Here is a 129153-nt window from a genome sequence, read left to right as displayed (position 1 = left end):
GACGGAAGGACATAGAGGCATCCCATGTAAGTCCCCACTCCATCCCAAACAAGAGGGCCACCACCATTGCCCACTCATCAGCCACATACCCCAAGCTCTCATGTGACACAGAAGAAACCAGTGACTCAGGAGAGTCCCACATCCTCCTCCAACATTCACCCGCAGGCAGATGCACACTCAAGCACTCTCTTATCCAACTGCTTACCAGACACTAATGAAGAGGACTCTGCGTTGAATGGTAAGTGTCTTTCCTGATTTCAAATAACTAGAATCATCCAGATGTGGTAGCTCACACTTGTAATCCCAGCACTCTGGGAGGCCGAGGTGGGAGGATCAGTTGAGGCTAGGAATTCGAGACCAGCCTGGGCAACATAGCAAGACCCTGGCTCTACAAAAAAAAAAAAAAAATTTAATGTGCTGGGCATGGTGATACGCATCTGTAGTCTGAGCTACTCAGGAAGCTAAGGTGGGAGGATTGCTTGAGCCCAGGAGTTAGAGGCTGCAGTGACCATGATTGCACACTGCACTCCAGCCTGGGCAATAGAGTGAGACCCTGTCTCAAAAACAACAACAAAAATCCTACTATCTATTTGAAGGTCAAAGGCCAAAAGTGACTTTGGCAAATACAACTGAAAAAAAAAATTGTTTTATGATCACCTGCCCAGGTTTATCAGAGGTGACTTCCAGGAGGGCACACCCCTCATTGATCCATTATCCTAATTGAGCCATAGACCAGACACCCCTCACCCCCACATCTGCCCCTTCTCTACTGTGCTCTAGTCAGTTCATGGCCACATCCATTACTGAGTTGATAATTTTTACTCCAATCTCCCTACATCCAATCCATCACTATAACCCACAATGACCCAGCTCTCTCCATCACCATGACCACCTCCCTGGTCCCGGCCACCATCTCCTCTCTCCTGGACCTCCACAGAGGTGTCCCCTCCATGTGGTCCCTTGCCTCTCAATTCATTGCTCACATTTTTAACATGCAAATTGGTTCATTCCCACTGCTGAAAATGCTCCAGAGCAGACTTCAAAGTTTTTAGCTCAAGCTTCATGATCCTGTGGAATAGCCCTGCCTGCACCTTCTCCAAGCCCCCGTCATCACCAGTTTGCTCTGGCCTCAGAACATTTCCGCTTCTCCCAGAGCTAATTCCTATCCTTCTACCTGTTCCATCAGGCAAATCGTCAAGCCAGAGAGCATTTGGAGGGAAGTTCTTGATCCTTCCAGCAGCCCCTCCAGCATATGGACATACTGATGGCCCCCGGGTCTCCAGGGTCCCCTTGGAGAGAAGAACTGCAAGCACCTGGGGCCAGCAGTGAAAGAGGAAAGTCTGTCTGCCTAGTCTCTCCTTGGGCAGAAACTGTCCTGAAGTGCTTTGTGCAGTGGTGTGATTATAGTTTGTTGTAGCCTTGATCCCTCCCAGGACCCTAGCAGATGTGCCTCACAGGATGATGTCTTCTAAATGGCTATTTTGCTCTCGTATACATTATTTTTTAATTTTTTGTTTGTTTGTTTGAGACAGAGTCTCATTCTGTCACCCAGGCTGGAGTGCAATGGCGTGATCTTGGCTCACTGCAACTTCCGCCTCCTGGGTTCAAACGATTCTCCTGCCTCAGTCTCCTGAGTAGCTGGGATTACAAGCACGCGCCACCATACCCCGCTAATTTTTATATTTTTAGTAGAGACGAGGTTTCACCACGTTGACCAGGCTGGTCTTGAACTCCTGACCTCAAATGATTCACCCGCCTCGGCCTCCCAAAGTGCTGGGATTACAGGAGTGAGCCACCACGCCCGGCCCTCATATATATTAAAATCCATGTTTCTCCAATGACATTTGAAAAGCTCAGCCATTTGGGAAGAAATTAACATGAGGGCCTGCGACTGTGGGATTTCTGAACAGAAGTTAATGTCCAACTTTGGAGTAAGATGGTGAAAGGACAAGAAAAAAAAGAAGACAAAAAATGGAGCTTTTGAGAAAGGGTGTTGATATGGTTTGGCTGTGTTCCCACCCAAATCTCATCTTGAATTGTAACTCCCACAATTCCCAAGTGTTGTGGGAGGGACCTGGTGGGAGGCAATTGGATGATGGGGGTGGATTTTCCCATGCTGTTCTTGTGATAGTGAATGAATCTGATGAGATCTGATGGTTTTAGAAAGAGGAGTTCCCCTGCACAAGTCCTCTCTTGCCTGCTGACATGTTAGAAGTCTCTTTGCTCTCCCTTCCTCTTCCACCATGATTGTGAGGCCTCCCCAGCCATACAGAACTGTGAGTCCATTAAACCTCTTTCCTTTATAAATTACGCAGTCTCGGGTATGTCTTTAACAGCAGTGTGAAAACGGACTGATGCAGGTGCTAAGGGTTATTTGAATTAAAAATATCAAAACCATAACGAGATACCACCTTTGCATCCATTAGGATGGCTACGGGGAGGGGGGAATACACAGAAAACAACACATGTTGGCAAGGATGTGGAGAAATTGACATTTTTGTGCATTGCTGGTGGGAGTGCAAAATGGTGCGGCTACTGTGGAAACCAGTATACTGGTTCCTTAAAAAATTAAAAATGGAATTACCATGTAATCCAGCCATTCCACTGCAGGGTATATACCCAGAATAACTGAAAGCAGGATTAGACAGATCCTTGTACACCCATGTTCATTGTGTCATCATTCACAATGGCCAGAAGGTAGGAGTAACCAAGTGTTCCTTGATGGATGATGAATGAATAGGCAAAATATGGTTCATCCATACAATGGAATATTATTCAGTTTTTTGTTTCTTTGGTTTTTTGGGGTTTTTTTTGTTTTTGTTTTTGTTTTTTAGACAAAGTCTCGCTCTGTCGCCCTGACTGGAGTGTGGTTGTGCAATCTCAGCTCACTGCAACCTCCATCTCCCAGGTTCAAGCGATTCTCCTGCCTCAGCCTCCTGAGTAGCTGGGATTATAGGTGCGCGCCACCACGCCTGGCTAATTTTTGTATTTTTAGTAGAGACAGTGTTTCGCCATATTGGCCAGGCTGTTCTCAAAGTCCTATCCTAAGGTGATCCACCTGCCTCAGCCTCCCTAAGTGCTGGGATTACAGGCGTGAGCCACCTATTCAGTCTTAACAGAAGGAAATTCTGACACATACTATGACATGGATGAAACTTGAAGACATTATGCTAAGAGAAATAAGCCAGTCACAAAAGGACAAATATTGTCTGATTCCACTTACAGGGGGACCTTGCATAGTCAAATTCGTACAGACAGTAAACAGAATGATGGCTGCCAGGGGCTGAGAGGAGGGGCAAACAGAGAGTTATTTAATGGGTAAGGAGTTTTAGTTTGGGAAAATTAAGAGTTGTTGAGATGGACGTGTGGATGGTTGTACAACAATGTGAATGTATTTAATGTCACTAAACTGTACAGCTACAAATGGTTAAAATAGTAAATTTCATATGTGTCTTTTACCATAAAAACAAATAACAACAACAAAAAATCAAACAAAAAAAAACAAGGCCAGAAGCAGTAGCTCACACCTGTAATCCTAGCACTTTCGGAGGCCAAAGTGGGCAGACCACTTCAGGTCAGGAATTCGAGACCAGCCTGGTCATAGTGAAACCCCATCTCTACTAAAAATACAAAAATTAGCTGGGCCTGAAGGTGCGTGCCTGTAATCCCAGCTACTCGGGAGGCTGAGGCAGGAGAATGGCGTGAACCCGGGAGGCAGAGCTTGCAGTGAGCTGAGATCCGGCCACTGCACTCCAGCCTGGGCGACAGAGCGAGACTCCGTCTCAAAAAAAAAAAAAAATAATAATAATAATAATAATAAATTTAAGGCCAGGCACGGTGGCTCACGCCTGTAATCCCAGCACTTTGGGAGGCCAAGGCGGGCGGATCACAAGGTCTGGAGTTCGAGACCATCCTGGCCAACATGGCGAAACCCCATCTCTACTAAAAATACAAAAAATGAGCCAGGCCTGGTGGCGCACTCCTGTAGTCCCAGCTACACGGGAGGCTGAGGCAGGAGAATCGCTTGAACCCGGGAGGTGGAGGTTGCAGTGAGCCCAGATCACGCCACTGCACTCCAACCTGGTGACAGAGCAAGACTCCATCTCAAAAAATAAACAAATAAGTAAATAAATAATAAAAATAAAAATAAATTTAAAATACTACAAATAAACTGGCAACATATATGGTTGCAATCACAGCATTTCTTCCTGAGCTCAATGGGGTGGGGCAAGCCAGCCCAGGTTGCTGCTTTGACTTCAGTGCAACTTCCTAGCATTTCTGCAATCCCGGGGCAGTGGTGGGGGCGGGAGGGGCAGTGGAGATTGGTCAGTTCAGGTGGGAACTGCAAAGCTCAGAGCTGAGTGCCTGCTCGCCTGTGGAAGTGCCCGGACACACCCAGCCACAGTGCACCCATCCAGCCTGCTGTGTCTGCAGGCACGTCCGGGGCAGTGGGCACAGTGTGCCCAAGTGCATCTAGCCATAGACACTCTCCAAGCTGCAGCCAGTTCCTAGAACCTTAATAGACCAGCGGCAGTAAAATCATTTTACCTTCAATATTGAGCAGTAATTTTAAAATTATAGGCCTGAAACGGTGATAGTAAGTATGTCATAAAAGCACCATTCCAAAAAAAAAAAGTGTTTTATTGCAATGAAAATGTTAGCAGCAGGTCGCCCCTTGGTTTACATAACCCTCTCTGCAGGAAGTTCCAGTGCTGAGTGCAGTTTCCATTTTCAACCGAAAAGCTCCCTCGGCCTTGCTGAAGCACTCAGAAATACCCTGAAGCAATAATCATTTGTGTATTGATTTGGGGGAGAATCAATCCAATCCCGTCCGTCCACCTCACTAAATTATTAATGAAGTCAAGTACATCAGAAACCCCAAGACAGGTTAACAGGTAAGGTTTATTCTTTAACCCTTTTGGCACCTGATATGGTTTGGATATTTGTCCCTTCCAAACCTCATGTTGAAATGTGGCCCTCCAGTGTTGGAGGTGGGGCCTCGTGGGAGGTGTTTGGGTCTTGGGGGTGGATTCCTCACGAATGCCTTGGTGCCCTCCACACAGTAATGAATGAGTGAGAGCTGATTGCTTAAAAGAGCCTGGCACTTCCTCTCACTTCCATCCTCTCTCGCCACGTGGCACTGCTCCCCCTTTGCCTTCCACCTTGATTGGAATTTTTTTTTTTTTTTTTTAGACCAAGTCTCACTCTGTCGCTCAGGCTGGAGGGCAGTGGCACAATCTCGGCTCACTGCAACCTCCGCCTCCCAGGTTCAAGCAATTCTCCTGCTTCAGCCTCCTACGTAGCTGAAATTACAGGCACCTGCCACCACGCCCAGCTAATTTTCGTAATTTTTAGTAGAGATGAGATTTCACTATGTTGGCCAGGCTGGTCTCGAACTCCTGGCCTCAAGTGATCTGCTTGCCTTGGCCTCCCAAAGTGTGGGGATTACAGGCATGAGCCACCATGTCTGGCCTTAATTGGAAGCCTCCTGAGGCACTCGCCAGAAGCAGATGCTAGTGCCAAGCCTCATGTACAGTCTGCAGCACTGTGAGCCAAATAAACCTCTTTTATTTGTAAATTACCCAGCCTCAGGCATTCCTTTACAGCAACACAAAACAGGTTACTACAGACTCACAAGAATAAAGGTGACACCCTGAGACAGCCTGAGTCTCGAGGCCTAAGTACAGATTGTGGGAATGCAAGGCTGGACAGGTGGATGAAGAAAGCCATGGACAAGCCCTCTGTCCTAAGGAGTGACCCATCCTTAATCATAGCAGGTGAGAGGAGCAGACTAAGCTCACTTTCAGCTAAGCTCAAAGCAGCTGGTGGAGGGGCTCCAGGTGTCTGGTAGCAAGACCACCAGCCCTGGGAGAGACCCTGGGATTCCCTGGGGGGATGCAATAGGGAGGAGTCAGTGCTACCCACCTGCCAGGACTCTGTGGGCCCCTCTGCCACCACAGACAGCCCATCTTTATTATGAGCCTAATTGCCGTATTTAAATCCATTCATTTTTATATTATTTAAGAACAGTGTTATGTTGGCCCAAACCAAATGAAACATCATTACAAAGGGGGAAAGGACTGGGCACGATGGCTCACACCTGTAGTCCCAGCACTTTGGAGGGCCAAGGCAGGAGGATCACTTCAGCTCGGGAGTTTGAGACCAGCCTGGGCAACTTAGCAAGACCCCCATCTCTATAAAAATAAAAAATAATAATACATAAATAAAAATAACCACGCACAGGGTGCATGCCTGTAGTCCCAGCTACTCAGGAGGCTGAGGTAGGAGGATAGCTTGAGCCCAGGAGTTCAAGACTGTAGTGAGCCATGATTGCACCACTGCAGTCCAACCTGAGGGACAGAGTAAGACCCTGTCTCTAAAAGGGGGGAGGGAGAGGATTATTATGACACGTGAACTAAATCTTTTTAAAAGAAAATAAACTAGGCTGGGCGTGTTAGCTCACACCTGTAATCCCAGCACTTTGGCAGGTCCAGGTGGGCGGGTCACTTGAGGTCAGGAGTTTGAGATCAGCCTGGCCAACATGGTGAAACCCTGTCTCTACTAAAAATAAAAAAAGTAGCCTGGCATGGTGGTGCACACCTGTAGTCCCAGCTATTCAGGAGGCTGAGGCCCAAGAATAGCCTGAAGCTGGAAGGCAGAGGTTGCAGTGAGTTGGGGGATCACGCCACTGCACTCCAGCCTGAGCGACAGAGCGAGACACCATCTCACACACACACACACAGAGGAATTCAATTTCCCACAAATGAAGTGTGGCAAAGCTTATGGAATTCACTGGTGTTGCCATGTTCCCCACCAATCTGAAGCTCCCCACCAATCTGAAGCAGCTTTTTTCTTTTTTTTTTTTTAGACGGAGTCTCTGTCACCCAGGCTGGAGTGCAATGATGTGATCTCAGCTCACTGCAACCTCTGCCTCCTGGGATCAAGCGATTCTCCTGCCGCAGGCTCCCAAGCAGCTGGGATTACAGGCGAGCGCCACCCCGCCCTGCTAGTTTTGGATTTTTAGTGGAGACAGGGTTTCCCCATGTTGGTCAGGCTGGTCTCGAACTCCTGACCTCGTGATCCACCCGGCTCAGCCTCCCAAAGTGCCGGGTATACTGGTGTGAGCCACCGCGCCCGGCCTGGAATGGCCTTTTGAAAACGCAGTTACAGCATCAGCTCAGAGGCGATACCTTGCAGAGTTGGAGCAAGGTTGTTCAGAAGGCCTCATAAACTCTGAATCAGTGTCCGATAGATGGCGCTGCTGCTTCTAGCCAGGACTCGATGGTCCAGGAATCAAGGAATAGAAAAGGAATGGCACCGTTCACCATTACCCTTAATGAGCCACTAGGAAATTTTGTTTCTTGTTCCCCCCAGCTCATGCTCTGTTGCCCTAGAGCACTTAGCTCCACAGGAAGGAATGATTCCGCCAGGAGTCACAGCACTGATTCCACCGAACTGGAAGTTGAGGCTGACTCCTGGCCACTCTGAGCTTCCCATGTCTCTGAATCAATGAGCAAAGAAGGGAGGGACTGGGCTGGCTAGGGTGATGGAGCCTGCCTGCCAGGGGGAAATTGGAACACCACTCACACTGGAGGTGAGTAAAAGTGTTTGGAACTCCGGAGATCCCTTAGGGGGATCTCGGTATATGTGTTCCAGATTTCTCTCCCAGTCTATGACTGACTTTTTTTTTTTTTTTTTTTTTTTTTTTTTTGAGACAGAGTCTTGCTCTGTTGCCCAGGCTAGAGTGCAGTGGCACAATCCTGGCTCACTGCAACCTCTGCCTCCTGAGTTCAAGTGATTCTCCTGCCTCAGCCTCCCGAGTAGCTGGAATTACAGACATCCACCATCATGCCCAGCTAATTTTTGTATTTTGAGTAGAGACAGGGTTTCACCATGTTGGCCAGGCTGGTCTCTAACTCCTGACCTCAAGTGCTCTGCCTGCCTCGGCCTCCCAGAGTGCTGGGATTACAGGTGTGAGCCACCACACCTGGCCCTATGGTTTACATTTTTACTTTCTCTTTAAAAAAATTTAGGCTGGGTGTGGTGGCTTACACCTGTAACCCCATCACTCTGGGAAGTCAAGGCAGGTGGATCAGTTGAGCTCAGGAGTTCGAGACCAGCCTGGCCAACATGGTGAAACCCCGTCTCTACTAAAAATATTTTAAAAATTAGCCGGGTGTGGTGGCGGGCACCTGTAATCCCAGCTACTTGGGTGGCTGAGGTAGGAGAATCACTTGAACCCGGGAGGCAGAGGTTGCAGATTGTGCCACTGCACTCCAGCCTAGGTGACAGAGTGAGACTTCATCTCAGAAAAAAGCTTTGGGATTCACTGAAAGAGGGAAATCAGAAGTGCGCATTCCAGCATCAGAGGAATCTGATCAGCCTGGCTGTCTCCAGGGCTTGATTTTCCTAGGTGTGGATTTACTGAACATCAGCTGCTGGGCAGCCATCCCAGATGTCCACCCCAACGCCTGCAGTCACCCTTAGCTGTGTGCCTGTGGGACTGAGCCAGAGAAGCTCTACCGAGGAATTCAAGAGCAGACAGGCTCCTGGAGCATCAGCTGCCCTCCAAACCATCCTTAAAGCAAGGCTCCCAACCTGCTTATGCAATTCAATCCGGGATACACACACGTGCCCCAGGTAATCTGCCACACACAGCACAGTAAGCCCAGCCAGTGGCCAGCCTGGCATAATTTTATTTTTTTAAGTAACTGATCACAACCGCTTCTTAGGAGCCACTCTAAATTTAGGAGAAGGTGATACATTCTCTCAGAGGCACAGATCCGTGAAGAACAAAACAACACTGAAAGTCAGTCCACACTAATTCCAACACCACCCTTCTCTCCCCGCCTGCCTGAATTTGCCTATCCTAGGCATTGTTTTCAGGGGTGGCTGTGGGACAGGGACAAGCCACTTCTGGTGGAAACCAAAAGCCTGCTCCCATTCAGCCCCCAGAACATGTAGTAAACTATCTTACACCCCATAGACATCCCATGTTTGCTAAAGTTCAATTCAGTTTTAATGAGTTTTTTGTATTAAAGTATAATCTAATTGACTGTAGGAAATAAAATGTGGTGCTAAATGATGTTTCTGTTTCCACACTAGTCAACCTTTTAAATTAAATGATGGAATCTGGTAAATACAGTCTGTACAAATACATTCACCATGACATTCTGATTTATAAAAATCGCCCATCACTGGCCAGGCACGGTGGCTGACGACTGCAATACTCTGGGAGGCCCAAGAGGGAGGATCACTTGAGTTCAGGAGTTTAAGACAGCCTGAGTAACATGGCAGGACCCTGTCTCTACAAAAAAAATTAGAAATTTACCCTGGTATGGTGGCTCATGCCTATAGTCTCAGCTACTCAGAAGGCTAAGGCAGGAGGATGGCTTGAGCCCTGGAGTTAGAGGCTACAGTGAGCCATGATCGAATCACCACACTCCAGACTGGATGACAGAGTGAGTGAAACCCTGTCTTTAAGAAAGCAAAACATCGGCCTGTCACTGTGGCTCATACCTGTAATCCCAGCACTTTGGGAGGCCGAGACGGGCGGATCACAAGGTCAGGAGATCGAGACCATCCTGGCTAACCCGGTGAAACCCCGTCTCTACTAAAAAAAATACAAAAAACTAGCCAGGCGAGGTGGCGGGCACCTGTAGTCCCAGCTACTCGGGAGGCTGAGGCAGGAGAATGGCGTAAACCCGGGAGGCGGAGCTTGCAGTGAGCTGAGATCCGGCCATTGCACTCCAGCCTGGGCGACAGAGCGAGACTCTGTCTCAAAAAAAAAAAGAAAGCAAAAAATCGGCCTGTCACTGTGGTTCACACCTGTAATCCCAGCACTTTGGGAGCCTGAGGCAGGCAGATCACTTGAGGTCAGGAGTTCGAGACCAGCATGGCCAATATGGAGAAACCCTGTCTCTACTAAAAATACAAAAATTAGCCAGGCGGTAGTGGCACATGCCCATAGTCCAAGCTACTTGGGAGGCTGAGGCGGGAGAATTGCTTGAACCCAGGAGGCAGAGGTTGCAGTAAGCTGAGATTGTACTACTGCACTCCAGCCTGGGCAATAGAGCAAAACTCCATTTCAAAAAAAAAAAAAAAAAAGAAAAAATCACCATCATTGAACAGAGGTGGGTGAGGGGAATGGATGAGTGGTTCTGCCTCCTGCAACTGAGAACTCAGTATATTGGGCCGGGCGCGGTGGCTCAAGCCTGTAATCCCACCACTTTGGGAGGCTGAGACGGGCGGATCACGAGGTCAGGAGATCGAGACCATCCTGGCTAACACGGTGAAACCCCGTCTCTACTAAAAACACAAGAAAACTAGCCGGGCGAGGTGGTGGGCGCCTGTAGGCGCCTGTAGTCCCAGCTACTCGGGAGGCTGAGGCAGGAGAATGGCGTGAACCCGGGGGGGCGGAGCTTGCAGTGAGCCGAGATCGCGCCACTGCACTCCAGCCTGGGGCACAGAGCAAGACTCCGTCTCAAAAAAAAAAAAAAAAAAAAAAAAAAAGAACTCAGTATACTGGAGACCACACTCTCAGTCTTCTCTGGCAGCGAGGAGGCACTGCTCCTCTGGAGAGGCTGTAGGAGGGTTTTTCCCCAAGGTTGAGGCCACCTCTCAGTCATTAAAGCTGACACCCTCTCCTGGAAGCAGCTGATGGGGTGTGCGTATCTCTACCCTCCTAGCCCAGATGAAACCTCTCTTCCCCTCTGTGGAACCCTTCGGGCCACAGTTGCATGGGAGGTAGAAACAGAGGGAAATGGGACAGCCCACCGCCCAGCAAATGCAGGCCCTGCCCTGCTGGAAGAGCATGGGCCATGGGCAAGAAATAGTTAAATCCACATGGAGCTGATGGGGACAGGCTGGGATGACGAACCAGACTGCTGTCAACATGACTTTTATTATTTTAAGTTGTTTTTTAAGAGAGATGAAGTCTCGCTATGTTGACCAGGCTGGTCTTGAACATTTTATGTTATGTTATGTTATGTTATGTTATGTTATGTTATGTTATGTTATTTTAATTTTATTTTATTTATGTTAGAGTCTTGCTCTTTCACCCAGGCTGGAGTGCAGTGGCGCAATCTCAGTTCACTGTAACCTCCACCTCCCAGGTTCAGGCAATTCTTGTGGCTCAGCCTCCCAAGTAGCTGGGACTACAGGTGCGCACCACCACGCCCTGCTACTTTTGTATTTCTAGTAGAGACAGGGTTTTGCCATGTTGGCCAGGCTGGTCTCGAACTCCTGAGCTCAAGCGATCCACACTCCTTGGCCTCCCAAAGTGCTGGGATTACTGGCATGAGCCACCACACCCAGCCTTTAATATTTTTGTTTAGATTAGATTGACTTTTGTGCTGTGAAATGCATAGATCTTAAGCATATAATTTAATGAGTTTTGATAAACACACACCCAAACTCCTACAAAATAAAGAGCATTTCCATCAACCCCCAAAGATCTTTTTGTACCCCTTTTGAAGAAATCAATCTCTACCACCAACGCAACCATTGCTCTGCTGTCACTATAGATAAATTTGCATTTCCTAGAGTTTTGTGTAAGTGAAATAATAAATGATGTACTGTTTCACTCCACACGACGTGCGATTTCACCCATGTCCGTGTAAGTGTCAGCATCCCATCCCTTTCTCTTGCTGTGTAGTGATCCACTGCCTGGATAACCCATAGTTTATTCATCTCCTATGACACCTGAGCTGTTCGTAGTTTTTTGCTATTGTATTAAGAGCATCTGTGACGTTTTCTTAAGGACGTTGTTTTCATTTCTTCTGGATAAATACTGAAGGCTGGGATTGTTCATAACCCAGCTTTTCAGATTCTGATAGAATGTGGTAATTTTCACTGCTTTGCTATACCCCTTGGGCCCTTCCTCTGCTGAAAATTATTTTGTCACTTATATGTGTTGTAGATATCTTTTTCTTGTTTGTAAGTTGTCTTTTTTTTCCCCCTTTAAGATCAAAGTTATCATTCACTATCTCAATTTGCACAATTCAGAATCTGTCAAAAAATCAAACAAGCAATCAGCAGTAATAAGACAGTCAAGACAGGCAAGAGGGCTGCTTTGAAGAGCCACATTTAAACATCAAAGCCATTCCTATTTAGCAGGAGTATGCAATTAAAAAAAATTGGAATTATCCTATTCACAGTATCTAGAAATAACCCCAGCAAGAAATATATATGACCCAGGCTGGGCACAGTGGCTCTTGCATGTAATCCCAGCACTTTAGGAGGCCAAGGCGGGCAGATCTGTTGATGCCAGGAGTCAGAGACCAGCCTGCGCAACGTGGTGAAGCCCCGTCTCTACTAAAAATACAAAAATTAGCCAGGTGTGATAGCACACGCCTGTAATCCCAGCTACCTGGGAGGCTGAGGCAGGAGAATCGCTCAAACCTGGGAGGTGAAGGTTGCAGTGAGCCAAGATTGCGCCACGGCACTCCAGTCTGGGTGACAGAGCAAGACTTGTGTCTCAAAAAAACCGAAAAAAAAAAAGAAGAAAAGAAAAAAGAAATATAGAGTACCTAGATTACAGAACACTGTAAACTTGACCAAAGGACTTGAAGGATGACTTAAATAAATAAAAAGAGTTTAAAAGACACTGTAACAAATTTGAAAGGCAAATGATAGACTGAGAGGTAATATTGATCATAGCTATAAAAGGCAAAGGACTCTTATCTAAAACAAATTCCACCTATACATCAGTAAGGAAAACAAACAAGATAACTGATTTGCTGAGCAAAGGATGTGAACTGCGCCCGGGTGTGGTGGCTCACGTCTGAAATCCCAACACTTTGGGAGGCCAAGGTGAGCGAATTGCTTGAGGCCAGGAGTTTGAGACCAGCCTGGCCAACATGGTGAAACTCCGTCTCTACTAAAAATACAAAAATTAGCCGGGTATGGTGGCGCATCTGTAATTCTAGCTACTCGGGAGGCTGAGGCAGGAGAATTGCTTGAACCTGGGAGGCAGAGGTTGCAGTGAGCCGAGATAGTGCTGCTGTACTCCAGCCTGGGCAACAGAGCGAGACTCTGTATGAAAAACAAACAAACAAACAAAACCACACACACACAAAAAGGATGTGAACTGGCAATTCATAGAAGGAATACAAATGGCCAAGAAACACATAAAAGAATGCCCAACTACATTGTTAAGCAAGGGAAATGTGGATTAAAACAATAAGATAGCATTTTGCAAAGCTTTCCATGTTGTTGCCGGGCTCCGATACTGGCAGCTGTGAAGGAGGAAGGAGAAACCAGTGTGGTCTTTGGAGAGAGCTGTTTGGCAGCAGCTATTAAATACAAAGTATGTACAAGCTATGCTCAGTTATCCCCTCTCATCTTTGTCCCAGAAAAAGTGATGTATAGAAAGAACCCTGTGTCGGGGGTTGTGCCATTCCGCTGTGTTAATTGCGGTGAGATTCAGAGACAAACCCTATACCGCCACAGTGTCCACCAACAAGGGAGAGCTCTTCTCATTCACGTAACAGCCACAGCCAAGCCAAGAATGCTGCAGCTCTGTAAGTGGGAATATAAGGAATCTAGGGGCACTCACCTGAAAAGACTTCCAAAATGAACATGTTGATCATTTATGTTAAAAACACCTGTGCATGGGATCGATCCCAGGAATGCAAGATTGGTTTAACATCTAAGATGAATTAATGTATTACACCATATCAATAAAATAAAAAACAAAAATCACATGATCCTCTCAACAGATGCAGAAAAGCATTTAACAAAATCCAATACCCTTTCATGATAAACAGACTAACAAGGAATAGAAAGCAACTTCTTCAACCAATAAAAAGTATCTATGAAAAACCCACAGCCAACATCATACTTAGTGGTGAAAGACTGAATGCTTTGCCCATAAGATAAGGAACAAGACGAGAATGTCTGCTCTCACCATTTCTATTCAACATTGTACTAGAGATTTTAGCCAGAGCAATTAGGCGAGAAAAAAATTGCATTAAAAGCATCCAGAATGAAAAAGAAAGGAGGAAAACTATCTCTATTCATAGATGACGTGATTTGCATATATAAAATATACCAACTAAGGAATTCACTTAAAAATAATTAGAATTAATAGAAGAGCTCATCTAAGTTGTGGGATACAAAATTAAGATACAGAAAACAATTGTATGTCTAACATTTGCAATTAAGAATCTGAAAATACAATTTAAAAAACAATTCTGGCCAGGCACGGTGGCTCACGCCTATAATTCCAGCACTTTGGGAGGCCAAGGCAGGCCTTGAGGTCAGGCTTTGGAGACCATCCTGACCAACACGATGAAACCCTGTCTCTACTAAAACTACAAAATTAGCTGGGCATTGCAGCACATGCCTGTAATCCCAGCTACTTAGGAGGCTGAGGCAGGAGAATTGCTTGAACCCAGGAAGCAGAGGTTGCAGTGAGCCAAGATCGTGCCATTGCACTCCAGCCTGGGCAACAAGAGCGAAACTCCGTCTCAAAAAAAAAAAAGAAAAAGAAAAAGAAAAAATCTATTTATAATGGCATCAAAAAGAAAATACTTAGAAATGTACTTAACAAAAGAGGTATAAAACTTATGCTCTGAAAACTAAAACATTGTTGAAAGAAATTAAAGAAGACCTAAATAAATTGAAAGGTATTCCATGTTCATGGATTAGAAAACTTAACATTATTAAGATAACAATATCTCCCCAAATGATCTATTTCTATCAAATGCAATTTCCATCAAAATCCCAGCTGGGTTGTTTGCAGAAATTTACAGGCTAATTCTAAGATTCATATGGAAATTCAACAGACCCAGAATAGCCAGAACAATCTTGAAAAGAACAACTTTGAAGGACTCATACTTCCCAATTTGAAGATTTAGTACACAGCTATAGTTATCAACACAGGCATAAAGCTAGACATGTAGATTAAGGGACTAGAATTGGAAATCCACAAATAAACCCTCATATTTATGGTCAATTGATTTTCCACAAGGGTGCCAAGACCTTTGGGAACAGAATGGTCTTTTCAACAAATGGTGTTTGGAAGAATGAAAGTGCACATACAAAAGAACGTAGTTGGACCCCTCCTTCACATCATATACAAAATTGACTCAAAGTAGATCCAAAACTTAAATGTAACAGCAAAAGCTATAAAACCCTATAAGAAAACATTAGTATAAATCTCTGTGACCTTGAACTTGGCAACGGAATCTTGAATATGACATCATAAGCATAAGCAAAAAGGAAAAGTAGATACATTAGACTTGATCGATATTAAAACGTTTGCACTTCAAATGACAGTATGAAGAAAGCAAAGAAGACCGGGCGCGGTGGTTCACACCTGTAATCCCGGCACTTTGGGAGGCCAAGGCGGGGGGAATCAAGAGGTCAAGAGATCGAGACCATCCTGGCCAACATGGTGAAACCCCCGTCTCTACTAAAAATACAAAAATTAGTTGGGTGTGGCGGCGCGCGCCTGTAGTCCCAGCTACTCTGGAGGCTGAGGCAGGAGAATCGCTTGAACCCGGTAGGCGGAGGTTGCAGTGAGCCGAGATCACACCACTGCACTCCATCCTGGTGACAGAGCGAGACTCCCTCTCAAAAAAAAAAAAAAGAAAAAAGAAAATAAAAGAAAAGAAAAAGAAAAAAAAAACAGCGGTGGCTCACACCCGTAATCCCCACACTTTGGGAGACCGAAGTGGGCAGGGCGGATCACCTGAGGTCAGGAATTCGAGACCGGCCTGGCCAACATGATGAAACCTCGTCTGTACTAAAAATGCAAAAATTAGCCAAGTGTGGTGGCGTGCACCTGTAATCCCAGCTGAGGCTGAGGCAGGAGAAACGCTTGAACCGGGGAGGCGGAGGCTGCAGTGAGGCAAGATCATGCCATTGCACTCCAGCCTGGGCAACAGAGACTCCATCTCAGTAAATAAATAAATAAATAAATAAATAAATAAATAAATAGCAAAGAGAAAAAGAAAGGGAGAAAAGATTTCAAATCCTGTATCCAATGAGGGACTTTTTTATTTTTATTTTTTCTTCGAGATGGAGTCTCTCTCTGTCTCTCAGGCTGGCGTAACCATGAGCCAGAAATAAACCAGCTCCACAATGACGCAAGCCGAGTTTGCAATAAATTCATCCCTGATTGGATCCAGGTGAATGCTCCTATCAGCACTGCAAAGCGTCAAAGTCTCCTTGCAAGCTTTCCTGGGCAATGTCAATCAAAAACCACCAAGATACAAAGGCTCAAGAATTGACTGGAAAACGAGAGAAATAAACAAACAAACAAAAACAATAAACCCAGATCCATAGAGGCGGCAGAAAGAGGAACTGCTTCCGGGGCAGGTGAATTTGACTGTTTGGAACACAGCCTCATGCCATGCCTGCAATTTCTGCACTGGGACTATCCTGTCGGGTTTGACATGTGACTCCCTGGAGAATGTAAAAACTCCAATGCCTCACCCAACCCTACCCCACCACCCCCAAAGCCTCGAATGCACTTGCTCGGGAATTGGTTCCCACATGCAAATATGGGTAGAACCCCAGCGCTAAGCAACCAACCCCAGCCCAGGCAGCTGGCTTCAGCCCACACCGGGCCGTCTGCAGTGAGGACAGAGTCCCCTGCGATCTTTCCCCGGTCTGGAGTTTCCACGCAGTCATCGGACTGACGGTCACGCTGACCGGACTCAGTCCCGCACCCCTTCCCCATGGGGTCCCCTTGGCCTTGCCGGCCCAGGTCTTGCATTTGTGAAACGGCTGCAACCACTGCGCGGCTGCAGGGAGACGGGCAATCTTCAGGCCTTTGCGAGGCTCTGCTAAGCCCGGCGACCGTCGGGGATCGGCACCCGCATGGGCTCTCCCAAGTGGCAGCTTGGAGCCAGGAAGACTAGTGCGAGGAACCCATGCCACAGAAGGCGGCGCAGGAGAGCGCGTCCACCGCCCGCCTTGAGGAAGCAGCCTCGGGGCGAACACCGGCTGCTCGGTGGACTCTCAGGGCTGCTTCCCCGCCCGCCCACCTCCCACGGCCAGCCAGCACCATGACAACCGCAGTCGCCTAGGTCCCCGCGCCGCCCACGCCCCTCAGCGCCTGAGACCCGAGTAGGTGGAGTCCAAAACCTGCCTGCACCCGTTGGGGGACCCGGCTACAGCGGCGTCTCGGGCTCCCCCTCACATCCACATGGTATCGGGCAGCCGGGTGAGGGCACAGAGCACAAAAGCGCAGGAGCAAAAATTGGAAGAGCTTGGACGCTCGGTTGAGGCACCGCTGGGATTCGAACCCAGGATCTCCTGTTTACTAGACAGGCGCTTTAACCAACTAAGCCACGGCGCCGCCCGTACAAACACCTCGAGAAATGAGTCCTCATTACTATTTACCATATGGGCCGCGCGCACGCGCACAGACTCGGCCTGTTGCGGCGCACGCGTAGTGTGGCTCCCGATTCACACCGGCATCTGAGACAGACCGGAAGCTCGGGCTGCAAGTAGCGGGCAGCCTGGGAAGGCGAAGCTTACTGGTCACAATGTCTTTTTCAACGTGGAACCAGGACCCTCCGCCTTTGGGGAACGCTGGCGCAGGGCTTGCGCCTCGGCAGGGCGGCAGAGCCCCTACCCACTCCGGAGAACCCCCGGCCCCGCCAGCGCGGCCGGGCTGCTGGCTCCCCTGGCGTCAAGTCGGGGTGCACACCCGCCTGGGTCCGACGGTGACCCCGGTGAGCTTCGGACCGTTCCGCCCGGGGACCTCAGCCTGAGAAGGCCGAGGCCCTGCCAGCTCCCGCAGCCATAACTTCAGTTGAGTCGCTTCTTCCGGGGATCCTGAGCTGGGCAAAAGTTGAGGAGTCAGGAAGGCTCAGAGGAGGGATCGTGGGCTTCGGAGTTCCCAGGCTGCTGGCGTAGGGCACCAACACCTTATATGGAGGGGTTTCTGCTGCCAGAGCAGGCAAGGCCCTCCCCTCCCTGGTTTCTCACTTGCGCCTTCTGGGTGTCCTCACGCAACTACACCAGCCACTGGTTTCCGCACTTTCCAGAGGGCCTGTGGCAACTACGAAGCCGAACACTGCCAACCCATCCACCCAGCATCCCCGCAGCATGCACAGAAAGGTTCGCCCAGCATGGTGTGCAATAGGAACCTAAGCTCCTATCTCAGCCTATTTATGGACTGATGCACGCTGTGCAAAATGCCGTGGCAGCAGGAAGAGGGCTGCACATAGGCATGGGCGTTCTGGAAATTGAGACATCTAGAGGAGAAAGCATGTGACATCCCGTGATGGCAATGCCACCGCCACCCCCTTGCCTAATCAAACGGTCCTCTGCGCTGGGCAGGTGGCCATCTGGGAGCATTAGCCAGGGAGGCATCCATTGTGTCTTGCCATCTCGCCCACAGAGGGGGCCCCACACCTTGTCATACTCATTTGACAAACTGTCCAGAACTGTTGGTGCCAGCCCCCACGGGTCATCTTACAGGCAACTGCAGACTCCACAATGTGAGTCTAATATACGTTCCAAGTATCAAACAGGATGAGCACCAAGGCATAAAGCTTAGAAATAGCAAGACCGCTTTTCAAATGCACGTGCACACTTGTTTTCCAAAGGAATTAGATTTATTCTGCATGAAAACGGAAAGTCAAGTGTTCACTCCCCAAGCTGAAAGCTGAGGAGGTGGCACTGTGCTGAGAGCCCAGCCAGGGCTTGTGTCCTGCCCCAGTCTGACAGGCCTACTGAGCCTGGGAGGGGCCCAAGAGAAAGTCCCCGCAGAGCCCCAAAACCTACATGCTAGGAAGCATGTGCTGGAGTCACTCAAAGGGGCCTGTAGCTGTCAATCATCCTTGCTTCCCCCGGGCGGCGGTGGCAAGTTCTCCCTCTCCGATGATGATGATGATGAAGTGTCTGCTGGCAAGCCCCTTGTATCTATCCGGCAGAACACGCATTGGGTGAACACTTCAGAAGAGGTGTCACTCTTGAAGATGGAGAAAGGCCTGTCACATCTTTCGCACTGACATGGGATATTTTAAAAGAGCAGAAAGGAGGTGCTGGTCAGAGGGGATCCAGGCAAGCCGTTAGAATTCTCCCGCCTGATCCAGCTACTTTGAGCTGGGGCAAGGGAAGGGTTCCCCTCTCTGGAATCTCTTTTTTGTTTGTGTTTTTTTGGTTTTTGTTTTTTTGTTTGTTTTTTTGAGACAGAGTCTCACTCTCTGTTGCCCAGGCTGGAGTGCAGTGGTGCCATCTTGGCTCACTGCAACCTCCGCCTCCCAGGTTCAAGCGCTTTTCCTGCCTCAGCTAACCCGAGTAGCTGGGATTACAGTCATGCACCACCACATCCAGCTAATTTTTGTATTTCTAGTAGAGATGGGGTTTCTGCATGTTGGCCAGGCTGGTCTCGAACTCCTGGCCTCAAGTGATCCACCCACCTCGGCTGCCCAAAGTGCTGGGATTACAGGCGTGAGCCACCGGGCGCAGCGCCTCTCTGGAATCTCTAACCCCACAAAGGCGGAAATTGCAGAGAGAGAATGAGCACAGCTTCTTCCCCACCAATGGCTAAGCAGGTCCTGCCAGCTCATGTCTCCTGCCATGGAGGCCCTGAGGACATGCGTGGCAAGCCCCTTGACAGTCGGGAGGATGGGGGTGGGTGTCCAGCCCCATCCATGGTTCTGTGCAGAGTACAATTGTGGGACTGAGAGGATTACTCCCTGACATCCTGAGAACACCCAACTTTTACAGAACCATGAGACTAAAGTAGGCAAGATTTCTAAACAAAGCAGGGGTGTGAAGTAGATTGACGCGGGTGCTAGGCGCCCTCCTGTGTCCGTGAGCCTGTTTCTGGTCAAAGCTCACAGAGAACACTGGAAACAAATGGCACAACTCACCCACCACGTCTGCTTCCCACTAACAAGCAAGAATCCCATGGGATGGGGTCTCCCAGGCTATGGGCAGAGGCCCCTCAGGGGTTCCCGCCATGCATGGTCCCCTGGAGAAGAGCCTGCAAGGTGGCACGCCCCTGCTCTGGCTTTCCCAGCCCCTAGGCTGGGAAAGCCCCTAGGCTTTGCTGTCTTGCCCGCTCCAGGACACTGAGGCCTGCTCGGGGCAGCCTGGTCTCTGAGGCTTCTCATGTTGATTGATTCAGAGCAAGTCAAATGCAGCAGGTTCATCCTTGCTTCAGCTTCAGGTAGGCCTCTTTCTTTTCCTTTTTTTGCAAGATATAAATTAGATCCCAGTTCGGGCGCGGATAGCTCACACCTGTAGTCCCAGCACTTTGGGAGGCTGAGGTGGGTGGATCACTTGAGCTCAGGAGTTCGAGACCAGCCTGGCCAACATGGTGAAACCCCGTCTCCAATAAAAACACAAAACAATTAGCTGGGCGTAGTGGCGGGCGCCTGTAGTCCCAGCTACTCAGGAGGCTGAGTCAGGAGAATCGCTTGAACCTGGGAGGCAGAGGTTGCAGTGAGACGAGATCGCGCGACTGCACTCCGGCCTGGGTGACAGAGCTAGACTCCCTCTCAAAAAAGAAATAGAGAAAAAGAAAAAAGAAATTTGATCCTTTACCTACCTTATCCTACATTCCTACATCCCACGGTCCAACCCCAGAACAGCAGGGCTGACAGAGGAGGTGGCTCCCAGGCCCTGCCCTAGGTGGCCGGTGAAAGACAAGGGCCATCCCTGCTCTGTGGCAAGTCAGCTTTCGGGGTTTAATGGCTAACACGGCCACAGGGACAGGGCCCATTTGAGTCCCACCCCTCATACTCCTGCCTTGCTGTGCGGCTCCCAAATTAGCCATTCCCAGAAGCCGTGGCTCCCAGCCAAACCTGAAAGGAGGTCAAGTCTAGGTGGCTCCAGGATTCCCAGGGAAGGACTCAAGCGGGCCCAGCTCACACTCCAAGGCAGCAGCCAGGTGTGTGCACAGAGAGGCTCCAGTGGGGAGTTGGCTCCAGTGGGGAGTTGCCTCCACTGCCCAGGGACAGCCTCTGTGGCCAGCCCGGGCTGGGCCTGGTGAAGCGGAAAATTTGCTGGCCTGACCACCAAGCTCTTGCACTAGAGAAGCGCGGGCACCTGAGCCTCCTGCATGGGAAGTGGGGCACTGGGGACCTACCCAGGGTAGGAGGCTCACGCAGTGCCCCGTTGTGTACCTGGCCATTCCTCCACTGACCAGTGCTCCTGCAGGCTTCATCCCCTCCACGCCCCCTCACTCCATCCCTCCGACACACCAGACTGGCTCCCGCCTCTCAGGCTCTGCATTGGCTGTTCTCTTTGCTGGGAAGTTCTTTCCTTTTTTTTTTTTTTTTTTGAGACAGAGTCTCGCTCTGTTGCCCAGGCTGGAGTGCAGTGGCGAAATCTCGACTCACTGCAACTTCCACCTCCCAGTCCCAGGTTCAAGGGATTATCCTGCCTTAGCCTCCCGAGTAGCTGAAATGACAGGCCTGCACCACTACGCCTGGCTAATTTGTTTGTATTTTTAGTAGAGATGGGGCTTCACCATGTTGTCCAGGCTAGTCTTAAACTCCTACCTCAGGTAATCTGCCTGCTTCAGCCCCCCAAAATGTTGGGATTACAGGCGTGAGCCACTGCATCCAGCTGGAAGTTCTTTCCTTTAAATATCTACATGGCTCACCCCCTCACCACCTTCAAGTCGACACAGCGGTCACCTCTCAATGAGACTTATCCTGACCACCCTTTAAAATCTGGCAACCTCCAGCACTCCTATTCCCGTTTCTTGTGTATTTTTCTGTCAATTACTTATCACCATGCGACTTACTACACATTTTTCTTGTGTCTTTCCTCTTTGTGTCCTCTCTTTTAGAATCTAAGCTCCCCCGGGGCAAAAATGTCAGTCCGTTTGTTCACAGTTGCATCTCCAGGTGCCCAAAGTTCATTTAAATGACAAATTAATTTATAGAGGGAACTAATGAAAGCCTTCCCTGGGCTTAATTTTACCCGATACCAACCTGTTTCACCTTTAAGCCCATAGCCTTTTTGTACTTGATTATCAAAGGAATTTCGTCAATTTCTTCAATGTTCCACAGTCTCATGGTCGTATCCTAAAACAAATAGCAAACCAACGGTCACAAAACAGGCTGTGGTACATCCATACAAAGGAATATCATTCAACAATCCAAAGACATGGGCTGTCAAGGCACCAAAAGACAGAGAAGCCTTCAATGCACATTGTTAAGCCATAGAAGCCAACCTGAAGAGGCTACAGAGTATAATTCCAACCACATGACATTCTGGAAAAGGCAAAACTAAAATAAATAGATCAGTGGTTGCCCAGGATTATGGGAAAGAGGAGGAGGGATGAATAGTAAAACTATTCTGTGTGGCCAGGCGCGGTGGCTCATGCTTGTAATCCCAGCACTTTGAGAGGCCAAGGTGGGTGAGGTAGAAGTTCAAGACCAGCCTGACCAATAATGGTGAAACCCCGTCTCTACTAAAAATACAAAAATAGCTGGGTATGGTGGCATACACCTGTAGTCCCAGCTACTTGGGAGGCCAAGACAGGAGAATTGCTTGAACCCAGGAGGCAGAGGTTGCAGTGAGACAAGATCGTGCCACTGCACTCAAGCCTGGGCGACAGAGCGAGACTCTGTCTCAAAAAAAAACTATTCTGTATGACACTGTATTGGTGGATATATGCTATACATTTGGCAAAACCCGTAGAACTATACAACACAAAGCATGAAACGATGTAAACCACGGACTTTAGTTAATAAATAATAGTTCCTGAAAGGAATGCAGTCCTATTAATACCTGGATTTTAGCCCAGCGAGAGCTTGTCAGACTTCTGTCTTACAGAACTGTAAGATATTAAATTTGTGTTGTTTAATGTTTAAACAGTACAGTCTGGTAACTTATTATTATAGCAGCAATAAAAACACGGATACACTGAGTATGTTACATTTCTTGATTCAGCAGTTGCAACTAAATGTCCTATGGGAAAACAAAGGGGACATTTTTGTAATAGATGTGTTGGCTTTTTTTTGGTAATAGATGTGTTGGCTTCATGCTGAGTACAGCGGTCAGATCTTACCAATAAGCATACTTCCTACAGTATAGCAAGTGATTTGCCAAATCGTGGCAACAAAAAATGTCCTCCTTGCTCTTAGCTACTTTAATTTGAAAGTTAGTTTCAAGCTGGGCATGGTGGCTCGCACCTGCAATCCCAGCACTTTTGGAGGCCAAGGCATGCGGATCACCTGAGGTCAGGAGTTTGAGACTAGCCTGGCCAACATGGCGAAACCCTGTCTCTACTAAAAATACAAAAATTAGCCAGGTATGGTGCTGCATGCCCATAATCCCAGCTACTCAGGAGACTGAGGCAGGAGAATCGCTTGAACCTGGGAGGCAGAGGTTGCAGTAAGCTGAGATTGTACCATTGCACTCCAGCCTGGGTGACAGAGCGAGACTGTGTCTCAAAAAAATAATAATAATAATTTTTTTTAATTAGCTGGGTGTGGTGATGCACACCTGTAGTCCCAGCTACTCGGAAGGCTGAGGCAAGAGGATTACCTGAGCCCAGGAGTTTGAAGCTGCAGTGAGCTATGATCGCGCCACTGCACTCCAGCCTGAGTGACATGGTGAGACCCTGTCTCTAAAAAAATTAAGTTGGAGTTTTTAATCTTCTGGATTTCTATGAAGATTTTGATAAAACTGCAGAAAACCAAAGCATGTTGGTCCTCATCTAAATGCAAACTAGACTTTGCTCGTCTATCTCCATATTCAGCAGACAGTGCCGTTGTAAATTTTGGCAAATTCCATTCCTTCTGTAAATTTCTTACCAAAGCAAATGCAATGCCAAATGGCCTGCACACTTTGTACACAAAACTCCTAAAAAGGGAGTGTGGTTTTCTTACCTATAATGTTGGGTCTTTCATAATAAAAGTTTGGGGCCACTTTTCACCTTCCTCAAAATGTACAGAAGCACTTAATGAGATTTTTTTTTCTTTTTTTTTTTTTTTTTTTTTTTTTAGACGGAGTCTCGCTCTGTAGCCCAGGCTGGAGTGCAGTGGCCGGATCTCAGCTCACTGCAAGCTCCGCCTCCCGGGTTCACGCCATTCTCCGGCCTCAGCCTCCCGAGTAGCTGGGACTACAGGCGCTGCCACCTCGCCCGGCTATTTTTTGTATTTCTTAGTAGAGACAGGGTTTCACCGTGTTAGCCAGGATGGTCTCGATCTCCTGACCTCGTGATCCGCCCATCTCGGCCTCCCAAAGTGCTGGGATTACAGGCTTGAGCCACCGCGCCCGGCCGAGATTTTTTTTTTCTTTCTATAAGACAAGGTTTTATTTTGTCACCCAGGCTGGAGTGCAGTGGTGTGCTCTCAGCTCACTACAACCTCCGCCTCCCAGGCTCCAGTGATTCTCCTGCCTTGGCCTCCTGAATAGCTGGGACTACAGGCACACACCACTATATCCCACTAATTTTTTGTATTTTTAGTAGAGACGGGATTTTGGCATGTTACCCAGGCTGGTCTCAAACTCCTGGGCTCAGGCAATCTGTCCACCTCAGCCTCCCAAATTGCTGGCATTACAGGCATGAAACAACATGCCCAGCCAAGATTTTCAATTAGCGAAATGGAGATATCTTCCTTAAACATGTGCCTACAAGATGGCTATTATCATTTCTGAGCATAGAAAAGATGTTAAAATGGGCCGGGCACAGTGGCTCATGCCTGTAATCCCAGCACATTGGGAGGCCAAGGCGGGTGAATCACTTGAGGCCAGGAGTTTGAGATCAGCCTGGACAACAAGGCCAAACCCCATCTCCACTTAAAATACAAAAAATTAGCCAAGCATGGTGGCAGGCACCTGTAATCCCAGCTACTGGGGAGGCTAAGGAAGGAGGATTGCCTGAGCCTGGGAGACTGAGGCTGCAGTGAGCTGAGATTGTGCCACTGTACTCCAGTCTGGGCAACATAGCAAGACCCTGTCTCTTTAAAACATAAATAAATGGGCCAGACGCAGTGGCTCGCGCCTGTAATGCCAGCATTTTTGGGAGGCTGAGGTGGGTGGATCACTAGAGGACAGGAGTTCAAGACCAGCCTGACCAACATGGAGAAACCCCATCTCTACTAAAAATACAAAATCAGCCAGGCGTGGTGGCGCGTGTCTGTGATCCCGGCTACTCATGAGGCTGAGGCAGGAGAATCGCTTGAACCCGGGAGGCAGAGGTTGCGGTGAGCCAAGATTGCACCATTGCACTCCAGCCTGGGCAACAAGAGAGAAACTCCGTCTCAAAAATAAAATAAAATAAATAAATAATGCACATTTTAGATAGATATAGCCTATACCATGAGTTTATAGTGCAAAGGACTTCATTGACAAATACCTGGTCTTTTAAAGCAAGCTTATAGATTTAGTGCATTGAACATTTTTGGAGTGCTGGGAAATAAAGCCTGCAAATCAAAGAACCTGTTGTTGCCAGTAAGTAAAATCTTTTTTTTTTTTTTTTTTTGAGACTGGGTCTCACCCTGTCACCCAGGCTAGAGTGCCATGACTTGATCTTGGCTCACTGCAACCTCCCCTTCCCTAGTTCAAGTGATTCTCCTGCCTCAATCTCCCAAGTAGTTGGGACTACAGTCACGCGCCACCAAGCCTGGCTAATTTTTGTATTTTTAGTACAGACGGGGTTTCACCATGTTGGCTAGGCTGGTCTCGAACTCCTGACCCCAGGTGATCCACTTGCCTCGGCCTCCCAAAGCGCTGAGATTATAGGCATGAGCCACCATCCCCAGCCAGTAAGTGAAATGTTAAGTATCCATGCTCAAATGATTTTGCTGAGGGGATATTTAGCTTGAAGTTATCACATTGGGCTGACACCAGGAATCAGTATAATGTGGGCTTGATAAGAACAGAGCTGCAAATCAAAGCGAGTTTTACATTTGACAGTGTTCAGTTTTACCACTACAGAAACTAAAAGGATGTCCTGAAGGTTGCAAGCAGTTCAGAGAAGTATTATTTGCCATGGAAACAGAAAAGCAAAGATATCCTACTGTATTAAGGGACAGAAAGAAACATGTCATTGTTGGTTTTTTTAACTTGTGATAAAATATATACAACATAATATCATTTTAACAATTTGTAAGTATACAATTAAGTCACATTAAATACATTCACAATCTTCTGTCACCATAACCACTCTCTATACCCAAAACTTTTTCATCATCCCCAACAAAAACTCCATTACCCATTAAATAATTACTTTCTCCCCACCCTCCAGCCTCTGGCAACCACCATTCTACCTTCTGTCTCTGAATTTGGCTATGCTGGATTCCTGGTCTAAGAAGAATCATTACCGTATTTGCCCTTTTGTGACTGGCTTATTTCACTTAGCATGTCATCAAGATTCATCCATGATGTAGCATGTCAGAATTTCCCCCTTTTTATGGCTGAATTCCTTTGTATGGATAGATCACACTTTATGTATCCATTCATCCAACACCTAGGTCTCTTCTACCTTTTAGCTATTATAAATAATGCTACTGTGAACGTTGGCATATAAGTATCAATAAGACCCTGCCTTCATTTCTTTTGAATATAAACCCAAAAGTGGGCAGGGCATAGTGGCTCACACCTATAATCCCAGCACTTTGGGAGGCCGAGGCGGGTGGATCACCTGAGGTCAGGAGTTCGAAACCAGCCTGGCTAACATGGCGAAACCCTATCTCTACTAAAAACCCAAAAATTAGCTGGGCATAGTGGCACGCACCTGTAATCCCAGCTACTCAGGAGGCTGAGGCAGGTGAATCACTTGAACCCAGGAGGCGTAGATTGCAGTAAGTGGACATCACGCCATTGCACTCTAGCCTGAGTGATAAGAGTGAAACTCCATCTCAAACAAACAAACAAACCAACAAAACACCCAAAAGTGGAGTTGCTGGATCATATGGTAGTTCCGTTTAACCTTTTGCGGAACTGCCAAACCATTTCCCACAGCAGCTGCACTATTTTACATTCCCATCAGTCATGCACAAGCGTTCCAGTTGCTCTGCATCCTTTGCCAACATTCATTATTTTCTGAGTTTTTTTTTATTATAGACCTCCTGGTAGATGTGAAGTGGTACCTTACAGTGCTTTTGATGTGCATTTCCCTAATGACTAATGATGTTGAGCATCTTGTCATGTGCTTCTTGGCCATTTGTATATCTTCTTTGGAGAAATGTCTATTCGAGTCTTTTGCCCATCCTTGAATTGGGTTGTTTTTTGTTGTTGAGTTTTCAGAGTTCTTTATGTATTCTGCATATTAATCCCTTATCAGATACATGATGTGCAACTATATTCTCCCATTCTCTAAGCTGTCTTTTCGCTTTCTTGATATTATCCTTTGATGCACAAAAGTTCTTAATTTTGACGAAGGTTAGGTTGTCTATTTTTGCTCTCATTGCCTATACTTTTGTTGTCATATCCATGAAATCACTGCCAAATTCAATATCATGAAGATTTTCTCTACTGTTTTCTTCTGAGGGTTTTACAGTTTAGCTCTCAAGTTAAGGTGTTTGATCCTGAGTTAATTTTTCTATACAGTATTAGGTAAGGGTGCAGTTTCATCCTTTGCATGTAAATTTCCAATTTTCCCAGAAGCATTTGTTGAAAAGACTGTCCCTTCTCCATTGAATGGTCTCAGCACCCTTGTCAAAAATCCCTTATTTCTGGGCTTTCTATTCTAAGCCATCAGTCTATATGTCTGTCCCTATGCCAGAACCACACTGTTTTAATTACTATAGACTTGTAGTAACTTCAAAGTCAGGAAGTGTGAGTCCTCCAATTTTCTTCTTCTCCTTCTCCCTCTTATTCTTCTCCTTCTCCCTCTTATTCTTCTCCTTCCCCTTCTCCTTCTCCTTCTTCAGGATTGTTTTGGCTGTTTGGGGCCCCTTGCAATTTCATATGAAAATGCTGTTAGAATTTTGATAGGGATTATGCAGAATCTGTAGATTACTTTGAGTGGTACTGACATCTTAATGATGAGTCTTCCTGTCCATGAATATAGGGTGTCTTTCCATTCATTCAGGTCTTCTTTAATTTCTTTAAGCAATACTTTATAGTATTCATTGTGCCAGTCTTTCACTACCTTTGTTAGATTTATTCGTAAGTATTGTTTTAGATGCCATTGTAAATGGAATTGCTTTTTCTTTTCAGATTGTTCATTGCTGGTGTATAGAAACACAACTGCTTTTTTTGTGTTGATTTTGTACCCTGAAACTTTGTTGAATTCATTTATTAGCTTTAGTAGCTTTCGTGTGAATTCTTTGGGATTTTCTATATTTATGATCATGCCACCTACGAATAGAAATAATTTTGGGGCCAGGCATGGTTGCTCATGCCTGTAATCCCAGCACTTTGGGAGGCAGAGGCAGGCAGATCATGGGGTCAGGAGTTCAAGGCCAGCCTTGCCAACATGGTGAAACCCCGTCTCTATTAAAAATGCAAAAAATTAGCCGGGCATAGTGGCACATGCCTGTAATCCCAGCTACTCAGGAGGCTGAGGCAGGAGAATTGCTTGAACCCAGAAGATGGAGGTTGCAATGAGCCGAGATCATGCCACTGCACACCAGCCTAGGCGACAGAGCAAGACTCCATCTCAAAAAAAAAAAAGAAAGAAAGAAAGAAATCATTTTGACTGGGCATAGTGGCTCACACCTGTAATCCCAGCACTTTGAGAGGCCAAGGCCGGCAGATCACTTGAAGTCAGGAGTTCAAGGCCAGCCTGGACAACATGGTGAAATCCCGTTTCTACCAGAAGAATTGCTTGAATCCAGGAGATGGAGGTTGCAGTGAGCTGAGATTGTGCCACTGCACTCTAGCCTGGATGACAGAATGAGACCCTGGGAAGAAAGAAAGAAGAAGGAAGGAAGGAAGGAAGGAAGGAAGGAAGGAAGGAAGGAAGGAAGGAAGGAAGGAAGGAAGGAAGGAAGGAAGGAAGGAAGGAAGGAAGGGAGAGAGAGAGAGAGAGAAGAAAAGGGGAGGGGAGGAGAGGGGAGGGGAGGGGAGAGGAGAGGAGAGAAGAGGAGAGGAGGAAGACAGGAAGGAGAGGCAGGCAGGCAAGTTGGGAGGGAGGGAACGAAGGGAAGGAAGAGAATTTTACCTCTTTTCAATTTGGATGCCTTTTATTTATTTTTTTCTTGTCTAATAGCTCTGGCTAGCACTTCCAGTACAATACTGAATAGTAGCAGTGAAAGTAGGCATCCTTGTCCTGATCCTGATCTTAAGGAAGAAAAATTTTAGTCTTTTACCACTGAGAATCATGTTAGCTGCAGATTTTTTATAAACACTCTTTATCATGTTGAGGAATTTTCCCTTTATTCCTAGCTTTCTGAGTTTTTTATTATTATCATGAAACGGTTTTGGATTTTTTCAAATGCTTTTCTGTGTCAGTTGAAATGATCGTATAGGTGTTTTTCCCTTTGTTCTATTAATGTGATATATCACACTGATTTTATGTTGAGCCACCCTGTATCCCTGGAACAAATCCCACTTGGTCATGGTAAACAATCCTTTTAATGTACTATTGGATTTTATCTGCCCATATTATGTTGAGCATATTTGCATCTATATTAACAAGAGATATTGGTCTGTAATTTTCTTTTCTTGTGACATTTGTACTTGGCTTTGATATCCAACTGGTGCTGGCCTCATAGAATGAAGTCACTGCTTTATATTAAATATAAGTGATATGTGTTTAATCAGTTCTATTTTATTTGTGTTTGCTTTTTTAAACAGTCTTACCTCTATGTATGTTAAGAATATATAATATAACCTACAAAATTTATTTATTTATTTGTTGGACACAGGGTCTAGCTCTGTCACCCAGGATAGAGTGTAGTGGCATGATTGTGGCTCACTGCAGCCTCCGCCTCCCATACTCAAACCATCCTCCCATCTCAGACTCCTGAGTAGCTGGAACTACAGGTGTGCACCACCATTCCTAGCTAATTTTTTGTATTTCTGGTAAAGACAGGGTTTCACCATGTTGCCCAAGCTGGTCCTAAACCCCTGGGCTCAAGCGAACCTCCTGCCTCTGCCTCCCAAAGTGCTAGGATTACAGGCATGAGCCACTGTGCCTAGCCAAAAGTTTAAATATTCAATACTTTTTTTTTTTTAAGAGACAAGTTCTCACTCTGTCGCCCAGGCTGGAGTATAATGGCATGGTCACAGGTCACTGCAGCCTCAGCCTCCTAAGCTGAAGCATTCCTCCCATCTCAGCCTCCCAAGTAGGTGGGCCTGGAGTAACTGAGACTGTAGGCTCACATCACTATGCCTGGCTAATTTTTTGTAGAGACAGGGTTTCGCCACATTGCCTAGGTTGGCCTCAAATTCCTGAGCTCAAGCTATCTGCCTACCTTGGCCTCCCAAAGTGCTGGGATTACAGACATGAGCAGCCACCACACCCAGCCTTTTGTTTTTAGACAGGGTCTCATTGTTTGGCCCAGGCTGGAGTGCAGTGATGCCATCATGACTCACTGCAGCCTCAACCTCCCAGGCTCAGGCCATCCTCCCACCTCAGCCTCCCAAGTAGCTGGGTGGTCTCCAAGGCTTATCCATTAGCTAATGCTTTCCCTTCAAGCCCCCCATTGGCTCCACTGCTCACCGATCCAGTCAGACTCTTTTTCCAACAAAGTTCAAATGTCAACAGTGCAGACACAGAAATACCTGGAAACTCCTTGCAATTGCTGACGCAAGGACATGCTCTCCCCATTCCCAGGCAGCTCCGTGAACACTATGGCCCGGCCAGGTACAGCTCACCGAACCCACCCAGGAATTTTATACATGGCAATAACTCTTCCGCTATCACCAATTCTGACGAATGTGATCGATATTGTAAGCTTGGCCACTTTTACCTTGGAAGCAGACAGGATCCATTTCTTGTTGTTGCTAATGGCAACATCCATCACCCAGTCATTATGGCCCTGAAGAAATAACAAATTTTAATGAAAACCTGGAGAAAATAATTTTGAAAAAACAACAAAAACAAGCTGGGTGTGGTGGCTCACACCTGCAACCTGCCCTTTGGGAAGCCGAGGCGGGAGGGTCACCTGAGCCCAGGAGATAGAAGCTTCAGTGAGCCATGATTGTACCACTGCACTTTAGCCTGGGCAACAGAGTGAGGTCCCATTCTAAAAAAACAACAAAGAGTCAAGAACCCAGTGTTGCTAACATTTCAGAGTAGCTGGCTGAACGCAGTGGCTCATGCCTGTAATCCCAGCACTCTGGGAGGTTGAGGTGGACAGATCGCTTGAGTCCAGGAGTTTGAGACCAGCCTGGACAACGTAGTGAAATCCCGTCTCTACTAAAAATACAAAATATTAACTGGGCATGGTGTGACATGCCTCTGTAATCCCAACTACTCAGGAGGCTAAAGTGGGAGAGTCACCTGAGCCCGGGGAGGTTGAGGCTGCAGTGAGTCATGATCACGCCACTGCACTCCAGCCTCGGCGACAGAGCGAGACTGTCTCAAAAAAAAAAAAAAAAGAGCAGAGCAGCTCATTGTACTTCCTTGGTTTCATCAACAACATTTAGGGTGGAATACAAAGTGTAAAGATGTGGGATATATGTACATTCTATGTTTTTTTGCTGTTGTTTTTTGGGGGTTTTTTTTTGGTTTGTTTTTGAGACAGAGTTTTGCTCTTGTTGCCCAGGCTGGAGTGCAGTGGCGCAATCTCCACTCACTGCAATCTTCACCTCCTGGGTTCAAGCGATTCTCCAGCCTCGGCCTCCCAAGTAGCTGGGATTACAGGTGCCCATCACCATGCCCAGCCGTTTCTATTTTTAGTAGAGACGGGGTTTCACCATGTTGGCCAGGCTGGTCTCAAACTCTTGACCTCAAGTGATCTGCCCGCCTAATCCTCACACAGTGCTAGAATTACAGGCATGAGCCACCACGCCCTGCCCACTCTATATTTATTTAGTTAGTTATTTTTATTTTGAGACAGGGTCTCACTCTGTCCCCCAGGCTGGAGTGTAGCAGCTCAATCATAGCTCACCGCAGCCTCTACCTCCTGAGCTCAAGTGATTCTCCTGCCTCAGCCTCCCAAGTAGCCAGGACCACAAATCTGTGTGCCACTGTGTATGGTTTCTTAATATAGTACTCGGGTGTTTAGCAGGATTGGGGGAGAAATATTATAATCCCAGCTGGTCTCAGGTTTTCGTTTGTGTTCTTTGTTCTAGGGAATACCCCTCAGAGGCCCTGTAAGTGAGGGGCTTTTGGCTCCCAGTAACTGTAAACTTGATCCACTGTGGCTTAAGCAGAGGAGGAGTGGGATGTTTTCTTTAGGTAAATAGGAGCTCAGAGCAGGCCGGGCGCGGTGCCTCACAACTGTCATCCCAGCACTTTGGGAGGCCGAGGCAGGAGATCGAGACCATCCTGGCTAACACGGTGAAACCCCGTCTCTACTAAAAAATACTATATATATATGTATATATATATATATATAGCCAGGTGTGGTGGCGGGCGCCTGTAGTCCCAGCTACTCAGGAGGCTGAGGCAGGAGAATGGCGTGAACCTGGGAGGCAGAGGTTGCAGTGAGCTGAGATCGCGCCACTGCCCTCCAGCAGAGACTCCATCTCAAAAAAAAAAGGAGCTCAGAGCAGATAGCTGCTATTGCTGCCTCAGGCACTGAATGATGGCTGGGCTTTATGCCAGCATCTCTGTCCTTCTTCGGCCTTCCCCTTAAGGAAAGAGGCAGAAAGTGAGGCCATCGTGTGGTCAGAGAAAAAGGAATCAGAGAGAAGGTTAAACCGCTCAGTGTGATAAAAGGACAGGAGTTTGGAGATGGGAGAACAGACAGAGAGGAGAGAAGAGAAGAGGAGAGAGAATAGAACAACCAGCTCTGTCACCCAGGCTGGAGTCCAGTGGTGCAGTCTCAGCTCACTGCAGCCTTGCTTCCCAGGCTCTAGAGATTTCTTATGCCTCAGCCTCCCAAGTAGCTGGGGCTACAGGTGGGCATCACCACATCTGGCTAATTTTTGTATTTTTAGTAGAGATAGGGTTTCACTATGTTGGCCAGGCTGGTCTCGAACTCCTGACTTCCAATGATCTTCCAGCCTCAGCCTCCCAAAGTGCTGGGATTACAGTATGAGCCACTGTGCCCAGATGACAGAGAGACTTTAAGCACAGAGAGGTTTAACATTCCATTTTAAGCTGTTTATTTGCTGTGAGTAAACTCCCTTTGTTTCCCCAAGTCCTAGGAGAAGACAGCTCAGATAGACCAGCCCCAGGGACCTGAACATGGGCTGCTGGAGGACACATGTCTACTTTGTGTCCCTGGAGACAGAAAGACCAAGAATCAGGGATGCACGCATTCACAGCCGAAGGTGACAGTGAGATCGTGAAACCAGGGAGTGTGCAGAAATCCTGGCGTGCAGGGCCCCTTGGGGGAACAGGGGCACAGCATGAGGCAATCGTGGGTTCTTGCTGTGTTGGATAACACATCCCCTTATCATAGAGCCACTCTGAGTTGGGGCTCCTCTCACTTGTACCCCAGAGCATCCAGTTGACATCTCCATTTTGGAGCCCCACGCTTTCTGTGCATGCCTCACTATGGTATGTGTCGCTCTTCATGGTCATTTCTGGTTTTTGTTTGTTTTGTTTTGTTAGAGACACAGCCTTGCTCGATCACCCAGGCTGGAGTGCAATGGCACAATCTCAGCCCACTGCAACCTCTGCCTCCTGGGTTCAAACGATCCTCCCACCTCAGCCTCCCAAGTAGCTGGGACTACAGGTTCGCACCACCACACCCAGCTGATTTTTGTATTTTTAGTAAAGACAGGGGTTTCACCATGTTGGCCAGGCTGGTCTCAAACTCCTGACCTCAGGTGATCCGCCCACCTCAGCCTCCCAAAGTACTGGGATTACAGGCGTGAGCCACCGCGCCCGGCCCTGCACAGTAACTTCTGCTGTTCTTGGACACTCCCACCTCGGGGTTTTTGCATCAGCTGTTCCTTCTGCTTGGACTGCCCTTCTTCTTCAAGATCCCCACTTAGGCAGTCCTTTCTGTGCTCAGCTCAAACACCTCCTTCTGCGGGAAGCTCTCCCTGCCCGTGCCGTGTGGATGGGTCCCCCGCATCTGTCACCATCATGTCACCCTGTTGTGGTTTCTCCATTTCACTCCTCACTGTCGGTGGTGTGTTTGCTGGCTTCCTGTCTGTCCTTCATCAGCCCACGGAGGCATCTAGACCTGTGTCGCCCATGGCTGTGTCCCCAGCACCCAGCACTGAGCACGGGAAGGACTCAGGAGGGAAGTTCAGATCCTCAATCTCATACTGGCCACATGTACCTTCAAGGAGAGCTTCCGGTAGCCTTCTGCTACGTCCCAAATAGCCACAGTCCTATCAAATCCTCCAGAAATGAGAAAAGAGCCTGCAGCAGAAAATGAAAGGGTGGAGATGGGGGTCATATTTCTAAGCCAAGTGAGCCCAAAGCCAGCTGAAGATGCCTTGGCAACGTGCCACCTCAGCCTATTCTGATGACACTGAAACCCCTTCCTGGGGTGGCTCCATCACCCCAAGCCAATTACAGCTGATTCTCATCATTCACGGTAGTTATGTTCTATGACAGGGGTCCCCAACCCCTGGGCCACAGACTGGTACCAATCCGTGGCCTGTTGGGAGCTGGGCCACACAGCAGACAGTGAGCAGTGGGCAAGCGAGCCAAAGCTTCATCTGTATTTACAGCCGCTCCCCATCGCTCATATTACCATCTGAGCTCTGCCTCTGGTCAGATCAGCTGCAGCATTCGATTCTCACAGGAGCATGAACCGTATTGTGAACTGCACATGCGAGGGATCTAGGCTGTGCACTCTTTATGAGAATCTAATGCCTGACGAATCTGTCACTGTCTCCCATCAGCCCCGGATGGGACCATCTCGTTCCAGGAAAACAAGCTGAGGGCTCCCACTGATTCTACATGATGGTGACTTGTAGTTCACTGTATATTACAATGTAATAATAATAAAAATAATGGGCACAATAAATGAAATACACTTGGATCATCCTGAAACCATCCCCCACACCTCCCGTTTATGGAAAAGTTGTTTTCCATGAAACCGGTCCCTGGCCCCAAAAAGGTTGGCGGCCTCTGTAGTTTTTGCAGACACTAAATTAGCAAATACTGAGCCATCACTCGTAGGGGAAATACAGGGTCAGTTTCCTGTGAGCCTCTGGTCACATTCTCATCAGTTGATCAGTACGTAACCTTGTTTTATGTGTGTTTCTGTTTAAAGACACCTTATTGCATATATACTGTTGATTTGTTTACATTGAACTCACAGCCAACAGCTATAACTCATGCATGAATGGATGCATGCATTTTCCCCATCATAGCGCTCTTGCACTTAGGAACAGTAAACAGCACTTCCGCACTGTGGTTAGGGATCATTTTATTTATTTATTTATTATTTATTTATTTATTTATTTATTTATTTATGTTTAGAGACAAGGTCTTGCTCTGTCACCCAAGCTAGAGTGCAGTGGTGCAATCCTAGCTCATAGCAGCTTCAAACTCCTGGTCTCAAGCGATCCTCCCACTTCAGTTCCCCAGTAGCTGGGACTACAAGCAGGTGCCAGCATACCTAGCTAAATTTTTTTTTTTTTTTTTGGTAGAGATGGGGTCTCACTATGTTGCCCAGGCTGATCTCGAACTCCTGGGCTCAAGCAATATTCCCGCCTCAGCCTCCCCAGCACTGAAATTCAAGCTGTGAGCCACCACGCATGGCCAAGGGAGCCATTTTACACAGGAAAATCACCAAAAGAAAGCCTGGGTGTGGTGGCTCATGTCTGTAATCCCAGCACTTTGGGAGGTGGAGGCAGGCAGATCACATGAGGACAGGAGTTCAAGACCAGCCTAGCCAACATGGTGAAACCCCATCTCTACTAAAAACACAAAAATTAGCCAGGCATGGTAGTGTGCACCTGTAATCCCAGCTTCTTGGAAGGCTGAGACAGGAGAATCACTTGAACCCAGGAGGCGGGGGTTGCAGTGAGCCAAGATCGCGCAACTGCACTCCAGCCTGGGCAACAGAGGGAGCAAAACAAACAAACAAACAATCAAACGGTGGCACTAAATAGAACACATAAAGGACATTTTACCACGTGGGAGGTGAAACAAGAAGGCAGAGTGTTGCCTTGTCCAACCTCAGCTGGGAGGTGACTTAGATTTTTTGCTGCTTTTCACATCTGTGAGTGACCTCGAAAGTGCCATGAATGTTGACTTTAAGTTTCCAAATAGATATCAGCAAGAAGGTGAATTCACAAATACAGAATCTGGAATAATAATGATTGACTGCATGTGATTCTTTTTTTTTTTTTTTTTGAGACAGAGTCTCACTCCGTCACACAGGTTGGAGTACAGGAGCGCAGTGGCATGATTTTGGCTCAACTGCATGTGATTCTGAACCCCGTAAAGCCAAGGACAGAAGCTGGCAGGGCGTCTCACAGTGGGACTTAGACAAGGGGTGCTGCTGAAGAGGGAAAGTTGCCCAGAAACACCCTAGCGCTTCTCAAGCCAGGCCCCAATGGCATGTGTGCCAGCTGAGGCCCCCAGACACACAGAGCTTCTCACCAGGATAGGGGAGCATACGTTTGGCTCCTGAGTGTCAAGAGCACCCACTTTCCTCCCTGGAGCTGGCTAGCCGCGGTGGCTTCCTGTCACTGCCCCCATTCACATCTATGTCCCTTTATCTGGCAACAGCTCCCCAATTTCCTGTGGGGAAACACTCCTTGCCTACTCTTAGTCCCTCTGCATCAGGGGGTTCTGACCCCAAACCCTAGCTCTGCAGGTGGGCAAGTCACCCAGACCTGGCCAATCAGAGGCTGTCATTGCCCCCTAAGTGATTCGTTAAGAGATAGACGTGTGTCTCAAGCTGAGCCAATGGGAGTCTTCCCTGGGACTTGTTCTGCCACCATCAGACAAAGGGTCTCTTTCTCCAGGACTGCCAGGGGCCAGAACCAGGCTGAGCTGGACCACTAGAGGTCCTCTTTACCTCTTTTATTTTATATATATACACACAAACACATATATATATTAAAATATATAAAATAAAATTATATATAATTATATATGATAAAAATATATATATATAATTATATATATACTTTTTTTTTTTTGAGACAGAGTCTCTGTCACCCAGGCTGGAGTGCAGTGGTGCTATCTTTGCTCACTGCAGCCTCCGCCTCCCGGATTCAAGTGATTCTCCTGCCTCAGTCTTCTGAGTAGCTGGGATTATAGGCACCCACCACCACACCTGGCTAATTTTTGTATTTTTTAGTAGAGATGGGGTTTCACCATGTTGGCCAGGCTGATCTTGAACTCCTGACCTCAGGTGATCCGCCCACCTCAGCCTCCCAAAGTGCTGGGATTACAGGCGCGAGCCATTGTGCCTGGCCTTTTTTTTTTTTTTTTTTTAAAGACACAGGGTCTCACTCTGTTGCCCAGGCTGGAGTACAGTAGCACAGTCACAGCTCACTGCAGTCTCAAACTCCTGGGCTCAAGTGATCCTCCCACCTCAGCCTCTTGAAGAGCTGAGACTACAGGTGTGCACCACCACACTCAGCTAATTTTTTAGTGTTTTTGTAGAGACAGGGTCTTGCTATGTTGCCCAGGCTGGTCTTGAACTCCTGGCTTCAAGCAATCCTCCCACCTCGGCCTCCCAAAGCATTGGGATTACAGGCATGAGCCACCACATCTGGCCATCTTTGCCTCCTTGCGGGTAAAGGCTGATACACAGGGAAGCTAGGTTGAGAGACAGAGTGGAAGAGTTGGGTTCCCAGCAGCATTGACTCTCTTGTCCCATCGATGCCTGAAGTCAGACCTGCTCTTGGAGTTTTCCATTACAGGATTAATCAATTTCTTTGGTTGCATAAGCCACATTGAGCTGAGTTTCTACCACTGTAAACTGGTGCCTGTGGTCTTCCCTCTTGGCTTTTTTGTTCTCGTGGGGAAGAATCCGCCCTCCCCGTCAGCATCATTGGAAATCGCTTCTCCATTTGAACGGAACATGGAGAACGCTGCCCAGCACTCCCACAGGAATGGAGGCCTTCTGTGTGTTAATTACTCACTGTCTCTGGCAAAGTGACAGGAACTGACAGAACCTTCGTGGCCCTGCATCAGGGTCACACAGGCTCCACGGTTTCGAAACTCCCCTGTGTGGACGTTCCATATTTTTAAGTTTTTATCCCAGGAGCTTGTACACAGGAAATGGCCACTGAAGGTAAAACAGCAGTTTGAGATTGCATTGGAATGTGCCCTGAAACACAGATGGTGAGGTGCACACATTAGTGCTTTGCTCCTGGAGAACCTGAAGACATACCTAAGTGGGGGTCAGTCAGCATCTCCTATGAGCTCATGTTCATCTTGCCTTTGATCACTGCCTACCGTGGTCCAGATGTGAATTGCTCAGCCTGTCACACTGTTCCAGCTTTTCTCAACCGCACCAATTTTTAGAAAAATAAAATAATAGAGACAGTGTTTCGCTATGTTACCCAGGCTGCTCTCAAAACTCCTGGGCTCCAGTGATCCACCTGCCTTGGCCTCCCAAAGTTGTACTGTGATTACAGGCGTGAGCCACGGCACCTGGCCAGCCACACCAAGGTGGACATTTTGTGCTGGGTCACTGAGTTGTGGGGGCCGTCCTATGTTCTGTAGGAGGTGGAGCAGCATCCCTGTCCTCACTAGATGCCAGGAATCCCCACACCCAGTTGTGACCACAAAAGACGTGTCCAGACATTGTCAAATGTCCACTGGGGCACAAATTGCCTTTTTTTTTTTTTTTTTTTTTTTTTTTGAGGCAGAGTCTTCACTCTGTCGCCCAGGCTGGAGCGCAGTGGCCTGATCTCAGCTCACTGCAAGCTCCGCCTCCCAGGTTCGCGCCATTCTCCTGCCTCAGCCTCCCGAGTAGCTGGGACTACAGGCGCCCGCCACCACTTCCGGCTAATTTTTTGTATTTTAGTAGAGACGGGGTTTCACCGTGTTAGCCAGGATGGTCTCGATCTCCTGACCTCGTGATCCGCCCGCCTCGGCCTCCCAAAGTGCAGGGATTACAGGCGTGAGCCACCGCACCCGGCCTTGCCCTCATTTGAGAAGATTCTGCAGTATTCCCTTGGCACTGGAGGGAAAAGCAGCTGGTGTCAGGAGCGGTTGATTGTCAGGCAGCTTTTGGGACTTGGTGCTGGATCGTGCTTACACAGAGGCTCTCTCCTGCTCCCCATCTTTCCCCCCACAGTGTCAGGCGCGGTCTCCCCCTGTTCCACCCCTCTCTTCCTTACTCCTCTGCTTCTCCACCCCAACTATTCACTCTCCCTTTTTCTTGCTCGTATCCTCATTTGTCTTCAGTGCTATTCAAGTATATTTCAGTGTTGTATATTTAATTAATACAATTTTGGGTTATTCGGCTGGGTGCGGTGGCTCATGCCTGTAATCCCATCACTTTGGGAGGCCTAGGTGGAAGGATTGCTTGAGCCCAGGATTTTGACACCAACCTGGGCTACATAGCAAGACCTCATCTCTACAAAAAATATGAAAATTAGCTGGGCATGGTAGCACGTTCCGGTAGTCCCAGCTACTCTGGAGGCTGAGGAAGGAGAATCACTTGAACCCAGGAGGTGGAGGTTGCAGTGAGCCAAGATTGTGCCATTGCAATCCAGCCTGGGCAACAGAGCAAGACTCTATCTCAGAAAAAACAAAAAAACAAAAAAAAACATGGGATTATTCATTCCCATTTTTAAGCATCTTCCTTTTCAGAAAAATAATAATAATAAAAAGCCTATCTGTATTTTGCCACTTTTTGTTTGTAACCCTCAATGTCTTTCTCCTGTGATTCACACCTCCTCTTGTAAGCAGAGTTTTCTCTGAGTTCTGAGTAACCCGGATCATAAAATCAATCATTTGAGTGGAAGAAAAGGTTGAGCGAAATGATTTTCTACAGCTCAGGTCAGAGTTTTGGAACCCATTTTGGTTCTTTGAAATGCACAAACTAAGCAAGGCCAAAGGAGAAGAAATGTCAACTTCGCAGGGGCATCCAGGATAAACCTCACCAATTCCCAGTGCCTGGTGAGGTAAGAACCATGCTGGCATATCATGGAGGTTGACTGCAAGCTCTGCCAGAAGCCAGACACTGTCACTGAGGTTTAAACCAGAGGTATACCCAAAGGGATTATAAATCATTCTACTATAAAGACACATGCACACATGTGTTTATTGCAGCACTATTCACAATAGCAAAGACTTGGTATCAACCCAAATGCCCATCAGTGATAGACTGGATAAAGAAAATGTGGTATATACACACCATGGAATACTATGCAGCCATAAAAAGGAACGAGATCATGTCTTTTGCAGGGACATCATTCTCAGCAGACTAACACAGGAACAGAAGACCAAACACCACATATTCTCATTCATAAGTGGGAGTTGAACAGTGAGAACACGTGGACACAGGGAGGGGAACATCACACACTGAGGCCTGCCAGGAGGTCGGGGGCAAAGGGAGGGAGAGCATTAGGACAAATACCTAACACATGTGGGGCTTAAAACCTAGATGACGGGTTGACAGGTGCAGCAAACCACCATGGCGCAAACCACCATGGCACAAACCCGCACATTCTGCACATGTATCCCAGAGCTTAAAGTAAAAAAAAAAAAAAAAAGACATAGCAATTTTTAAATAAATAGGCCGGGCGTGGTGGCTCACACCTGTAATCTCAGCACTTTGGGAGGCCGAGGCAGGCAGATCACCTGAGGTCAGGAGTTCGAGACCAGCATGGCCAACATGGTGACACCCCATCTCTACTAAAAATACAAAAATAGCCGGGCGCGGTGGCTCAAGCCTGTAATCCCAGCACTTTGGGAGGCCGAGACGGGCGGATCATGAGGTCAGGAGATCGAGACCATCCTGGCTAACATGGTGAAACCCCGTCTCTACTAAAAAATACAAAAAAAACTAGCCGGGCGAAGTGGCGGGCGCCTGTAGTCCCAGCTACTCGGGAGGCTGAGGCAGGAGAATGGCGTGAACCCGAGAGGAGGAGCTTGCAGTGAGCCGAGATCCAGCCACTGCACTCCAGCCTGGGTGACAGAGCAAGACTCTGTCTCAAAATAAATAAATAAATAAATAATAATAATAATAAGCTGGGCCTGGTGGTGGGCGCCTGTGATCTCAGCTACTCGGGTGGCTGAGGCAAGAGAATCGCTTGAACCCGTGGTCTATCAAGAGATGGAGGCTGCAGTGAGCCGAGATCGTGCCATTGCACTCCAGTCTGGGAGACAAGAGTGAGACTTCATCTCAAAAATAAAATAAAATAAAATAAAATAAAATAAAATAAATAAATAAACCAGAGGTATCTCTATGGACTCTCATCTCACATAAATCCCACTTCTCACAGAAGGCCATTTCACCTGTACAGAAGTTTGGTGAAAATGGCTATGCTGCACGTACAATTCTGGACAAGACGGAGTCAACTTCATAAGTGATTTTTTTAAATGGCTGAAATTTTACCAAATTTGGCAAAATATATAAACTTACAGATTCAAGAATCTGAGTAAAACCCAACAAGATAAATCCAAAGAAATCTACACCCAGACACATAATTACACGTCTGAAAACTAACGACAACAAAAATACCTTGAGAGCAGCAAGAGAGAAATGACTTTTTACCTATAGGAGAAAAACAATATGAATGAGAGTGTAAATGAAAACCACAGTGTGGCCAGGCACAGTGGCTCACACCTGTCATCCCAGCACTTTGGGAGGCCGAGGCAGGCGGATCACAAGGTCAGGAGTTTAAGACCAGCCTGGCCAATACGGTGAAACCCTGTCTCTACTAAAAATACAAAAATTAGCTGGGCATGGGGGCGGGCGCCTATAGTCCCAGCTACTCAGGAGGCTGAGGCAGGAGAACTGCTTGAACCCGGGAGGCAGAGGTTGCAGTGAGCCGAGATTGCACCACTGCAAATGTTATAACTGGTCTTGCTAGAGGATTTACAAAATTCATAGTCTCAGTCAGGCTATATCATTTTCAGTTCTCAGTGCAAAATTAATAAGCAAGGTCCCCATTCCTGAAAAAGCTAAGCACAGTATTACCATATGATCCAACAATTCCACTCCTGGGTATACAGAGTAAAGAATTAAAAACAGGCCAGGTGCAGTGGCTCACACCTGTCATCCCAGAACTTTGGAAGGCCAAAGTGAGAGAATCACTTGAGTTGAAAAGTTCAGGACTAGCTTGGGAGACATCATGAGACCCTGTCTCTACAAAAAAACCCACAAAACTTAAAAATTAGCCAGGTACGGTGGTGTGCACCCACAGTCTCAGCTACTCAGGAAGTTGAGGCAAGAGGATCACTTGAGCCCGTGAATCCGAGGCTCCAGTAAGCTATGATCACACCACTGCACTCCAGCCTGGGCAACAGGGCAAGACCCTGTCTCAAAAGAAATGAAATAAAATGAAAAGAATTGAAAGCAGGAACTCAAAGTTACATGTACATGTGTTCACAGCAGCATTATTCCCAATAACTAAAAGGCAGAAACAGCCTAAGAGTTCATCAACAGATGAACAGATAAACAAAATATGGTGTGTACACCTATAATGAAGTACTATTCAGTCATCAAAAGGAATGAAGTTCTTAATCCCAGCACTGTGGGAGGCCGAGGCCAGGAGTTTGAGACCAGCCTGGTCAACACGGTGAAACCCCGTCTTTACTAAAAATACAGAAATTAGCCAGGCGTGGTGGTGGGCGCCTGTAATCCCAGCTACTCAGGAGGCTGAAGCAGGAAAATCACTTGAACCCGGGAGGCGGAGGTTGCAGTGAGCCGAGATGGCACCACTGCACTCCAGCCTGGGCGACACAGAGAGACTAAGTCTCAAAGGAAAAAAAAAAAAAAAAAACAGGAATGAAGTTCTGATGTTCCGATGCAGGCTACGACACAGATGAACCTTGAGGACATTAGTTTAAGTGAAATAACCCCATCGCAAGAGGACAAATAATGTATGATTCTACTTATATGAAATACCCAGAATAGGCAAATTCATAGAGACAGAAAGTAGAATAAACATTACCCAGGGCTGGGGGCATGGGCAATGGGGAGTTATTGCTTAACGGGTAAGAGCTTCTGTCTGAGATGATGAAATCATTTTGGAAATAAATAGTGGTGATGGTTGCACAACACTGTGAATGTAATGAATGCCAGAGAATTGCACACTTACAAATGGTTAAAATGTCATGTTTTATGTTGTGTGTATATATATATATATATATATTTTTTTTTTTTTTTTTTTTTGAGACAAGAGTCTCACTCTGTCACCTAGGCTGGAGTGCAGTGGCACAATCTTGGCTCACTGCAACCTCCTCCTCCTAGGTTCAAGCGATTCTCTTGCCTCAGCCACTGCACCCGGCCCAAAATTTTTTTAAATGATAATGTAGTATCTCCAAAATGACTTAATTCATTTTATTTATTTATTTATTTATTTTATTTTTTGAGAAGGAGTCTTGCTCTGTTACCCAGGCTAGAGTGCAGTGGTGCTATTTCAGCTCACTGCAACCTCTGATTTCCGGGTTCACGCCATTCTCCTGCCTGAGCCTCCCGAGTAGCTGGGACTACAGGCGCCCACTACCTCACCCGGCTAATTTTTTATATTTTTAGTAGAGATGGGGTTTCACCGTGTTAGCCAGGAGGGTCTCGATCTCCTGATCTCGTGATCCTCCCACCTAGGCCTCCCAAAGTGCTGGGATTACAGGCGTGAGCCACCATGCCTGGCCTATTTATTTTTTTTAGACAGGGTCTTACTTCATTGTCCAGGCTGGGGTGAACTGGTGCAATCATAGCTCACAGCAGCCTCAAACTCCGGGGCTCAAGCAATCCTCCAGCCTCAGCCTCATGAGTAGCTGGGACTACAGGTGTGTGACACCACACCCAGCTAATTTTTAAATTTTTTGCAGAGATGAGGTCTCATGACATTGCCCAGGCTGGTGTTGAACTCCTGGCCTGAAGTGATCCTCCCACTTTGGCCTCCCAAAGCTCTGGGATTACAGCCATGAGCCACACACCCAACCAGACCTTCCCATTTTACAGGAGATGCTGGAACTTCACATTTTGTGGGCTTCTCTGCACAATGGTTTCCACTAGTGGCTCACATTGAAACAAATGCATCTGAGGCCCAGCCAAGCCCACAGGCTGCAGCTGATGGCTCCCTCCCACCTGCCTGTCCCCAACCTCCTCGGAGCACCCATGACCAAGCTACAGACGTGTCCACATGGATGCTGGCTTGTGTGGAATCCAAGAGGGCATGAATGGGGATGCCCCACCCAAACTCCGTTCTGATCTCCTGGGGTCCAACTCACTTGGTGATGGTAAGCAGCGTGGCCTGGGATGTAACGTCCCAGATCTTGATGCACCTGTCCAATGAGACAGAAGCCACCCTCTGGCTGTCGGGGTCAAAGCAGCATGACGTGATGGTCCTTGTGTGATGATCTGCGGAACACAGAAGAAAGGGACTCGAGAGCACGCCTTCCACATGCTGGGCTGGAGGACTCCCACCACTTCCCCAGCCAGCAACAAGATGACAAAACACAATTCCAGTTTTCATCAGGAGCTACACACCTGCACAAATATTCCTGAGTGACTACTATGTCCCAGGCTTTGAACCGGGAGCACACGTGGCCTGTTCCCTGCCCCTGCAGAGCTCCCAGTCTGATGGAGGGGACACCCCGGAGCAGGCAATGACCTGCCACATGCCACGGGTCATGAGATGAGTGCACGGACCACCAAGGCCCAGACAACAGAAGCCTGGCCACCCTGAGGGGTCCAGGAAGGGCCCGAAAAGGCGGCGAGGGAAGCAGAAATGGAAGAGCACTCTAGAAAGAAGGCACGGTGCTTGCAAAGGCCTGGGCTGGATCACAGAGCAGTGTGGGGCAAAGCAGGAGTCTGAAGCGTGGTGGGGGCATAGTGTCAGGTGGGCTATTAGAGGCTACTAGGGAGGCTGTGGGGCAGTGTACGTGGCATAATGCCATGTCGTTAAAAAGAAACACAAAGCACATACGAGAAGCAGTGTTGTGTGTGCAAATGTGTACGCACAGGGACACACACAGGGTTCAGCAAGGCCACCCAGCAGCGTATGGTTCATAACAGTTGCCTCTGGGGAGGAGACAGGACAGACACAGCAGCCTTTTGCTTTTTTCTTTATATAATGAATGATTTCTTTTTTATTTTTGAGACAGAGTTTTGCTCTGTCACCTGGGCTGGAGCGCAGTGGTGCAATCTCAGTTCACTGCAACCTCCGCCTCCTGGGTTCCAACAATTCAACCTCAGCCTCCTGAGTAACTGGGATTACAGGCGCCCACCACCATGCCCAGCTAATTTTTGTATTTTTAGTAGAGATGGGGTTTCACCATGTTGGTCAGGCTGGTATTGAACTTTTGAGCTCAGGTGATCCACCCGCCTTGGCCTCCCAAAGTGCTGGGATTACAGGTGTGAGCCACCGCGCCCAGCCCATAATGAATGTCTTTACAATGAGTACACATTTTTTTAACTTTAATTTTAAGATAATTGTGAACTCACATGGAGGTGTAAGGAAAAACAGAGAGATCAGCCATATCCTTCACCCAGCAGCCCCTATAGCAGTAATTGTCATATGACAATTACTATTCCTATATTTTAAAAATATAGGGTGCAGTGGCTCATGCCCACTCGAGGCCAGGAGTTTGACATCAGCCTGGGCCACGTAGCGAGGCCCCGTCTCTACAAAAAGAAAAAGAAAAAAAAAAAAACCCAGGTAAAAATGTCAAGAAAGCTGAGCCTCCATTCAATAAAAGATTAGGCTTCAATGACCACATGAGGTTGGAGTCAAACATTGTGTCATTTGTTAAAAGCACAAGACTGAATGAATGGAAAAGCATTAACTGAAGAGGATCAGTTTTGGGGTGTTTTTTGGGTTGTTTTTTGGTTTTTGGTTTGAGATGGAGTCTCACTCTGTCTCCCAGGCTAGAGTCCAGTGGCTCAATCTCAGCTCATTACATCGTCCACCTCCGGGCTCAAGTGATCCTCCCACTTCAGCCTCCCAAGCAGCTGGGACTACAGGTGCACGCCATCACACCTGGCTAATTTTTGTACTGTTTTTGGTAGGGACAAGGTTTCATCCTGTTGCCCAGGCTGGTCTCAAACTCCTAGGCTCAAGCAACCTCTCAAAGTGCTGGGATTACAGGTGTAATCCCAGCCACCGCACCTAGCCTAGTGTCCCAGCTTTAATGATGTGCTTCATACCATTACAGTTTCACCAAATAAAGCAATGGAAGGTCACTGTCTGTCAGTGACAAGTGGCTATTCCTATGGCAGACTGAAGAGTCAGGGAGCCCGCACACCCTCACCTTTGATGACAGAAACGGTCGTGATATTCTCAGCGTCCATTATGCAGATTCCATGATCCACGTCGAAGCCTGAGACCACGTATTTACCATCAGGAGAAAACTTACAGGAGACGATGAAGGTATCATACCTGACCTTCCACTGAAATGAGCCAACAGTCAAAGGTTGTTTTAAGCCAGGTGTGGTGCGTCGCACCTGTAAACCCAGTGCTGGAAGATCGCTTGAGACCAGGAGCCTGAGACCAGCCTGGGCAACATGCAAGATCTCCATCTCTACAAAAGTAAATCATTAGCCAGGCATGGTTGTGCTCGCCTGTAGTCCCAGCTACTTGGGAGGCTGTGGCAGGAGGATCATCTGAGTTTGAAGCTGCAGTGAGCTACGATGACACCACTGCACTCCAGCCTGGGTGACAGAGTTGCAAGATCCTGTCTCTAAAAATCGTCATCATCATCATAAAATAAAAACTTGGCTTATCTTGTCTTTCTAAAAATGTTTACAATGAATATAAACTGAACTTTGCACTAACAAGAAAGGTTTTTTTTTTTTTTTTTTGAAACGGAGTCTCACTCTGTGGCCCAGGCTGGAGTGCAGTGGCCGGATCTCAGCTCACTGCAAGCTCCGCCTCCCGGGTTTACACCATTCTCCTGCCTCAGCCTCCCGAGTAGCTGGGACTACGGGCGCCCGCCACCTCATCCAGCTAGTTTTTTGGGTTTTTTTTTTTTTTTGTATTTTTTAGTAGAGACGGGGTTTCACCATGTTAGCCAGGATGGTCTCAATCTCCTGACCTCGTGATCCGCCCGTCTCGGCCTCCCAAAGTGCTGGGATTACAGGCTTGAGCCACCGCGCCCGGCCGAAAGGTTGTTTTTTTAAGGAAAGGAAGGAGGAAGGGAGAGGAAAGGCCTGCAGGAGCTGAGCGGGAGGGACCGCAGGGGTGAGGCAGGAGACCCCGAGGAGGCCCCTGAGCAGGGCTGAGGCTGCCTGGGGCAGGTGCAGGGCCAAGTGAGAGTCTTGGGCCTGTGGGATGGATGGAGAGCGGCCCCCTCCAAGATATAAAGAGAACAGACTGGTAAGGGCCAGAACCCTGGTTCTTGGGGGCACATGGCCTTTGTCCCATGGCCTCAGCCCCACTTCCTCTCTAATCAAATCCAAACATCTTACCGGGGAGCCTGGAATACCAGCCCCCACCCCTCACCCCCCATTCTGGCTTCTTTCTGTGTATCCAAACGCGTCCCATCTTTCAAGCAAAAGCCTTGGTTCCGTCTGCCTCCTCCAGGAGTCTTCCTCCCCCAGTGCCCAGCCTCTCACCCTCCAGACTTTTTGCAAGCAATGGCTGTTGTGGGGTGCAGTTCACATCTGTACCTTCCATCCCCAGGAACACGCTTCCTTCCTAGAAGAATGGAGTTCTATCACCTCCCCCTACCGGGGGTCCAACCCAAAGCTGACTGAGATTTGGTCAAGCTGCAACGCGCCCACTGGGCAGGCATACGTACCAGCAGCTTGCCTGTCTCCAGGTCCCAGGCCCTCACAGTCTTATCGTAGGATGCGGCAATGACTCTGGAAATAAGATGATGAACATTGTTTCTTTTTTTTTTTTTTTTTTTTTTTTGAGACAGGGTCTCCTTCTGTTGCCCAGGCTGGAGTGCAGTGCAGTGGTGCAATCCTGGCTCACTGCAACCTCCGCCTCCCAGGTTCAAACGACCCTCCTGCCTCAGCCTCCTGAGTAGCTGACATTACAGGCGCCCACCACCATGCCCAGCTAATTTTTGTATTTTTAGTAGAAACAGGGTTTTGCCATGTTGGCCAGGCTGGTCTCACACTCCTGACCTCAAGTGATCCACCTGCCTCGGCCTCCCAAAGTGCTAGTATCATAGGCGTGAGCCACCGTGCCTGGCCAAACATTGCTTCTAAACAACAGAGACAGTTAGGTCTGTGGTCCTTTCCATCCTCACCTCCCCTCCTTTCCTTTCCTTTTTTGAGACAGGATGTCACTCTGTCATCTAGGCTGCAGTCCAGTGGGGCAATCCTAGCTCACTGCCACCTTGAGCTTCTGGGCTCAAGTGATCCTCCTACCTCAGCCTCCTGAGTAGCTGGGACTGTGAGCACTCACCATCATGCCTGGCTTTTTTTTGTTTTTTTTTTTTTTAAAGAGACAGAGTCTCACTATGTTGCCCAGGCTAGTCTCTCCTGGCCTCAAGCGATCCTCCCACCTCAGCCTCCCGAAGCACTGGAATTATAAGAATGAGCCACCATGTCTGGCCTGCCTGTGACTTCTATGAAGACTTTTTTCATTTTTCTAATTTAGGACCAAGATTATAAATAATACAATCATCTTTAAAAGACTGCTCCATCACTCACCCTAGGGACCATTCTGTTCTCATTGAAACTAGAGAGAACCAGCCAAGCAAGGTGGCTCATGTCTGTAATCCCAACATTTTGGGAGGCTGAGGCAGGCAGAACACCTGAGGTCAGGAGTTCAAGACCAGCCTGGCCAACATGGTGAAACCCCATCTCTACTAAAAATACAAAAATTAGCCAGGCGTGGTGGTGCGCACCTGTAATCCCAGCTACTCGGGAGGCTGAGGCATGAAAATATCTTGAACCAGGAGGCGGAGGTTACAGTGAGCCGAGATCACACCACTGCAGTCCAGCGTGAGCAGGAGAGGCTCCATCAAAAAAAAAAAGGAAAGAAGGAAGGAAGGAAGGAAGGAACGAAGGAACGAAGGAAGGAACGAAGGAAGGAAATATAACGTAACACACAAGGAACCACAGCACCATCATCCCCCATACTCTTCAGCCACCCACACATGCTCCTTTATATCAAGGGCTTTCAAAGTATCATTTCTTCTGTTTTCCTCTTCTTCTTCTTTTTTTTTTTTAAGACGGAGTTTCACTTGTCGCCCAGGCTGGAGTGCAACGGCATGACCTCGGCTCACCACAAACTCCACCTTCCAGGTTCAAGCGATTCTCCTGCCTCAGCCTGCTGAGTAGCTGGGATTACAGGCATGCCCCACCATGCCCGGCTAATTTTTTGTTTTTAGTAGAGACGGGGTTTCTCCATGTTGGTCCGGCTAGCCTTGAACTCCCGACCTCAGGTGATCCGACCGCCTCGGCCTCCCAGCTGTTTTCCTCTTCTAAAGGGGTCTCTGCACCCACAAGGATCAATCACTTTCCTCTCTGCTCACATGTCTGTCTTTTCACAGGAATATAGTTTAAGAGACTACTTATTTTGTTCTGAAATGTTTTCTTGTACAAAAAAACATAAATGTATCCTTGTCTTCTTACATGGCATGTTTCTGTGGCAAAGTTTGTCCTCTGTATAAGACAAATTCCCATGTGGGCATGGTGACTCATGCCTGTAATCCCAGCACTTTGGGAGGCTGAGGTGGGTGGATCACCTGAGGTCAAGAGTTCGAGAACACCCTGGACAACATGGTGAAACCTCTCTCTACTAAAAATACAAAAATTAGCCAGGTGTGGTGGTGTGCACCTGTAGTCCCAGGTACTCAGGAAGCTGAGGCAGGAGAATCACTCGAACCCGGGAGTTGGAGGTTGCAGTGAGCCAAGATCGTACCACTATACTCCAGCCTGGGCAACAGAGCAGGACTCCATCTCAAAAAAAAAAAAAAAAAAAAAAAGATAAATTCCCATGAAACTTACATTTTCATACCAGTTTTCTGCTAACTATTTTATAGCTGCTGTTCAGGGTTAAAGTAAATCCATTTTAAAACAAATTCCTAGTAAGGGTGGTGGCTTATACCTATAATCACTGTATTTGGGAGGCCAAGACAGGAGGATTGTTTGAGCTCCGGAGTTGGAGGCTGCAGTGAGCTGTGATTACATCACCACACTACAGCCCGGGTGACAAAGCAAGACCCTATCTCAAAACCAAAAGAGGCCGAGCACAGTGGCTCACGCCCGTAATCCCAGCACTTTGAGGCGCCAAGGCAGGATTGTTTGAGCCTAGGAGTTTGAGACTAGCCTGGGCAACATGGCAAAACCCATCTCTACAAAAATACAAAAATTAGCCAGGTGTGGTGGTGCACACTTGTAATCCCAGCTACTCAGGGGGCTGAGGCAAGAGGATCACTGAGCCCAGGAGTCCATGGCTGCAGTGAACCATGTTTGCATCACTGCACTCCAGCCTGGGCAACATAGCAGAATCCTGTCTAAATAAAAAATTAAAATTAAAAAACGCCAGGTGTGGTGGCTCATACCTGTAATGCCAACACTTTGGGAGGCCAATGCAGGAGGAGAATCGCTTGAGGCCACAGGTTTGAGACCAGCTTAGGCCACATGGTAAGACGCCATGTCTATTACTTAAAACAAAAACAAAAATGTCACAGGCATGCCTATCTACGGCCTGCCTGCTCGCCCTCCCTCTTCCCCGTGTAAGACGAGGCAAAGATCACCTGCTGCTGTCGGCTGTGATGCTGCACTCTACAACAGGAGCCTTGGGCCTGTGCTCAAAATTGCGAACCACGGAACCATCCACCGCATCCTCAAATCAATGGGAGAGAGAGGAGAAGAGAGTGGTCACTGCCCTGTTTGCTGAAGTCATAAATCGAGGTCAACATTGGCCCTTAGCTTATCTCTGGTAGCAAAATCTGAGAACTCCACGGTCCTGGGACTCTCACTCAGCTCCGAAAGAGGAAAGGACTTTGCAACATGTCCCCTGAGCGGGAAGGACACCCTTGCCATTCTTGGCATCCATGGGAAATTACCCCGCAATTCCACAGACACCAGGTGGAAACTGGCCATGCTGGGGGCAGAGTTGCAAACGGATAGTGTTTGCCTTTCCTACCGGCCAAAAAGGCTTTGCAGAATCTAGCAGTGTTTTCCGGGCCGGGCGCAGTAGCTCACGCCTGTAATCCCAGCACTTTGGGAGGCCGAGGTGGGTGGATCACTTGAGATCAGGAGTTCGAGACCAGCCTGGCCAACATGGTGAAACCCCATCTCTACTAAAAATGCAAAAATTAGCTGGGTGTGGTGGCGCACGCCTGTAGTCCCAGTTACTGGTGAAGCTGAGGCAAGAGAATCGCTTGAACCCAGAAGATGGAGGTTTCAGTGAGCTAAGATCGTGCCACTTCATTCCAGCCTGGGCGACAGAGTGAGACTCCGTCTCAAAAAAAAAAAAAAGAAAAGAAAAGAAAAGAAAATGATCGTCTTGGGGTGTGGGATCGAGGCCCATGCACGCACTCTGGGCGGGCCGGGGCCAGCTCAGGGCAGCGCCAGAATGGATCAGGGTCCAGGGGGCTGTGCAGCTTTAGACTCGACAGTGACACCACGTGGCCAAGAGCAGGAACAGCCACTGTGCACAGATAGGCCCACTCCCTCCACACTGGGCATTTGGAAGCAGGACCCCACGCTGTGGACCCAGACAATTTAAAGGGCAAATACTGGTTAGACTTCAAATGAATGAGGGAAAGGGGGTCTAATAAATAGTTGGAAAATAAAGGAGATGTGACAATATTTGGCGTCTAAGTTTATGGTGAGTACATATTCAGTATTTCGGTACAGTCCCAATTTCATAAATGTATGTGGATGTGCGTGGACAGGAAAAAAATACCTATGCCAACATTTTCACAGCCGTTAACTCTGGGGTCAATGGAAAGATGAGTTTTTTCTTTCTTGTGTTTTCATGTGTTTCCTGTAATAAAATCATATTACCTTTGTAATAATATGAGAAAAACTACCAAACTTTTTTTTTTTTTTTTTGAGACAGGGTTTGCTCTATCACCCAGGCTGGAGTGCAGTGGCAAGAACACGGCTCACTGCACCCCTTGGCCTCCTGGGCCAAAGCCATCCTCCCATCTCAGCCTCCCAAGTCACTAGGACCACAGGCACACGCCACTGCACCCGGCTAATTTTTTGTTTTTGGTAGAAACGAGGTCTCACTATATTGCCCAAGCTGGTCTCAAACTCCTTGGCTCAAGCGATCCTCTTGCCTCAACATCCAAAAGTGCTGCAATTACAGGCATGAGTCACTGTGATCAGCATTTTTATTGTTTTGTTTTGTTGTTTTGTTTTGTTTTTGACACTGGATCTCACTCTGTTACCCAGGCTTCAGTGCAGAGTTGCAATTATGGCTCACTGCAGGCACCACCTCCTGGGCTCAAGCAATCCTCCCAGCTCAACTTCCGGAGTAGCTAGGACGACAGAAGTGCACCACCATGCCTGCCTAATTTTTTATTTTGTATTTTGTAGAGATGAGGGTCTTGCTATGTTGCCCAGGCTGGTCTCAAACTCTTGGCCTCAAGCAACCCTCTCGCCTCAGCCTCCCAAAGCACTGGGATTACAGACGTGGGCCATTGCACTCAGCTTTCTGGGAGCCTTAAACCCTTTCTTAATCCTCTGGGGTGACTGAGAGGCCCCGGGGCAAGGGAGCCTCTCCCCTTGTCATTGCCCAGGGGATGGGATGGTAACTTACCACCTGTACAGTCCACCTTGTATCTTCCAATTCCCCCACATGATTCCCCCTCCCACCACCACCCCACCTTTTTTTTTTTATTTTTTTTTTTTTTTGGTATTTTTAGTAGAGAAGGGGTTTCACCATGTTGGCCACGCTGGTCTCGAACTACTGACCTTGTGATCCACCCGCCTGGGCCTCCCAAAGTGCTGGGAATACAGGCATGAGCCACTACGCCCGGCCCTTCTTTCCCCTTTTGAGTTGGCGAAAGGACTCCCCGGGGCTGCTGTCTGTGTTGGTCAAAGGGCTCTTTTCTCCATGAAGGGAAAGATGCCTGTTTTCACCTTGGTTGTTTTCCCAAGATTAGAGACCCTAATCTTGGAGAGACCCTCGGTCCCCACAGCAGCCTCCTTGTTCTCGTTCCCTGCCCGTTCCATGCCGCATCCACAATGCGGGCACTGCCACCTCTGCCACCTCGTATGCCCTCCTTCCCATAAGCCGTCCTTCTCCACGTCCCAGGAAGCACATCCAAGTGTTCCCCACCCACACCATGGACCACTCCCAGCCCTCCTCCCTCCACCACCTTCTCCAGGCAGCCCCCATCCCTGTGCTCCCTCCCTCTGCCCTCCTACCTCTCTTCTGAGCCCCTACCTTTGCTGGTCCCATTGGCTGCCACTCCAGGGACCTGTCTCCTCCCCTGGCTCTCTCCTCTCATCTTCGTCCCCTCCTGCTGGCTCCTTAAGACCCTCAGTTGTGGCTCCCACCATGCGCTCCATGTCCCTCCGTAGGGGGTGAACCCATAACCCTACATAGTCACCTCCTCTTGTCACAGTATCTTGGCCAAAATCTCCGCTGGCCTCCCCTCTCTGCCTCATCCACTGACCCCATTTCCAGTCCCTGCCCCCAGTAACACCTCAAATCCAAATACCTTTAAATCTTTTAAAAGCCCCTTTTCCTCTAGGTGCGGTGGCTCACGCCTGTAATCCCAGCACTTTGGGAGGCCAAGGCAGGCAGATCACCTGAGGTCAGGAGTTTGAGACAAGCCTGGCCAACATGGTGAAACCCCATCTCTACTAAAAATACAAAAATTAGCCGGGCGTGGTGGTGGGTGCCTGTAATCCCAGCTACTTGGGAGGCTGAGGCAGGAGAATCGCTTGAACTCAGGAGGCGGAGGTTGCAGTGAGCCGAGACCATGCCATTGCACTCCAGCCTGGGCCACAAGAGTAAAACGCTGTCTCAAACAAAAACAAAAACAATAAAAACCCTTTTTCCCTAATTGGAGATTACTGTGAATAACTTGGAAAGTCCATAAATGTACAGAGAAGCTGGGGAAAATATTCTTAATCCTATGTCCCATCTCCCTCTAATATATTGCCGCCTTTTTTCTGGTCATTTAAAAATAAGTTTGGGGCTGGGTTGTGGTAGCTCATGCTGTATCCCAGTGTTTTGGGAGGCCAAGGAGGAAGGATGGCTTGAGGCCAGGAGCTCAAGACCAGCCCAGGCAACAGAGGGAGATCCCCTCTATACAAAAAATGATAATATTAGCAGGACATGGCAGCCCATGCCTGTGGTCCCAGATACTCAGGAGGCTGAGGTGGGAGGATCACTTGAGCCCAGGAGGTCGAGGCTGCAGTGAGCCATAATTGCACCGCTGCACTTTAGCCTGGGCAACAGACTGAGATCCTACGTCAAAAAAAAAAAAAAAAAAAAAGTGCTCCCACACCTGTAATCCCAGCACTTTTGGAGGCTGAGGCAGGAGGGTCGCTTGAACCAAGGAGTTTGAGACCAGCCTGGGCAATGTAGTGAGACCCTGTCTCTACCTAAAACAAAAAAATTAGCCAGGCGTGGTGGTGTGTGCCTGTGGTCCCAGCGACTTGGGAGGCTGAGATGGGAGGATGCCTTTAGCAAAGGAGGTAAAAGGCTCAGTGAGCCGTGTTCTTGCCACTGCACTCCAGCCTGGGTGATAGAGCAATACCCTGTCTCAAAAAAAGAAAAAAAAAATGCAAGTTTGGTAGTTTTTCTCATATTATTACAAAAGTAATATGATTTTATTACAGGAAACACATGAAAACACAAGAAAGAAAAATAATCGTCCTTCCATGACCCCAGAGCTAACAGCTGTGACTATGTTGGCATGTTTGTCTTTTTTTTTTTTTTTTTTTTTTTTTTGAGATGGGGTCTCTCTGTCTCCCAGGCTGGAGTGCAGTGGTACAATCTTGGGTCACTGCAACCTCTGCCTCCCAGGTTCAAGCAATTCTCCTGTCTCAGCCTCCAGAGTAGCTGGGACTACAGGCGCCCGCCACCACACCCGGCTATTTTTAGTAGAGACGGGGTTTCACCATATTGGTCAGGCTGGTCTTGAACTCCTGACCTCAGGTGATTCGCTCACCTCAGCCTCCCAAAGTGCTGGGATTACAGGCGTGAGCCACCACGCCCAGCCAGCATGCGTCTGTTCTTGTCCACACAAGTCCGCATACATTTATGAAACTGGGACCTTGGTGGCCCATGCCTGAAATTCCAGCACTTTGGGAGGCTGAGGCAGGAGGATTGCTTGAGGGCAAGAGTTGGAGACTAGCCTGGGCAATGTAGCAAGACCCTCATCTCTACAATATAAAATATAAAAAATTAGCTAGGTGTGGTGGTGCACTCCTGCAGTCCCAGCTACTCGGGGTGTTGAGATGGGAGGATTGCTTGAGTCCAGGAGGTTGAGGCTGCAGTGAGCCATAATTGCATCACTGCACTCCAGCCTGGGTGACAGAGAAAGACTCTGTCTCTAAAACAAAACAAACAAAAAATGCCTCTAGTGTCATCCTGTGGGGTGTGGGGGTGAGGCGCCCAGAGAAATCAGTAGTTTTTCTAATAAGATCTTGAGGCTTTGGGCTCTGTGGGCCAGGTGTCCATAGGGACAGCTACAGAGGGCAGGAGTGGAGGTGAGTTGAGCCCCGGGGCAGCCCCTTCACACAACTGGTCCTGTGCAGCACGGGCAGACCCAAGGAGGCCCAGGAGGTCATGCAACCCCCCGGGGTCACACAGCTAAACGTGGGGTCCACCACAAACCCTCCTGCCCAGTTGGCATGGCCTTGGCACAGATTGTACCTTGTGGCTGTGTGTGTGTGTGTGTGTGTGTGTGTGTATGCGTATTTTCTTCCATTTCCATTTCACAAAAGAACAAGTATGACGATATAGGCCAATGGTCTTAAATTCATTAAAAAAAAAAAAAAAAAGACAACAGTGGGGATTGACTGATAATATCTCCAAAAAATCCTCTGTTTCAAACCCTTAAATCCTTTTGCCTGTACTGCCCTAAGAACCACTCAACTGCTGTCTTTATTTCGGATCTCCGTGTAGTGTCTGTCCCCCTAGCAGGAAGTACCACGGAAAGCACTCCTTCAAGGTCGTCTGTAGGGTGAGGGGCTATCCTCTTCCCCGTTACCCAAACCAGAACCCAGGAACCAGCCCCAGCTCCCTCCACTCCTGTCCCTGAAGCCAGATGCTGCAAAACTCAGAACGGAGCATCCTCTCCCGTGAGCCCCAGCCAGCCACACAGCCTTCTGTGGCCCGGCCCCATGGCCACTGCCTTCCCCCAGCCCTGCTCCTCCCCAGCCCTCCTGAGCGACCGGCACTGCCCGGGCCTGCTGGCCATGCCCTGCAGTCCCCTGGAGGGCTCCAGGAGCCACCTCTGCCAACCTCATGTGAACATCACAGCCCCATCCCCGGTGCCCCTGCCTCCGCACCTTGGGGTGCTGATCTGAACCCAGGCCTACCTCTTCCAACCACCCCTCATGAACAGGTCCCAGGCCTGGACACCTTTCTGTCCTCTGTGACCACACAGACCTGGCCATCCAGTCTCTGTGGATGGAACTCAGTTTTCCAGATGAGAAGGAGACTCAGAGAGATGACATCCTAGGCCCCAAACACAGCCAGGACTTTCGTTCTCTGACAGGTGTGTGGGGTGGCCGGGCGCCGTGGCTCACGCCTGTAATCCCAACAATTTGGAAGGCCGAAGCAGGCGGATCACTTAAGGCTAGGAGTTTGAGACCATCTTGGCCAATACAGTGAAACACTGTCTCTACTAAAAAAAAAATTAGCTGGGCATGGTGGCATGCCTCTGTATTCCCAGCTACTAGGAAGGCTGAGGCAGGAGAATCACTTGAACCCAGAGGCGAAAATTGTAGTGAACCGAGATTGCACCACTATACTCCAGCCTGGGCGACAGAGCAAGACTCTGTCTCAAAAAAAAAAAAAAAAAAAAAAAAAGAAAGAAAAGAAAAAGAAAAAGAAAAAAAGGTGTGGGGGCCAGGCACGGTGGCTCACACCTGTCATCCCTGCACTTTGGGAGGCCGAGGTAGGTGGATCATCTGAAGTCAGGATTTCAAGACCAGCCTGGCTAACATGGTTAAACTCTGTTTCTACTAAAAATATAAAATTAGCCAGGAGTGGTGGTACACACCTGTAGTCCTAGCTACTCAGGAAGCTGAGGCAGGACAATCACTTGAACCCGGGAGGCGGAGGTTGTAGTGAACTGAGATCACGCCATGACACTCCAGCCTGGGCGACAAGAACGAAACTCGGTCTCAAAAAAAAAAAAAAAAAAAAAAAAAAAGGCCTGGCGCCGTGGTTCACGCCTGTAATCCCAGCACTTTGGGAGGCTGAGGTGGGTGGATCACCTGAGGTCAGGAGTTCAAGACCAGCCTGACCAACATGGTGAAACCCGATCTCTACTAAAAAAAAAAAAAAATTAGCTGGGTGTGGTGGCATATGCCTGTAATCCCAGCTACTGTAATCCCAGCTACTTGGGAGGCTGAGGCAGGAGAATGGCTTGAACCCAGTAGGCAGAGGTTGCAGTGAGCCGAGATCACACCAATGCACTCCAGCCTGGGCAACAAGATCAAAACCCCGTCTCAAAACAAAAAAGTGTGGCGCTCTCAGTCCAGAGGTCTCCATCCCATTCCCACTGTTTCCAGGCCCACAAGCTGGCAGCAGCCACCTTAACTTCATCCAGGCTGGGCTCTCACCTTCCCCTCCTTCTGGCACTTTGCTCAGAAGACCTGCAAACCAGGACCCACAAGTGCCTGCGAGTTTAGTGCTGAGGAACTCGACATGGGAGGTGCCTAAGCTTAAGAAAGGTTTTCGCTCCGGGAGCACCTGCCAGTGGGCCACCTACCCACAGCTTCACCGTGCAGTCATGGGAGCCACTGAGGAGCTTTGTGTCATCCACACAGAAGTGACAGGTGCTCACAGCATGCTCGTGCCCACTCAGAATTTTAAATGGGATCTGAAAAAAGGAGAGACCAGATGAGTTAAACATATTGCAGGACACAAGATCAATGTACAACAGTTAATTTTATTTCTAAACACTTACAATAAACCAACCGGAAAAAAATGAATTTAAAAAATTCTGGCCAAAGAGGGGTGGCTCACGTCTGTAATCCCAGCACTTTGGGAGGCCAAGGCGGGCAGATCACCTGAGGTCAGGAGTTCGAGACCAGCCTGGCCAACATGGCAAAACTCCATCTCTACTAAAAATACAAAAATTAGCTGGGCATGGTGGCACACACCTGTAATCCCAGCTACTTGGAGGCTGAGGCAGGAGAATCACTTGAACACAGGAGGCAGAGGTTGCAGTAAGCCAAGATTGCACCACTGCACTCCAGCCTGGGCAACAGAGTGAGACTCCATCTGAAAAAAAAAAAATTCTGCCTGGGCATAATGGTTTATCCCTGTAATCCCAGCACTCTGGGAGGCTGGGGCAGGAGGACTGCTTGAGCCTGGGAGTTCAAGACTAGTCTGGGCAACACAGTGAGACTGCCTGTACAAAACTGGAAAAAAAAAAAAAAAAAAAAAAGACAATGAGCCAGGCATGGTGGTGCACACTTGTAGTCCCAGCCACTCAGGAGGCTGAGACAGGAGGACTACTTGAGCCCAGAAGGTTAAGGTTACAGTGAGCTATGATTGCAGCACTGCACTCCAGCCTGGGTGACAGAGCAAGACCCTACCTTTAAATAATTAAAATTAAAATTAAAATTAAAATTTTAAATGGGCAAAGGATTTGAACAGATATATCTCCAAAGAAGATATGCAAGGGCTGGGTGCGGTGGCTCACAACTATAATCTCAGCACTTTGGGAGGCTGAGGCAGATGGATCACTTGAGGCCAGGAGTTCAAGACCAGCCTGGCCAACATGGCGAAACCCCATCTCTACTAAAAAAAAAAAAAAAAAAGTAGCCTGCTGTCGTGGTGTGCTCCTGTAATCCCAACTATTCAGGAGGCTGAGGCATGAGAATTGCTTGAACCTGGGAGGCAGAGGTTACAATGAGCTATGATCATGTCACTGCACTCCAGCCTGGGCAATAGAGTGAGACCTGTCTCAAAAAGAAAAACAAAACAAACAAAAACAAAAACTATATATATATATATATATATATATATGCAAATAGTTGATAGCACATGAAAAGATTCTCAACATCACTCACCACATCAGGAAAGTGCAAATGAAAACCACAGTGTGGCCGGGCGCAGTGGCTCATGCCTGTAATCCCAGCACTTTGGGAGGCCGAGGTAGGTGGATCACCTGAGGTCAGGAGTTTGAGACCAGCCTCATCAACATGGAGAAACCCAGTCTCTACTAGAAATACAAAATTAGCCGGGCATGGTGGCGCATGCCTGTAATCCCAGCTACTCGGGAGGCTGAGGCAGGAGAATTGCTTGAATCGCTACTCAGGAGGTGGAGGTTGCGGTGAGCCGAGGTCGTGCCACTGCGCTCCAGCCTGGGCAACAAGAGCAAAACTCCATCTCCAAAAAAAAAAGCCTGGGTGACAGAGCAAGACTCCATCTAAAAAACAAAAAAGAAAAATAAAAAAAGAAAAAACAGAAAGAAAGAAAAGAAAACCAGAGTGTGATACCATGTCATATCTGTTAGGATGGCTATGATCAAAGTCCCATAACAAGTGTTGGCAAGGATGTGAATAGTTGAAACCCTCCTAACATTGCTGGTAGGAATGTAAAGTAGTGCAGTTACTTTGAAAAATAGGCAGTTTGACCGGGCACAGTGGCTCACACCTGTAATCCCAGCACTTTGGGAGGCCGAGGTATGTGGATCACCTGAGGTCAGGTGTTTGAGACCAGCCTGGCCAATGTGGTGAAACCCTGTCTCTACTAAAAGTACAAAAATTAGCCAGGCAGGGTGGCATGTGCCTGTAATCCCAGCTACTGGGGGACTGAGGCAGGAGAATCACTTGAACCTGGGAGGCAGCGGCTGCAGTGAGCCGAGATCATGCCACTGCACTCCAGTCTGGGCAACAGAGCAAGACTCTGTCTCAAAAAAAAAAATGTGTCATGGCCATGCAACAGAATATTACTTGGTAATGAAAAGGGAAGGAAGCACTGCTACAGGCTACAACATGGATGAACCTTGAGGAAGTTATGCTAAGGAAACGAAGCCAGTCACAAGAGACCACATATGGCTTGATTCTATCACTATAAAAGGTCTAGAATAGACAAATCTATGGACAGAAAGTAGAATTGCCTGGTCTGGGCAGGATGGGTATTGGGGAACTGGGGAGTACAGTACTCTGTGAATACCCTAGAAACCACTACAGCTTCTATGGTTAAATTATATGGTATGTGAATTATATCTCAGTAAAACTGGAAGAAAAAAAAGAGGACAGAGCGCGGAAGCCTGAAGTGTTCCCCCCGACCCGCCCATGGCGACACGTCCCAGGTTGAGTTGTGGAAGTGTAGGGGTGGGGGAAATGTTGGAGGCAAGACGAGGGGTGTGGCCTGGAAGGCAGTGTCAGGGTGCTGGGCTGAGTCGGCAAGAGGGCAGGGGTGAGGGGATGCGACGGTTCAGGGCGGCGGTGGCCTTCGGGTTGCAGGTGATATGCGGGGTGTTGATGTGCGGGGTGTTCGGGAAGCGCAGGTGAGGATGCAGGGGATGAGAAGATACCCCGCTTCTAGGGGACTCGGGGACACGGGGACACTGGAACGTGGGCTCGGGCCTCCAGGGCGCGGGAACACGGGCTCCGTTGCCAGGGAGCGCGGAGAGCTGGGACTGGGCTTTTCTCTGGTAGAGTTCGCTAACCCCGGGCGGTCCGGGGCCGCGCGTGCAGGAACGGCTTCCTACCCCAGGAGCGGCCCCAGTTCCCGGGACGGGATGTGACCTGCGCAGCCCTCCCGCACCGCCCCCGCCCCTGGCGACCCCAGCCCCCGCCGCTCCTGCAGGGTTTGGGTTATCTCTCTCATTAGGAAAACCGAACTATCATTAAAAATTGAAATTAAATTTGCTGGATGCAGTGGCTCACGCATGCAATTCCATGAGTGAGGAGGAGGACTGCTTGAAGCCAGGAGTTTAAGACCAGCCTGGGCAACAAGGGAGACCTCCCTCTCTACAAAAAAATTAAAAATAAAAAAAAAACTATAAATAAATAATCAAAATTAAAATTAAATAATTTTAAAAATATATAATTTAATTTAAAAAATAGGTAAACACACACACACACACACACACACACCCCAGAACTCCATCATGGGAAAACGTCAGCAAGAGGGAGAAACCATTCCACTACCCCCACCACAGGCTTTTCTGGGGCCCTCCTTTCAGGTTTTTTTCTGCACACAGTCCCTTGGGATCCACTAGGTAAAGGGGTCCCAGGGGTTGCAGAGAGAAGTCCCCAACATATAATTACATTTCAGAGGCGCTGACATAGCTCATGCAGAGGACAGAGAATTTGGGCTAAAACAAAACGGTTCTTCTATGTGTAGCATTCATTCACGTATTCCACAAATAAACCTAGAGAACCTCCTCCGCCATGGGGCCTGGACTTGATGCTGCAGCTCAGCAGCCACCTAGGAGCAAAGTCTCCAACTTTGAAGTGTCAGTTGCTGGCAGCCAGATGACATCTTGAGGACAAAACGGGGATGTCAGGCCATGGCAAGAGGCACAGAGGAAACAGTGGCCCCGGCTACTTTAGACGGGCAGTCAGGGAGGGCCTCCCCAAGAGCGCAATACCGTGGAGGCAGGGACCTGCCAAGAGCCCTGAGGCCAGATCTGCTTATAGGTCAGCAAGACAGGGGCACCGGGGAGGAGAACATGGAGAGGTGCCAGATTTGAAATGGCCTGGAAGGCCACAGGCAGATCACCAGACTTCATCTTAAACATGCTGGGAAGCCAGGCAGAGGTTTCGAGGAAATTATTAAAAACACACTCTGACATCTACATGTGAGTGCATGAAATCAAGGCCAAGCAAGAAACGCTACTTACTGAGAATGTTCTTTGTTGGGTTTTTGTTTTGTTTTGTTTTTGAGACAGAGTGAGATGATCTTGGCTCACTGCAACCTCTGCCTCCCAGGTTCAAGTGATCCTCCCGCCACGGCCTCCTCAGTAGCTGGGATTACAGGCATATACCACCACGCCCAGCTAATTTTTGCATTTTTAGTAGAGAAAGGGTTTCACCATATTGGCCAGGCTGGTCTCAAACCCCTGACCTCATGTGCTCATCTCGGCTTCCCAAAGTGCTGGGATTACAGGCATGAGCCACCACACCCAGCCAGTTTTTCTCTCTCTCTCTCTCTCTGTGTGTGTGTGTGTGTGTGTGTGTGTGTGTGTGTGTGTGTGTACGTATATATATATATATATTCAGCATATATATATATATTTATTATGGAGACAGAGTCTCACTCTGTTGCCCAGGCTGGAGAGCAGTGATGCAATCATAGCTCACTGCAGCCTTAAACTCCTGGGTTCAAGGGATCCTCCTGCCTCAGCCTTTCAAGCGGCTGGGAACACAAGTGCGCCCCATCACACTGGGCTAAGTTTATTTTTTGTAGAGATGACCTCTCACTATGTTGCCCAGGCTGGTCTCAAACTCCTGGGCTCAAGTGATCCTCCCACCTGGGCCTCCCAAAGGGCTGGGATTACAGTTGTGAGTCACTTTGCCTGGCCCAATTCATTGTTGTTATTATTAATTATTATTCTGAGTTTCCCGTTTCTTCTGACGCTAACTCTATCTCCTGGAGGGGGAGAGCTGAGCCACCCACCCTTGGGCTGCACTTAGGAGCATCACTCTAGATGGTCCTACTGAGACGGTAAGGTCTAGGTGGGGTCAGGGTGCACATGGAGGCGCAGAGCCTCTTCCCAGCCAAGAGTCCTGGTTCCCCAGCAGGTGGCAGTGCGGGGAGCCCTCGCCAGCATCTCCAGCAGGCCCTGCTCGGCTGTCTGACCTTTTTCCACTGATGTACCACAGATGGGGGAATGGGCCTAGGGACTCTGGAGGCCCTGGTGAAGCCAGGTGGGTTTTCCATGGGTTCCCCTGACAGCCCGAGCGCCTTCCTCACGTGTGGGGAACAGGCCACTGCCCCCTGCGGCGGTTCTGACCTTGGAGAGAGGCTCCTGGTCGCCCCAAATCAATTTCTCCGGCATCTGCTGCTTCTCAGGCGACAGCTGCAGCGGTGGTTCCCTGTCCAAGGCCAGGGGGTCGAGGGTGGCCAGCAGGCGCGTGTGCGGGATGGACATCCTGAAGCGGCCTAAGGCCCTCGCCAGGGTTCCCCAGGACAGCTTGCCGGGAGGATACTCGCCGGCAGGGGCCGAGGGTGGCGGCAACTTGCATTCCCTGTCCGGGGCTGTCGGGGAGCACCGCCGCGGTGAGGCCATCTCAAAGCCCTGCCCGCCGGTGGCCGCCCGCAAGCCTAGATGGGAACGGTGGCGCCGCGCGCCCGCGCCTGCACCAAGCACTTAGGAGGCGCGCGCTACGCTGGGCCCGCAACTTCGCTGCCTCCTCACCCGCTGGGTGAAATATGGTGCCACCCCGCGCAGCACAGGTTACCCATAGAAAAATACGCTTTGCAGCTGGGCGCGGTGGCTCATGCCCATAATCCCGGCACTTTGGGAGGCTGAGGCGGGCGGATCACCTGAGGTCAGGAGTTTGAGACCAGCCTGGCAGGGTTTAGTGAAACCCCGTCTCTACTAAAAAAAATAAAATAAAATAAATACAAAAATTAGCGGGACATGGGGGCGTGCGCCTGTAGTTCCAGCTACATGGAAGGCTGAGGCAGGAGGATGGCTTGAACCCAGGAGGCAGAGGTTGCAAAAAAAAGAAAAATGGGCTTTGCATTCTGGGAACCAGGCCGAGCCAGCAAAACCAGTGCCCCAGCCTCCAGCCCTCCCCTGTGGTTTCCGTGACTCCGTCACAGGGCAATTTCTTCATGTCCTCTGCCTGGGTACAGCTCCTGGCCAGCCCACTTCAGGTCAAAACAGAAAAGGTCAATAAGTTATGGGGTAGCCCCTGCACGAAATAAGATAGTTATTAGGGGCGGGTTTGCAACATTTATAATAGCATGAGGGAAGTATCTGTCACAACCCCAACAACAGTAACAGGGAATAAAATGCTACCACCAGTCAGATAACAGCCCCATAGCTGGAAAAGGACAGGGTGGAGTGATTCAAGATATTGAGGGGTGCCATCTTTGGATGATAAAAAAGTGATTTTCTTCGTGTGTGTGTGTGTGTGTGTGTGTGTGTGTGTGTGTGTGTGTAGATAAGAGTCTCTGTGTCACTCAGGCTGGAGTGCAGTGGTGCAATTTCGGCTCACTGCAACCTCCACCTCCAGGGTTCAAGGGATTCTTGTGCCTCAGCCTCCCACACAGCTGGGATCACAGGCGTATGCTCCACAGATCTGGCTAATTTTTTTTTTTTTTTTTTTTTTTGTATTTTTAGTAGAGACAAGGTTTCACCATGCTGGCCAGGCTGTTTTCAAACTCCTGGTGTCAAGTGATCCACTGGCCTCGGCCTCCCAAAGCACTGGGATTACAAGCATGGGCCACCATACCCGGCCTCTTCCTTTTTCCTGCTTTTAAAATTGTTGTGATCTATGATGCTACTTTCATAATGTAAAACACAAAGGCTCAGTACTTTATTTTTTGTGGAGACAAGGGTCTCTATGTGGCTCAGGCTGGTCTGGAATTCCTGGGCCCAAGCAGTCCTCCTGCCTCGGCCTCCCAAAGCTCTGGGATTACAGGCATGAGCCACCACACCTGGTCTGCACTTTATTTTTGGAAAAGGTCTCCTTGGTGCACATGAAATGGCCTCAGAGCAGGGAGCTGCAGCCATGCAACCCAGGCTGTGGGTGTACATTCTCCCACCTGGTTTCCCTGCCTGTCTCAGACACTTTAGTGACATCTACCCTGAGAGGATGAGGCCCCCTGCCAGGCTCTGGCTCTGCCCTCCCATGGGGCTTCCTGGGTACCAGCAGCAACCCAGTCACCCAAAGAGGGAAGAGCTTCATTCCCAAGAAACGGCAGGAGGGGCCGCAACCGCCCCCTCTCACACACTTGCCCTTCAGTGAGTCCAGACTGTCTTCATCACAAAACCAGAGAGAAGCCTTCACTTTTAACTTCTTTTTTAACATCCCAGGAAATTGTTTAAAAATCACGAAGAAAATAGAAAAATTCCACTTTAATTAAACTGTTCAGTCTGGATTTTTTCCCCCTGACACTAACTGAAATTAAAAATAGAAATCAATTTCTACGACCTTTCAAGGCAGTCTTTGAAACGTCAAGGTTTTAAAAATTATTTTACAGCAGGAATTTACATATAAATACACTCTGTACAATGCGTTAACTGAACAATCACTGGGCTTCCATCATGGAGGAGAAATGATTCTAGGACGAGCCAGTGCAGCCTTCAATTACTGCCTTCTTAGCGGAAGACTTTTCAGCCTGGAAAAGAAAACAGAAAAGAAAGAAATGGAAAGTTAGCTACAAGTGAAAAACCAAACAGCTCTGTGAAGGCTGAGAATGCCAGGCCTCCCCAAATCACAGCAGCATATCTGCACCGATAAAATGCACTCACAATAACCCACAATGAAGTACTGCCTCATCTGTGCTTTTTTTTCCCCCCCCACCCGAGATGGAGTTTCATTCTTGTTGCCAAGGCTGGAGTGCAGCGGTATAATCTCAGCTCACTGCAACCTCTGCCTCCCGGGTTTAAGTGAGTCTCCTGCCTCCGCCTCCAGAGTAGCTGGGATTACAGGTGCATGCCACCACGCCCAGCTAATTTTTGTATTTTTAGTACAGACGGGGTTTCACCATGTTGGCCAGGCTTGTCTCGAACTCCTGACCTCGTGATCTGCCCTCCTCAACCTCCCAAAGTGCTGGGATTACAGGCATGAGCCACTGCACCCGGCCAATCTGTGTTCTTAAAATGCTTCTTCTATTACCCTGAAAACACAGACAGACTCACTCACCCACACCTCGTATTAAGACCATTTATAAAAGCAACCTTTTTCCCTAGTCTTATTTAGCCTTGAGAATACAAGCAATTTTTAATTTCAGTTTCACTCACCTACCACATCTGTTGCATGACCCTTGAGAAGGAACTAAAATATATTCACTCCAGGGCCCAAAGCATCCACGTTGTCTTTTTTTTTTTTTTTTTTTTTTAATTTTTTTATAGAGGCAGGGTCTCCCTATGTTGCCCGAGCTGGTCTCGAACTCCTGGGCTCAAGCGATCTTCCCATCTTGGCCTCCCAAGGTGCTGGGATTACAGGCATGAGCCACCATGCCCAGCCCCCAAGTTGTCAATCTTAAATATAAATTTTTTTTTTTTTTTTTTTTTTTTTTGAGACGGAGTCTCTGTCACCACCCAGGCTGGAGTACGGTGGCATGATCTCGGTTCACTGCAGCCTCCACCTCCCAGGTTCAAGCGATTCTCCTGCCTCAACCTCCTGAGTAGCTGGGACTATAGGCGTGTGCTCCCACGCCCGGCTAGTTTTTTTAGTAGAGACAGGTTTGGGGTTTCACCATGTTAACCAGGATGGTCTCAATCTCCTGACCTCATGATCTGCCCGCCTTGGCCTCCCAGAGTGCTGGGATTACAGATGTGAGCCACCACACCTGGCCTAAATCTGAATTTCATACATATAGGAATGTTCGTGGCAGTTCTATTTGAAACAGAGCTGAGTCACACTGGCTGCAGATCCCTGCTCCACAGCCTCAAAGTAGAAAACCCAGTATCCACACAACAGAAGAGATAAACACACTGTGGTGTGCTCACAAGAAGGACTCTTCCACAGCAGTGACTGCAAGCCCCTCACTGCAGCCTACGATCATCTGAAGGAATCTCAGAAGCCAGATGCTCAAAGAGTTCACACAACACCCTTCTTCCAAATAAAGATGAAATTGGCAAGAGTAGTCTGCTGCAGTGGCTCACGTCTGAGGCTGAGGCAGGAGGATCACTTGAGGCCAGGAGTTTGAGACTAGTTTGGGCAACATAGGAGATTTCATCTCTACAAAAAAGACTTTTTTTTTTTTTTTTCTGAGACGGAGTCTCGCTCTGTCACTCAGGCTGGAGTGCAGTGGCACGATCTTGGCTCACTGCAAGCTCTGCCTCCCGGGTTCACACCATTCTCCTGCCTCAGCCTCCTGAGTAGCTGGGACTACAGGCGCCCGCCACTACACCTGGCTAATTTTTTTTGTTTTTGTTTTTGTTTTTTTGAGACAGAGTCTTGCTCTGTCACCCAGGCTGGAGTGCAGTGGCGCAATCTCGGTTCCCTGCAAGGTCCACCTCCCGGGTTCACGCCATTCTCCTGCCTCAGTTTCCCCATCAGCTGGGACTACAGGCACCTGCCACCACGCCCAGCTAATTTTTTTGTATTTTTAGTAGAGACAGGGTTTCACCATGTCAGCCAAGATGGTCTCGATCTCCTAACCTCATGATCTGCCTGCTTTGGCCTCCCAAAGTGCTGGGATAACAGGTGTGAGCCTATAATAAAATAAAATTCATACCCTATGACTATATGCTATATACAATTATATTACTTATATTTAAAATGTGCACAAAAATCTGTATATAGGCCAGGATGGTGGTTCACACCTGTAATCCTAGCACTTTGAAAGGCCAAGGTGGGTGGATCACCTGAGGTCAGGAGTTTGAGACCAGGCTGGCCAACATGATGAAACCCTGTCTCTACTTAAAAAAAAAAAATACAAAAATTAGCTGGGTGTGGGGGCGGGCACTTGTAATCCCAGTTACTTGGGAGGCTGAGGTAGGAGAATTGCTTGAACCCGGAAGGCAGGGGTTGCAGTGAGACAAGATTGCACCACTGCACTCCAGCCTGGGTGACAGAACGAGACTCCATTTAAAAAAACAAACAAACAATGTGTTGTGCGTCCATGTATGTGAGTGTGTGTGTGTGTGTGTATGTGTGTGTGGTTGCACAAAAAAGTTCTTAAAGGTTACATATGGAACTGATGGCAGAAGTTACTATGGAGAAAGTAGAGGTCTGGAGAACTGGTCAGGGCTCCTTTAAGCACTGGCTGTAAGGTCTGAATTTTCTTTTTTTTTTTTTTTTTTTTTTTTGAGACAGAGTCTTGCTCTGTCGCCCAGGCTGGAGTGCAGTGGCTGGATCTCAGCTCACTGCAAGCTCCGCCTCCCAGGTTCACGCCATTCTCCTGCCTCAGCCTCCCGAGTAGCTGGGACTACAGGCGCCCGCCACCTCGCCCGGCTAGTTTTTTGTATTTGTTAGTAGAGACGGGGTTTCACTGTGTTAGCCAGGATGGTCTCGATCTCCTGGCCTCGTGATCCGCCCATCTTGGCCTCCCAAAGTGCTAGGATTACAGGCTTGAGCCACGGCGCCCGGCCAAGGTCTGAATTTTCATAATGATAATATATTCACTTATCACTTACATAATTAGATATTCAAACTTTTTAAAAAGCCTAGTTAATACACACATTATTTTTTCTTTTAGGGAGAGGGCCTTGCTCTATCACCCAGGCTGGAGTGCAGTGGTACGACTGTGGCTCACTGCAACCTCCAACTCCCCGGCTCAAGGGATCCTCCCACCTCAGCTTCCCAAATAGCTGGAGGCACAGTTGTGCACCACCACACCCAGCTAATTTGTTTTTGTTTTTGTTGTAGAGATGGGGTCTCACTACGTTGCCCAGGCTGGTCTCAAACTCCTGGGCTCAAGCGATCCTCCTGCCTCAGCCTCCCAAAGTGCTGGGATTATAAGCGTGAGCCACTCCACCAGGCCTACCACTTTCTCATTTCTGATATTTGCCTCTAAGCAAACACATCAAGCACTCAGTAAGCCTCTAAAGGTTTCTTAAAAACCCTCCATCTCCCACTACCCACCGTCTCAGCAGCTCCTGGGGCGACACGTCTGCCGTTTCCTCGTCACTCTGGCTGTCACTGCTGTCGGAACTCTCGGAGCTACTACTTTTTTCTGGTTTTTTATTCTTTTGCTTGCCTTTGTGTTTGTGCTTCCTGTGTTTCTTCTTCTGTAAAAAAAAATAAATAGTGGCAGGGGGAAACAAAGGTATTTTTTCTTCCTTCATTCAATACACTTCATTCAATACAAGGCTGCAGTGATGGAGTCATTAAAAAAAAAGTTTAAACCTCATTTAGAGCGAGTGAGAGTGACAGCCTAAGAAGACAGCACAGGGCAGACGGTTGTGCCCCTCTCAACTGTGCAACCTGACCCAACTGCGCCTCCAGCAACAAACACAGCAGAACCAAGGAGGCGCAGACAGGACCCATCGTAACACTTGATGTCATAAGACGTGACACCACACGTCTTATGCGTGGTGACCTGTGCTGCCTCCGGTGAACCCGACTTGTTTATTGTGTCAGGCCCCTGGGAAACTTCATGTCAGGATGATGGGCACCCAGGAAAACCACAAGGAAGAAACTGGCAGAAGGTTACCAAACAGCAGATACACTGGTGAGGACACACAGATTTCGTTGACACACATTTTCTTCCCTTCACTAGGAGGGAACACCCGTCATCCTCTATACATGGGAGTGCTTCCTTCTGGTGGCCAGCAAGAAAACTGTTTCTAATTTCTTCAACTGCTAGTCCAGACTACTTTGGGTACCCGACAAGAACATTAACCTAATTAAAAGTCTGTGCTGTAACCCAAAAGAAGACATGGATGATGAAATAAGAGACGTCAACAGTGGAAGCACATGCCTGCCTTCCATTCGAGTTCTTCTACTTCAAATGACAAGTGATGGACTAAAATTTCAAACTGTAATAAAGACAAAGTAGCTGAGAAATGCTGAAAATAATACCTTCACTTAATATTGAATAAATCAGAAATTGTTTTATTATTTAATATCCATTGCTCTAAGATCCTTAAATGCCCTTTTTTTCTGCTTTTTAATGTTCACAAAAAACTTTTTTTAAGGGCTGGGCATGGTGCCTCATGCCTGTAATCCCAGCACTTTAGGAGGTAGATCACTTGAGGTCAGGAGGTCAAAACCAGCTTGGCCAACATGGTGAAACCCCGTCTCTACTAAAAATACAAAAAATTAGCTGGGTGGCACACACTTGTGGTCCCAGCTACTTGGGAGGCTGAAGCAGGAGAACTGCTTGAACCCAGGAGATAGAGGTTGCAGTGAGCCGAGACTGAGTCACTGCACTCCACCCTGGGCAACAGAGTGAGACTCCATCTCAAAAAAAAAGTGGGGGGGGATGATGCGGTTTACGTGCAAAAGAAAATGTTTCTGAAAAATCAAGGGTTTGCATTGAATGTCGACATTTCTGTTAAGTCTCAGAAAGAACTGTGACTTGGCCACCAGATCCGCTCTTCAACTGCGGTATATGACACTCCTGGGAGCTGACCAACGGGTCCCACCCCACACTGATCCTGGGGTACACACAAGTCTCTCACCTTCTCTTTCTTCCGCCTGTGCTCTTTCTTGGCCTTGTGCTTGTCTTTGTTCTTTTTATGTTTCTCTTTTTGAGGAACCTCAAGTGTCTGACGAGCATCTGAAACACAAAGGTAATAAACACAAGACCTATATAGGGTGAAAACAAAGACATCCAAAACTAAGCTCCTAAATTGCTGAATCAGGCATCTAGTGTAGATGGAACGTTTAACACTGAGGAAGAACTCCTGCCCTCGGATTAGCTTCTGCCTCACTGAGAAACAGATTAGCACACCACCTTGCAGAGCTGTATTTAGAAAGCTGCCAGAGACCTCAACAAAGACCTGTGTGATCCAATCAGTATCCTGCTGTGACCCCAGCTGCCAGATGCGGATAAAGTCAGACCAGAAAGCCCACAAGCCTTTTGTAATTCAACATCGTCAGATAAGCTCAGAAACAGACCAGAATTGGAACTCAGCTCTGCTGCCAGCACTGTGATCTTCAACACATCGCCTAACCTCTCCCAGGCCCAGTTTCCCCAACTATAAAATGGGGACCATAAGAATCCTGATCCTTTTAAGGACACAGATTAGACTAGACAGGGCCGTGTCCGTGATTCCCAAAGCTCAGAATCTGGCACCTAAATGTTAGCTCTTCTTATATCATCCTCTGTCTACAAAAACATATTTTGTAAGAATTTGTCTTATAAGTGGAAACACTGAAAAAACTACTATCAAAACAACATAATGGGCTGGGAGCAGTGGCTCGTGCCTGTAATCCCAACACTTTGGGAAGCCCAGGCAGGAGGATCCTTGACCTCAGGAGTTCAAGGCCAGCCTGGGAAACATAGTGAGACCCTATCTCTACCTAATTAAAAAAAAATAATAACGTATATAATCATTAAAAATCATTGAAGAATTTGCATGTGCCTCAATTCTCCATCTCCAAATTCAGACCAAAATGTTTTCATTTTCATAGGTCATTAATTTCCGGGTGACCAAATCAACAAAAATTCACAATAGTAGAAGCAGTGAAAGTCATTAAATCAATTTTTTTCACCTAAAGAAAAGTTTCAGCCAGGAACGGTGGCTCACGCCTGTAATCCCAGCACTTTGGGAGACTGAGGTGAGCGGATCACTTGAGGTCAGGAATTCAAAATCAGCCTGGCCAACAAGGTGAAACCCCGTCTCTACTAAAAATACAAAAATTAGCCGGGCGTGGTGGCATGCATCTGTAATCCCCACTACTCGGGAGGCTGAGGCAGGAGAATCACTTGAACCCGGGAGGCAGAGGTTGTAGTGAGCCGAGATTGTGCCGCACTCCAGCCTGGGTGACAGAGCAAGACTCTATCTCAAAAAATAAATAAATAAATAAAAAGAAAAATAAAAGTTTCAAGATGTTTCGTAAGGGTGAATATTTTCTCAACTCAGTTAAACAGATGCCTGTAACTTTGTAGTCCTGTTTCTTTGTGGGTTTTTTGGTGGTTTTTTTTTTTTTTAAAGACAGGTTCTCGCTCTGCCACCCAGACTGGTGGGCAATGGTGCAATCACAGCTCATGACAGCCTTGACCTGGGTTCACATGATCCTCCTACCTCAGCTTCCTGAGTAGCTGGGACTACAGGCATGTACCACCATACCCGGCTAATTTTTTTTTATTTTTTTGTGGAAATGAGGGTCTCCCTATGTTGCCCAGGCTGGTATCAAACTTTTGAACTCAAGGGATCCTCCGACCTTAGCCTCCCAAAGTGCTGGGATTACAGGTGTGAGCTACCATGCCCAACTAGATTTTTCAAAATTCGACCTCCCAAAACTTTTTATTTTTCCAAAATTCTTTTAATTTTTTTCTTTCTTTTTTTTTTTTTTTTTGAGATAGAGTTTCACTCTTGTTGCCCAGGCTGGAGTGCAATGGTGTAATCTTGGCTCACCCCAACCTCCGTCTCTCAGGTTCAAGCGATTCTCCTGCCTCAGCCTCCTAAGTAGCTGGGATTACAGCCATGTGTCACCATGCCTGGCTAATTTTGTATTTTTAGTACAGATAGGGTTTCTCCATGTTGGTCAGGCTGGTCCCAAACTCCCAACCTCAGGTGATCCGCCCACCTTGGCCTCCACAAAGTGCTGGGATTACAGGTGTGAGCCACCTCACCCAGCCTTTTATTTATTTATTTATTTGAGACAGCATCTCACTCTATTACCCAGGCTGCAGTGCAGCAGTGGGATCATAGCTCACTGCAGCCTCAACCTCCTGGGCTCAAGCAATCCTCCCACTTCAGCCTCCTGAGTAGCTGGGACCACAGGCACGCACCACCACACCAGGCTAATTTTTTTCTTTTTTATTTTTTTAAGAGATGCAATCTCTCTATGTTGCCCAGGCTGGCCTCAAACTCCTGGACTCAAGCAATTTTCCCGCCTCAGCCTTCCAAAGTGCTAAGATTACAGGCATGAGCCACCACACTCAGCCCAAAACTTTTTTTTAACACTAGTTTTTTTCAAAAATCATTTCCCTAAATAACCCATAGACCAAATTAAGTCACTATTACAAGGGTATCAAAGACATTATGGGAAAGGGACATAAAAGACTTGGCTTTCAAGTGCTGACACCAATTTGAAACTAAAGAGGCCGGGCGCAGTGGCTCACACCTGTAATCCCAGCACTTTGGGAGGCCGAGGTGGGCAGATCACGAGGTCAGGAGATCGAGACCATCCTGACTAATACAGTGAAACCCCGTCTCTACTAAAAATACAAAAAAATTAGCCAGGCGTGGTGGCGGGCACCTGTAATCCCAGCTACTTAGGAGGCTGAGGCAGGAGAATGGCGTGAACCCAGGAGGCGGAGGGTGAAACCCAGGAGGCGGAGGGTGAAACCCCGTCTCTACTAAAAATACGAAAAATTAGCCAGGCACCTGTAATCCCAGTTACTCCATTGGCTGAGGCAGAAGAATCACCTGAACTTGGGAGGCAGAGGTTGCAGTGAGCCGAAATCACGCCACTGCACTCCAGACTGGGTGACAGAGTGAGACTGTCTCAAAACAAAACAAAATAAAACAAAAGTGCTGAACAACTATAGCAAATAAGAAATACATTCACTGCAATTTGTCAAAACTTCATACTTTCCCTCTGCTTTTATAATCCTGTCTTTGAAAGCAGTTAGCTAACCAAACCAGTATTCATATATGGATACCATGGGAAACTATAAAGTGAATAATGGAATTTATATGTTATTTATATATCTGGGCCATGTTACAGATGTTTGTTAACCTAGCCCTCAAAGAGATGATAAACAAGTCTAAATGTTTTAACTTGAGATGCCGATTTAAGATGGCATTGAAGTTGTTGACAAGATATTTGGGGAATGGAATGGGGGACAGATTGTATTCACTTCTGAGAGGACCGTTTTATTGTATTTGCTACATTAGCTAAACTAAAAAGGAGGCTTGGCGGCCGGGTGCAGTGGCTCACGCCTATAATCCCAGCACTTGCCGGGCGCGGTGGCTCAAGCCTGTAATCCCAGCACTTTGGGAGGCCGAGACGGGCAGATCACGAGGTCAGGAGATCGAGACCATCCTGGCTAACCGGGTGAAACCCCATCTCTACTAAAAAAATACAAAAAAAAAAAAAAAAACTAGCTGGGCGAGGTGGCGGGCGCCTGTAGTCCCAGCTACTTGGGAGGTTGAGGCAGGAGACTGGTTTAAACCCGGGAGGCAGAGCTTGCAGTGAGCTGAGATCTGGCCACTGCACTCCAGCCTGGGCGACAGAGCAAGACTCCCTCTCCAAAAAAAAAAAAAAAATCCCAGCACTTTGGGAGGCTGAGGCAGGCGGATCACCTGAGGTCAGGAGTTCCAGACCAGCCTGACCAATATGGAGAAACCCCATCTCTACAAAAAAATACAAAATTAGCTGGCCATGGTGGTGCATGCCTATAATCCCAGCTACTCGGGAGGCTGAGGTAGGAGAAACGCTTGAACCCGGGAGGTGGAGGTTGCAGTGAGCTGAGATTGTGCCATTGCACTCAAGCCTAGCCAACAAGAGCAAAACTCCGTCTCAAAAAAAAAAAAAAAAAAGGAGGCTCGGCTGGGTGCAGTGGTTCACACCTGTAATTCCAGCACAGTGGGAGGTTGAAGTGGGTGGATCACTTGAGCCCAGAAGTCCAAGGCTGCAGTGAGCTAGGACAGCACCACTACACTCCAGCCTAGGTGACAGAGTGAGACCCTGTCTGAAAAATAAATAAACAAATAAAAATTTTTAAATAAATAAGAGTCTTAAATACTCTTCTCCTTGCAATTCTCCTCCAATTTTGTATACTATTTTTTAAATTTCTCTTTTTCTCTTTTTAAAATTTTTATTTATTTATTTATTTATTTTTTTGAGACAGAGTCTTGCTCTGTCACCCAGGCTGGAGTGCAGTGGCAGGATCTTGGCTCACTGCAAGCCCCACCTCCCAGGTTCATGCCATTCTCCTACCTCAGCCTCCCCAGCAGCTGGGACTACAGGCACATGCCGCCAAGCCCAGTTAATTTTTTTGTATTTTTAGTAGAGACTGGGTTTCACTCTGTTAGCCAGGATGGTCTCGATCTCCTGACCTTGTGATCCACCCGCCTCGGCCTCCCAAAGTGCTGGGATTACAGGCGTGAGCTACCACGCCTGGACTTTTTTTTTTTTTTCAAATAGAGATGGGCCTCCATGTGTCACCCAGGCTGGTCTCAAACTCCTGGGCTCAAGCAATCTGCCTGCCTCGGCCTCCCAAATTGCTGGGATTACAAGTATGAGCCACCGCACCCTGCCTCTTTTTCTTTTCTTTTCTTTTTTTTTCTTTTTTTTTGAGACATAGTCTCGCTCTGTCACCCAGGCTGGAGTGCAGTGACATAATCTCAATCTCGGCTCACTGCAACCTTCGCCTCTAAGGTTCAAGTGATTCTCGTGCCTCAGCCTCCTGAGTAGCTGGGATGACAGGCACACACCACCATGCCCGGCTAATTTTTATATTTTTAGTAGAGATGGGGTTTCACCAAATTCGCCAGGGTGGTCTCAAACTCCTGACCTCAAGCGATCTGCCCACCTCAGCCTCCCAAAGTGTTGGGATAACAGGCGTGAGCCACCCGCCCGGCTAGAGCCACTGTGCCTGGCTGCAGCCTCTTTCTCTCTCTGTTTGTTTTTTTTTTTTTTTTTTTTGAGATAGTCTTGCGCAGTCACCTGGGCTGGAGTGCAGTGGCACAATCTCAGCTCACTGCAACCTCCGCCTCCTGGGTTCAAGCGATTCTCCTGCCTCAGCCTCCCGAGGAGCTGGGACTATAGGCGTGCGCCACTATGCCCAGCTAATTTTTGCATTTTTAGTAGAGATGGGGTTTCACCATGTTGGCCAGAATGGTCCGATCTCTTGACCTCATGATCCTCCCACCTCGGCCTCCCAAAGTGCTAGGATTACAGGCATGAGCCACCGCGCCCGGCCAGCCTCTTTTTCTTTTAGCTCTGTTGGGAAACTTATATTTCTATAACAAAACTTAAGATACTTAGGACCCTCCTGTAAACATGTGGCAGCTAAGGAAATAAAGTTTGGAGGTCTCTGAAGCTGTACAGAAACAACTATCATTTTAGGCACTAGGTGGAGACAACGGGGTGAAAATGTGACTGAAAACATATAAACCAGAAGCAAGCGCGTGTGTTTGATTGGCTGTAAGTCACACTGTCCCCATCTCAGGGCAGTCACACACTGATAAAAATGGGTGAACCAAAGGGCTCTGCACTCACTGGGGCAGAAGACGGGAGGCAGCCGTGGGCCGAACTCTTCTCTTTCATCTATCTGCATCTTTTGTATCGGGATGGAAGGTGGCGGCTCCCGGGGTGCTGGCACGAGAGCTGAAAAACAGCAGGGTGTTCATGTCATTTGCCTGCCCCATGTTCATGTCTCTGAGTCTTTCATTCATGTCTTTTGCCACCAGATAACGTATGCTTGCCCACACCACTTCACTGCTGCCAGGTGCTAAGGATGCAGCAGTGAACATGCAGACCCCGGCACTGCCCTTGTGAACTCCGGAGCTGGAAGTCAGTCACATGAGGGCGCCTGCGACCAAGGGCACCAATGGCTGAGGTACAGAGTGCCGAGTGTACCTGTGGGCACATAGCCTAGCGCCCCTAAGACCTGAAAAGTAGAAATGTGTCCCCAAGAAAGGGCCATCTGAGAAGCAAACAACTTACAAACCATCAGGAGTGTAAGACTATGTCCCATCGCAGAGAACTGCGGGACACAAAGTTTCACTCCAAATAAATTATCAAAGAAAAAACCTTGGCCGGGCGCGGTGGCTGAAGCCTGTAATCCCAGCACTTTGGGAGGCCGAGACGGGCGGATCACGAGGTCAGGAGATCGAGACCATCCTGGCTAACCCGGTGAAACCCCGTCTCTACTAAAAAATACAAAAAACTAGCCGGACGAGGTGGCGGGCGCCTGTAGTCCCAGCTACTCGGGAGGCTGAGGCAGGAGGATGGCGTAAACCCGGGAGGCGGAGCTTGCAGTGAGCTGAGATACGGCCACTGCGCTCCAGCCTGGGTGACAGAGCCAGACTCCATCTCAAAAAGAAAAAAAAGAAAAAATCTTGAAGATAAATGATCATATTCACCGTTAATAATCTCATTTTTTAAACAGATTACTATATGTTCAGATAGAAGAGATATAAAAATTTTAAAAGTCTGGAAAACTAGCCAGGCACTGGGATTACGCCTGTAATCCCAGCACTTTGGGAGGCTGAGGTGGGCGGATCACCTGAGGTCAGGAGTTCGAGACTAGCCTGGCCAATATGGTGAAACCCCATCTCTACTAAAAATACAAAAATTAGCTGAGCATGGTGGTGCACACCTGTAATCCCAGCTACTTGGCAAGCTGAGGCAGAAGAATCGCTTGAAACCAGGAGGTAGAGGTTGCAGTGAGCTGAGATTGTGCCACTGCACTCCAGCCTGGACAACAGAGAGACTCCATCTCAGAAAAAAAGTCTGGAAAACTATACATCAAAGTGTTTACATTGGTTATTTCTGGCCAGGCACGGTGACTCACACCTGTAATCCTAGCACTTTGGGAGCCCACTGCAGGTGGATCACTTGAGGCCCAGAGTTTGAGATCAGCCTGGCCAACATGGTGAAACCCCATCTCTACCAAAAATACAAAAATTAACCAGGCGTGGTGGTGCACGCCTATAATCCCAGCTACTTGGGAGGCTGAGGCAGGACAATCGCTTAAACCCAGGAGGTGGAGGTTGCAGTGAATCGAGACCACACCATTGCACTCCAGCCTGGATGATAGTGAGACTCCACCTCAAAAAAAAAAAAAGCTATCTTTTAAAATAAAATTGTTACTTTCTTTTTTGCTTTGAGACAGAGTCTTGCTCTGTCACCCAGGCTGGAGTACAACGGTTCAATTTCGGATCACTGCAACCTCCACCTCCCAGGTTCAAGTGATTCTCCTGCCTCAGCCTCTTGAGTAGCTAGGATTATAGGTGTGTGCCACCATGCTCCGCTAATTTTTGTACAGACAGGATTTCACGGTGTTGGCCAGGCTGGTCTCAAACTTCTGATTTGAACTGATCCACCCACCTCAGCCTCCCAAAGTGCTCAGATTACAGATGTGAACCACCATGCCTGCCTGAAATTTTTACTATATTTAAATTCTTCTCAATTAGGATAAGTTGGAAAATCAAACACAGTGATCCAAAAAATATACCAGAGATACATACCTAATAGAAAAAAAAACAACTCTGTTCTATCTCAATTAAAAATATAAGATTGGCCAGGTGCGGTGGCTCGTGCCTGTAATCCCAGCACTTTGGGAGGCCGAGGCAGGCAGATGACTTAAGTCTAGGAGTTCAACACGAGCCTGGGCAACGTGGCAAAACCCTATCTCTACTAAAAATACAAAAATTAGCGAGGCGTGGTGGCACATGCCTGTAGTCCCAGCTACTCAGGAGGCTGAAGTGGGAGGACTGCTTGAGCCCAGGAGGTGGAGGCCTCAGTGAGCCAAAGATTGAGCCACTGTACTCCACCCTGGGGACAGAACAAGATCCTGTTTCAAAAAAAAAAAAAATTGTATTTATATAAAAGATTACATATCATTGATTGCTAATCATCTGGGTTTAAGACTCTGTCGCAGAGTCATTGTCTTCTTCTTTAGATCCTTGAGTCTGAAATACTGACATACCATGAGCCACGGATGATGTTTCCCCCAAGTCAGTGTCTTGGGAGCTTGGGAAGTTGGCCTCCCCAGAGCCTGCCTGATCGTCCTCGCTGTCGCCTTGCTCATCCTCGGAGGATGAGGACTTTTCATCTGAGGAGCTGGCAAAGATGGCCCTGAATAAGTCCATGGATGGGCGGCTCCCTTCTCCTTCGGCCTGTGCGTCCACACCTTTGTTGACTGTCTGTATTGACAGTGAAATAAGAGTCAGGGATACAGAGGCAAGGGTAAAAGGGAGGAGACATTCTAGAATACACTCCCAGACATACATATTTGTGTTTATGCTCATGTACATGGGTATCCATAGCCACACACCACCCAACTAAACAGTGATCACTCACATAGCTTTTATTTTTGTGGTGTTTCTGAGTCAACAACTGTAGAATGTGATGATGAGGTCAGAGCAGCTGAAATCTCTCATGGACTGGTCATTAATCAGAAGTGCAAAGGATCCCCAAAAATGCAGTAGAGCACTGTGCCTCTGTTCTATTTCCAAACTCAGATTCAGGCAACTTAGCAAACCCCAAACAAAATAAACTCAAAAGAATTCACACCCAGATACATCATAATACAACCGCTAAAATCCAAAGACCAAGTAAAAATCTTGGAAGCAGCCAGGAAAAAAAAAGGGTCAATTCACCTCATATGTACAGAGGAATAATAATTTGTTTTGGGGTTTTTTTGAGCCAAGGTCTCACTCTGTCACCCAGGCTGGAGAGCAATGGTGCGACCATAGCTCATGGCAGTGTTGACCTCCTGGGCTCAAGTAATCCTCCCACCCCAGCCACTTAAGTATCTGGGACCACAGGGGCACACCACCACACCCAACTAGTTTTTTAATTTTTTGTAAAGATGGGATCTCACTATGTTGCCCACCAAGAAAGAGCAATCCTAGTTTGAGACCAGCCTGGCCAACATGGTGAAACCCCATCTCTACTAAACACACAAAAATTAGCCAGGCATGGTGGTGCACACCTGTAGTCCCATCTACTTGGGAGGCTGAGGCAAGAGAATCAGTTGAACCCGGGAGGGGAGGCAGAGCTTACAGTAAGCTGAAATCATGCCACTGCACTCCAGCCTGGGTGACAGACCAAGAGTTCATTTCAAAAAAAAAAAAAAAGAGAGAGAGAAATAGGAATCCTAAATGTGCACTTCAAAATACATAAGGCAAAAATAAGTTTGGAATACAGTCTGGCAGCTTCTTATAAAGTTAAATATACATGTACATATTTTCCAGGATTCCCACTACTAGGTTTGTACTCTAGAGAAATGAAAACTTTTATTCACACAAAAAACCTGCACATGAACGCTCCCAGCAGCTTTATTTGTTATAGCCAAAAGTTAGAAACAAGCCACATGGCCTTTAAGGGGAAATGGATCAATAGTTGGCTGCCTCTACTGGTGAGTCACAAGGAGAAAGTTTCAACAAAGAGAAAAGCAAGGGCCACCACACTCAGTGTGGCAAAGAGAATCTGGAAGCCCCAAATACCTGATTTGTGGATGATTCTGGTGCACGCTCTTCCTCTTTGTTTACTAAGGGGTTGGACTCTTGTTTAGGTGGCCCGGCTTTTGATCTAGCCAAACTTAAAAATTCACTAATGGAATCTTCTTTCTTTTCCTGTTTAGAGGTATCCCATCTGGATGGTTTTCTTGATTCTGAAAAGTAGGACATAACTCCAGCATTAGCAAGGAAAAGGCAAGTTCTTCACCACTGCCCTTTCATTCGCTCAGAATGTCAGCGTGCCTACTACAGGGCCTGGCACCATGCAGGGGGAGTTGGGGAGGTAGGTGGCAGAGGCAGAGACAGAGCCCCAACCCCAAGGAGTAAACATCTGGACCATTACAACATGAGCTAAGTTATTTTTTTTTTTTTTTTTTTTTTTTTGAGACGGAGTCTTGCTCTGTGCCCCAGGCTGGAGTGCAGTGGCGCGATCTCGGCTCACTGCAAGCTCCGCCTCCCCGGGTTCACGCCATTCTCCTGCCTCAGCCTCCCGAGTAGCTGGGACTACAGGCGCCCGCCACCTCGCCCGGCTAATTTTCTTGTATTTTTAGTAGAGACGGGGTTTCACCGTGTTAGCCAGGATGGTCTCGATCTCCTGACCTCGTGATCCGCCCCTCTCGGCCTCCCAAAGTGCTGGGATTACAGGCTTGAGCCACCGCGCCCGGCCAAGCTAAGTTATTAATAAGAGGAATTCCCTCAACAGAGGGAGAATATGCACCATTCATATCGTTAGGACTAAACTACCCTTTAATTCTGTCTTCCTACAGGCTAGGGGTTGAGGCCCTGGTCAATCAGAGACCCCGAGGATGCCCTACTCACTGTCGGGACCTCGGTGCTGTGATACTTTTTCCCTTGGAGCTTGAGTGGTGGGCAAGGAAGCTGTCTCTGGGAGCGTCAGAAAGTTGAAGACTGAGTACTTGTCACGCTTCACTCTTGGTAAGCCAACTAAAGTTGAACTGGGAATTGAAAAAGAATCACTTTAATAACAACCAGTAGGACAAAATCCACCTCCTGAAAAACTTTCCTCTCAAGTTTTCCACCTCCTCTGCATGACTAAAAAGTCCCCTGGCTGGGCGCGGTGGCTCAAGCCTTTAATCCCAGCACTTTGGGAGGCTGAGACGGGCGGATCACGAGGTCAGGAGATCGAGACCATCCTGGCTAACACGGTGAAACCCCGTCTCTACTAAAAAAATACAAAAAACTAGCCGGGCGAAGTGGCGGGCGCCTGTAGTCCCAGCTACTCGGGAGGCTGAGGCAGGAGAATGGCGTGAACCTGGGAGGCGGAGCTTGCAGTGAGCTGAGATCCGGCCACTGCACTCCAGCCTGGGCGACAGAGCGAGACTCCGTCTCAAAAAAAAAAAAAAAAGTCCCCTAAGATGCTTTCACTTCTCAAAGCAGTTCGAGAATCTGGGTGACTGACTTTAGGTCCCATGAGTTTTTCCTTATTATGATAAGGGCAAGAATTTAACTTTGAAAATGGATTTCCATTAAGGAAAAGTTCCACTAATAAAAATATACCTAAAGTTTCTGACAGTCTGGTTTGACTACCTATGCTATTTTTTTTTTTTCCTTGAGATTGAGTCTCGTTTTGTCACCCAGGCTACAGTGCAATGGCACAATCTTGGCTCACTGCAACCTCCGCCTCTCAGGTTCAAGCAGTTCTCCTGCCTCAGCCTCCCAAATAGCTGGGACTATAGGCGCGCACCACTACGCCTGGCTAATTTTTTGTATTTTTAATAGAGATGGGGTTTCACCATGTTGGCCAGGCTGGTCTTGAACTCCTGACCTCAAGTGATCTGCCCGCCTCAGTCTCTGAAAGTATAGGGATTACAGGTGTGAGCCATTGCACCCGGCCTACTATCTTGAAGTGTTCTGTTTGCTTGATTTTTTAGAGATGGGGTCTTACTATGTTACCCAGGCTGGCCTCGAAATCCTGGGCTCAAGCGATCCTGCTGCCTTGGCCTCCCAAGCTAGGATTACAAGTGTGCACCACCACACCCCACCTCTTGAAGTGTTATTAATCAAATAAGAAAGTGTTTAAGTTTTATAATGATAATTTAAAAACATAAGTAACATTATAAATGTAAACCACATGAGCAGCATTAAGAAGGTGGCAAATGAGAGAAGCATAATGCTTCTGTAACTTGACATATCTGAGTTTCATAGCTTCAATACAGAATAAAGTTTGCTATCCGGATTTCGTTTTAGTAACAAATTATAGAAGTAATTTATCAAAGCAAATCTACAAAATGTGTAGATTTGTAATATCCAGGGATATACAAATAAGTTCATGTAGAAAAAACAAGAATTTATATGAGTATGTAAGGGGAAAATTAGCTTTAATCTCAAGAATACATTTTGTACTGATGTAAAGGTTTATCCAACTTACTCTGGATAAGGGTCGGGGACATTAAATCTCTTACATAGCAGCTTGTCAGGGTGCCACTCAAACGTGTCTCGGGTGAGCTTCCCAAACATCTTCATCTTCACGGCCGACTGCTTGTCCCCAACATCATTCTGGGAAAAGACATGCATTTTGTTTCATCAAGTGGTTGCACCATTGACCTGACTGCTCTCCCATTTAAAATTTTCAAGCAATCTTCTAGAAATGCGAAAAAAGTTTGTGCTATAACATTTTTGCTCCAGTACATTGGAAACTAGGCATAAAATGGTTTCTTATTCTCCTATACCATGTATGTTTTGATCTTTTCACCGAGGGATTAAAAATATTTGGCTCAGCTGGGTATGGTGGCTCATCTCTGTAATCCCAGCACTTTGGGAGGCTGAGGTAGGCGGATCATCTGAGGTCAGGAGTTCAAGACCAGCCAGGCCAACAAGGCGAAACCCCATCTCTACTAAAAATACAAAAATTAGATGGGTGTGGTGGTGAGCACCTGTAATCCCAGCTACTTGGGAAGCTGAGGCAGGAGAATTGCTTGAAGCCAGGAGGCAGAGGCTGCAGTGAGCTGAGATCGCACCACTGCACTCCAGCCTGGGCGACAGAGAGAGATTTCATCTCAAAAAAAAAAAGAAAAAACACTTTTGGCTAGGCGGTGCTTTAATATTAAATTTCACCAGGTAAGGGACATGATGACAACAGACCTCTTGGTCTCGAGGGACTTCAACCTGATCTGAGTCATCCTCCTCCTTGGCATGAGTGAACCTGGAGGACAAGGTCGAATGGGAAGACGCGTACAGCAGGGCCGCCCGGGCAAACTCATCCCGCTCCCGGCCTCGCTCCCACTCTGTCATGCTGGGGTCCAGGCAGCGTTCCAGAGCATCTGCGGGGCAGAGAACAGGAAGCGTCTTCACTTCTCAGAAAAACATGGGGCTTACAAGAGAACATCTGCTGGGCACCACTGTATATTTCCTAAGTCCTTATCCTTGTTTTTATGACTATGGGAATGGTGAGGTATTTGGCAGGTAATACTGTTCTTTCCTTCTAAATTGTGCTTTTTCAAAAAAAATTAGGCCAGGCGCAGTGGTTCATACTTGTAATCCCAGCACTTTGGGAGGCCAAGACAGGTGGGTCACTTAAGGTCAGGAACTCGAGACCAGCCTGGCCAACATGGTGAAACCCCATCTCTACTAAAACTATAAAACTTAGTTGGGCATGGTGGTGCACGCCTATAATCCCAGCTGCTCAGGAGGCTGAAGCGGGATAATCGCTTGAACCTGGGAGGTGGAGGTTGCAGTGAGCTGAGATTGCAGTGAGCCAAGATCCTGCCACTGCACTCCAGCCTGGGCAACAAGCAAGACTCCATTCAAAAAAAAAGTATTATTTTTATATTTAAAAATATACATATATTTATTATATATTATAATATATATTATATATTATATATTATTTGTATATATTATTAAATATAAATATAATTATATTATTATTAAATATTATATATTTTATATATATATATATATATTTTTTTGGTATAGGCAGGATCTCACTATGTTGCCCAGACTGGTCTTGGACTCCTAGGCTCAACTGATCCTCATCTCAGCCTCCCAAAGTACTGGGATTACAGGCATGAGCCACCATCCCCAGCCAAAATGATGCTTTTACTGAATTCTGTCTACCAAACATAACAGAGAAAACCATGTGGGAGACTAATGCTTGGTTAAATCTTTAGCAGTAAGGAACCTGTCACCACTCCCAGACAGTGATAAGTTGACCCCAACCACATCCTAACGTTTTGGCAGAAAAACACTTTTTCACTAACCTTTTTTTTTTTTTTTTTTTTCTGAGACGGAGTCTTGCTCTATCGCCCAGGCTGGAGTGCAGTGGCACGATCTCTGCTCACTACAAGCTCCACCTCCCGGGTTCACACCATTCTCCTGCCTCAGCCTCCCGAGTAGCTGGGACTACAGGCACCTGCCACCACGCCCGGCAAGTTTTTTGTATTTTTAGTAGAGATGGGGTTTCACCGTGTTAGCCAGGATGGTCTCGATCTCCTGACCTCGTGATTTGCCCGTCTCAGCCTCCCAAAGTGCTAGGATTACAGGCGTGAGCCACCGCGCCCGGCCCACCTTTTTTTTTTTTTTTTTTAAAGCAAATAAACATTAGTGATGTAGGTTCTTAGTACAAAGTTAAGGCACAGTAAATAGACTTAACGTTCCACAAAGATCTGTTTTTAAAAACTAACCTTGTAATTTACTGATAACCTCTCACAAGGACTACTGCATACAACAGCAACCCCTTTCCTCATTCTTGCCATATTTACTTCAAAGATCACAAAGTGATTGTTTCTCCTCTGTAATGGTTCAATAGCTAACTATTGTTTTAAGTCGAATTTAAGACTATGAGTCAGGAGTGGATGGTTAGGATCTTTGGATAAGGTGGAAGATGATGTTGATATGAAATGTGAAATGCAATGCTTGTAGCAGTCAAGCACTTGCAAACACCAAACGGCCTGTAAGCACCGGCCACCGCCAGTTGTATTCTCTACTTAAACAGCTAGCTTTGGCCTGAGATATGGAGGAACATAAGCTAACTGTTCTTGCTTTCTGAGGTCAAGAGCCTTTGCACTATTTGCAGCAGGATAAAGCAAAAACACTGACAGAACGGGATACCTCAACTGTAAATATGAGTCTAGGATGAGAACAGTGAGAACGTGGCCCCGCCCTGGCCGAGATGTGGGAGACCCAGGCCCAGCACCCACCTTTCTGACCCTGTTTCATGTGTACTAAGAACTCTTCGTATCGCTTTTGCTTTTCCGGATCTTTGGCGAAAGGCTTGAAGTTGCTGGCTTTCAGGGTGGCCGTCCCACCACCTAATGCCATGTGCCAAGAGCAGTGCCCAGAAGCTGCTGCAGGGGAGGGCTGGGCTCTGCTGCTCTGGGCGTTCTGGGCCAGACTCCTGGCCTTGAGCTGAGCTGCTTTCAGGTCAGTTGCCTGCTTCATTTCTTTGATTCTCTCTTTATCTTTTTGGGACAGAAATTCTAACACTGAAGTAGCTGAACCTAAATAAAAACAGTAATTAGAAGAGATGAAAAGAGTCATAAAACAACCACATTTTCATTTCTCTGTACATACATTTCAGTATCACAAATTTACATAATTGGGGATGAGTATTTTATGTTTAGTGTTTCATTTATGTTCATATATCTTTGTGGACTAGACAGTGAAAAATGAGATTCTTTGTTTTGTTTTGTTTTTTTTGACGGAGTCTGGCTCTACTGCCCAGCCTGGAGTGCAGTGGCACAATCTCAGCTCACTGACTGCAACCTCCCGGGTTCAAGCGATTCTCCCGTCTCAGCCCCCCGAGTAGCCAGGACTACAGGCACGTGCCACAATGCCCAGCAAATTTTTTGTATTTTTAGTAGAGACAGGGTTTCATCATGTTGGCCAGGCTGGTCTCGAACTCCTGACCTCAGGTGATCCACCCGCCTCGGCCTCCCAAAGTGCTGGGATTACAGGTGTGAGCCACCACACCTGGCTGAATCCTATGTTTTTTTGGAGACATGGTCTCGCTCTGTCACCTGGACTGGAGTACAGTGGTGTGATCATGGCTCACTGCAACCTCCACCTCTCGGGCTCAAGTGATCCTCCCACCTCAGCCACCTGAGTAGCTGGGACCACAGGCACACACCACCATGCCCGGCTACTTTTTATATTTTTTGTAGAGACAGGATTTCGCCATGTTTCTCAAGCTGGTCTCAACTCCTGGGCTCAAGAGATCATCCCACCTTGGCCTCCCAAAGTTCTGGGACTACAGGCATGAGCCACTGAGCAAGGCGAAGATTCCTGTTTTATAGTCAGCAAAAATGGAAGTTAACACATTCACACTTACAGGGCACATGAGTGGTCCCAGGATGCGGAACCTGACATCCCCGGCTCCAGACCTGCAGTCCGCCACCACTAGCCCTGATTCCGAGCGCAGCTCCCCAGCAAGCCCTCACTAATGGCACAAACACTCATGGGTGCCAACTCCACGCCAGGACCTGGCCCAGGAGCTCGGAGGGCAGTGGAGACAGGAAAGAAGCCAAGGTGCCACACGCCGGCCCTCAACAGAGGAGGGCTATGAAAAAAATAGGGCGACGTGACTGAGCGGGGGCTTGCGTGAGCGGGCTGGCAGAGGGGGCAGGCAGATAACCAGCTTATATGGTCAGGGAAGGCTGGAAGAAGACAACATTTGAGATAAGTCCTAAGCTAAAAAAAAAAAAAAAAAAAAAAAAGCCAGATTCACAAAAATATGACGGGAGAATAGAGAGGGAGGAACAGCAAACACAAAGGCCCTTAGGCAGTGTCATGGGTGACGGCGTGTTCACAGGAGGAAAGGAGGAGGAAGCTACACTGCGGGAGGGTAAGGGAAGGTGGTGGATGATGCAGCCTGAAAGGCGGGCGGGGGCGCCGCACAGGGCCTCGTGGGGAGCCTGGAGGTTTCTGTAGGTGGGGGAGGTGCTGGCTGGTATAGTTGGCCTCATCGAGCTGCTGGTAAGGAGAAGAGACTGCAGGGGGAATGGACAGAAACAAGGAGACTATCAAGGAGGCTGCTGCAACGGTCCAAGTGGAGGGGCGGGGCTCAGACCCGGAGGTCACGGAAATGCAGATGAGTAGTGGACGGAACCCCGACACATTGTGGGTAGAGCTGAGAGGACTCACTGAGGGCCGGGGAGGGCCAGGGAGGGCGGGGAAAGACCAGAAAGAGAGGAGCTAAGAATTAGGCCTCCAAAATTCCGGTCCGAGCAGTGGATCACGGTGGCACCAGTTCCTGAGATGAGAAGACTTAGATGAGGAAGCGCAGTGTGTGATGGGAGGCTGGGGAACCAAGGGTTCTGTCTGCCAATTATAGGAGACACCTGTTGGATTCCCCATGGCAGTGAGGCTCGAGCCCCTGAGAGTCCAAGTCCACCTCTCATGGTGGGTCTTTTCTGCTGCACCCTGCAGGGGATTGGAGTGCCATTAGTGAGGGCTTGCTGGAAAGTCTTTCCAGACTTTCAGACGCATTCATCCCTTTCAGAGTTTCCGGAGAAGAGTTACACAACGCGATCCCCAAGAGGAAGAAAACGTACTCTCCCAGGCTGTGCAGAAAAGGCGAAGGCACCTTAACCACATTCCCTGATAATTATCACAAGTCTGAAAACAGCTGAGCTTACAATAAAAGTGATTTGAATGACATCAACCAAACTGAAGGTGGAAAAACAAGCCTTGGCTCGGCGCAGAGGCTCACACCTGTAATCCCAGCACTCTGGGAAGCCAGAAGTTCCAGACCAGCCTGGGCAACATGGTGAGACCCTCATCTCCATTAAAAAAAAAAATTTTTTTTTAATGTGCCAGGTGTGGTGGTGGCGCATGCCTATAGTCCCAGCAACATGGGAGTCTGAGGTGGGAGGATCGCTTGAACCCAGGAGTTCCAGGTTATAGAGAGTTATCGCTGCCTTCAGCCTGGGTGACAAACCCAGACATTATCTCAAAATAAGTAAGTTTAATAATAAAACTTAAAAAAAGAAGTAAAAGCTATGCACACTATTACGTATGCCATTTACAATAAATAGTGTTATTTCCACAGTTTGGGAATACAAATTCACATAAAAAACTTCAGTGGGAAAACAACTTTCCATTTTTATTTTGATAACTCAAGTTATGTGAAATGTAATGATTTCAGTCTTTTCCATGGCACATACCTTGAATAGGCGTCTCTCCAAGCAACTCTGCCCGTTTGGAGGCATTCAGTTGGTGCTTACTGTGTGTCCCTGGGTCAGGTGTTGCCTTTCCAGCTGACTCTGATAACACCTGCAGTAAGTGTGAGTTCTCGGAGGTGGTGGCCACCATGGGTCTGAAATAATGCACTGGTCGATAGTCTCTTGGCAACTCTGGAGGTGGATAGATCTTAACAAAACAAGACAAAACCCAGGAAATACAGGCTGCAAGATCATGTTTGATTTAATCAGGAAAACCTGTTACCTCTGAGCCTTGTTAACCCCGCCCCTTCCCGGGTTAACACTCAGCAGGCAGGTAGCCCAAGAACAGGCTGGCCAGAGGTCCAGCCAGCATCCCCTCTGGACCGGAGGGTCACCAGAGCCACCGTGTTCCAGTGGTCAGGCATTGCGAATATCCTCCTACCCATTTCTACAGAAAGAAGCTAATGTGCCTGTTTCATAGGATAAGAACAATAAAGATGACAATAGATCATAAATGTCAGGGCTTACAGGTAGGGCTGGCCCACTGTACATCGGAAAATTTAGAAAAGTACCATTCAAAGCATGAAAGAAAAATAATGGTGGGGCGCAGTGGCTCACACCTATAATCCCAGCACTTTGGGAGGCCAAGATGGGAGGATTGCTTGAGCCCAAGAGTTCCTGACAAGCCTGGGCAACAGAATGAGACCCCATCTCTATAAAACTAAAAAAATATATATTTAAAAAATAATAGTCGGGGCGGAGCACAGTGGATCACACCTGTAATCCCAGAATGTTGGAAGACCAACGCGGGTGGATCACCTGAGATCAGGAGTTCAAGGCCAGCCTGGCCAACATGGTGAAACCCCGTCTCTACTAAAAATACAAAAATTAGCCAGGCGTGGTGGTGGATGCCTGTAATCCCAGCTACTCGGAAGGCTGAGGCAGGAGAATTGCTTGAGCCTGGGAAGCAGAGGTTGCAGTGAGCCGAGATCACACCACTGCACTCCAGCCTGGGTGACAGAGACTCCATCTCAAAAATAATAAATAATAATAATAACTGTAGTTATTTTTAAATTCAGAATTCTTTTTTCTAGTTACGTTTCAGTTGCAAATTGAAGCTTCAGGCCTTCTTTTTTCTCTTTTTTTTTTGAGACAGAGTCTTGCTCTGTCGCCCAGGCTGGAGTGCAGTGGTACAATCACAGCTCACTGCAACCTCCACCTACTGCATATGCAATTCTCCTGCCTCAGCCTCCCGGGTGGCAGGAACTACAGGCACGCATCACCATGCCTGGCTAATTTTTGTATTTTTAGTAGAGACGGGGTTTCGCCATGTTGGCCAGGCTGGTCTCGAACTCCTGACCTCAAATGATCCACCCACCTCAGCCTCCCAATGTGCTGGGATTACAGGCGTGAGCTACCATGCCTGGCCTTTTTTTTTCATCCAAGATATTACTATGAATAATGTGAGTAGAGCCAAGAGGACCTGGCCCAGGACCTAGGAGGGCAGTGGAGACAGGAATTTAAATTTAGTTGACAAAAGTGAAATGAAAATCTATTTGGGAAATTTGGGGATTTTTAATACTGACAGGCATGAATGATGGCACAGCAGACAAGGTAAAGGAAAGTACTAGATATTGTTAAATAACTGCATTAAATGGTCTCTGTTGCTCTTAGTCTAACAAACCCACATGTATTTGTTATTTAAGCTATTATCTAGACTTTTCTTTACTATTTTCCCCCCAAATTCACATTGAAATGTTCTCTAGATTTTTAAGCTATGTGAAAGCTCAAGTCCATGATGAGGTAACCCTGTAGCTGAAAGCAGTGACCCCTCTCTCCCAGCCCCTCTCTCCTCTGGCTCTCAGGCCCAGGTGCACGCTGGACTCGCCTAAGGAGTTGTAACTATATTGATGCCTGTGCCCCACCCCAGACAGTGTGCTATAACTGGAGTTCCCCAGGCTCCCCAGGTGGTTGTTAAGGTGCAGAGCCTGGCTTGAGCCCTTGGCACAATGAAAGTCCATGAAACAGTGGTGTTATCATTGTCAAGAAATCCTGTTTTTTTTTAATCATCTTAGCCTTGTCACCTTCTGGAGACACACCCCCAAATCAGCCAGAAAGCACTCTCATGTTACCACCACACAAAAACCCAGAGGAGCATGGCAGAAAGGAGGAGTGTGTCCACAACTTCTCTATATCCTCCATGGGATTCAAAGTATTTCTTTTTTTTTTTTTTTGAGACAGGGTCTCACTCTGTCGCCCAGGCTGGAGTGCAATGGCGCGATCTTGGCTCACTGCAACCTCTGCCACCCAGGTTCAAGCGATTCTCTCTGCCTCAGCTTCCTGAGTAACTGGGATTACAGGAGCCCACCACCACGCCCGGCTGATTTTTGTATTTTTAGTAGAGATGGAGTCTTGCCACATTGGCCAGGGTGGTCTCAAACTCCTAACCTCAGGTGATCCACCAACCTCAGCCTCCCAAAGTGCTGGGATTACAGGAGTGAGCCATCACACCTGGCCAACTGATTTTTTTTTTTTTTTTCTGAGACAGAGTTTCGTTCATTGTCCAGGCTAGAGTGCAATGGTGCGATCTCGGCTCACTGCAACATCCACCTCCCAGGTTCAAGTGATTCTGCCTCCGCCTCCCCAGTAGCTGGGATTACAGGCATGCACCACCAAGCCCGGCTAATTTTGTGTTTGTAGTAGAGACGGGCTTTCTCCATGTTGGTCAGGAGTCCCAACCTCAGGTGATCCACTCACCTCGGCCTCCCCAAGTGCTGGGATTACAGGCATGAGCCACTGCGCCTGGCCCTGATATTTCTTTTTTTTTTAATGCTCCTTTTTTTTTTTTTTTTTTTTTGAGACAGAGTCTCACTCTGTCGCCCAGGCTGGAGTGCAGTGGCGCGATCTCGGCTCACTGCAAGCTCCGCCTCCCAGGTTCACGCCATTCTCCTGCCTCAGCCTCCGGAGTAGCTGGGACTACAGGCGCCCGCCACCACACCCGGCTAATTTTTTGTATTTTTAGTAAAGACGGGGTTTCACCGTGTTAGCCAGGATGGTCTCGATCTCCTGACCTCGTGATCCACCCACCTCGGCCTCCCAAACCGCTGGGATTACAGATGTGAGCCACCGCGCCTGGCGGCCCTGATATTTCTAACGTAGAATGTTTTTCTAGACAATCACTAGTAACCAGGCTGTTGTTTTTTGAAATCAAAATTTACTTATCTTTCCCGTTGTTAATAGAACTCAGATCACATAGCAGCAAATATTTTAAGAACTAAACCACTAAGAAAAAAAAAAGAAAAAAAGTTGTTCTTACTTTCTTAGAAGATAAAGGTTTAGAAGCCAAGGAAAATCCATCCAAAATTTTGCCAATGTATCGAAGGTCTTTCTCTGATTCTACAAAATGATGTCATAGATTAATTCCAGAAGTAGAGACGATCAGAATAAGACAGAACACGTCAGCGTTTTATGTTACCTCTAAGAACGTAAATAGCATGTGTCATACCTGCTATCACTCAGCAGCAGCAGTAAAGGGAAGAACGAGTGGCAAGCAAAGCCCCACGCCTCTGTTGACTCAGTGACTGGGACCCAGCCCACACCGCCCTCCACAAATTGGGCTACCCAGGTAACAAGGCTGCGGTCCTCCAAGACAAGTACATTGATGTGACTTTTAGAAAAAGTACCTTAGGGGCACCAAAGGATCTACCCCATGGAGTAAAAGATCAAGAAAAACCACCAAGAGGACCAGTATGGAGAAAAACACAAATCACACCTGTGAGTGTGTCATGTGTAGAACTAGGTGAAGAACTGCAGGGTGACTACCTGGCCATCTCCCTAGCAACAATCCAAATAGGGACGAAAGGCCATGCCACCAGGTCAGCCTCTAATCTTTAACAAGACATAAAGATCACAGACATAGGACACTGAATGACCTGGTGGATCGTCTCCTGGTCATAGGACAACCCCATCAACAAAATCCCTTTGATTTCATTCTCAAAGTTTTCCTGCATGTACTGGTTATGCCAAAAGTCCGTATAAATGAACTGTATTCTCTGCACTCAAAAGCCCCTTCTACATGACAATCACGAGCTCTTTCATGGGCTAGGAGCTGAGGCCTAAAGCAGGAGCAGAGCGCAGTGCAGATGAGCTAAGGCTTTTAGCCACTGATCACTCAGCACCACCGCATCTCTCCCCTCCCCACAAAACCATCCTTTGTGCTTTGACTCATGTTGGGCTTTTTTCCTTTTTTTTTTTTTTGAGATGGAGTCTCACTCTGTCACCCAGGCTGGAGTGCGGTGGCACGATCTCAGCTCACTGCAACCTCTGCAACCTCTGGGTTCAAGTGATTCTTGTGCCTCAGCCTCCCGAGTAGCTAGGATTACAGGCGCCCGCCACCACACCCAGCTAATTTTTGTATTTTCAGTAGAGACGAGGTTTCACCATGTTGGCCAGGATGGTCTGGATCTCCGGACATTGTGATCTGCCCTCCTCGGCCTCCCAAAGTGCTGGGATTACAGGCGTGAGACAACGCACCCAGCATGTTGGGCTTTTTTTTAAGCTTCTAGAACTTACTAAAATTCCTTCAGGTAATGTGGGATTCAATTTCACATTCTTGGAATTTGCATTCTCTCAAAACCCAGAAATTTCATGTTTATGAGTTCATTCTGAAGAATTCTGAATAAATAAATGTGCATAAAGACAGAACCAGAAAAATATTCATTATAGCCCTATTGATCATGGGGGAAAAAAAATGAGAATTTAAAAATCAACCATGGCCAGCTGTGCTGGCTCATGCCTGTAATTCCAGCACTTTGGGAGGCTGAGGCAGGCAGATCACTTGAGGTCAGGAGTTCAAGACCAGCCTGACCAACATGGTGAAATCCCCGTGTCTACTAAAACTACAAAAAATTATCTGGGCGTCGGCACTCTGGGAGGCCAAGGCGGGCAGATCACCCGAGGTCGGGAGTTCAAGACCAGCCTGGCCAACATGATGAAACTCCATCTCTACTAAAAATACAAAAATTAGCTGGGTGTGGTGGCAGGTACCTGTAATCCCAGCTACTTGGGAGGCTGAGGCAGGAGAATCGCTTGAACCCAGGAGGCGGAGGTTGTGGTGAGCCGAGATCAGGCCATTGCACTCCAGCCTGGGCAACAAGAGCAAAACTCCTTCTCAAAAAAAAAAAAGAAAAAAAATTAGCTGTGTGTGGTGGTGCACACCTGTAATCCCAGCTACTTAGGAGGCTGAGGCAGGAGAATCACTTGAACCCAGGGGGCAGAGGTTGCAGTGAGCCGAGATCATGCCACTGCACTCCAGCCTGGATGACAGAGTGAGACTCTGTCTCAAAAAAAAAAAAAAAAAAAAAAATTTAAATGTAAAAAATCAGCCGTGGAGACTGGGTAAAATAAAGATAGATTCACTGAATAGAAAACCATACAGTGGGCTGGGCACAGTGGCTCACGTTTGTAATCCCAGCACTTTGGAAGGCCAAGACGGGCAGATCATGAGGTCAGGAAATCGAGACCATCCTGGCTAACACGGTGAAACCCTGTCTACACTAAAAATACAAAAAAAAACCTAGCTGGGCGTAGTGGCGGGCACCTGTAGTCCCAGCTACTCGGGAGACTGAGGCAGAAGAATGGCGTGAACCCGGGAGGCGGAGCTTGCAGTGAGCTGAGATCCAGCCACCGCACTCCAGCTTGGGCGGCTGATCAACACTCCATCTCAAAAAAAAAAAAAAAAGAAAAAGAAAACCATACAGTCAAAACTACAGATGTTGTGGCCCTGCAGGGTGGAAGAGAGGAAGCTGGGGGAGAGAGGCCACAGCAGAGAGGGACAAGGAGACAAGGACAGGCTTGGAACTCGGTGGACAGAATGGGAACCAATCAGCTGGGGGCAAAGCTGGTGCATGAGGGAAAAGTGAAAGATGTGGCTCAGCAGGCAGACTTAAGTATATGTCATTATATATGATTATTAGAGGATTAATAAATTAATGTTATTAATATGTTGTATAATATTGAATGTCATTTATATTAACAGAGATACAGGATATTATCAATTTCATTCTCCCACCATTTTTTAATAAATAATAATTAACATATCTATACATTATGTAATAATATATTATATGTTACATAATATACTGACAGTATCGATATATTAATTATATAAAATATAAATCATATATAATATATAATGGTATATTGATTATAATATAGTATTTAAATTAGGTAGTATATTATGATATACTAATATATCTTCATTTAAGTTATATAAAAATAATTCATAGTTTGGGAAGAGAAATCAGAAACTATAGGGAGGCAAAAAGAAGAAGGCTCCGAAGCTAAATGACTCAGGGGAAAAAAAAAGAAAAAAATTAGAAGGAAAAAAAAAGGAAATAAGTACTAGCAACCCACTGACCGCCCAGAGGTTAAGTCTCCTAACACTGGGTACACATGCCCTTCCAGTGTCCTGTGTAAAACCCTGGGCTCCCTGTCACACCAGTCAAGTGACACATGACTGTATGATAACCAAAGAACAGTAGGTGCCACTTCTTCAGTCTTTGGGCAGGTGCTATGCCAGACACTAAGTTATGCCACTTAATCCTCACAACCACCTCTGGAGTGGATTTTATCCTCACTTTACAAATGTGGACTCCGATGCCCAGAGAGGTTATGAGCCTTGCCTAAGGTCACAAAGCTGGGCAGTGGAGAGCTGGCATCCAAACCCAGGTCTGACTGACTCCAAATCACATGCTGCTAATACCGACTCTACCCTGTCTGGCCCTGCACCTTTTCTGGAAACAACTGAAATGTGACTTCGACCACAGGATCTGATACCCCTTGAAATTTCAACACAGCGTGAAGTTAAAGCTGTGTTGAAAAATGTCGGCCTCTTATCCCAAAAAAAGCCTCCTCAGAGCCAGAGACTCAAGGGAGAAGATGGACTGGGCGCCCAGCTCCATCTTGCTGCAGGCTGTTGGTGTACCTGCCTCCTGGTCCCCTGGCCTGACCTTCTAACCTGCCGCATGTGTTGGCCTCCTTTGGCCGCATGCCCAGTTCCTCTAACTCTGGGTGCTTCCCTTTGACCCGCTGCCAGCTCTGACCAGCCACTTGGTCACTGGTCCAGGCATTCCTCTTTCCCTGATTACAGACCTCTCCCTCCTTCCCACCTGGGCCCCACCTTGACAGCTGGCTTTGGCCTTGGCCAGGTCTGAATCCTGCATTTGTTTCACTTCCCACGCTGGGCCTTGCTTCTTTGTTTTGTTTCTTACCATGTCTTTGATCAACAACAGAGGCTGGTGCTCCTGTACCACTCTTGCAGCACCTCCTTCCTGATACCCTGACACTTGATCCTGCCATTAGGTTTGCGTCTGTCGAATTACCTTTCTGGTTTTTATACTGCCTGGGTGCTGTCCAGCCATAGAGTCCATCTCCAGGCTCCTCGTCCTTCAGAACAGTGTCATACTTGGATAGAGTTTCTGTGGCATATATATCATCATCTTCCTCTTCCAGGGCACCCACACCAAAAGCCTTTAAAAAACAAAGTTTCAAATTGAGTACAGGGGTTAGGGTATGTCTGGGATCTTCAGGGATAAAGCTACTTTAAGGATGTGACTGGAAACCACGGTAGCACTTCAAGATCACCAAGAGAGAAGTGAACGGGGGTCCCAGATCAACACACACACAAGATTTTTGGAAAACAATGACCAGAGATGAAATCCCATGTCCCCAGTGCTAATGCTGCCCTCCAGTCCCCACAACAGCCATGGCTCCAGGTCCCAGCACAGGACGAGGAGTGGAGAACAAAGCTAAGCAGCAGTGCAGGGGTGGAAATGTGGCTTCCAAGAGGAGAAAGGCAGAAATGTTCCTCAACTGATCAATGCAGCCTGGGCCAACGCTGGTGGCCAGGGTCTAAGGACCGCTGCTACTCTACTGCCCGCTGGAAGAACTCCTAGTCTCTGTGGGAAGGGGCCTCTAACAAGTAGCATTTTTGTTTAAAAGACTGAAAAAAAAAATGTTTATAAAAAGAAAAGGTGGCCAGGCGCAGTGGCTCATGCCTGTAATCCCAGCACTTTGGGAGGCTGAGGCAGGTGGATCACCTGAAGTCAGGAGTTCGAGACCAGCCTGGCCAACATGGTGAAACCCCATCTCTACTAAAAATACAAAAATTAGTTGGGCATGGTGGCGCATGCCTATAATCCCAGCTACTTAGGGAGACTGAGGCAGGAGAATCACTTGAACCCAGGAGACAGAGGTTGCAGTAAGCTGAGATCGCACCACTGCACTTCAGCCTGGGCAACAGAGCGAAACCCCATCTCAAAAAAAAAAAAAAAAAAAAAAAAAGAGGGTAAATGGCAAAGTTACCTTTTTTTTTTTTTTTTTTTTTTTTGAGACGGAGTCTTGCTCTGTCGCCCAGGCTGGAGTGCAGTGGTGCTATCTCGGCTCACTGCAAGCTCCGCCTCCCGGGTTTACGCCATTCTCCTGCCTCAGCCTCCCGAGTAGCTGGGACTACAGGCGCCCGCCACCTCGCCCGGCTAATTTTTTTTTGTATTTTTAGTAGAGACGGGGTTTCATTGTGTTAGCCAGGATGGTCTCGATCTCCTGACCTCGTGATCCGCCCGTCTCGGCCTCCCAAAGTGCTGGGATTACAGGCTTGAGCCACCACGCCCGGCCCAAAGTTACTATTTTTAAAATACATTTTAAGAAAGAACCTTTGACCTGATTCCACTTGAGGATTAGGGGAAAAAAAAGAAAATAAAGAACTTCTAAAAAGAAAAAAGAAAGTAGACTCATTTATCAATGACTCCCCCTTTATAAAATAGAAAATAATTTTACCTGGCCTGAAATTCCCAATTTTCTTCCTTTATTCAGTCCAATTTCTCCAAGATCGCCAGCTCTCTCAGAGCCACCACCGAAAAGATTAAAATGTTCTCCCGAAGTTCCAAACAGTGCCTGGTGGGGATCCAGGCCCTTGTAGGCCAGACCGTGCACATTATCTTTAGGTGTGAAATCCACAGGTGTGACATCTTTGGGTGCAAAGGTCACATTATCAGGCAAGTAGTCATCATCTTCACCCTATTTCAGTTTAAAGTGGAATGAAGGTGAGTCATTGCATGATGCAAAGTAAACCCACAAAATACTAATTGAAAATGCAGAGATTAATGCCACACACAACAATTAGCAAACTTTCATTGGTGCTGTTACAAATGACTAAATCACTTTCCGGCACAAAGGATGCTAACACCAACTTCATTTTATGAAGCTGAACAGACCTGCGTGTCTGTGGTGCAGGCACACTGCTGAATACGTATGTTGATATAATGAGGATAGCTTTAGGGCATGAGTATTTCACTGTACAGTGGTGGGATCTGATTTCTAAAATTGTCTCCAACCCTAAAATTTCACAATCATACAGAAACAGGTGCTATTGTACCAAACTGAAGGTCAGTGAGCCCGTGCAATACCTCAGATCCTTCCGAGCTTCCAGGGGGTAATGCACAGCCATAGATTTTGACTCCAGGATCTAGAAAAGAGATTTCAAATGCAATAGTCATGAGTGACTACAAATAGAAAACCCCAACCAGGCCGGGCACGGTGGATCACACCTGTAATCCCGGCACTCTGGGAGGCTGAGGGAGGATCACTTTAGCGTAGGAGTTCAAGACCAGCCTGGGTAACATAGTGAGATTCCACCTCCACAAAAAATTACCAAAAAAAAAAAAAAAAGGCTGGTTGCAGTGGCTCATGCCTGTAATCCCAGCACTTTGAGAGGCTGAGACAGGTGGATCACGAGGTCGGAAGTTCAAGACCAGCTTGACCAACATAGAGAAACCCCGTTTCTACAAAAAAAAAAAAAACAGCCAGGCACGGTGGCGCAAGCCTGTAATCCAGCTACTCAGGAGGCTGAGGCAGGAGAATTGCTTGAACCCAGGAGGCGGAGGTTGCAGTGAGCCAAGATCGCACATTTACACTTCAGCCTGGGCAACAAGAGCAAAACTCCAACTCAAAAAAAAAAAAAAAAAAAACTCACTGATACTCTTCAGAGGTACATGGGTACATTTATAAAATGTGCTACAGCATTACGGTCAGAGGCAGATCACTGGGAATTGTTTTAGAAACAGGGTCTCGTCCTGTCACCCAGGCTGAAGTATGGTGGCATGATCATAGCTCACTGTAGCCTCAACCTTCTGGACTAAAGCCATCCTCCCACCTCACTCTCCTGAGTCATAGCTGGGACTACAGGTGCACTCCACCACGCCCGGCTGATTTTTGTATATTTGGTAGAGGCAGGGTTTCACCATGTTGCCCAGGCTGATCTCAAACACCTGGGCTCAAAGATCCTCTCACCTCAGCATCCCAAAGTGCTAGGATTATGGGTGTGAGTCACTGCACCCAGCCAGGAATCACTTTCTACCAGCACTGGCCCTACTTGGCAGTAGTGTGCTCAATGAATAACCAATACTGCCCCACGTCATGAAGAACCCAAAAGAAATGACTGTTGCCCTCAAAAAGTCACTTACAGTCTGGCTGGGGAGACTCAGGGCAAGAAATAAGTAACAAGTAATAATGTTAAACTGTGACAGTTTGGGGGAGGGTAGGAAACATGAACTCTCACGTGCTGCTGGCAGAAGCACAAACTAACACAGCCTTTCGGGAAGCCGTCATGCGTTACACATAAAAAGCCTTAGAAGACGCACATACCACTGGGCCCAGCTATTTTGTTTATTGGAATTTGCAGTCATTAAAAAGTACGCTCTTGGCCAGGCACAGTGGCTCACGCCTATAATCCCAGCACTTTGGGAGGCTAAGGCAAGCGGATTCCCTGAGTGCAGGTGTTTGGGACCAGCCTGGGCAACATGGCAAAACCCTGTCTCTACAAAAAATACAAAAAATTAGCCTGGCATAGTGGCACATGCCTGTGGTCCCAGCTACTTGTGGGGCTGACGTGGAAAGATCACTTAAGCCCAGGAGGTCGAGGCTGCAGTGTGCTGGGATCACACCACTGCACTCCAGCCTGGGTGACAGAGCAAGACCCTGTCTCAAAAAAAAAAAAAAAAAAAAAAAAAGTACACTGCAGCAGTGATACCAGTTAATCAATTAACATACACACCAGGTTTCTGTCGGCGTGGCCGTCTCTTTACTCGAGGACCAACTCCTTGTCCTTCTTTCCAACCCATTTTTCTTAGCAATTCGAAACCAACAGATAATCTAGGATAGCAAGGCATTGAAAATGAACTTTTCAAAGTAACATTAACAAAGAGTATGAAATGAGTGGCTTCTGAGTTCCTGCTCAGTCCCTAGGCCTGTCTGGCTTGGGCCCTTGCCCTCACCCACATTACAACTAGCGTGACGCTGCCATTCCAGCCACAGCAGGCTGCAGTGGGGTGCGCGCCTGAACTGGGAAGTCAATCAGATGACCTCTCTCCTTTAGGATAGGATCACAGGGACTCTAGATAGTCCTTGCCAAGCATGTGGCCTGGGAATCCCTGAAGGTCTAAGGCTGTCATATCAGGCCACAAGCCCAGGAGCACAACAAGGAAACACAGAAAGTGAAGGAGGCAGGCAGAAGCGAGGCTATAAGGTCTGGAGGGATGGTGTGAGAAGTCACTGCAATTCCTAACAGCTCTCCAGCCTCCACGAGCCCCAGCAGCACAGCTAGTGGCTGCAGTTCTTGATGTCTCAGTGCAGTGACAATGCAAGATCCTTTAGGCAAAACCCCCTTATTCACTGAGACTTTGAGCCTAAGAAGGCTTGTCTTACTTGCAAATAAACTACCCCTCAGCAAGAGAATCATACACATGCGAAACACCGGTGCTAAGATCACAACAGTCAGAAGGAAATGCTTACTTTGCTGGCGTTATGAGGTCATCAAGGAGGGTGGCTCCAGGAATCGGGGCAGTGGCAGCAGCCAACTGCCTGGCCTTTTCTCGTATTCTGTCTTTGGTTTTGGAGGCAAAATCGTCTGTGGTGACGATCGCTTTAGGTGCTATCCCAAATTCACTAAGATCCTTCAAAAAAATTCAAACAGAATTACATTATTTGGAAAGTGACTATACACAATACATCACATAGTTTGATTTCTGTTTAAAAAAAAAAAAAGTTAAAACTACAAACTTTAGGTCAGGATCAGCAGAGTGACAGATGTACACACAGACTTTATTTTTTATTTATTTATTTTTTGAGATGGAGTTTCTCTCTTGTTGCCCAGGCTGGAGTGTAATGGCGCAATCTGGGCTCACTGCAACCTCCGCCTCCCAGGTTCAAGTGATTCTCCTGCCTCAGCCTCCCAAGTAGCTGGGATTACAGGCACACACCACCATGCCCGGCTAATTTTTTGTGTTTTTAGTAGAGATGGGGTTTCACTATGTTGGCCAGGCTGGTCTCGAACTCCTGACCTCAGGTGATCCACCCGCCTCAGCCTGCCTCCCAAAGTGCTGGGATTACAGGCGTGAGTCACCGTGCCCAGCCTCACACTGACTTTAGAAGCTCATCCTCATACAAGGTAAAGTCAGTGGCCAAGGTCAGGAGGGCATGAGAGTCACTACTCATTAGGGCCACCCCAAGCATGACTAAGCTGGGAAGATAGGAAGTAAGGGCCGTGTTCTTCTCAACAGTATTTCAAAGGTCAGCGTGCAGGGGACAAAGCTTGGAGTCCCAGCCAGCAAGCGTTCGCAAGTGTGAGGGCTAGCCTAGAGTCAGGTGCCTTTGCCTTTACTGGAGCAGATGTTGCTGGCAACCTGTCCAACCACTGTCATGCTTCCTCTTCCCTTGCAGGGTCCTGATGTTGTCTAGGTACCTGCCTTCCTCTGCACCACCACACACTGCAGGAGTGGTACTCCCAGTGTTAGGGAGGCAGGACTAGGAAGTGGGGCTTTGTGTCTTATCTAAGCCAGTCTTTTTGATTCCATTTTCCTTGCCAGGGACTGCATGAGGAATGGGCACGTAAAACAATCTGTGCAAGCAAATGTAGAGAAAATTCATGGTAGGACTTATATGAAAGGCTACTTTTTTTTTTTTTGAGACAGAGTCTCACTCTGTCGCCCAGGCTGGAGTGCAGTGGCACAATCTCGGCTCACTGCAAGCTCCACCTCCCGGGTTTACGCCATTCTCCTGCCTCAGCCTCCCGAGTAGCTGGGACTACAGGCACCCGCCACCTCGCCCGGCTAATTTTTTGTATTTTCAATAGAGACAAGGTTTCACCATGTTAGCCAGGATGGTCTCGATCTCCTGACCTCGTGATCCACCCGCCTCGGCCTCCCAAAGTGCTGGCATTACAGGCTTGAGCCACCGCGCCCGGCCTACTTTTCTTTTAAGAAAAGAGACTGCCAGTTGCACACCTGTAATCCCAGCACTTTGGGAGGCCAAGGTGGGTGGATCACCTGAGGTCAGGAGTCCAAGACCAGCCTGGCCAACATGGTGAAACCCCATCTCTACTAAAAATACAAAAATTAGCCGGGCATGGTGGTGCATGTGCCTGTAATCCCAGCTACTTGGGAGGCTGAGGCAGGAGAATCACTTGAACCTGGAAGGTGGAGGTTGCAGTGAGCTGAGATAGCGCCACCGCACTCCAGCCTGGGCAACAGAGCGAGACTCCGTCTCAGGAAAACAAACAGAAAAGAAAAGGGACCAAAAGGAAGTTCTTCTCTTGGGCAACATCATCCTGGATGTGCTACCTGGAACTACTACAGCCATCTTGCAATCATGAGGAGAGGTAGTATAAGGACAAGCTGCCAGCAGAAGACTGAGAAGAGACAGCCTGGGGTCTCAGCACATCTAGACTTCTTGCTACATGAGATATGTTTCCTTCTAGATGATGCTACTCAAAAAAGGAAGGAGCCTTCCTTCCCTCTAACCTGCAGCCTAATGCATGCTGATATAAATGTTTCGTTTAATCTTTTTTTCTCTTCAGCTTTTATTTTAAGTTCCAGGGTACATGCACAGGACGTGCAGGTTTGTTACACAGGTAAATGTGTGCCATGGTGGTTTGCTGCACAGATCAACCCATCACTTAGGTCTTAAGCCCAGCATGCATTAGCTATTCTTCCTGATCCTCTCCCTCCCTGTTTAATCTTTATCGTGAGTGAATCCACGACCAGATTTTAAGGGAGCAGAAGTTTAATTTTAGTGCAGTCACTCATGGTTCTTTACTGTAGTGTGCCTGAGAGTTACTGTGGAAAGCTGCAGACCCAGCACCATGGATACTGAGCTTTTGAGGTAATGGAGGCTTTTCCAGTAAATTGCCTGTATATGATTTTCCCCTTACACTCTTGATTTTAGAAACTGGCCCCAGTATAAAATGCTCCTCCAATGAACAAGACTCTACTGATATACAGGACACTGTACATCAAATACCTAAAAGATAAAGCCTTACAAACAAAGAGGAAATCGTACATCGGACCTTCTGGGGAGAGAGGAGGCACTTACAGCAACGAACTAGACCTTTCCCACCAGTGAACTGGCAATTAAAGTTTTGCACACCCACCTCTTCATCCATAAAATCTTCAGGACCAAGAACAGATTTGTCTGCTCTGTTCTGTCGTGAAGACACAAAGGTAGAGGGTGTCCATCCTGGAAAAAAAAGAGTTTAGAGCTTTATAATCCTAGAGAGTATTTGGGTCTATGAGTAAATGATTACATAACATGTATGGACTTGAAACTCCCAATAACTACAAACTCTTAGGTACTTCCCATCTCACTGCTTATATAGACATAATTATTCCACATAAATTTCTTATGAATCCCTGTATCCCCTGATGCAAAACTTAGTGGATCCATTAAGGTTTCCCCATAAGAAAGTGAAACCAAGAGAAGTAGAATTACACATTGAAAGTTAAACTGTGAAATGAACACAAGCAGATCTAAGCAGACAGTTGCAAGGTCACCTTAAAATGCAGGACCTGAGACCAGCAATCTCCATTGGCATATTAACTTTTCTAAAGAAATGATGTCATCATTTCGCAGCCTTTTGGCTAAGATCAAGTGTCAAGATATGATGTCAGGGTGTTTTAATCAGTCACGATGGATAAAGAGAGAGTCACAGAAGGAATCCAGGCAATATTCAGGGTACCCTGGTACTCAATCTGGCTGGTCCAAGGGCAATGGCTGTGCCAGGCCCCCAGTTCCATCAGACACTGGAATCCTATCATTAATGGCCTTGTTCCCTGACCATGGTTACTGAGCATGTGCCATGTCTACAAACAGGGAATGCCCTGGAGGTCACATATGTCTGTAACCTCTGCCATAAAGTTGTTTAGTTTTCTCTAAGAGGGATGCATCTCCTTCCTGATTCTCTCCAAGGCTCTTGTGAGCTGAGGCACCTGGGGAAGGTCTACTCTCAGTAGGTACACCACTGCACTAAAGCCTGAGCGACAGAGTGAGACCCTGTCTCAAAAAATAAATTAATTAAATAAAATGGTAGGGCTGGGCACGGTGGCTCACGCCTGTAATCCCAGCACTTGGGAAGGCCAAGGCAGGTGGATCACTTGAGGTCAGGAGTTTGAGACCAGCCTGACCAACATGGTGAAACCTCTACTAAAATATAAAAATCAGCCAGGCGTGGTGGCGGGCGCCTGTAGTCCCAGTTACTCAGGAGGCTGAGGCAGGACAATTGCTTGAACCCAGGAGGCGGAAGCTGAAGTGAGCCGAGGTCGCGCCACTGCACTCCAGCCGGGGCGACAGAGCAAGACTCCATCTCAGGGAAAAAAAAAAAAAATGATGAAAGATCTAGCCCATCTTTTTCTTGATAATTGCTATGTGAGTTAATCAGTTCATCTTCCATACTCACTTCAGCAGCACATATAATATCAGTTCATCTTCCATCCATAACTGAGATATAGAAAGCCATTTCTTCCAGTTCAAAAAAATGTTTCTAGATTAATACATCTTAAAACATACAATACTTTAAACAACTTGGCATTTATAAAAGTACATAACATAAAAGATTTAACTGATTTTTCCCCAGGTAGAGAGCACTGAAGAGCCAGTCTTGCTGTGGTCCCCAGTGTCTGAAGAGGACACCTGGTGACTCTTCCCTCAGCACTAACGCCATGCTGGCTCCTTAACCTCTCTGACCCTTGGTGGCCTCATCTGCAAGATCCCTGTGACACCTGCCCTCCTCACTCACTCAGTCACGAGACACAGTCAATGATTAACTGAAAGACTCTAAGAGTATGTTGTGAATGGGAAATACTCGGAAACATTTCTCACCTTACAATAAAACGGAAGTCATTATCATCATTTAATCATCTGATTAGAAGGTACGCATTTTTTACAAAGTGGAGGAAAACTCTTTCACCATCAGATTGCAATCAATGAACAAGACACAAGTTGACTCTGGAAACATCCAAATATCCAAAGAACACAAAAGGTTACAGTGTATGTTCAGAGAAAGCTGAGCTCAGTGGCTCACACCTGTAATCTCGGGAGGCCAAGACAGGCGGATCACTTGAAGCCAGGAGTTAAGAGACCACACTGGCCAACATAGTGAGACCCTGTCTCTACTAAAAATACAAAAAAATTAGCTGGACGTGGTGGGCGCCTGTAATTCCACCTACTTGGAAGGCTGAGGCAGGAGAATCGCTTGAACCTGGGACACAGAGGTTGCAGTGAGCCAAGATCACACCACTGCACTCCAGCCTGGGCAACAGAGTGAGACTCCGTCTCAAAAAAAAAAAAAAGCAAGGGTGGCCAGGTGCAGTGGCTCACACCTGTAATCCCAGCACTTTTGGAGGCCAAGATGGGCAGATCACTCAAGGTCAGGAGTTTGAGACCAGCCTGGCCAACATGGTGAAACTCCAGTCTCTACTAAAAATATTTTTTAAAAAATTAGCAGGGCATAGCAGCACGTGCCTGTAATCCCAGCCAACTGGGAGGCTGAGGCAGGAGAATCACTTAACCCAGGAGGTGGAGGTTGCAGTGAGCCGAGATCACACCACTGCACTCCAGCCTGGGTGACACAGCAAGACTCCATCTCAAAAAAAAAAAAAAAAAAAGCTGCCGGGTAGGGTGGTTCACGCCTGTAATCTCAGCACTTCGGGAGGCTGAGGCGGGCAGATCACGAGGTCAGAAGACCGAGACCATTCTGGCTAATACAGTGAAACCCCGTCTCTACTAAAAATAAAAAAAAATTCACTGGGCGTGGTGGCAGGCACCTGTAGTCCCAGCTACTCGGGAGGCTGAGGCAGGAGAATGGCGTGAACCCGGGAGGCGGAACTTGCAGTGAGCCAAAATCACGTCACTGCACTCCAGCCTGGGCGACAAACCGAGACTCTGTCTCAAAAAAATAAAAAATAAAAAATAAAAATAAAAACAAAAAGGCCGGGCGCGGTGGCTCAAGTCTGTAATCCCAGCACTTTGGGAGGCCGAGACGGGCGGATCACAAGGTCAGGAGATCAAGACCATCCTGGCTAACATGGTGAAACCCCGTCTCTACTAAAAATACAAAAAAACTAGCCGGGCGAGGTGGCGGGCGCCTGTAGTCCCAGCTACTCGGGAGGCTGAGGCAGGAGAATGGCGTAAACCCGGGAGGCGGAGCTTGCAGTGAGCTGAGATCCGGCCACTGCACTCCAGCCTAGGCGACAGAGCGAGACTCCATCTCAAAAAAAAATAATAAATAAATAAAATAAAAAATAAAATAAAATAAATAAAAACAAAAAAAGCAAGGGTGAGGGAGAATCGGTATTTCGATCATTTGCTTTAATGGTATAATAGCTATCATTAGGAAAATCATACCTTCTTTTGAGCCAACAGTATTGAAGTATCCAGCAGAGAAACCTCCGCTAAAGGCCCCGTGGAATCGTTTATACCTTCCTTTTTCATCTCTGACAGTCTGATCCTGAAGGGGGATTGGTTTCTTTGGTCTTTCACCTAAAAACAAAAAAAAAAAAAAAGTTTTTTAAACTTAAAAGAGAAGGAAATGGTCGGTTCTAATTTAGGGAAAATGTCACTTTTTAAACTAATAAATTGTTTACTTCTTATAACTTCAAATATAACCATTTAAATTGTTGTTCCTAGACTTTACTACTTTATACAGCCTAAAAAACAATATATTTTATAAGCTTATGTTAGAATGATTGCCTGCTTTTCCCACTAAATTCCATTACAAAACCTGGTCAACATGGCAAAATCCCGGCTCTACTAACAAATACAAAAATTAACCAAGCGTAATGGCGGACATCAGTAATCCCAGCTACTCAGGAGGCTGAGGCAGGGGAATCGCTTGAACCCGGGAGGTGGAGGTTGTAGTGAGCCGAAATCACGCCACTGCACTCGTCTGGGAGGCAGATCGAGACTGACTCCCAAAAAACAAAAACAATTATATTGTCAGGAGAGTTTAGACAGATGAAATTGAAATCTCCTGGCTTCAAACGAAGGGCGCAGAAGCTGGGGTGGCACGTGGCAAGGAGAGAAACACTTCCATTCCTCTTCTAGAACTTCACACCATCTCTGGATCCGGAATTATTTTTTTTTTTTTGGTATTGCCCATTTTCCCCAATTCCTAAGTTTCCTTAATTTCTGTGCATCTCCTGATTCCAGTGTTCTTTAAACCTATTCCTTTTCCTACTTTATTGAAAGGGCTGGGTTGTGACATCACACAAGCAAGGGAATTAAACCTAATACATTTTAGGCCTAGCCAAACAATTCCTTAGGTCTAAAGTCCCAGGTACTATGGCACAAATTACTGCCTCATTTTATCAACTGCAATTCAAAATCCTGAATTTATTTAATTTTTAAAAAAAATATATCAAAAAAAAGCAAGTTATTTTCAAAGGTTCACAAGAGGAAGTAGGTTATACAGTAGTTAAGGGTATGAGTTAAGGGGTGAGAGTCACAGTGGTCTGGAGTTTCAAGCCAGCTCCCTTTACTGGCACTGGACTTCGGTCAGCCTTGACTCTCTATGCCTCAATTTACTTATCTGTACAATATAAATGGCATTAATGGTAACAGCTATTTCATAGAGTTGTTATGCAAATTAAATGCCTATAAAGTACTTAGCAAGAAGAAGGAGACACAAGAAATACTTTATTTTATTTTATTTTATTTTATTTTATTTGAGATGCAGTCTCTGTCGCCCAGGCTGGAGTGCAGTGGCATGATCTTGGCTCACTGCAACCTCTGCCTCTTGGGCTCAAGTGATTCTCCTGCCTCCTGCCTCAGCCTCCCAAGTAGCTGGGATTACAGGTGTGAGCAACCACGCCCAGCCAAGAGCCCAGGTTTAAACACCTAGAGAGATCTGAATTCAAATCCCCTTCTACTGCTTGTTAAGATTTGTCATCAGCTGGGCGCAGTGGCTCATGCCTGTAATCCCAGCACTTTGAGAGGCTGAGGCGGGTGGATCACCTGAGGTCAGAAGTTTGAGAACAGCCTGGCCAACAGGGTGAAACCCCATCTCTACTAAGATATAAAATATTAGACAGGCATGGTGGCAGGCACTTGTAATCCCAGCTACTTGGGAGGCTGAGGCAGGAGAATCGCTTGAACCTAGGAGGAGGTTGCAGTGAGCCAAAATCATGCCATATGCACTCCAGCCTGGGCGACAGAGTCAGATTCTGTCTCAAACAAAAGAAAAAAAAAAAAAAAGATTTGTCATCTTGAACAAGTTACTTCATCGCTCTAAGTCTCAGCCTCCACAACTGTAAAATCAGGGTAATAAAGAAGCCCATCTTTGTAGGGTGGCAACGAGGATTAAATATCATATGTAAACAGCTGAGCACAGTCCCTGACCATGGGGAAAATCAGTTAACATCAGTTAAAATCAGTTAATATCAGCTACAATGTCTTTTCGCTCTAAAGGACTAAATTACAACTTGGGTCCCACAGCCCAAGATGTTCACCATTTCATGGAAATGCAGTACACACACTACGTTACTCTGTGTGCACTTGGCATTATTCTTGGCTATGGCAGAGCTTCTCAATCTCAGCATATTTTGTGCTGGAGAATTCTTTGCTTCAGGGGAATATTCTGTGCACTGCAGGATGTTCAGCAGCATTCTGGGCCTATAGCAGCAGCTTATGCCCCACAGGCATGACAGCCAAAAAGGTCTCCAGGCATTGCCAACTGTCCCACTCGGCTACAGTAAGAGGGAGCAGGTGTTGCCAGTGGTTGGTGCTATTGTCAAAGTGCTTCTGATCTCGAAGGGGAGATAAGATCTGCAGACAACTGAGTGCAGCCTGTGGCGGCAGACGATGAGGGCCAAGCAATGTGGCCAACTGCCTCCCACAGGTCTCCTAAGGAGAAGGCACCACCTCTAACCAGTGACGGAAAAACTCCAGAAAGGAGGTGGGTGGCATTTTAGTCAGGCCATGTCCTAATTACTGCTACTAATGACAACTCCTTCCTTCCTTTAGTACATATTATCTCATTTATCATACCCTGATAAGGATACTGATTGAGTAATTTCCCTGAGACTCACAGCTAATAAGCACAAAGGTGAAACCAGCTCTCAACTGTCTCCAAGCCAGAGATGCCTCCTATACTATTCCTCCCTCTCATTCCCTGACCAAAAGTTCAATGGCCCCTGGCTGGCTAATGGTTAGTTTTTTTTTTTTTAAGGGTGGGGGAGTCAGGTGCAGTGGCTCACACCTGTAATCCCAGCACTTGGAGAGGCCCAGGTAGGCGTGGTTCGAGTCATTAGAAACAGTGGTTTGAGACCAGCCTGGGCAACATAGTGATGCAATTTTTAAAACTAGCTGGGCATGGTGGTATGAGCCTGTAGTCCTGGTTACTGGGGGCTGAGGGGTGCTGAGCTGGGAGGATCGCTTGAGCCCAGGAGGCCAAGGCGGCAGTGAGCCATAATCATGCCACTATACTCCAGCCTGGGAGATAAAGCAAGACTCTGTCTCAAAAACAAAAACAAAAAGTTGATGAGGGCCTTGCCATGCAAGCAGCCCTTCTAGACCCAGGGTGTAGAGAACTGAACAAAACTCTACTCCTGTTCTCAGGACACTCAGAGCCCACAAGAGGAGAGCTGCACGTACTGGAGCACTTCTGATAATGAGAAGGTCTGCAACATCAGCCACCGTTAGCAGTGAGCAGAATTTTGACAGAGGCACTGACTCCCATCAGTAAACAGAAGGAGGGATAAAAGGGCAAGGTCGCTGTGCACAGTGGCTCACGCCTGTAATTCCAGCACTTTGGGAGGCCGAGGCGGGCGGATCACCTGAGGTCAGGAGTTCAAGATCAGCCTGGCCAACATCGTGAAACCCCACCTCTACTAAAAATACAAAAATTAGCTAGGCGTGGTGGCACGCACCTGTAAGCTCATCTACTCAGGAGGCTGAAGCAGGAGAATTGCTTGAACCTGGGAGGTGGAGGTTGCAGTGAGCTGAGATCGCGCCATTACACTCCAGCCTGGGCGACAGAGCAAGACTCCATCTCAAAAAAAAAAAAAAAAGAGCAAGGTCAGATGTATTGAGAAAGTGGTCCAGTCTAACAGGAGGCCAGGGAATGAGTGGAAGATGGAATCAGAAAGGCGGACAGGGCAGGGGGCCTTGAATGTGGTGCTGCAGGGTTTATGGTATGTCCTGGGGGCGAAGGAAGCCACGGTTAAAGTGTGAGAATCACAGCACCAAGGAGGAGAAAATTGTCCCTAAAGTTAATCTGGGTATAGAATGAGCTGTAGATAGATTCTAGAACCAAGTGGAAATGTCTAAGGAAAGAATAGGTAAGTATCTGGCCTCCTTCCTTCCAGATTAGAAGGCCTATTTGTCTATAAAGTTCACCCACGGTCACTAGGCTCCCTGGCTAACTCTTAACTAATAAACCTTTCTGTCAGGGCCAGCAACTTTAAAATAGAGTTCTCCTCTACCAATGCCTGTCTAACCTGTCACTAAAACTTCAAAGCAGGGAGTAAAAATAATTATTAGTCTAGTGTGTTATATTGTAAAATACAGAGTGCATTTAAACTTCAAAGTGCTTAGAAAACTGGCTGGGCACGGTGGCTCATGCCTGTAATCCCAGCACTTTGGGAGGCCGAGGCAGGCAGATCACCTGAGGTCAGGAGTTCGTGTCCAGCCTGGTCAACATGGTGAAACCCTGTGTCTACCGTGAAACCCCATCTCTACTAAAAAATACAAAAAACTAGCCGGGCGAGGTGGCGGGCGCCTGTAGTCCCAGCTACTCAGGAGGCTGAGGCAGGAGAATGGCGTAAACCCAGAAGGTGTAGCTTGCAGTGAGCTGAGATCCGGGCACTGCACCCCAGCCTGGGCGACAGAGCAAGACTCCGTCTCAAAAAAAATAAAAATAAAAAATAAAAAATAAATAAAAAAAAAATAAAAGAAACCCTGTGTCTACTAAAAATACAAAAATTAGCCGGATGTGGTGGCAGGCACCTATAATCCCAGCTACTCGGGAGGCTGAGGCTGGAGAATCCCTTGAACCTGGGAGGCAGAGGTTGTAGTGAGCCGAGATCACACCATTACATGCCAGCCTAGGTAACAAGAGTGAAACTCCGTCTCAAAAAAAAGTGCTTAGAAGACAATTAATCAATCCTCAAAAACTTGTATTACTGAGAAGTTAAAGGATGTTTTTAGTCCAAAAAAACAAAGTCTACAAGTTCAATGTCCTTTCCTTCTACTTCAGAAGCAAGGTTGGGGGCCAGGCACAATGGCTCACACCTGTAATTCCAGCACTTTGGGAGGCGAAGGTGGATGTATTGCTTGAGTTCAGGAGTTCAAGACCAGCCTGGCCAACATGGCGAAACCCCATCTCTACTAAAAATACAAAAATTAGCCAGGCATAGTGGCATGCGCCTATAATCCCAGCTACTTGGGAGGCTGAGGCAGGAGAATCGTCTGAACCTGGAAGGCGTAGGTTGCAGTGAGCTGAGATTGTGCCACTGCACTCCAGCCTGGGCAACAGAGCAAGACTCTTGTCACAAACAAACAAACAAACAAACATGGTTGGGGCTGGGCATGGAGAATCACGCCTGTAATTCCAACTCTTTAAGAAGCTGAGCTGGGAAGACCACTTGAGGCCAGGAGTTCAAGACCAGCCTGAGCAACATACAAGGATCCCGTCTCTATTTTTTTTTTTTTTTTTTTTTTTGAGACAGTCTCGCTCTGTCACACAGGCTGGAGTGCAGTGGCGCCACCTTGGCTCACCGTAGCCTCCTCCTTCCAGTCTCATGTCATTCTCCTGCCTCTGCCTCCCGAGTAGCTGGGACTACAGGTGCCCGCCACCATGCCCTGCTAATTTTACTTTTGTTTTTTTTTAATTTTTTTTTATTTTTTTGAGAGGGAGTCTCGCTCTGTCGCCTAGGCTGGAGTGCAGTGGCTGGATCTCAGCTCACTGCAAGCTCCGCCTCCCAGGTTCACGCCATTCTCCCGCCTCAGCCTCCCGAGTAGCTGGGACTACAGGCGCCCGCCACCTCGCCCGGCTAGTTTTTTGTATTTTTTTTAGTAGAGACAGGGTTTCACAGTGTTAGCCAGGATGGTCTCGATCTCCTGACCTCGTGATCCACCCGTCTCGGCCTCCCAAAGTGCTGGGATTACAGGCTTGAGCCACCGCGCCCGGCCTACTATTTTTGTATTTTTAATAGAGATGGGGTTTCACTGTGTTAGCCAGGATGGTCTCGACCTCCTGACCTCATGATCTGCCTGCCTCGGCCTCCCAAAGTGCTGGGATTACAGGCGTGAGCCACCACGCCCGGCCTCGTCCCTATTTTTAAAATAAAAAATGTTGGGTACTGTGGCTAACACATGTAATCCCGCACTTTGGGAAGCCAAAGTGAGAGCATCACTTGAGGTCAAGAGTTTGAAACCAGCGTGGTCAAAACAGCAAGACCCTGTCTCTACAAAACAAAGAACCTGGGATACAGAGATGTCTTAAGGAAATGCAACAGCTGACTTTAAACACATAAAAAGCATTCAGAAGACTAGCCTTTCTCAGCCATTTGTTTGTTTGTTACGGAGTCTCACTATACTGCCCAGGCTGGTCTCAAACTCCTGACTTCAAGCAATCCTCCCACCTCAGCCTCCCAAAGTGCTAGGATTACAGGTGTGAAGTACTGTGCCTGGCCCCTTTCTCAACCTTTTGTAAGCCGAGGGTAGAAGTAGGGCCAGTATCCGGCAGAAGTTTCCACTAGAACTGTTTGTAGGAAATAAAAGGGGCATAAGTGGAGATATCCCAGAAGCACAATCAACCTGGCAGGATGTGGTCAGGGTGAGAAAAAGGAGGGGACCCCCACCAACAGGACGTCTGCAAATAAATTGTGGCCCAATGATTCCACCATTCTTCCTCTGCCTTCCCCACAGGGCTAGCATAGCCAACAGCCTTTACTGGACACTCAATACATACTTTGCTGAACAAGTCATTAAGTGGAACAGACCAGAAACACAGGAGAGAACCTTGATTCATCTTGCCCCTCTCCCCCACATTCCACCAGCAAGTATGGTCAGCTTTGCTTTCAAAATATATCTCCACCCAGACCACTACACACCCCGCCACTGCTAACTGTCCCATCCATGCCACCATCGTCTCCTGCCCTGTTTTTGCTAATCTCCCTGCTTCACTCTTACCCATCCCCAAACAGTGTATTCTCAACATCAAAGATAGAATAATACTAAAAATTGGCCGAGCACAGTGGCTCACGCATGTAACCTCAGCACTTTGGGAGGCAAGAGGTGAGAGGATCACTTGAGGTCAGGAGTTCAAGACCAGCCTGGGAAACAGAGCAAAACCCTGTCACTAAAAATCAAATATATAGATATAGATATATCCCTCCCTGTGTAATTTCCCATGACCCTAACCCTAACCCCAATCCTGCACTTAGTACAAGATCCAAACTCTTTACCCTACCAAATAAGATCCAGCCCCTGCCAGCCCCTCTGACATCCTCTTCTACCTGTCTCCCCCTCTGTCGTCTGCTGCAACTACACCCGTCCTGCCTGCCCCTCAATTTCCTAAACTGGCTTTCACTTCAGGGCCTTTGCACTTTATGTTCCTTCTGCCTGAAATGCTTTCCCTCCAGATTTGCCCATGGTTGTTTTCTTCCTCGGTTTCAAGTCTGAGCTCAAACGTACTCTCTTGGGGAAGACACTGCCTAAGCACCCCCCGCTCTCACACCAGCTATTCCGTCATTTTCTTGTTTCTATCCCGCCGCCCCCTTATTCGGCCACGCTTGTGTCTCCCATCCCTGTAAGTCTCTCTCTGCCGCTGCAGAAGGTGAGCACCCAGAGAGTGCGGCGAACACCTCCCTCGCCGCCGTGTTCCCAGCGCTGGGAACGATCTAACAATGGTCCAGCACCGACTTGTGCCTTTGTGGCCCGAATCCTGAGCCCTTGGCCTGTTTTCCACAGGCTCCGCCGGCCCATGCGGCCCGCACCTTCTTCCAGAGGCTCCAGCCCGGTCCCATAGCTGACCAGATCCTCGTCGCTATCACTGTCCCGCGCCGCCATCCTGCTCTTCCGGGCCCCGCCCCCTCGCTACGGCGGCCTTGGCAGGCCAAACGCCTTTCCTCCTTCTCCGCGAACCCCGGTGACTCTGGAAGGCTGGGTCCGCGGGCGGGGGAAGGTGTCCTCGCCGCCGGAGCCTGCGCCCCGGATTCTCAGGCCTGTCCTGTGGGAGGCCGACCCAGGCAGGAGTTGCCTCGGAGGATTTGGCAGCCACGACATCCCATCCTAGCCCCGCGATATGCGAGTGAGGAGGAGACTCCTGGCATAAGCTGGAAGCCACCCAACTGTTGCTGCGAGGCGACACCAATGCCTGCCCAGCCCCCCACCCCCGTCCCTCGCGCCAGCCCCTGCCCTGGCAGCAGTCACTGCCCAGCTCCGTCCACTCCCACCGCCCACCCAGCCACCTCCAGGAAAATGCCTGAGCGCCCAGATTTCTTGCTCGCCCCGGTGGGGCTTCACTTTATTTTTATTATTTTTTTTTAACTTTTATTTTGGGTTCAGGGGTACATGTGCAGGTTTGTTATATAAGTAAATTACATGTTGCAAGGGATTTGGATACAGATTTTTTCCTCCCCAGGTAATAAGCGTAGTACTCAAAAGATAGTTTTTCCTATCCTTAGCCTCCTCACACCTTCCACCCTCAAGTAGGTCCACCCTCAAGTAGGTCCAGCCTCAGGTAGGCCCTGGTGTTATTCCCTTCTTTTCTTTTCTTTTCTTTTTTTTTTTTTTTAAGACAGAGCCTGGCTCTGTCGCCCAGGCTGGAGTGCAGTGGCCGCGATCTCAGCTCACTGCAACCTCCCCGTCCCCGGTTCAAGCGATTCTCCTGCCTCAGCCTCCGGAGTAGCTGGGATTACAGGCATGCGCCAGTATGCCCGGCTAATTTTGTATTTTTTTTTTTAGTGGAAACGGGGTTTGTCCATGTTGGTCAGGCTGGTCCCGAACTCCCGACCTCAAGCGATCCATCCGCCTCGGCCTCCCAAAATGCTGGGATTACAGATGTGAGCCACCGTGCCCGGCCATTTTTTTTTTTTTTAATTTTGTATTTTTAGTAGAGATGGGGGTTTCACCATGTTGGCCAGGCTGGTCTTGAACTCCTGACTTGAAGTGATCCACCCGCCTTGGCCTCCCAAAGTGCTGGGATTACAGGCGTGAGCCATCATGGCTGGCCCCTGTTATTCCCTTCTTTATGTCCATGTGTGCTCAATTTTTAGCTTCCACTTATAAGTGAGAACATGCAGTATTTGGTTTTCTGCTTAGGGTAATGGCCTCCAGCTGCATCTATGTTGCTGCCAAGGACATGGTCTTGTTCTGTTTCAATGGCTGTGTAGTGTTCCATGGTGTGTGTGGACCATATTTTGTTTATCCAGTCCAGCGTTTGTGGGCATATAGGTTGGTTCCATGTCTCTGCTATTGTGACTAGTGCCTCAGTGAACATAGGCATGCATGTGTCTTTATGGTAGAACAACTTACATTCTTTTGGGTATATACCCAGTAATCGGATTGCTGGATCTAATGGTAGTTCTGTTTTAAGTGCTTCAGGAAATCTCCAAACTGCTTTCCAGTTTTAATTTCATTGTAATTTTCTTTTATTTTTTTATTTTTTTATTTTCTTTTAGACAGTCTCACTCTGTTGCCCAAGCTGGAGTGCAGTGGTGCGATCTCGTCTCACTGCAACCTCCGCCTCCTGGGTTCAAGCGATTCTCCCGCCTCAGCCTCCTGAATAGCTGGGACTACAGGCACGCGCCACCAAGCCTGGCTAATTTTTGTATTTTTTTAGTAGAGACAGGTTTTGCAATATTGGCAAGGCTGGTCTCACACTCCTGACCTCAGGTGATCCACCCACCTCAGCCTCCCAAAGTGCTGGGATTACAGGCATGAGCCAGGGTACCCGTCCTTCATTGAAATTTTCAATTACAGTAGCTGAAAAAATTTACATTCCCACCAGCAGTGCATAAGCAGTTCTGGGGTTTCACTTTATTCTTGGAGGTGGGGGAAAACACTGTAACCATAATAGGTTCATTGCGGTATGCACATGAATGCCTAGAGATAACATGTTGTAGCAGAGAAAGAAGTTTAATCCTAGGGCCACCAAAATAGGAGATGAGAGGAAATCTCAAATCCACCTCCTCACGGAATTCGGGGCTAGTGTTTTTAAGAGTATCGAAGTGGGCTGAAGTGTGGAGATCATTGATTGGTGGAAGAGTGCAGGGTGAAGCCCTGGGACCCAGAGAGGAAGAGGCTGTATTCTCATGCTAATCCCCATCCTCGGTAGGGGTCTTGGTGCTGGTTTCGCTGGAATTCAGAGATCTGAAAAACATCTTAAGGGTTCCTTAAACAAAAGCCTTATGATTCTGAAGTCAGAGATCCTGTCTATAAGAACAATGGAGATTCAAATCAGGTTTGTTTTTTTGTTTGTTTGTTTTGTTTTATTTTAGCCAGAGTCTCATTCTGTTGCCCAGGTTGGAGTGCAGTGGCAGGATCTCAGCGCACTGCATTCGCCTCCTGGGTTCAAGCCATTCTCCTGCCTCAGCCTCCCTAGTAGCTGGGATTACAGGCACCCGCCACTGTGCCCAGCTAGTTTTTGTATTTTCAGTAGAGACGGGGTTTCACCCTATTGACCGGACTGGTCTTAAACTCCTGGCATCAAGTGATCCACCGGCCTCGGCCTCCCAAAATGCTGGAATTGCAGACGTGAGCCACTGTGCCCGACCCAAATCAATTTATTTTGTTTTATTTACTTGTTTATTTATTTTTGGAGACGGAGTCTCGCTCTGTCACCCATACTAGAATGCAGTGGTGCGGTCTCGGCTCACTGCAGCCTCCGCCTCCCGGGTTCAAGCAATTCTGCCTCAGCCTCCAGAGTAGCTGGGATTACAGGCGCATGCCGCCACACCCAACTAATTTTTTTGTATTTTTAGTAGAGACAGGGTTTCACAATGTTGCCTAGGCTGGTCTCGAACACCTGACCTCGTGATCTGCCCGTCTCGGCCTCCCAAAGTGCCAAATCAATTCTTGAACAGTCTTAGGACCCCAGTGTCAGAAATCCTACCTGTAATCCCACATTGAGGGATTGGCATTCCTGTTGACATGAGGGTCCTAAGACAGAATGGATTGGCATCCCCATTGCTCCTATAGAGAGGATTTCTGTCCATAGAGACCCTGTCTCTAAGGGGAAAAAAAAGATATGAAGCAATTAGCCAGGTTTAGTGACAGTACTTGGGAGGGTGAAACAGGAGGATCACTTGAGCCCAGGAATCAGAGGCCAGCCTGGGCAACATACCAAAACCCTGTCTCTAACAACAACAAAAGATATGGGATAATTCATTAACAGCAATAGGTAATCAGAACAACCTATAACCTGTGACAATACTATGAGCATTTTATACTCCCTGTGAATTATCTGCAACGTATGTTGATAAATGAGTTGTGGAATTAAATAATTCAAACTTAAAGCTATTGGAACTTGATTGTTGATATTATTATTTTTTAGAGGCAGGGTCTGGCTCTGTTGCCCAGGCTGGTGTGCGGTGATGCAATCATAGCTCACTGCAGCCTCAAACTACTGGGCTGAAGCAATCCTCCAGCCTCAACATCCCTGGTACTAGGACTACAGGCACCAGCCACCCTGCCCAGCTGCTGTTGGAATTTTAAATGATCCTGAAACTTGAGAGGAATGCGGTTATGCAGCATGAATCACATGGCGAGCAGCTGCAGCTTCTGCCCCTTTTCCCCTAGAAATAACTAAGACCAAACAGGCCAGAGATAGGACCTCCTCTGACGGGTACCCCCCTCACAGAGTAATAAAGCAATCTTCCTTGGAATGTAGCATCCTATAGCTAGTCAAGTCACTGTAAGGATTGTATGTCTGCCTATATAAGTGGAACCTTAACCTCTCCACTTTGGAATGCTTTTTTGTGTGTGTATTTTTGCTTTCTTTTTTGAGACAGTATATCATTTTGACACCCAGGCTGGAGTGCAGTGGTAGGATCATGGCTCACTGCAGCCTTCCTCTCACCTCAGCCTCCTAAGTAGCTGGGACTACTAGTTGACAACGCTCAACTAATTATTTCATTTTTTGTAGAGGCCAGGTCTCACTATGTTGCTAAGGCTGGTCTCAAACTCCTGGGCTCAAGCGATCCTCCCACCTCAGCCTCCCACAGTATTGGGATTATAGGTATGAGCCATCGTGCCTGGCCTCCACTTTGGAATGTTGACCCTATACATTTGGAGTCGGTGTTTCCGGGTGGCTATCCTCAAGCTTTGGAATATTTGAGGATAAATAAACCTAGTAAACTATACTTAATCAGGGTGGGTGCAGTGGCTCACACCTGTAATCCCAGCACTTTGGGAGGCCAAGGCAAGTGGATCACCTGAGATCAGGAGTTTGAGACCAGCCTGGCCAACATGGTGAGACCCTGTCTCTACTAAAAGTACAAAAATTAGCCAGGTGTGGTGCCGCATGCCTGTAGTCCCAGCTACTTGGGAGGCCGAGGCATGAGGATTGCTTGAACTCAAGAGGCTCAGGTTACAATGAACCGAGATCGTGCCACTGCATTCCAGACTGGGTGACAGAGCGAGACTCCATCTCAAAAAAAAAAAAAAAAAAAAACCAGCCTGGGCGACATCTGTCTCGCTCTGTTGCCCAGGCTGGAGTGCAGTGGCCGGATCTCAGCTCACTGCAAGCTCCGCCTCCCGGGTTTACGCCATTCTCCTGCCTCAGCCTCCCGAGTAGCTGGGACTACAGGCTCCCGCCACCTCGCCCGGCTAGTTTTTTTGTATTTTTTTTTAGTAGAGACGGGGTTTCACTGTGTTAGCCAGGATGGTCTTGATCTCCTGACCTCATGATCCGCCCGTCTCGGCCTCCCAAAGTGCTGGGATTACAGGCTTGAGCCACCGTGTCCGGCCACAAAAACTATACTTAATCACATTTTCCTGAATCTCATGATTTCAGATTGACAGAGCACAGTCAAGAGTGAGACAGTAACGATGCTGTCATTTATGTTAAAAGAAAACGTGAATAGCTAAATGTATTGTGGCTACTACAGCATGATGTATGGATACAGTACATCCACACATATACTCTAATATGTGTATTCTATCTCCAGTAAACTCCCCAAAGTAACAGTGGTTGCCACTGATCAAAGGACACCAGGATGGGAGGATACATATACCCAGCATTATACCATTAGAATTTTTTGTTTTTGCCGGGCGCAGTGACTTTTGCCTGTAATCCCAGCACTTTGGGAGGCCCAAGTGGGTGGATCATTTGAGGTCAGGAGTTCGAGACCAGCCTGGCCAAATAGTGAAACCCCGACTCTACCAAAAATACAAAAATGAGGCCGGCATGGTGGTGTGCGTTTGTAATCCCAGCTACTCTGGAGGCTGAGGTAGGAGAATCGCTTGAACTCAGGAGCCAGAGGTTGCAGTGAGCTGAGATCGTGCCACTGCATTCCAACCTGGGCAACAGAGCAAGACTCCATCTCAAAAAAAAAAAAAAAAGTACAGGCACGGTGGCTTACGCCTGTAATCCCAGCACGATCACAAGGTCAGAAGATCAAGACCATCCTGGCTAACACTGTGAAACCCCATCTCTACTAAAAATACAAAAAAGCAAAATTAGCTGGGTATGGTGGCGGGCGCCTGTAGTCCCAGCTACTACTGGGGAGGCCGAGGTGGGAGAATAGCGTGAACCCAGGAGGAGGAGCTTGCAGTGAGCAGAGATCGTGCCACAGCACTCCAGCCTGGGCAACAGAGCCAGACTCTGTCCCAGAAAAAAATTAAAAACAAAAATGTTTTTGTTTTTAGCTACATGCATGGTATTCTGTCCAAAACATTTTTGCTAGTGTCTTAGTTTTCATTTTGAAGGTTCTTGTATGTTTTAGCCCCTTTCCTGCCTTGAGAAAGTTAATGTACTAAAGGAAAGGAATTTCCCTGCTTCTTGAAACTCTATAGCACCCCAAGGTCATCATTTGGCCATCTACTGTCATTGTGAATGTAAATGTAGATATTTAAAGTAAAGAAGGTTGGGGCCGGGCACGGTGGCTCATGTCTGTAATCCCAGCACTTTGGGAGGCCAAGGTGGGCAGATCACCTGAGGTCAGGAGTTTGAGACCTGCTTGGCCAACATGGTGAAACTCCGTCTCTACTAAAAATAGAAAAAAATTAGCCAGGTGTGGTGGCACGTGACTGTAGTCCCAGGCACTCAGGAGGCTGAGGCTTGAGAACCACTTGAGCCTGAGAGGTAGAATTTGCAGTGAGCCAAGACTATGCCACTGCACTCCCATCTGGGTGACAAAGACTGTCTCAGAAAAAGGAAAGAAAAGAAAAGAAAGTTGGGTGAAGTGGCTCAAGTCCATAATCCCAGCACTTTGGGAGGCCACATTGGGAGGAACACTTGAGCCCAGGAGTTCAAGATGAGCCTGGGCAACATGCCAAAACTACCTCTACAAAAAATACAAAGATTAGCCAGGCATAGTGGGGCATGTCTGTAGTCCCAGCTACTCCAGAGGCTGATATGGGAGAATCAATTGAGCCCGGGAGGCAGAGGTTGCAGTGAGCAGAGTTTGTGCTACTGCACTACAGCCTGGGTGACAGAATGAGACGCTGTCTCAAAGAAAAAGTAAAAGAAGCCAGGTGCAGTGGCTCACGCCTGTAATCCCAGCACTCAGGCAGATCACCTGAGATTGGGAGTTCGAGACCAGCCTGACCAACATGGAGAAACCCTGTCTCTACTAAAAATACAAAATTAGCCAGGCGTGGTGGCACATGCCTGTAATCCCAGCTACTCGGGAGGCTGAGGCAAGAGAATCACTTGAACCTGGGAGGCAGAAGTTGCGATGAGCCGAGACCATGCCGTTGCACTCTAGCCTGGGCAACAAGAGCAAAACTCCATCTCAAAAAAAAAAAAAGAGGGCCGGGCGCGGTGGCTCAAGCCTGTAATCCCAGCACTTTGGGAGGCCGAGACGGGCGGATCACGAGGTCAGGAGATCGAGACCATCCTGGCTAACACGGTGAAACCCCGTCTCTACTAAAAAAATACAAAAAACTAGCCGGGCGAAGTGGCGGGTGCCTGTGGTCCCAGCTACTCGGGAGGCTGAGGCAGGAGAATGGCGTGAACCCGAGAGGAGGAGCTTGCAGTGAGCTGAGATCCGGCCACTGCACTCCAGCCTGGGTGACAGAGCAAGACTCCGTCTCAAAAAAAGAAAAAAAAAAAAAAAAAAAAGAAAAGAAAAGAAAAGAAAAAGTAAAAGAAAGTAAAAAAGATTGGGGACAAACTCATATATTCAGACAAAACACCAAAGTCCATGATTTTATTTCTATGTTACTCGTAATTTTCTTATGGCTTGTAGCTTCAAATAGGCAAAGAACACTCAATAACTTTTTTATTTTATTTTATTTTATTTTATTTTATTTTATTGAGACTGAGTCTTGTTCTATTGCCCAGGCTGAAGGGGCAGCATCGTGGCTCACTGCAGCCTCCACTGCCAGGGTTCAAGTGATTCTCCTGCCTCAGCCTCCTGAGTAGCTGAGATTACAGGCGCCACCACACCCAGCTAATTTTTGTATTTTCAGTGGTCCGGGGTTTCACCTGGGCAACATGCCAAGGTTTCTCCATGTTGGTCAGGCTAGTCTCGAACTCCCAATCTCAGGTGATCTGCCTGAGTGCTGGGATTATAGGCGTGAGCCACTGCACCTGGCTTCTTTTACTTTTTCTTTGAGACAACGTCTCATTCTGTCACCCAGGCTGTAGTGCAGTAGCACAAACTCTGCTCACTGCAACCTCTGCCTCCCGGGCTCAATTGATTCTCCCATATCAGCCTCTGGAGTAGCTGCGACTACAGACACGCCCCACTATGCCTGGCTAATCTTTGTATTTTTTGTAGAGGTAGTTTTGGCATGTTGTCCAGGCTGGTCTCAAACTCATGACCTCAAGTGATCTGCCCTCCTCAACTTCCCATAGTGCTGGGATTACAAGCATGAGCTGCCGGACCTGGCCACTACATAGCTTTTCTTTTTTTTTGAGACAGGGTCTCATTCTGTTGCTGGAGTGCTGTGGCACAATCATGGCTCACTGCAGCCTCATCCTCCCCAAGTTCAGGTGGTCCTCCCATCCCAGCCTCTCAAGTAGCTGGGACTACAGACATACTCAACCATGTCTGGCTAATTTTTGTATTTTTTGTAAAGAAGCAATTTTACTATGTTGCCTAGGCTGGTCTCAAACTCCTGGGCTCCAGTGATCCTCCCACCTCAGTCTCTCAGAGTGCTGGGATTACCAGCATAAGCCACCACACCCAGCACACATACCTTTCCTTTCTTTCTGTTCTGTTCATTTTTTAGAGACAGGGTCTCAGTCTGTCACCCAGGCTGGAGTGCAGTGCAGCCTCGAACTCCTGGGCTCAAACAATCCTACTACCCTAGCCTTCTGAATAGCTGGGAATACAAGTGTATGCTACCAAGCCTGGCTAATTTTTCTATTTTTTGTAGAGACGGGGTCTTGCTGTGTTGTCCAGGCTGATCTTGAAGTCCAAGGCTCAAGTGATACTCCTGCCTTGGCCTCCCAAAGCGCTGGGATTACAGGTATGAGCCATGGTGCCTGGCCTCTTATTTATTTATATTTATGGCAGGAATAATCCAATATAGCCTTTCATTCTTTCTTATTCAGACATGCAAGAAAGTGCAAATCTCAGGACCTTATGAGGAAACTGCAGATAGGAAGATGGGCTGAATCACCTGAGCCCAGTGTCATTCCTTCCTCTGGGTCCATGCATGGGTGCCAGCAGTGTGATGGTCACTCATAACATGCACAGAAACTCACCCAATGTGCTTTGGAAACAGTATCGCTCTTTTTTTTTTTTTTTTTTTTTTTTTCTGAGACTAAGTCTTGTTCTATTGCACAGGCTACAGTGCAGTGGTGCGATCTCGGCTCACTGCAACCTCCATCTCCCGGATTCAAGTGATTCTCCTGCCTCAGCTTCCCGAGTAGCTGGGATTACAGGCACCTGCCACCATGCCTGGCTAGTTTTTTCGCATTTTTAGTAGAGATGGGGTTTCATCATGTTGGTCAGGCTGGTCTTGAACTCCTCAAATGATCTGCCCACCTCAGCCTCCCAAAGTGCTGGGATTACAGGCGTGAGCCACCGTACCTGGCCAGTATCACTCATTTTTATCATTGTTTTCCTTTTTAAAATATAAAATGGACATGGGCTAAAATTTAAGAAAATAAAAATATATATAGCGTGCATAAATCATGAGCACATGGTTCTATGCATTTTTGTTGTTTATTTTATTTATTTGAGGTGGAGCCTTGCTGTGTCACCCAGGCTGGAGTGCAGTGGTACCATCTCGGCCCACTGCAACCTCTACCTCCCAGGTTCAAGTGATTCTCCTGCCTCAGCCTCCCAGGTAGCTGGGACTACAGGTGCGTGCCACCATGCCTGGCTAATTTTTTGTGTTTTTAGTAGAGATGGGGTTTCACGGTGTTAGCCAGGATGGTCTCAAACTCCTGACCTCGTTCGTGATCCACCCACGTCAGACTCCCAAAGTGCTAGTACTAGAGACGTGAGCCACCGCACCTGCCCTATTTATTTCTTTTCTTTTTTTTTTTTTTTTTTGAGACGGAGTCTTGCTCTGTCACCCAGGCTGGAGTGCAGTGGCCGGATCTCAGCTCACTGCAAGCTCCGCCTCCCGGGTTTACGCCATTCTCCTGCCTCAGCCTCCCGAGTAGCTGGGACTACAGGCGCCCGCCACCGCGCCCGGCTAGTTTTTTGTATTTTTAGTAGAGACGGGGTTTCACCGTGTTAGCCAGGATGGTCTCGATCTCCTGACCTCGTGATCCGCCCGCCTCGGCCTCCCAAAGTGCTGGGATTACAGGCTTGAGCCACCGCGCCCGGCCTGTTTCTTTTTTTTAACTTTATATAAAATGGAGGCTGGGCATGGTGGCTCATGCCTGTAATCTTAATGCTTTGGGAGGCCAAGGCAGGTGGATCACCTGAGGTCAAGAGTTCAGGACCAGCCTGGCCAACATGGTGAAAACCCATCTCTACTAAAATTACAAAAAATTAGCCAGGCATGGTGGCATGCGCCTCTAATCCCAGCTACTTGGGAGGCTGAGGCAGGGGAATCGCTTGAACCCGGGGGGTGGAGGTTGCAGTGAGCAGAGATCTCACCACTTCACTCCAGCCTGGGCGAAGGAGCAAAACGCAGTCTCAGAAAAAAAATAAATAAATACAAATAAAATGGAATGATACAGTATTTGTGTCTAGTTTTCTTTGCTCAATAATATTTTTGTGACATTTATCCACGATGTTGCACATAATAGCAATATGCTAATTTTCGTTGTGTGCAATTTTCTATTGTGTGAATATACCACCATTTACAGTCATTTGTTCTATAGTGGATTGGCATTTGGGTACTTTCTAGTTTGAGGCTATTTTGTTTTTTTCTTTGTTTTTGTTTTTACAGATGGGGTCTCACTATGTTGCACAGGCTGGTCTCAACTCCTGGGCTCAAACGATCCTCCTACCTCTGCCTCCCTAAGTGCTGGGATTACTGGCGTGAGCCACCACACTTGGCCAGGCTATTTTGAAGAGTGCAGCTGTGAACATTCTGGTACCTGCTTTATGGTAAACAGATGTATGCATTTCTGTTGTGTATCTACCTAGAGTTGGAATTTCTGGATCATAAATTGCACGCATATATTCTTTTTTTTTTTTTTGAGATGGAGTTAAATCAACCAGGCTGGAGTGCAGTGGCGTGATCTTGGTTCACTGCAATCTCTGCCTCCCGGGTTCAAGTGATTCTCCTGCCTCAGCCTCCCGAGTAGCTGGGCTTACAGGTGTCCACCACCATGCTCAGCTAATTTTTGTATTTTTAGTAGAGATGGGGTTTCACCATGTTGGCCAGGCTGGTCTTGAACTCCTGACCTCAAGTGATCCACCCACTTCGGCCACCCAAAGTGCTGGGATTACAGGTGTGAGCCACGGTACCTGGCCCGCATATGTTCTTCAGTAGCATTTGCTACTCAAACAATTTTCCAGTGTGGTCATCCCAATTTACACTCATGTAAGCAATATATGAGATTCTACAATCTCACCAATACTTGGTATTGTTTGCCATTCTGTAATTCATTTATTCTTTCATTTTTATTTTTATTTTTTTTGAGACAGGGTCTCGCTTTGTCCCCCAGGCTGGAGTGCAGTGGCACCATCTGGGCTCACTGCAGCCTCTACCTCCCAGGTTCAAGCAATCCTCCTGCCTCAGCCTCCCAAGTAGCTGGAAGTACACCACACCTGGCTAATTTTTGTATCTTTTTTTTTTTTTTTTTTTTTTTTTGAGACGGAGTCTCGCTCTGTCACCCAGGCTGGAGTGCAGTGGCGCGATCTTGGCTCACTGCAAGCTCTGCCTCCTGGGTTCACGCCATTCTCCTGCCTCAGCTTCCCAAGCAGCTGGGACTACAGGCGCCTGCTACCACTCTCAGCTAATTTTTATTTATTTTTTATTTTTTATTTTTTATTTTTTTGAGACGGAGTCTCGCGCTGTCACCCAGGCTGGAGTGCAGTGGCCGGATCTCAGCTCACTGCAAGCTCCGCCTCCCGGGTTCACACCATTCTCCTGCCTCCGCCTCCCGAGTAGCTGGGACTACAGGCGTCCGCCACCTCGGCCGGCTAGTTTTTTGTATTTTTTAGTAGAGACGGGGTTTCACCGTGTTAACCAGGATGGTCTCGATCTCCTGACCTCGTGATCCGCCCGTCTCGGCCTCCCAAAGTGCTGGGATTACAGGCTTGAGCCACCGCGCCCGGCCTAAGCTAATTTTTAAAAAATTTTTTAGTGGGGACAGGGTTTCACCATGTTAGCCAGGATGGTCTCGATCTCCTGACCTCATTATCTGCCTGCCTCGGCCTTCCAAAGTGCTGGGATTACAGGCATGAGCCACTGCACCCGGCTGTATCATTTGTAAAGATACAGTTTCACCAATTTGCCCAGGCTTATAATTCATTTATTTTAACCCACAATCACTTCCTCCCTATATGTCAAAACACTTTTCCTTTTAAGTAGTAGAGAATAGTGTGATACAGTATAGCATATAGCATAGCATCAGACAGCCCTGACTCTGCCACTTAGTGGGCTGGTGACTTCTGAGGCTCAGCTTCCTCCTCTGTAAAATGGGGATAATAAAGTACCTACCTCATAGGGTTGTGGGAGAACTGAGCTAATGCATGCAATGTACTTAGGTCAGCACCTGGCATGGAATAAGTATGCAGGAAGTGACAGCTATGTGCAAGAATTTATTGTAGACCGGATGCAGTGGCTTGTGCCTGTAATCCCAGCACTTTGGGCGGGCGCGGTGGCTCACGCCTGTAATTCCAGCACTTTGGGAGGCCGAGATGGGCGATCACTTGAGATCAGGAGTTTGAGACCAGCCTGATCAATATAATTCAGTCTGACTAAAAATGCAAAAATTAGCCAGGCATGGTGGTACACGCCTAAGATCTCAGCTACTCTGGAGGCTGAGGCAGGAGAATTACTTGAACTCAGGAGGCAGAGGTTACAGTGAGCCAAGATCACACCATTGCACTACACGCCAGCCTGGGGGACAGAGCAAGACTCTATCTCAAAAAAAAAAAAAAAAGAATATATTGTAAAGTGGGGAAAACTGAGACTGTGAGGGCCAAAAGGATGTGGATAAGGGGACTCTGAGCCTGTTGAACTTGATGTGGTTCTCTCTAGTTGGTGTTCCTGCATGGCACCAAATAGCTTCAATTTCTGAGAATTTTAATTTTTTTTCTTTTTTTCTTTACTTCTTTTCTTTCTTTTCTTTTCCTTTTTTTTTTTTTTTTTTTTTGAGACAGAATCTTGCTCTGTTGCCCAGGCTGGAGTACAATGGCGCAGTCTTGGCCCACTGCAACCTCCGCCTCCCTGATTCAAGAGATTCTCCTGCCTCAGCCTCCTGAGTAGCTGGGATTACAGGTGCGTGCCACCATGCCTGGCTAAGTTTTGTATTTTTAGTACAGACAGGGTTTCACCATGTTGGTCAGGCTGGTCTCGAACTGCTGACCTCGTGATCCACCCGCCTTGGCCTCCCAAAGTGCTAGGATTACAGGCGTGAGCCACCGCGCCCAGCCTATTTCTTTTCTTTCTTTTCTTTTTCTCTTTTTTTTTTTTTTTTTTTGAGATGAAGTCTCACTCTGTTGCCCAGGCTGGAGTGCAGTGGCACCATCTCAGCTCACTGTAACCTCCACCTCTTGAGTTCACACCATCCTCCTGCCTCAGCTTCCCGGGTAGCTGGGACTACAGGCGTGTGCCACCACGCCTGGCTAATTTTTTGTATTTTTAGTAGAGACAGGGTTTCACCATATTAGCCAGGATGGTCTTGATCTCCTGACCTCGTGATCCACCCACCCCAGCCTAACAAAGTGCTGGGATTACAGGTGTGAGCCATCGCACCTGGCCAATTTTTTTATTTGCTTTATAAGACGGGGTCTTGCTCTGTAGCCCAGGCTGGAGTACGGTGGTATAATCTTGGCTCACTGCAGTCTTGAACTCTTGTGCTCAAGAAATCCTCCTGCCTCAGCTTCCTGAGTAGCTGGAACTGCAGGCATGTGCTACCACTCCTGGCTTTTTTTTTTTTTTTTTTTTTTTTTGAGATGGAGTCTCACTCTGTTGCCCAGGCTGGAGTACTGTGGCGCGATCTCGGCTCACTGTAACCTCCACCTCCCGAGTTCAAGCAATTCTCTTGCCTCAGCCTCCTGAGTAGCTGGGATCACAGGTGCCTGCCACCACGTCCAGCTAATTTTTTGCATTTTTTAGTAGAGACAGGGTTTCACCATGTTGGCCAGGCTGGTCTCGAACTTCTGACCACAAGTGATCCCTCCACCTCAGCCTCCCAAAGTGCTGGGATTACAGGCATGAGCCACTGAGCCCGGCCACTCTTGTCTAATTAATTAAATTTTTTTTGTAGAGATGGATGTTTCAGTATGTTGCCCAGGATGGTCTTGAACTCCTGGGCTCAAGTGATCCTCTTGCATTGTCCTCCCAATGTGCTGGGATTACAGGTGAGAGCCACTGGGCCTGGCAATTTCTAAGACTTATTTTTACAAAAATTGCAAAATGGGCCAGGCACAGTGGCTCATGCATGCAATCCCAGCACTTCGGGAGGCCGAGGCGGGTGGATCACCTGAGATCAGGAGTTCAAGACCAGCCTGGCCAACATGCTGAAACCCCCATCTCTACTAAAAATACAAAAAATTAGCGGGGCATGGTGGCGCATGCCTGTAATCCCAGCTACTAGGGAGACTGAGGCAGGAGAATCACTTGAACCTGGGAGGTGGAGGTTGTGGTGAGCTGAGGTCGTGCCACAGCACTCCAGCCTGGGTGACAGAGGGAGGCTCCGTCTCAAAAAAGAAAAAAAGAAAAAAAATTGCAAAGTTGAGTTTAATATTTGCAGTGATTTTTATTCATTCAAGGATTATCTTATAATTTCTGCATTTAATTTGGCAAACTTCATCAGATTCCCCAAGAGAGGATGTATGTCAGGTTATCCTCAAAAACCAATGTTCCTTTTGTCAACAAGAAGGTCTTAGGACGTGACACTTGAATTTTACTTGGAGGAACTGGGTCCCTGGACAGGCAGCCACCTGCTGACCTAAACCAGATGGTAAAACGAGACTTAACAAACAGTTGTTTGCAGTTGAGATTTTAATCTTTTGCATAGCTCAGAAGTTCCCACCCAGCTCTTTTGTTAGTAGCACAGGGGCTCATGGGTGGTTCTTGTTGCACAGACCACCAATGGGGTTGACAAATAGGAGGTGAGATGCTGCTGTCCTGTTGGGTCAGTGGCGGCAGTTCTAATTTCCTGGTCATAGTGGGATCAGAGATAAAAGAACAGACATGTGGGGTACCACTGCGATGAGTCATGAGAATGTCTAACGATGTCTGGTCCTGCGCAGCTGCAGCCCCAAGCGCTGACACTCAGACGGCTCATATGGCCAGGAGATGCCCCGCTGGGACTCACACAGAGAGGTGCCCCTTTCTTCTGAAGATGCTCAGGAGTTAGTCTTTGGCTGGGCTGGTGTGTCTTTAACACCACGCGTCCTTTTCTTACTCTTGATCCTTTTTATTTTTTACATTATTTATGTATTTACTTACTTATTTGAGACCGAGTCTCGCTGTGTTGCCCAGGCTGGAGTGCAGTGGTGCGATCTGGGCTCACTGCAACCTCTGCCTCCCGCATTCAAGCGATTCTCCTGCCTCAGCCTCCTGAATAGCTGGGATTACAGGCGCATGCCACCATGCCCGGCTAATTTTTGTATTTTTAGTAGAGACGGGTTTCACCATGTTGGTTAGGCTGGTCTCAAACTCCTGACCTCCTGATCCTCCTGCCTCGGCCTCCCAAAGTGCTGGGATTACAGGTGTGAGCTACCGTGCCCGGCCTATTTATTTATTTATTTTATTATTATTATTGTCTTGAGACGGAGTTTCGCTCTTGTTGCCCAGGCTGAAGTGCAATGGCCCAATGTCATCTCACTGCAACCTCCACCTCCCAGGTTAAAGCAATTCTCCTGTCTCAGCCTCCCGAGT

The 129153-nt window shown here is 47.6% G+C and overlaps 2 protein-coding genes and 1 non-coding gene across 6 annotated transcripts; all 3 read right to left on the bottom strand.

Moving 5' to 3' along the window:
• Window positions 1-17237: 17237 nt before the first annotated feature.
• On the bottom strand, window positions 17238-17311 carry TRNAT-AGU (transfer RNA threonine (anticodon AGU)). Its single transcript has one exon. It is a non-coding gene; the product is annotated as a tRNA-Thr (tRNA).
• Window positions 17312-18556: 1245 nt separating this feature from the next.
• Window positions 18557-63415, bottom strand: LOC105495653 (WD repeat domain 88). Of its 3 annotated transcripts, none has more exons than XM_071085990.1 (12): window positions 63083-63405; window positions 57875-57985; window positions 50714-50802; window positions 50519-50620; window positions 47795-47858; window positions 46307-46445; window positions 44285-44414; window positions 38011-38198; window positions 34233-34315; window positions 30798-30866; window positions 21915-22007; window positions 18557-18934 (listed from the first exon to the last, which is right to left on the bottom strand). In XM_071085990.1, exons 1-12 carry the CDS (start codon window positions 63356-63358, stop codon window positions 18794-18796), a joined length of 1485 nt encoding a protein of 494 aa, XP_070942091.1. In that variant the 5' UTR covers window positions 63359-63405; the 3' UTR covers window positions 18557-18793. The 3 variants fall into 3 exon arrangements, with proteins under 3 accessions (XP_070942091.1, XP_070942090.1, XP_070942092.1); XM_071085989.1 differs by having other exon boundaries at window positions 18557-18970; window positions 63083-63404; XM_071085991.1 differs by lacking the exon at window positions 50519-50620 and having other exon boundaries at window positions 18557-18970; window positions 63083-63415.
• Window positions 63416-65259: 1844 nt separating this feature from the next.
• On the bottom strand, window positions 65260-113732 carry LOC105495589 (G-patch domain containing 1). Of its 2 annotated transcripts, none has more exons than XM_071085984.1 (20): window positions 113508-113732; window positions 105916-106050; window positions 102668-102753; window positions 100033-100193; window positions 99296-99393; window positions 97650-97708; window positions 97021-97260; window positions 95568-95715; window positions 91502-91581; window positions 88189-88393; window positions 85225-85524; window positions 83168-83346; window positions 82455-82582; window positions 80885-81021; window positions 80054-80220; window positions 78532-78748; window positions 76098-76205; window positions 70379-70476; window positions 68838-68983; window positions 65260-65421 (listed from the first exon to the last, which is right to left on the bottom strand). In XM_071085984.1, the coding sequence occupies exons 1-20, from the start codon at window positions 113578-113580 to the stop codon at window positions 65391-65393; spliced, it is 2796 nt and encodes a 931-aa protein (XP_070942085.1). In that variant the 5' UTR covers window positions 113581-113732; the 3' UTR covers window positions 65260-65390. The 2 variants fall into 2 exon arrangements, with proteins under 2 accessions (XP_070942085.1, XP_070942086.1); XM_071085985.1 differs by lacking the exon at window positions 113508-113732 and adding an exon at window positions 109437-110044.
• Between the last annotated feature and the right edge of the window lie 15421 nt (window positions 113733-129153).

The sequence above is a fragment of the Macaca nemestrina genome, chromosome 20 (assembly GCF_043159975.1).
Source record: "Macaca nemestrina isolate mMacNem1 chromosome 20, mMacNem.hap1, whole genome shotgun sequence".
Classification (NCBI taxonomy): domain Eukaryota; kingdom Metazoa; phylum Chordata; class Mammalia; order Primates; family Cercopithecidae; genus Macaca; species Macaca nemestrina.
The sequence above is the reverse complement of the archived record's forward strand: the minus strand, read 5'-3'. Positions and strand labels throughout refer to the sequence as shown.

Bases quoted from the DNA above. Each gene is read 5' to 3' on its own strand.
- LOC105495653 (XM_071085989.1), bottom strand. From the start codon at position 63,358: ATGGCCTCACCGCGGCGGTGCTCCCCGACAGCCCCGGACAGGGAATGC. The intron at 30,867-34,232 runs GTACATGTGGCC...TTATTTCTTCAG, and splicing joins ACCGGAAGCTCTCCTTGAAG to GGCCATAATGACTGGGTGAT. The intron at 18,971-21,914 runs GTTGGTATCGGG...ATCCCATGTCAG, and splicing joins TGGGCTTAAAGGTGAAACAG to TGCGAAAGATGTGACAGGCC.
- LOC105495589 (XM_071085984.1), bottom strand. From the start codon at position 113,580: ATGGCGGCGCGGGACAGTGATAGCGACGAGGATCTGGTCAGCTATGGG. The intron at 100,194-102,667 runs GTGGGTGTGCAA...ATTTTTTTGAAG, and splicing joins AAGATTTTATGGATGAAGAG to GATCTTAGTGAATTTGGGAT. The intron at 68,984-70,378 runs GTGAGAGACTTG...TTTTTTTTACAG, and splicing joins ACAGGCGGAAGAAAGAGAAG to AAGAAGAAACACAGGAAGCA.